This window comes from Anas platyrhynchos, chromosome 1 (assembly GCF_047663525.1).
Source record: "Anas platyrhynchos isolate ZD024472 breed Pekin duck chromosome 1, IASCAAS_PekinDuck_T2T, whole genome shotgun sequence".
NCBI classification, from domain to species: Eukaryota; Metazoa; Chordata; class Aves; order Anseriformes; family Anatidae; genus Anas; species Anas platyrhynchos.
This window is the reverse complement of record NC_092587.1, coordinates 61,810,626-61,954,804: the sequence shown is the minus strand read 5'-3', so window position 1 is coordinate 61,954,804 and position 144,179 is coordinate 61,810,626. Positions and strand designations below refer to the sequence as shown.

General features: G+C 37.4%; 1 protein-coding gene and 1 long non-coding RNA gene across 5 annotated transcripts; both read left to right on the top strand.

The window, feature by feature from the left end:
* The first annotated feature begins 67,162 nt into the window (after positions 1-67,162).
* On the top strand, positions 67,163-111,017 carry LOC106017297 (uncharacterized). 4 transcript variants are annotated; one of them, XR_011809811.1, is made up of 8 exons: positions 67,163-67,338; positions 67,456-67,540; positions 77,560-77,675; positions 99,468-99,502; positions 102,749-103,008; positions 103,093-105,587; positions 106,561-106,609; positions 108,415-111,017. It is a non-coding gene; the product is annotated as an uncharacterized lncRNA (long non-coding RNA). The 4 variants fall into 4 exon arrangements; XR_011809809.1 differs by having other exon boundaries at positions 106,561-106,638; XR_011809810.1 differs by lacking the exons at positions 99,468-99,502; positions 102,749-103,008; positions 103,093-105,587; positions 106,561-106,609; positions 108,415-111,017 and adding exons at positions 94,058-94,236; positions 95,061-99,450 and having other exon boundaries at positions 67,172-67,338.
* An 18,046-nt stretch (positions 111,018-129,063) lies between these two features.
* Positions 129,064-136,163, top strand: STMP1 (short transmembrane mitochondrial protein 1). Its single transcript, XM_027443925.3, has 3 exons — positions 129,064-129,213; positions 133,577-133,630; positions 135,700-136,163. Exons 1-3 carry the CDS (start codon positions 129,199-129,201, stop codon positions 135,778-135,780), a joined length of 150 nt encoding a protein of 49 aa, XP_027299726.1. The 5' UTR covers positions 129,064-129,198; the 3' UTR covers positions 135,781-136,163.
* The last annotated feature ends 8,016 nt before the right edge of the window (positions 136,164-144,179 follow it).

The following is a 144,179-nucleotide window of genomic DNA, read 5'->3' as shown; positions in this document are numbered from 1 at the left end:
CAATGCTTTGCACTCAGCAGTGGCTCTCAGATCAAAATTAGATTTTAAGTTCCTCCGAAAAGATAATGAGGAAACTATATGTCCTTCTTTGCTCCACTCTCAAGGAAGAACTTTGCAAAAGTGCAGTCTCTGGCGGAACAAAGAGGAACAAATGTACAAGATATGTACCTGTAGGCTTAATTTAATTTTATTTGTTTATGATTGATTATATGAAATGATAAATAGATCTTGGACTTTTTTTAAATGACAATAATATGATTCCACCTACCAAAACTGTCTGCCACATTGTTTACGCACTAAGGCAGTTACTTTTACCTCATAGACTGTCATGTCCTCAAGGTTGCATGGGTTGGATTGCTGTGTATGAACAATGAAATAAAGTGATTATATTTGTTTGGATTGATCATGATAAGAGCTGTCCTGTTATTTTTCAGTATGATTTGTGGGTGATTATACAAGAAAAAACAAACAAACAGATAAACTTGCATTCAGATTTGCTTCACTGTCAGAGGATTTATGAGCTTATGCACCTGATGGAAATTTGGCCCTAAGAGACCTAAAGCAGAATTAATGTTTCAAAATAAATCTTCAAGTAGCACTTTCATCTTTAAAACTCCTACGCTGAGCAACTGACACTCTCTTTCACATTGCACCTAGAAGCAGAGTAAGTTCTAAAACAGAAGTGACAATTTCAGATGATTATATAATTCTTCTTCATTTCATTTCATGTAAGTCACTGTTATGTTTTATGCCTAACAGTCACTTACTCCATCTTGAAACAATTAATCTTGGTTACAGTTCAGAAGCAAGTGTGTGATCCTTGTAGAATGATAGGTGAACGTAAACAGAGAAGATGCTTACTCACTGATAGTGTTCAAACCACTCAACATTATATTGGGAACATTGTGACAACTGTTGCAACAAACATTTCTGTAACATGAAGCAACGCTTCACAGCAATGCCCTTATCAATACACCAAAAGGGAATCTAGAGCACTCTTTTGGCAGTTCTCTAACAAAACTTTCTATCATTCAGTGCTCTTTTTCGAGACACACATCTATAAAACTGACAGGAAAGAAAACAAATTGTCTTAATTCCCCTCTGTACATATATAGAGATCATTGTGTTCCTGGAAATTCTCCAATGCCATCTCTTCCTCTTATCGCTATGTCTGCCTTAGAGACAAGTACTGCCTGGAGACTAGTTGGTGTTTTTACTATTTTTTATTAAAATTAAAAAATGTATATTTTTAAATATTTTGCTTTCATATTTTATGAAAGAAGACTCATTTTTTTTTTCTACTTTGATCTGAACTCTTTGGTGTCTGGAGGAAGAGGCAATACTGTTTCTCTCAATAAATTTTGATGAGGTAATGCACCATGTTTCTATACAGATCTAACGTCAGGCTTACAGGACTCTTTCAATATAAACCATAACTCAGGATAAATTCTCCTTAGTTTACCCATTGCAGTCTGCAAAGTCTTTGCAATCCTCTTCTTATTTGCCCCATGATAAGAAAAAATAAAAAATAAAAAACAAAGTACAAAATCACTATGTCTTCCTTTCATTTGAAGGCACAAAAACCACCAGGAAAATCTCAAGTCTCTCTTGCTTTTGAAAGCTGATTCTTAGTTTTTTAACTCTCATTGGACAACTGACAGAAGCTGTGATGAACAAAACCTGTCTTTCAGCTTCTGAGTATTGGTATTACCAATTCAGATGCCTTTTGGTCTAAATATGCTATAATGAAGGTGAAAAAAATAATTCAGGGCATCTTCCTTTTTAATACCAATTGAAACAGCAGTCCTTGGTCACAGGACAGGGGGTAGGTCAGGCAACTTTGGGGCTAAAAAAATCCCATTATTTCTATACATTTATATTAAACAAGAGCTGATGGAAAGGGCACAAAGTTTTCCTCTCCTATAAAAGTTTGCATTTTGGTAGTATGAGAGGCTTTGCAAGGGGGCAAACTTCCATCTCACTTTTCCACATCTTTTTCTGCTTCCTCATTTGTAGCTTTATGATAGGAGCCTGATAGGGGCATTTAACTAATGCCACGAAAGTGATATGTGCTCTGAAATGCTGCACTGCAGAAAGCGTCAAGTTGAGCTAGTCAGAATATTTTAATAATTGCACAGCATTATATTTTTTGTCCAACTCAAAGCAGTTTGTGGAGTCTTATCTTACAAAATTTCAGAAGGGCAATGACTAAGGCCTAGGGTTCTCTGGTTATTTCTGTTGAGAGAAAGGAAGTATAGGAAAGCTTAAAACTAACCTTTCAAATCTGGAAATAAGTTTTTGTTGTATTTTAATTTTGTCTGAGGATTTTTTTTTCCTCATCAGGAAACTATTTTTCTTGAAACATCAAAAGCTGTAAAAATTGGAATTAGTGTTCTTAAGACATCTTAGTTTTCAAAATCAATGAAACATCTTCCTTAGACACTAATGGGCTCTTTAAAAAGTCCCCTGTGCAACAGAGTTGAAACACTACATGAAAATTATTTCTCTCCCACATTAAAAAAACAGTTTTCTCAAATACAGCACAAAATGAAGCGGTAGTGTCAGATGATGAACATCAATGACAATATGTCTCTGTGAAACCATGGATAACTAAAAATTCTGTATTTAGTGAATCAGTATAGATTCATTATCAAAATGCTTTCAGCACAGGAAATCTGAAGTTGTTGCAAGGTGCGAAACCTGTGCATTGTAAATGAGCATCACAGTTTATCTGCCAGATGATGTTTCTTATTTTTATTTATTTATTTACTTATGGTTGGTTGTTTTATTTAGAGCTACTTAAGCCACATCTAACAGAAAAAAAAAATATTTCAAGACTCCTCCCCATACACTTTTTTTTTTTTTTTTTTTAAACAAACATGGTCATAAGGCAGTCAGAACACTGCGAAAAGAATTATCTCTGAGACGTAGGAAAATCACTTTGAGCCAAACTCTCAGTTTGGTGAGATAAATCTAAGCATGGGGCTTCTGTCTAACACACCTGTGTGTCAAAAGAATGCCCGTAGGACAAACTGAAAACTGATACTGGAGAAAAGTAAGGCCCACATAGGTAAGACATGCAACCCAATGAAAGTAGAGCAGGTCCAGCCTCTGTACAGTATGAGCAATGACTCCATTTGAGGATTTTGCTCACCCAAACCAGCAAGCTGGAGAAGCAGTATGCTTTTGGGGTGGCCATAGGATCCTGACTAGAGCTATTTGTTTACTTGAGGATTTGGGACTTAGTTTGAACAAGTGTTGTGATGGGTTCTCAGTTGAATTCTGCCCTGTGAGGCACCATCAGCCTTCACAACATATGGTCCTAATCTGCGTCACTGTGAAAAGAATCCCTTTACTTTAATTTCTCTCCCTCACTCCAAACTCAAGGGAAAGGATAATAAAAAGGATAATAAAGATAATAAGAAGTGTTTTGTTTGTTTGTTTGTTTGTTTGTTTAAATATATAAACAGTAAAAGGAAGACTAGAAATAGTGTGTGCCCCCTGCTGAATGATGGGGGTGTCCTGGTAATGGGGGATGCTGAGAAGGTGGAGATACTGAATGCCTTCTTTGCTTCGGTCTTTGCTATTTAGACTACCCTGTGGGACTCCTGGACTCTGGAGGGAGGAGAAAGTGTCTGGGAAATGGAAAACTCCCCCCTGGTTGACAAGGGAGTGATTTGGGAGCATCTGAGTGGGATCAACACACACAAATCCATGGGCTCTGATGAGATGCAACCATGTGTGCTGAGGGAATTTACGGAGGTGAACGCCAAACCACTGTCTATCATCTTTGAAAGTTTCTGGAGAACAGGAGAGGTGTCTGAAGACTGGAGGATAGCCAATGTCACTCTGGTCTTCAAGAAGGGCAAGAAGGAGGATCTGTGAAACTACAGGCCAGTCAGTCTCACCTCTATCCCTGGAAAGGTGTTGGAACAGCTTGCTCTGGATGCCATCTCAAAGCAATTGGAAGAGAAGAAGGTTATGAGGAGTAGTCAGCATGGATTCACCAAAGGGAAGTTGTGCTCGACCAACCTCTTTGCCTTCTATGATGGCATTACCAGCTGGGTAGATGGGGGGAGAGCAGTGAATGTCATCTACCTTGGCTTCAGCAAGGATTTTGATACTGTCTCCCATGACATCTCGCTAGCAAAGTTGAGAAGGTGTGGGATAGATGAGTGGATGATAAGGTGGGTTGAGAACTGACTGGCTGAGCTCAGAGGGTGGTGATTGGTGGCGCAGGGTGCAGATGGAGACCTGTGACTAGCGGTATTCTCCAGGGATTGGTGTTGATCCAATCACTTGTTCTGGTCTTGATCTGGTCTTGTTCAACATCTTCATCGATGACCTTGATGAGGGAATAGTGTCCACCCTCAGCAAGTATGCAGATGATACAAAGCTGGGAGGAGTGGTTGACACACCAGAAGGCTGTGCTGCCATTCAGCGAGACCTGGACAGGCAGGAGAGCTGGGCAGGAAGAAACCAAATGAGGTTGAATAAGAGCAAGTGTAGAGCCCTGCACCTGGGAAGGAACAACTACATGTATCTGTACAGGCTGGGGGATGACCTGCTGGAGAGGAGCTCTATGGAGAAAGACCTGGGGGTCCTGGTGGATGATGGGTTGACCATGAGCCAGCACTGTGCCCTGGTGGCCAAGAGGGCCAATAGGATTCTGGCATGCATTAAAAGGAGTGTGGCCGGCAGGTCAAGGGAAGTGATCCTTCCCCTTTGCTCTGCCCTGGTCAGGCCTCACCTGAAGTACTGTGTCCAGTTCTTGGCTCCCTGGTACAAAAAAGACAGGGATCTCCTGGAAAGAGTCCAGCAGAGGGACACAAAGATGATACAGGGCCTGGAGCATCTTCCCTATGAGGAAGGCCTGAGAGACTCGTGTCTGTTCAGCCTGGAGAAAAGAAGATTGAGAGGGGATCTTATTAATGTTTACAAATACCTGTAGTGTAGGAGACAGAGGGATTTGGCCAACCTCTTTTTAGTGGTTTGTGGGGATAGGACAAAGGGCAATGGCTACAAAATGGATAATAGGAAGTTCCACACCAACATATGAAAGAACTTCTTCGTGGTGAGGGTGACGGAGCACTGGAAGAGGCTGCCCAGGTAGTTTGTGGTGTCTCCTTCTTTGGCGATATTCAAGGCCCGTCTGGATGTCTACCTGTGCAACCTGCTCTAGGGAACTTGCTTTGGCAGGGGGGTTGGACCTGATGATCTCTTGAGGTCCCTTCTACCCCTACAGTTCTGTGATTCTGTGAGAGTGATGGCATATTCCAGGATTACCTCTGCAAACCCATTTCCATTAAAGCCAAGTGGGAACTTTTTCCTTTCAATCCCTAAACTCTTCAGTTCTGGAAAATGGAAGTAATCTTGAGTTTTTCTGGTGTTATTAAATAAGGAAATATGTAGCAGAATGATACACTGCCTGTCATTTTATCTGAGTTTAAGACACAATATGTTTTCTAACCCTATGACATTCCTTTGTGTTCTTCTTAATTAGAAAAAAAGTTGGCATTCAGCACAGTTTTGGATATCAAAAATTGTTCATTTCTTTTAAAATCTTTAGCTAACTAATTAGTTTCCAAGGCTGAAATCAGGTGTTTATAAGACATTTAAGCAGAAGAAATCAGTATTCTATTGAGAACGCTGTTGGCCAAGCTGTTCACCAAGCTAAAGCTATTCACTTTGCAAATCCGGAAAGTAGCATCTTTATAAATATGAGATCTTCTAAAAAAAATAAAGTTTCTATTTAATATCATCCCCAAGTCCCTATACCTTTAAATAAATAAACACCTTCTAAATATTTTTTAGACAACCTCAAAGGTAATGTTTACAATGGAAGGTGTGAAAGCAACAGAAAAAATGACCAAATAAATTCCTGAAAAGTTATTTGAAATAAGCCTATTTATACTAGAATGCTTTCCTAAAAATTAGATTTATCATTGATTTTGTGGTGATAAAATATTATTTATCCTTGTCAAGAGCGGCCAGCCTTTTCAAATTTATTTTAAATGAAAAACACAATAAATATATTACTGCAGGTGATGTAAACTAAACATTATTAGTTATCATCATAGCAGAATAGAAAATATCTGAATAACCTGAAATATAACTAATTATTGATACTAGTTGATCAGGATGTTGTGGAATGATATGGCTGGAAATTATCATTTGAATTCTCTGATTCCTGCAGGCTTCATTGTCCTTGAAACTGTCAGCCAACTCACACAAATGAACATATGCAATTCGTACCGTACCTTGAGAAAATACTGTAGGAAACTTTTGCTACACATTTCTGCTTTTTTCCTGGGTTTCATTTCTTTTCTCTTTGTACTGAACTGGAGCAGAATAGAATAAATCAATTTTCATTCTTTTCTTCAGACTTTTCAGTCTTTCCTCATTCATTGCTCCCAACAGAACTATGAGAAAATTTCTCATAGTTTCCAATCACCAATGGTGTAGAAGAGAGGACTTCTATCCTGCGACCTTATAAAAGGAGTTCCACCTTGTTGACTCAGGCATGTATGGGAGTGAAACAGTGGAATTTTCAATTCACTGGCTAAAGAAAAATCTCAACATTTATTAAAAAAAATTGAACTTAAGTCAAAAGGAAAATACCATACTTTATATTATTATTATTATTACATTATTATTATTATTTATTTTTTGTATTTTTTAATGTCAGCAAAAACACATTATATTTAAAATAAAATTCAATATCTCATTTTCCTTGGATAGAATGTAACATTTTTATAGATATAAAAATTATGATGATTTTAAAATAAGAACTAAATTTTAAAATTTACTTCTGAGAAAGAAAAAGAATAGAATTAACATATTTTTTTCCTCATTTAAAATTCCAACATTTGACAGAAAAAATACTTTATTGCTAAGTATATGAGTAATGTTATTCTTTCTGAAGTTACTTTAGCTAGCAAAATTACTTTTCTCACAGTTAAAAAATATCTCCTTAGCTCTCTTTTGAAAAGTACTTTAGTGGTTATGGCTGAATCTTCAATGAACAGCACTGGGAGAGCTATCCTTGCTGTACTTGCAATAAATTATTATCAGGTTTTCCTTCACTTAGTGCCTGTTAAGGAAATGATGTACAACAAAGGAAAAGTAAACATACCCTGGTCCATCTAATTCCTATTAAGATAGTCCAGAACATGTCCAATTTTCAATTCTGAAATTTCACAGCTTGAGTAACAAAAGCAGGTCATCTAACCTTTTTTTTTTTTTTTTTGGCTTGTGTTATGATGGATAGGCTTGCTGCTAACAGGAACTATGGTCTACATCAGGATTAGTTCTCGTGTATTTGGTTATACCTGCTCTCTCCTCTCAAATAAGGTCTGCTCTTTTTGCTTCTCTAGGAGCATTGGCTTCTCTTGGGAGCAATCACCTTATTTTCTGATCCGTAAAAATGCATTGATCTTATCAATGTTTTCCTCTGGGAACATCAACAGAGAAATATTGTGTGCTAGGAGCTTAATTATTCATTAGTTTATGGCCAGCTTCTTCATAAAACTTCCTCTTTTATAATCATCATTTCAGCTGATGTAATAATAAGAAGACAATAATATTGTGCCTAAAACAACTCCCCTACTAAGAAAGAAGTGGAAGCAGATGTTTAGAGTGGATGGCTGGTGGATTACTGAAGTTCTTTTCCATTGCTATAGAAGCCCTGGGTAGACATGCATTCAATTTAAGTCAAATAATGCACCTTGCTTTAAATTACACCCCCTGTGCATTTTGATGCCAGGGAACCAATTCATAAGGGTTCATCATGTGTCTACAAAATAAAATCATTTTTCTCTCGTGAGTTTCTAAAGCTTAAAATATATATTCCCAGAACAGGCCCAGTAGCATGAATTTTTTAGTACGCTTACTGTAAAATGATAAATGATACACTACCAATGACACCATGCATCCTATTTTTCCTCAAATCGCATATGAATATGAGTTTATCCACCTGGACTTTTGTTGTTGTAACAGAATCACACTTACATCTGTTTCCCATCACGTTTGGGTTTTAGATCTCGCAAAGTATTCAGTGGTGATAGTTTTATCTAACAGATCTTCTTTTTAAATTGCTCTGTTTATGCAAGCTCTATATTAAAAGCATATATATATGTGTATATATATGGGTGTGTATACATATATATGTGTGTGTACACATACATACATATAAATGTACTTGAAGTTCTTACAGGCATTCTTTTTCTTCCAAAATGGTGATCTATTTGACTATGGATCAGGACTGTATCATCAGGTATTATGTATTATCTACATTAGTTTCCTTTCTACCTGCAAGATTATGATATATTTTCAGCAAATTTATATAAAATGCATATTCTAATGCATCAGATATTTTATTGTTTAGCAGCCATCCAGTATACAAGAGACAAGAAAGAGGACAGAGATTGGCTGTTTGCTGGATATGGGATTGGAAGAGTTTGGCTTAATTTGCAACAAATAATCAGACTAGGTATTGGAAAAATACTCAAAGGCAGTGAAGCTCTGGAACAGGTGAAGTGGAAATGCTGCTAAATTTTGAAAGTTTACAGAACAGGTTAATTAAAATTTGTCATCTGTGGTGCAAACACAGCTGACAAAAGAGGGAGCTTACAGGTATCCTGATGTTCTTTCCACAGACATAGTATTCGCATGTATGGTAATCTAAAATTCATTTATGGTAACCCCATTATATCCCTGGTTTCTGCTGGTTACATAAAATTTTTATTGTTAATTTGCAGAATTAATCATCAATAACTGATTAACCGAATTTAGAAAGTGCCATCCTGAAAAGTTCAGTAATTTGAGGCATGCCACTATTCAGAGACTCAGTTTAGTTAATCATCCCATGTATATCAGGGAGATCTAAATTTCCAGAGTTTCTGGTGCTTCCCGGGTAGCTCAGACTCATCAGGACATGTAAAAATCAGGATATAAGTGATCCATAATGGTAACATCTAATATTAGAGACCTACCCAATCTTAAAAGCCTAACTGATGTGTTTGCTACTTTCTGGCTCTTACCTGAAGCCCAAAAGAAGGGAGTCTTTCTGTATTTTTGTTTGACAGCATTACAGAGATGAAAATATGAAATAGTTAAAGCATATTTTGAAAACTGGCATATGTTTCCATAGGTAAATCAAGCATATCTATGTGCTACAAAATATATTACTATGTGGCTGAAAAGGAGAAGGAAGATGAAATCTGAGATGGCAAACTGTTCAGGTACATGTTATATGCTTATAGACTCATAGAATCATTTAGGTTGGAAAAGACTTAAGATTATCAAGTCCAACCATCACCTAATACTACCAAATGCTCCACTAAACCATGTCCCCAAGTGCTACATCTAATGCCTTCTGGGTTGGCAACTCCACCACTTCTCTGAGCAGTCTGTTCCAATGCATAATTACCTTTTTCATAACTAAATTCTTCCTGATAGCCAACTTAAACCTTTCCTGGCACAATGTGAGTCCATTTCCTTGTGCTCTATCACTTGTCACCCCAGAAAAGAGACTGACACATTTGCTGTAATCTCCTTTCACGTAGTTGTAGAGAGCAATGAGGTCTCCTGTCAGCCTTCTCTTTTGACTAATCCCCAGTTCCTTCAGCTGCCCCTAATAAATCTTGTTTTCTAATCCCTTTGCTAGCTTCATTGTTCTTCTCTGAACGTATTCCAGCAACAGAATATCTTTCTTGTAGTGAGGGGTCCAAAACTGAACATAGAACTCAAGGTGGGCTCTCATCAGTGCTGAATACAGAGGGACAATCACCTCCCTGGTTCTGCTGGCCACACTGTTTCTTCCGCAAGCCAGGATGCCACTGGCTTTCTCGGTCACCTGGGCATGCTGCTGCCTCATGTTCAGTTGGCTATTGACAGAAAAAGACAGGTCCTTTTCTGCCAGACAACTTTTCACCATCTCTTCCCCAAGCCTATACCACTGCATATGGCTGTTATGTACCAAGTTCAGCCTTGTTGAATGCCATATAATTGGTTGTAGGCCATTGATATAACTTGTTTTTTTACAGATCCCTCTGCAGGACCTTTCTATCCACAAGCAGATCCACATTGCCACCCAACTTGGAGTCATCTGAAAAGTATTGAGGGTACACTTGATTCCCTCATCAAGATAGTTGATAAAAATATTAAACAAAACTGACCCCAATACCGAGCCCTGGGGAACACCATTTGTGACTAGCCTCCAACAAACCCATGTGGATCAGGTCAGATCACCTGGTTGCCCTTTATGTACTGTGTCATAACACTCAAGATGATCACACTTATACATATGCATTTTATTGTCCTCTGTTCAAAGCAGTTAAATGACCTGCACAAATTGCTCCAGAGCATTGTATTCCTCGGACTATAAAAATATTATAATAGATAAGCCTTAATGAAAGAGAGGTGACTGATCTTTTTGAACTAGTTGTTTTATAATTAGAAGTACAACTTGCTTAGGAGAGTTCCTTAGTTCTTAGTTCCTTAATTATTTCATGTCCTCTGATGACCCTCCTTTCTCATCCTGTAAATAATTTGATTTTCTTCTAAGTAAAAAATAATAGAAGAGATGCATAAAATGAAACCTGTAATGCAGCCTTCAAGCAAGAATGTCTCAAAGCACCGAAGAAATCAAAGCATTGGTTGCCATCTGTGGCAATTCCATTGTTTACAACTGATATGATCTTTGAAAGCCTTATCTGTCAACACCAAAATGACATAACGATAATTCAATAGGGATATTCAAGTTCAACAGATTTATTTGAATGTGATCTGCATGGGGCAGCTGTTCCTAAAAACTGGCTTATCAGATCATAATATTAGTGACAAGCTCATAATACTTCATCATCATAAAAAGTGTATGCTTATTGCTAATACAGCAGTCTGTTTCTTCTCATTCACAGTAATTTCAGTGATGTGATGTGTGCTGTCTCTGCTTAACATTTTTTTTAAAGAGCCATTAGTCTACAGGGGAAACTATACCACAGCAAAAAAGTCCTCAGTTGGAAGTCAACTATCCTGAACACAATTTCTAACTGATATTCTAGAGGATTCTGATGAAGAGACACAATTGTTAATTTCCCAGGAAAATAATTTAATTTAGAAAAGAGTGTAAGCAAGTGGAAATAGGATAAAAAATAGTAGCTAAAAATCTTGCCTTCCTGTACAGTTTTGAGGATTAGTTGCAAAATGCTCAGCTAAAAACATTTAAAAATCATCTTGATTTTTAAATATTTAATTATCCATCAAGGTCAACTTAAACTTATTTATTTAAATAACAGTCAAGATCAACTGTTTTCTTGTTCTTTTCAGCTCTCTTTACAGCCATCGAATTCTTTCTTCTGCTTTCTCAAGGTATGTACAAAGGCACTGAGTAACCCCTAATATGAACACACTCACTATCAAACTGGAATATATCTATCAGGAAACAAATAGTGATTGGAAAAGATATGGTGTCTGACTTGCTCTGTTCCTCCATGTAAGCAGGCCATTTTTTCTGTCTGATTAGGCTAAGAGACATGAGTGTTACTGCCTGCTAGCAGAAGGAGCATTCCCAGAAGTAAGAAGTTAATGTGGCCAGGTCTGTTGTACCTACAGCTTCAGTTGCTTCCTGTGAAATTTGTTCTGCTTGTGAATAAAGGAACTCAGCTGATCGGAAGGACTGGAAAGAAAAGGATGTTTTAGGCAGTGATTTTGTCATGCTGTGCTTGAAAGTATGCCTAATAGAACAAAAGCTTATAATTTCTGTATTGGTTACCAAATCAGTGCCTGAGAAATACTTCTCCGTTGCACTCCACTCCATTCCATTGCCTGAATGGAATGTTCATTCATACAGAACCTTGTTGGTATAGAGCTCATATGAACAGGTCTTCTTTTTGCAAGCCCCAGTTTTAATTTTTAAATTAAATTGAACTATAACCCAGAACACCTAGCTCAGATGTCTGGCAGTGGTATGCACTAGACAGTTACTTATGCTGCAAAAGCAGGTAGGGAAGAACTTCAACATAAACTAAAACTACAAGTTATTAATAATACAGTTTTCGTTTCCTTTCTGAGGACAGGTCCATCCACAGCTGTCTGCAGGCTGCATAGGTGCCCAAATCATAGTAAACTTGGAAAGATGGAGAAAGAATGTAGTCATATTTAACACTGTTTCCTGTATATATATTTCTTCCCCCTGAAGACCTTTCAAGCTGTCAATGTTTCTAAAAATAATCAAGCTTATGAGCAATGTAGTAATGCCTTTATGGTTGGTGATGAGAATGAGTGCCCAAAGGCAAACAAACCCCCTAGGCTGCTGTCACATTGCACTGTTAAATTGGTGAAAGTAGACATTTCTTAACCCCAAAATGTTGACCTATGGGTGAAAAAGAATAAAAACTACAGTTTTGTAGACAAAAATAATACTTCAAAGAAACGTGGGAAAAACCCCAACTCCTGAATCAAATACTTAAGATGAAAACAATTGGATTAATTAAAAGAGTAAGAAAAAAAATAATAATTTAGACTGAAATTAATGTTGTATGTGGCAGATGAAACAAATCAGGATGAAAAACAGAAAGTTCTTGCTACATAGCAGCCAATGCCTTCTTCAGCTTCAGCTCTGAGATATGAAACATGGGAATTAACTCTATTTCAAAACAGAAAATATGACTCCTAACAGGAGCAGTCCTGGAGAAGTGGATGGATATGCTTTGTAATTGCTTAAGCAGTAACATTAATTTTAATCTATGTATATCTTATAAAGCTGCCAAAAACTTCCTGAAGAAACCATAATGCAATCGGTATGCAAATGAGGTTGGAGATCTTTGACTTATTAAGGCCCAGAGAAGAATAAATCTTTTTTTTTTTTTTTTTTTTTTTTTTTAATTTTTCTTCCTGACCCAGAGGTCAGACACAACCTTTTGCTCTTCTTAAAAGTGTTTCTATTCAGCTCTCTAATCTAAACCTCTCTAGACTATCCACCGTTATTGCTTCCATTTTTTAAATAGTTATATTTTATAAAATGAACAAATTCCCCACTTCAGGATCCTCCAACATTTTTTTTCTTTCTTTTTTTTTTTTTTTTTTGTCTTTGACACTTTAAACTGGGGCACCATGTTACTAGCCCAATGAATAACCAATGCCTCTTTCAATTTATTTCATTCTCTGGCTTTAGAAGACATTTTATTATCCAGAACACAAGAATGCATAGGTAATGTCAAGTGAAGTGAGTTTCTTAGTCTGGACAGCTTGGTGTAGTCTCTCTATGTAGGATGATACTTCTTGAGTAAGTCTGGTAGCATTAGCCTATGAAAAAGTCTTTGGCTCTGTATAAGTACTGCTCTTCAACAACTGAAACATCAGCATATTATCAGCATTTTTCTCATCCTAAATCCAGAACACAGCACCACACTAGCAACTAGAAAAAAAGAAAGAGAAAGAGAAAGGGAAAGGGAAAGGGAAAGGGAAAGGGAAAGGGAAAGGGAAAGGGAAAAGGAAAGGGAAAGGGAAAGGGAAAGGGAAAAAGGGAAAGGGAAATAAAAGAAAGAAAAAGAAAAAGAAAAAGAAAAAGGAAAAGGAAAAGGAAAAGGAAAAGGAAAAGGAAAAGGAAAAGGAAAAGGAAAAGGAAAAGGAAAAGGAAAAGGAAAAGGAAAAGAAAAAGAAAAAGAAAAAGAAGAAGAAAAAGAAAAAGAAAAAGAAAAAATTAACTCTACCCCGGATGAAACCAGGACACCTGCTCTGCAAGAGAGGTTTGCTTCCTCCCCAGATGTACTTTGTGTTGCTGGCATTAAGTTACAGATTACAGTTCTAGCTAAGACTGTAAATTTTAATATAATTATTCTCTTCCTTCTGGTTCAATCATCATTCCTGCAACAGCAGTGACCAAAGCATTTTCAGAAAATAAATCAGTTCTAAAGTCCATGTTCTCATGAGAAAAAGCCAGGTGAAACACTCTGAAAGTCACCAAGAGTTTAATTTCTAGTGCATATTGTCCTACTGTTAGATTTGAAGATCAAGTAAATCTCAACTGCAGAAAAGTGTAAAACTAGCATAGTTATTTAAATTTAGTTTCTGATCTCTAGGCTTGATCTTCCTCTTCTTCATTAGAGTAATTTATTTGATCTCAGCTGGGTTCTATTTCTAGACAGGATGACAATGGCAGTCAATGTCCAATCCTGCCAATCTTTTTCTCAGATTGAAACCTACATGTATATATTTTGTTTATAGAAGATAAATGAAAATGAACTGACAGGCAAAACTGAAGAGGAAAGCAAGGCAAAATAACAAGTAGAAATCCAAGTGACGATAGCGGTGTGCTTATGCAAAAGATAAGAAATTATTGAAGAGAAAGTAGATATAGATACCATCCATCAGTTGAAACAGATTCTAGAAAATTTAATTTTCATACTCATGGCAAATGCGGGTTTGTGTATACTTAAATGATAGATCTGAGGCAAGAGTGGTTGCTAAGATCTCAGTGGAGTGATAAAGCTCTTAAGAAAATCATTTGAAAGAAGAGCAGCATTGCTCCAGCTCGTGTTTGACTGGTTTTATGAAGGAATAATAGATGAAAAATGTTAAGATATTCTCTTCCAATTTCTGTTCAGATTAAGGTACTCTGCAGACTTTTAAAATAATATTAATAAAAAACAAAACAAACCAAAAAAAGCACAACTATATTATTCTAGCTCATAACACATTTGTGCTTGTTCATTGTTTTCATTATTAATCGTTATTGATTAGCAATGCACAGTGTGTTTTAGAAATTATCCAATAGACATAGTATTCCAGTTGAAGGTTCAGGCTCAGCTGTGTCTGCTTACAGTACATGGCTGTAACTGTGGTTCAGACTATATTTGGCATAGCCAACTCATGCCATGACTTCCAGTGTGCAGATACCACACCAGCAAGGGCTAATGGGGACAGGGGAAAAGAGCTTTTGGAAACCTAACTCACCCTTTATTACTCCATTTCGGTCAAGCTAGGGCTTTATTCCCAAAAAGCTCACCAAGTCTGATTTTTGTTTTCTTTTTAGTGATTACTTAAAAGGGTAAAATAATACATGTATATACATTTTTTTTTCCCATGTTGCTCCAGTTTTCTAACAGTGGGAATGACAAAGAAGGTTCTGTTTCAATATGTGAAGTGAGTCTACTTTAAGTAAGATATTACTCAGTGGGGCAAGTCCAGGACTTTCATGCTGTCCAGCAATTTTGTGGTTATAGAATTATTAACTTTATTTTTTTCCAGCATGTTTCCAGATCTTCCTAATTTTTCTGTCCTTGCCATCCCTACTTACAACACATCCATGACTACCAGTGCAGTCTTTGCTTAGCTTTGAAACATGTTGTAATGAAACATACTGACATAACATTATATTATTGGCAGCCTTTCATAAATCATGCACCAAACTGTGACATTCATGGACTATGAGTTCTGTAAAAGCATACTTTTTATTATCACTATTATCAACACTGCAGATTTATGGATGCATTTGAGTTTATAAATGCAATTTTTTTTGTTACTTTAAGCAGTTAACTGCATCTCTTCAGTCCTATCATGTGGTAGACTCAGAAATGTTAATCATGAAAATGAATAAAATTATTTTTATTCGCTTTATACAATGCTGTTTTATATCTGTATGTGTATTTCTTTGTGACAGCTACTTTCTTCCATTATTTAGCAACATGTTTATAAAACTGTGATTTAATGATAATAGATTTTCCTGATTCCAGGAATACAGTTGTCTTCATGGGAGATTAAATAACAGGCAGGCTATGTTATGAATGGGCCATACCCTTTGAATCTTCCATGTAGCTGCTAGGATATATATCACATCTTAAATGAAGATCAAAGGACTGAACAGACATATTGTAGCAATGTGAAGGGTTTAATTATATGCATGGCTCTTGGTTCAATAATATATTATAAAGGGTATTTTAACACAAAAAGCGCTTGGCAGAAGCTTCAATTGGTTTAGGACTTTAAATATTTGATAGACTGTCTGTTGGTGAAACCACAGAAGAAAAAAGGCTGCTCCATTTTAGCTGGATATGGATTCCTGAACAGTAAAGCAGAGACACTTATTTCAGATCCTGAAAAATGGACAAAGATGAAATTAGAATTTGAATCTGTTATACCACAAATCAATAACATAACCAGATTTCTAAGGAAGAAATTTTCTCAACATATGTAATGCAATTGCACAAAATGGGCATGGTGGTAGGCTCATACACTACTATTGCTTCCTGCTCAAATCTAGTATGAAATGTGATGGGCTACTTCTCATTGACAGCTGCAGCTGTAAATATCTTTTTTGATATTCCACATTATGAAACAAGAATATTTTCTAAAACAGAAAGTAATTGGAAAAAAAAAATTAAAAAGGAAATCAGGTGATGTGGAAAAAAAATCTGAACTGATAATAAAATTGTCAGCATGCCTGTTTCTGTTTTGTACTAACCAGAACAGGTTTGTGTAAATATTTCTAGCAGAAGTCCAGTGTTCATGGTAGAAAAGACAGCTTTATGTTTCTCTGTATTGTATAAAATCTGCTTTAAAGTGCCCTCACTGTGTCTGGTTACTTACTGCATTACATTTAAGCTTTTCATTCTTGCTTTCCAAGCTAAGCAGAATTCCACAGTGTCACCTACAGCTCTGTTCCTGTTTCATTTTACACCCACTATTTTTCTGCCTTCATTAACTCCTAACTTCTCTTCATGTGTCTTCTTTGTCTATTTTAGCTTATCTTGTGATTCATTCCTCAGATGCTATGTCTACTTTGTATTTGTGCTTGTGTGTACAGTTGTAATTATACAAATCCCAGTGTACTGTACAATCTTCTGGGTAGGGATCTGTCTTCTAGGAAGCCACACACATATGTTGTACCACAAGTAATGACTAATACTAAAGAAACAAAGTAAGATAATTTTAAAATGTAGTATTGGAAGTAAAAGACTAGCATGCAAACTGTGTGGCTGATTGGAACAAAGTATGACACTCAACATTTGGTTCTTCCTAGACCTGTTCACCCACTTCAGATTTCAGATGTATTTGAGTTTGTACTCAGACATTATGGCTTGCAGACCTTTATGCTTGAGAAGAGGAAAGATAAATGTGGAAAGTGCTGAAGAAGGCAAGCCCACTCTAGTGTTATCAAGTGTGAAACCAAGTAGTCCTTTCATCTTTGTTTCAGGTGAAGTCTTATCTCTGTATAGCTAGGTAGAGACTTATTCTCTATTAATTTCTTCTTAAATTTCATCCAGAGAAGGAAAAAGTCCTGGGCTGGAAAATATAAAATGGTAAGCAGCTATTGTGAAGAATATGGTTCCTGAAATCCCTTAGTGAAAGACTTCATGCTTCAGTTTGGTAGTCAATTAGTCTCTCCAATTAAAATACAAGTTTTTATTATTATTATTATTTTTTATTTTTTATTTTTTTTTTACACAGTGGCGATCAGATAAAACCCACAGCTGGCCCCTGAACTCAGCTGCATACATCAATGGGGTGCTGAGAAATCCCCAGGAGAGGATGAAAGCCAAGGGCTGTGAGACAGAGCAGACGTATGCTTTGCCTACTAGTGAGTGAGGGTGAAGCTGCAGTGATCATAGCTACTACTGAACAGCCTCCACAGCCAGATACCCAATTTGGTGACAGCTACTGCAAATTACTGATGATGAATCAATGATCTGCAGATGAGTTGTTTCCAAGCCTCTCAGCCTCTTGCCCATCAGAATCCCCTTGTATTGCTTTGTTATACAAATATGCCTGGTTCCGGTGTGCCAGACAAGTATCACCAAGTACTCTTAAAAAATGAAATAATTACCAGTTGTCTACTTTGATACAGATGCAATTTTTGTTATTGTGAAAAGACATGAAAATCTTGCTATGCTTCCAAAGACCAACAAAGCAGCTGCTTTGTTGTTGTTGTTCTTAGTTTTCCCTTCCCTTCCCTTCCCTTCCCTTTCCTTCCCTTCCCTTCCATTTTATTTCATTTTTATTTATTTTATTTTCATTATTTTTATTTTCATTATTTTTATTTTCATTTTATTCATTTTTCCTTTTCCTTTTCCTTTTCCTTTTTTTCTCCTGCCTGTATAGAGAAGCAGGAGGATTTCTCATTTAGTGTATTCAATGTTATTTCTATTCAAGAAGGATCAGGAATCAAGGGAGAGGACACTTCAACACAGCATTCTTTCACATTTTAAAACTGATTCATCCTATAAGGCACAACAGAGACAAAAAAGATGTTTTGATTAAAAGAGGTAGGTAGGCAACAAGGAAGCATGGGGGAATGGGAGTTTGGTTCAGTCGTTTCCTAAGATGAAAGGCATATACAAGATCATTTATTCAGTGAAAAACATGCTGGACCAGGCTGACTGTTGTCTTTGTGGCCCCATGGATGTAAGCACGCCCTTTTGGCAAGGAAGTCACCTGTTGGCAGAAAAGGTAAGGTTCCCTCAGAACATGGTCCATATCTAAGTGGGCCACATCTTGCCTCTCAACTCCAGATAGTTATTTCAAGTGGCAGTTAGGTGACCTAACAAAACTGGATATTGGACTTAATTTCCCTGCAGTCAGAATTTTGAAACACCTGAATTCAATTTTTTAAAGAAAGGCAAAAATGTTTGAGCTTTTATGTCCCAGTTACATTTAAAAATAGGCTTGTACTTAGTAAGCAACATAAGCACTAGAGGAGCTTCCATGTTCCTAGTTTTCTGAACTTCATATTATGTGTGGGTATTTGTTGTTGTTGTTTGTTGTTGTTTTGTTTCGTCTTTAATTTTCTCTCAGATCAAGAGCTGAGGCTGTGGTTCAGAATCACTCGTTCAATACCACAGGCTAAATACCTACAGAGACAACGTAAGACTTCCTCACAGCTCTTCAAGTGTAAGAAGCTGTCCGATGGGATGAAGTCAGTCTGTCATAAATGGATGTTGAGTGCCGCGATGTGACAGATGAGCTCAAACATTTTTATTCTGTCAGTTTGAGTGATATTGCAGACCTGAAGGCTTCCAACTGGCTGCATTTTAATCACTGAAGTAATTTTCCACATGTGTGTTTCCTTGCAATGTTGCATTGGAAATTCCACAGCTCTTAGCACAGACTGTTGGTGATTCCATTTATGAGAAAAATCTCTGTCTGGTTTAAGAGCCTAGCGGTTTACCAGAGACATAAAGTACAAGACTGACTTCACCCTCATGCCACGTACTGAAATCAATGAGTCCTAAGAATTAGATAAATTTGGTGGGATTTTTAGGGATGCCATTTCCGGTTGACACTTGAATGGAACATATGAGCAAAGGTATACACTGTGCTGTATTTCTGCTGTAGCAGGAAAAATTGTGTAAGTTTCCTTACCATAAGGATGTAGAATGGTCAGCGACTGCACTATTGTACTAGTCTTGCCATGACTTAGAGAGTGTGAACAAGGATTTACAGGAGCACAACAGCCCTGTACAAGGGTGAGGTACATAAGTACACTCCTGAGTCCAAAGTGCTTGGTATCTTGTGGACCATGTCAGGATCAATCTTCTGATTCTCACAGAAATTTAGCTTTAAATGGGTAGAAATTATTCTTCAAGGACTTCCTTTCAGATGGCTAAAATATATCGTTTTGATTGGTCTTAATAGCCTGTTAGAAACCATTCAGTTGCTATATCAACCTTGTGACTCAATACAATACCTCACAGATGACGGGAAGAAGAGGAGAAAATACCTTGACACATGGTATGGAATTGAACTAAGAAGTATTTCAGGTTAATGGGTTCTGGGCTTGCTTACTTTAAAAACTCTGCAAGATACGAAAAAAAAAATGCTTTGATTATTATTCATTATTGACATTCATACATATTTTATTTTGGAAAAGTCTCATGAGAACCTTCTGTTACAGAATAGGCAATGTTGTCAGACAGGGTAGGCAACATGACATCTGGTTAATGGTCAAAGTTGGCTGATGGCAAGAGTTAAATGATCCAAGATTCACTGAAGTTTCTGTGCTCTCCTGTCAGCAAAGGTTTTGGGAAGATGTGCATGGGTCTCAGTACAGAAAAGTAGGTAGAGCGACCACTGAAACACAGATCTATGGCCTAAAGCTGGCTCTCATGGCTTATTAACAAATGCTACTCAACATCATCCCACAAGTGCAAGTGGATTAGAAAGTTACTGACTCTTTCTTTCAAGCCCCCGGAAGTCAAGGTAAAATTAAAAAGTAAAGCTTGCATAATTTTGATGACTAATATGGCTAATAAGTGGCTAATATGGCTAATTTTCATTCTCATTTGCATCAGCTGATGTGAGCAGTGAGACTGCTATTATCAGGCTAATATGAGACCGGTGTTCTCAAACTTTGAAGGATCAATCTTTACCTTAGAAACACTCCGCATTTTTTCTTTTGTTTGTCCATTTTTGCCAAAGAGACGTTTTAATTCCCAGTGGTGGACACTAGAATTTCTCAGATTTCACCTATTCTGATCTTCTAAATTCAATGTGAGAATAAGGTAAACGAGCAGAAAAGTATCTTCATGTTGGCTTAGAAACCTTGAAAGTCTCTACACACAGAGAAGAAAACAACTTGCTTGTCTTTCCAGTGACTCTTCAGGATATGTAGCTTCAATTAAAATATTGATTCATATATTAATATCAGCTGATTTTTTCCCTTTTCTAACTGCAAACAGTATATATGATGTTATCATCTGCTGTCATTCAGAAGTAGGTAAACAGTTCAAACCATGCAGCCAGCTCAGTAAGTTTACAGAGTACTGTTTCTTCTTAGACAAATGTGGATTGAAAACAGGGCTGTCAGCTGGCTGTATGGCAGTAGCACTGAAGGGTACTAACAAGAATCTGTGGAAAATGTGATGAAACTGCACCCTGACAATGACACAGAGGAAAAGTACTGTAACCCAAGGAAATCCACAATGTGGAATGAGGTCCAACACTGAAAGACGAACATAAATAAAAGTGGGGAAAAGACACACTAGTGGTGAGGGGGTGGAATACTTGGTACAAAACACCTCAGTCACAGCAGATTCACCTGGAGACTATTGTTCAGTCATAAGTTTTCATAAAGGTTGTCCAGTGGAAGTATGGCTGCCCAACTCACTACCTTCCCATCTAGTCATAGTCTGGGCTTCTTTTGTAAGGGAAATAATGTGCTCACTGGCAGCATAAAGAATGATTTTCTCCACAGTGGGCAATCCCAGGTGAAATCCCTGAATGGCCCTATGAATGGTCAGGAGAAGGGCCCCTTCTGACCTGAAGATATGTGCTTATGTTATAGTAGAACTCCATATGAATGTAGGTTTCATTTTCCTTTATTCTGACTCATTTCATTGAAAGAATTTTAGAGCCATCTAACCTCTGGCTGTTCTTGAAAGCAATATAAAGGAATGCTCCTTCAAAGAAGCATTTCCATAGCAGCCAGATAGATAAGGAATAGGAGTAATTTCTGAAGCCCTCCCTGCATATTCTTCCACGACTTGCTATTTTTTATATATAGTCTGATTTTCTCTCTGATGTTCTTAAGCTGGTTTTACTACCATTTGCCATGTTTTAGATAATTATTTTTTTTTCCCTTTCTCTCTTTTTATTTTATTTTAATAAACGTTGTATCAATTCATTAAAATAATACAATAATGTCTTTATATCTCTTGAGAATCTGCCTTCTTCTCTGAAGATGCCTTTGGGCTTTAGATAGCCCTGTTTAGAAGCCAAATATTTTTTGTTGGTGGTAGTTTGGTTTGGTTCAGTTTTATGCCTTATACACTAAAACGCATGGTGCAGTACCATTACAAAAGGCTACTTCAACCTTTCTAAACATTATGAGGATGAATACATGAAGAAAAATAAAACAAAATAAAACAGCTGTGGGTATTCTCCAGACGGTAGTTGACTAATTTTTCCTTTTTTTTTTTTTTTTTTTTTTTGTCAACAAGTGGACAAGAGACAAATTAAGTATCATTGATATTCTAGATTGATGTTTTGAACACACACCAAAAAGCCCACCCTCACCCCCCCAAACATCTTTTATGATGCATTTACCTCTGTATTTTTCTATTCATTTAATGTATCTGTAGGCATTATAGAAGCCCTCGGACCCTTTCATTTCTTGTTCCAGTATTATCACATTCTGTCACCAGTATTAATACCATGAAACTGGCAGTGAGCACAGAGATATATTTGATGCCTTAGAAATAATGAAATGTCACTCGCATTACAGAACAATGTGGCATTTAATGATTTAATGGGACTATGCAAAGTTTATTTGCATTATTATTCCACTGTAATGATTTTTGGCAGTCAAAGCTTCCAAAAATATCACTGAATATTAATTCAGATGAACTTTAAAGGCAGCTACATAGGGAGTGACCTGAAATCAAAGCTCTTGGTCCTAGCCTTCAAAGGAGTCTACTCTGGAGGGTGTCATTAGAATCCTCTTTTAGCCTCACAGACTTCAAAACTGAGAAGAGGACATGGAGAAAAAGACCCCCCCCACACTTAGCAGGATCTGTGTCATTCTCAGAAGCAAAAATTAGAAAGCTGTAATTAACTGGCACAGGTAGAAATGCTGCTGGATTTAGATATCGTTACCAGAGCTAATTAATTATTGGAAAATGTTACTTGAAAATATTCTGGGAAAAATAAAGTTACTATTTCCCAGTGATGGCAATTTTAGCAGATTTTGCTCATCTTCCAGTGTTAGCTCTGCTGAACACTATCAATTCTAGTTGTGTTGATCCCTTAGTTGTATGAGCGAAGGTTGTTAGAATGCATTAATACAGGGCATTGCATCATTCATCATAAAAAAAAAACAAAAAAAAAACCAAATAAGCTTTTTGGAATGTATATGATGTTTGTGGCTGAAGCACTGAACCTGTTACTTTGGAGGTCCCTGTTTTACTTTGCTCTCTGAACATATATCATAAATGAACTAGTGCACATTCCAAAGGAGGGGTTTAGACCAAGGGCTTTCATTTAGCTCCCCATTCCTCCCCAACCCTGCCTTCCTTTCCCTTCCCCTTCTCAGCCCACCCCTCGCCTCTCTCTTCTCTAGATTTTTATCCATTATCTGGATGCAGGAGTGTAATGCATCCCTAGTAAGTTTGCTGATGATAATAAAGTGGGTGGTGCTGCTGAATCCCTGGAAGGACAAGAGGTCTTACAGAGGGATCTAAATACATTAGAGCATTGGGCAATCGTCAATGGCATGAAGGTCAACAAGTTAAATGCCAGGTGCTACACCTGGGAGAGATTAAACAGAGTAAACAGAGATACAGATTGGGAGCACAGTGGCTGGAGAGCAGCCTTGCAGAAGGGAATCTGGGGATGCTGGCTGACAGCAGGCTCAACATGAGCCAGCAGTGTGCTTTTAATAAAGTTAATACTAAGAAGTTAAACTGCATATTGGGGTGAATTAAAGACATCATAGCCAGCTGATCACAAGAGATGATTCTCCTGCTATTTTTAATGTTGGTACAGCCTCACCTTGAATATTATGTGCAGTTCTGGTCACCACAATGTTAAAAATATATTAAAATGCTTGAAAACAATCAGAGGAAGGCAACAAAGCAGGTAAAAGGTCTGGAATGCATGTCCTATGAGGACACTTGTGTTGTCTAGTTTGAAGAAAAGGAGGCTGAGACACAACCTCGTGGCTCTCTGCAAATTATTGAGGAGGGAAAGTGGAGAGGGAGGTGCCGGTCTCTTTGCCCTGGTCACCAATGATAGGATGTAAGGGAACAGAACAAAGTTGCACCAGGGGAGGTTTAGACTGGACATTAGGAAAAAAAATTTACTGTGAGGGTGGTCAAACACTGGGACAGGCTTCTTAGTGAAGCCTTGTGGTTGACGTCCCATGCCTGTCTGTGTTCGAGAGGCATTTGGATAACGTCCTTAGTGATATAGTTTGACATTTTACTTAATCCAGAAGTGATCAGATAGTTGGACTCAATGAGCTTTATAGGTCCCTTCTAACTGAACCATTTAATTCTAACTCTCCAGTACAATACATAGAGAAACAAAAACAGATTCACTAACTTTCTTTTTATTCATTTAGCTTAGAAAGCAATTAGTACCAGCTCTACCTAAAAACAAAATAAAGCTCACCCCAAAAAAAACAGTCAAACAAAACAAGACTGAATTTTTATCTCCTTAGCACTAGGAAACCAAATGAGTCTTAAGAACACAAATCTGAAAATGGTATGCCAGAATTATTATATAAAGAAGACCAAAAAGAGACAACCTTATTGCTGCAGTGAGGATGTGTATAAAAGTCAGAAAGAAATGCAACTGGTGCATTGTTTTTAACATTTATTTATTTATCTATTTATTTATTTTATTTAAAGCAACTTCTCAGTATCTTGGTTGGAAGGCTAATTATCTTAACAGCAGGATCCAGGCTGAAATCAACTGTTAATCCAGTGTATTTGTTAGGATCACAGGTTTCTCAGGACCTATAGAAAGCAGCTCAAGCAATTTAATTAAGCTCCCACATACACATGCATACTGACAAAGTCTTTAATTAAATGTTTGCACAGTATTTTCCCAACTGGAGCTGTGGTAAATCAATGGCTTTTGGAGAAGGAAAGGAAGAAATTCTTGCCAGCAGGGCCTCTACCTTTCTGGCTGCAGTAAGGAAGACACTTAGAAAATGCAGCAGGGAACATCAAGAAAAGCTGATTTTGTGAATGGGGAGCAGGATTCTTTCCTCATCTCTGCTCATGTGGTAGCAGCAACAGCCTTTTGCCAAGTTCTGCATTTGTAGTTGTAATACTGCATCTTTACAGGCATCCACCTGAAGTGTTGCTTGTCCTAGGGGACTTGAGGAAGCAAAAAAAAATAAATAAATAACAGTGTGCATTTTTTTGGGTCTAGATACTGAATTGATAAATATGTGAAGAGTCCCATACAGTCTGCTACTAAGTACTCACAATAGGGTATCTACAGTCATTAGTCTACACAGTTAAATTAGTACATTTGCTCAGAGAGTTGAAGGCAGAATTTGCAAATAAAAATGGGATTGTGAATATTTCAACAAAAAAAAAATACAAAAAGAAAAAAACCAAACTTGACCCTGCGCAGGATTTGCAATAGATCACTACTTTTCTATGGCATTTAGCACTGTAAAAGATATTAAAGATATTATTTTTCACCACTTTACTCCTGTTTCGAAACAGGGAGATGGCTGCAATCAAGTGATAAATAAATTTGTTGTAACATCATTAGAAATAAGACCCAACCCCAACATATATACATCAGTATATGTAACATAATTCAGTTAGCTATTACATTACAATAACTTGTCCTTGGATATTACACTGTTGTTATATCAAAGATGTGGAATTTATAGAAGGTAGTGTTTTTTTTTTTTTTTTTTTTTTTTTTTTTTTTTTTTTTTTTAATACTTATATGTATCTGATCTACTTTGGAGACTAAAAATTACTGGGTACAGACTTATTAAAAGACATAAAAGACAAAGCAAGGAGTCAGATGATTTTCCAGATTCAGGATAGTCACTAAAGATTCACTTCATCTAACTTTAGCCATTTAAAAATTAGGTCTTTCTAGCAGGAGTTAAGGCAACTAGGCAATAGCAAGAGATCTGTACTTTCATGGAGTGATTCATTTTGACTATTTTAGAAGCTTCTTTAAGAAGGGATGTATTATACTCTTTAAATACACTTCTGTATGCCCTGACTATAGCTGATGACTAGATTGCATTAATCACCTACATTTTGATAGCTGAATTTAGATTAAATGATTCCTAAGTGTGTGTATCCTTGGTATACTGTTGTGCTCAGGCACTGCAGAGTGTCCAAGAGAATGTCACCTTCAGAAGAATGAGACCCATTTATTTTAGAAATTATTAAATCCTGAGTGCCTCAAACACACAAAGGAAAATTAGTATGAACTATGGTGAATTGGTGAATTTGTAAAAAGCTTTCCATCCTGTGTTTTGTAATTAACAATTCTTGTCCAGGGGTCTGCTTGCAAAGGAAGATCTAAAAATAAAAAATAAAAAAATTCCCCTTCCCTTCCCTTCCCTTCCCTTCCCTTCCCTTCCCTTCCCTTCCCTTCCCTTCCCTTCCCTTCCCTTCCCTTCCCTTCCCTTCCCTTCCCTTCCCTTCCCTTCCCTTCCCTTCCCTTCATGTTTTGCAAGGTCACAGGTCTATTTAAATAAAATTTCTGTCAATAATTTCTGATAAATTATTACTTTAAATTGAAAAGGAAGGAGCATGAGAAATTGAGCAATCACAGAAATGCCTATAGAATTTTTAAAACCATAAACTCTCCATATGAAAAAATATATATTTTGCTATGACATATAAAGCTTATTGTTATTTCTGCCTCCAGAATCTCTCAATCATATAATGAGAATCTATTAAGAACAGTCATGTAGTGCCTCCCCACACTCCCCTTAACTGGTAAGAAACAAAACAAAAACAAGAACTGCAGGTTGGTTTACTTGTATATTCTGACACTTTTATCATGAAGAAAGTGTTCTTCACAGAAATAAGGAAAACTAGCCCATAAAGCATAGAAATAATAATCTTCCATAGTAATAGTTTACTTTTGGGAAACAAATTTAAAACTAACAAACAAAGCTTCTCTCTACCACTATATTTATGCCTCTATTAATAAAAAATATGTATCACAGATCTCCCCAGATTCTTTGTTTCTGAACACACAAACAGGCTAATGAAAAGGTAGATTATCATCAAATAGGACTTGGTATATCTCTACTGAGGTCAGTGGTGTGTTCCTTATATTTATTTGCAGAAAAATTGGCTCAGTCTTCTCTAGCCACATGTGAATCCTTTTAATAACCTGTTGACTTATATTCTTATTATGCTCTGCAGTGGTGAAAACCTCTGAGAGATGTTATAATGTGACCCATAATTAACATTTGACATATAAAGTAAACTCTAACAGGACAGATCAAATACAGTTCTTTGACATCTTGCTTCTAATAACTTAAAGAGAAAGATCAAGTGCCAGGTTTCCTTGATCCTTCTCAAGCAGCTGAAACCCATGGAGGGTGGTGTTGGCTGACAGTAAAGCTCCTTTTTGTGCAGCCAAACACAAGGTCTGCATATCACTCTAGTCCTTCATTTGCCACATTTTCAAGAGTAAAGTGAGCTTAATATGGCATAGTGGCTTGCACAAAGGCAGGCTGCCTGGGTAGATTCTGGCATGTTTTCCCAGCATTTTTACTTCTCTGTAATTTGCCATGTGTTTTGGAAAAGCTGAAATATATCAAGGAACAATGTTTAGCTTTGTATTCTGACACAAACTGTAAGTCATGATACTTCAGTTTTGCACAGAAACCATTCATACCGATTTGAAATGTAGAAAAGTTAGTCAAAAAAAACAAAAACAAAAACAAAAATGAAAAACTTCTGTTTTGAGATCATTTCAACCAAACTACCCATTCAGATACTCATCTGGCAAACACTAGTTTACCCTCATATGACATAACTGAGAAGCTTGTAGATTCTCACCTTCATTTCACACAGAGAGCCTGAACTATGGGAATAAAGGTTTGGCTCAGCTGCTCACTCATAGCCATTTAGTGCCATTTAAGATGCTGCTTGGCCTCCAATTACTATTCCTGGTGGATGTGTACCGCCTATAGTTATATATTATATCAAACAAGCCCCACAAAGATGGTTTCACACAGCTCAAATGGAACTTGACACCAAAATGCAAGCAGCTGAATTAAACCGTGGGTGACTTCATAACTGATCTCTGTGATGGAAGCAGAAAAAGACCTGCATTTCATGATGTGTAAGACAAACTCTTACAAATGTTGTATGTTCTTTTCTGTAACTATTCTAAAATTCCAGATTGCTTTTAAAACTCATGTGCTGTCTTATAATTACTGAATTATGGGATGGGGGTCACCTCCAGGCTCAAAAACCTCAGATTATGTGACATGTCAACAAATTAAGTGTCTATACTTCTCAAAGACAGTGGGGAGCTAGTGAATACTCTCAGTGGAGTCCAAAGCACAATTAAAGTGTGCTCATACTAAAGCATGTATTTAGTCAGCTGAGCCCTCCCCTGTATTATAGTTAATGCAACCAAGACTACAACCAGCCTTCCCATATTAGACTAGATCTTAATTATTTGGGAGCACCAGGTTCAGCAAAGACTTCCCCTGATCTCCTTCATTACCTGCATCACAAATTGTCCTTAACATACTCCAGAATCCCCCCAGAGAACTCCTCTGGTCCCCATGCACTTCCCCCTTCCATGCATATCCCTGTAGTCACTCATGCTGTGATAAAAGTTTACCTCACTGTTATCATTGATGATGAGGTTTCATGGGCTGAACAAGCCCTCAGCAACTTCTCCATAACAGACTGGATCTGGATTCCAGGCAAGGAGCAAACTTCAAGCAACAGCAGGTCTGACCAGTGGATGAATGCTTCTGTGCATTGACTCTTGTGGATCAGTTTGGCTCCCTCAGATATCTCTACCACCAGTGCTTTTCCCTCCTCTCCTGTTGCCAGCTGACATATTCCTTCCATGATAGCATGTCTGGTAGGAGATCACAAGCTCCCAGACAGCCTCCACCATCATGGGACCCCCACCTGCTGCTCCCAGTTCTGATCAGCATAGGGGACTATATCCTGCTGCATGCCTGCATCATTGCACTGACATGTATGGTCTCATGCAGTTTCTTGCAGTGCCTTGGGGCTCAGGGCATGCCCTGCTCCAGGCCAATAGCAACATTAACTCCTTGGTACCCCTCTGCACTTCCTGGTTCCCCTGTAGAAGGCACAAAGCTGAGCACAACTCCACGCCATACTCTCTTAGAAGATCACCTGCCCAGTAATTTAATTTTCATGTGTGATATTTTTACTTGGTATCCATGGCACCTGGAGTCTTGGTTAAGTGCTTCATCTCTGTATTATGCAGAGAAACAAAGACATAAATATTGCTGCAGTCTCTTGCTGCATGCTGTGTGGGGTTTACAGAGACATGGGTACATTTGCTGACAAGAAGATTCGCTGCTCTGTTTGGTCTTGGTGTTTCTGTTGTTGTTTATTCCCTGAATAGCAACCAGTGAACCTCAGAAGTGAAAGACAGGCGTATTGGAGCTACTTCAGTTAAAGCAGAATAAATACTTAGTTGTGACTGCTGCCTGCTTGTGCCATATTAACATGTAAATCATCCTACACCTGTGCTTAGGATTGCCCTGGGGCCCTCAGTCTGGGAGTGGGAAAAGATAAAATGAGCACTCATTAAAAGAGAAGAAAAAAGTCACCCTGTCACAATCCATCGCTCTTTTTCACACAGCTCAGTGTTGCACTAATTCAGTATACCTGCCTCCAAAAGGGACAAGCTGCCTCTGGGAAATGTGGCAGTTTCCCAGAAAACTTCCCACAAAAAGACAGTGTCGTATTTGTGGTACTTCTGTGGAAGGGTTTAAAAAAGGACAGACTTTGTGCATGGCTCTTCTCCAGGCTGGGCTGGGAGATAGCCACTTCATTCCTTCAGCAGAAGAATCAAACTAAATGAGTATGATTGCCATAATCAAGACATTAGCAGGATATAAGGGAGGCAAAGTTTGCAGGGAAATGAAATATCCACTCCCTAAAATGCTCAGCCAGTACTTCATAATGAGTAAGTCACCTGAGACTTTTTCCAACTTTTCCTTCTTTGTGAATCATCCCTAAATAGATTGAAAATTTCTCAAGAGGATTAGTTAAATAAGAGTGCTAATCTTAGCACTGTATCTTTATAATTCCTCTTCTGTACCTGATTCACCTGACTATGACTATCTGTTATTAAGTATTTCAAGGAACTTTTGCATTCTTAAAGTATCAGTAGTCTGTTGATGCTCATTACAATTTCAATTTTTACTTTCTACAACCATTTTCCAACATTTTTTGTACAACTCACTATATTATTGAACATTCTTGCAAAGAAATTTGGTGTTGTTTTTTTTTTTTTTTTTACATTTGGTAAAATATTAACTGAAAAGACATCTTCACTATAAATTCTGTGCATAGTATGCCAGCTGCATACAGAATAGTGTTTTAAAGGAAGATTTAAGTTACAGAGTTTTAAATGTTTGGAAATGTCATATTCGTGGCTATTCTTTGTTCGTTTTGATGCCTTAGAATTTTATTATTATTTACTATTATTGGTGTTGTTGTTATTTTCTATTATGTTTTCCTTGTTTTTATTTTTTTTTTTTCTATCCCAATTCATATTTATAAAAATTACAAAGAATTAGACAGTCGACCTGGTCACATTCTTTTAATTTTCCTCACTTTGACTTATGGGACTTATGGTTACCAAAACTGTGTAGGCATCAGGGAAAAAATAAAAATAATTTTAAAAATGTACTCAATGATTACTAGGAATATTATGATGCAGGGATAATCAAGAGTAGATCTTTCACATAAAATTATTAGTAATGCAATCAATGAAGGAAAAATGTAGCAATAAGTCATATAAACTTTTTTTTAGACTAAGAATTATGAAATGTTTGTCCCCCAAAATTATTAATTAATCATGACCATGAAACATGGTGAAGAATAAAGGATTATACAGGAAAAGATAGCTAAATCTAGAAAAATAAAATAAAATGAATGGGAGTCTCAGCAACACTTCTGTAATAAGTCTCATAGGGGTTTCCAAAAATATCACATACAAGGGAGGGACAAATTGTCCAACTATATGTGTAAAATGTTCATTTCCATGTGTAAACTGGAGTTACAGAGCAAGTGCTAGCTCATTACAAGTTGCAATTTCATGTATCTATTTGTATATTGAACAACCTATACTTTAACTCTGAACTTTCATCTTCTACATGGAATTGCCTCTGTTTTTTTTTTTTTTTTTGTTGTTTTTTTTTTTTTTGTATACTACATATAAGAGTTCATTTTAGATTTCTGTGGGAAAACTTTTCCTTGGATGTGTTGGATGTGTTTTGGAAAGGACCAGATTATAGTTTAGTTAACCAAATATTTTCTGAAATCACCCACATGCATAAATAAATTAATAAACAAATAAAACACAAAGATAACTTCATATACCTATGAAGTTATTCATATGCCAGCAGTCAGCTGCTGCCATCAAAAAGAAAGCAAAACTCATAGGAATACAAGAGCAGTAAATGTGTTATGTTGTCATGACAACTGCCATTTCTAGTCTGGAGAGCTGAGAGAGAAAACATGCATGCACAGTGGAACAGGAGAGAAAACTTTATAAGCATAGATATCCAGGCCAAAATTAGAACTGAGTCAAATCTTCTCAAGTATTTCCAAGGAAAGCCAAAAAGCATTTGCTCAATTTATTGAGTGATACTTAAAAATGCTAAGAAATATGTAAGTGCAGAAGAAAAATCACTATCTTGAAATGTTAAGTAGTTGTGGAGTGTTTGAAAGGAAAGGCAATGTTGTTGTGAAAAGAAACAAATCTGAATAGAAGTCTCTATCTTCCCAGGTTTCCTGAAAGCAAAATCATTCTAGTTATCAAGGTTTAATCAAGTCATGTATGCAGTGCCATCTTTATCTAACATGCTGTTTGTTAGGACAAAAATATCCTCTGTGCATTTCCAGAACTTGTCTTAATTATGGGCAGATACTGTAACACAAAGAGGGGTCAATTTGATATCCAGTAAAGGAGATGGCTTCCATGGTTGGTGTTTATCATTTCATTTGTTTCACTTAGGTGAAGCACTAATGAGTTACTTTTTTTGGCACCACAGTTCTTAGAGTCACCTGAACTTACAGATATTCCTATGAAGTTGTAACACTGAGTCTAATGAGACAACATCCTATTGATCACATCTCATAGTATGAGGGAAACTTGAAAAGTGAAGATCATGTCTGAGATACAAGATTTATTTTTTTTCCATCAGTCATTGAATGTACTAAAATTATTTGTAGTTGGTAAGCTTATACTGTAAAGCTCAGGCAAATAAGCAGAAAAAAAAATCTCAAAATTTAGACATATATCAGACACAAGCCATAAGAGGATAAAGTATGCCTAAATCTACCTTGAAACTTCATGGTTTACAGACATTTATTCATGTAAACAAATAGTACTGAAAAGCAATGAAAAATTACAAAACAAAAATATAGAGAATAATATGAATACTTATTTTAAAATACTTTAAAAGTGACTTGTGTGTTGCCTCATCATTAAGCCAGAATAATAAGATCTTTCAAAGAGTGCCAAACTGAATTGACATTACAAAATACCTTAGTTCTCTCCCACTTTCCAAAATGGCATTAGGAAGATCTTTATTTTGCTTGGCAATTCATACATTTTACATGAAATTTCATATACTTCTTCAAATTGTGCCTCAAACAAAACATTTCCCTGTGCTAAAGCTAGTCTTACTGATGAGGTAAGGAGAAAGCTAGAAGTATTAATAACGAAACAGAGGACCTCTGGGAGCAGGAGGGAGCCAGGAAATCACTGCAACTAGTTTTAGAATCCAGAAGACAATTACAGCTTTGATAATAATAAAAGATTCATAAGTAGCAAGGTTTCTGAAAGGCTTTGCAGATAGTTCCAAAGTGAAAGGAAGGAAAAAGAAAAACAAATTCATTACTTAATAGGACAGGAAACTAAGTAGGGAGTGATGCAAGCTTATGTTCTCAGTGAACTCCCTGATTCAATTTTTACACAAAGACATTCAGTTGCAACCAGATGCTTAATGCAATTATATTAACAGTGCACAGGTGTGCAGATCAGAGTAGGAGAAAGGAATAGATAATTTCAGTCTATTACAGAATTTATTGTAGAGTGTATTCTAGTTTGTGGGGCCTGATGAAAATCACTGATGGGACTAATTAAAACAAACTTTCTTCCTCTTCTTCCTCTTCTTCTTCTTCTTGGCAGGAAGGAGGGAAGGAAGGAGGGAAGGAAGGAAGGAAGGGAGGGAGGGAGGGAGGGAGGGAGGGAGGAAGGAAGGAAGGAAGGAAGGAAGGAGGGAAGGGAAGGCCCGAAGACTGGAAAAAGGGCTTTTTAAAATCTATTTCTATATAGTGGGATAAAGTATGAGAATTAAGACAATCTTCTCCAAGTATAAATTGATTTAAATGATTCAAAAAATAAACAAGTACAAGCATGTAGGAGAGACTAAGGAATAATTAAAAGAACAAACAGCTTTTTTTAGAATCAAAGCAGTCAAGAAAATCTTGTTGTCATGAGTCTGCTGTACACATCAGAGCGGAGAGCAGAAGATGGCCTAGGTGCTTCTCCCCAGGCTGTGAACCTCTGACTTGAGGTTAACAAACCCCCTTCTCTGCTTCACAGCAGCTAAAAGGAATCACCCTGTTTCCAGATGTGTGATCAGGGGCTTCCCACTAAAGGGCAGGGAACAATAGTTCTGCATGTCGTTGTAGCAGCACTAGGCACAGAAAGGCACTTTATTGTTGGTGTAGATATTTTTATAATGGAGACTGCTGAAAAAGGCATGGTGAAAATTATTCAGGGGGTTCAGACTAATGATTTATTGGAAAGAATTAAAGCTCTGATTCAAGAAGATACTTAAGCAGTATGTGGCTTGAACACTTGAGTCCTCTCAAATTATGTTGTATTCTAATTCTTCATTAGAATACAAAGACTTCCATTATATTCTGGTAAATACCAAAATTTAGAGTAGAACTCTCTTCCCTTTTGTATATAAAGTCTGAAGAGGCAGAACATCAGAAAACACACTTTTGGAAAATATTATTTTTTTAGGAAGTTGGAATAGACTGCCAGAAGTGTCTCTACCCACCTCAGACTTTCTCTATGCCTGTGTGCTATGCTCTTATTAATTCTATAGCTCCATCAAATACTTGCATATGACCATTAACATGCAGCATCTTTCCCTATCCTTTTTTTGTACAGATATGTGTCTGTATCTTTCACCTCCCCTTTCCTGCACCCTAATTATGTACATACCTTTTATTTCTCACTCAAACTCAAAAGGACTTGCTATTCTACAGTAACAAAGCAACAGTGATTTATTCATACAATATAATAATGAATATTTTAAAAACTCAAAGAAAGAACCAAATAGTTCTCAACATTCTAAATTTAAAAAACTCTTAAGCTTCTCCTGGATAATATTTTTCACTGCTTTAATTCTTGCTTAATCATTTATGCCTTTTGGTTTGATAGAGTTTGATGTCTACTTTGGATCATTGTAAAGAAAATGCCCATTGTAAAGAAAATGCCCAATATTCTGCAGACAGGAAGGAATGTGAGGTGCCTTAAAAATAATGTGAGTTTATAGTAATAAATGTACTCATTAATGAACTGCATGGATCCAAAGCATGAACCTGCTTAAAAAATCAGAAAAATTTGTTTGTATATTTGAATAGAAAATGAAATTCTAACTTCAAGTTATATACTGTGAAAGCAATAGTAATTATATTTACTTTGCAAGGGTAATCATCTCATTTAGTTTTCTTATCCTTTCATCCTTATTGCACGGAGTATGTTGAGCCTTCCTGTGTTTTGCTTTCAGATGTACTTGATAGAAAAGAAAAGGATCAACGAAAACATACTCTGAAGTACTATGTGACACATAGCTCACTGATGTTTATGTCATAAAATTAAATGTATTTCCTAAATACAGAAGTTCAATAGTTTTTTAAATAAATGACAATTTTGAAAAAGATTTTTTGTCAAGATGAAGAACAAGGAATGATAATGGTTCTCTAATTCACTGTGAATGTACATGCCTGTTAAATAGTCCTGGTGAATGTAAAAAACAGCCACAACAGCTAAAGAATGAAATGAAAGAATACAGTATTCATATTTATGGCTCATATGAGGCATTAACACAGTCCTTAAGCAGGAGAAATACATCATCATTCAAAAATAAGTATCTTACAAAAAGGTATCTTATAGATAGAAATGTTGACTGTGCTTTGCCTGGTCTGATGAATATTTGGCCATTTGAGAGATAAGGGGAATTAGTAGTTTGACAGCTCTCTCACAAAGTTTTAGGATATAAACCATATATCACATATATTTGATTTATGTAATGACCAAAGTATGAGGAAAAGAATGCAGAACAGATCTGTCCCATGCATCAAAATGAGCACAGGGATAGACATTTCCTGCTCAAGCAACCTGTATTGGAACCAGTCAAGAACTTCAGCATGATACAAAAGCTATGCAAGTGTAGGCATGCTGTTCTGAGAACTGAGCTGCTGTGCAGTATTCCATTGTGAGGCTTCATGAACTAGCTTGGTTATGTTCTCAGGGATGATGGAGACTTTTCATAGCGTGGACAGGTTTCCTTACAGTAAAAATTATCATTAAATATCAAAACAAGTTCAAGGTTTTGGTTCTAATCTTCAAAAGTCTGTCCCCAAACAATCAGCAAACAGGTCACACTGAGTATGACCTCCCATAGTAGCTTTGTGATGGCACTGTAGCTTGTGACGGCATAGTAGCTCCTGTGATGGTGCTGTTGAATATATCAGAAAAAAAAAAAAAAAAAAAAAAAAATCAGGTCTAAGAGACATGAGAACGAACCTTATGTACTTATAGAGAAGTAAAGAGCCATGGACATACATGGACCATTCATGTCTGAACAAATGTAAAAGACACTTCTTCATCTAAGCTTTGTGTAATACAAATTTCTTCAATATAAATGGAGGAAAAAACATATTCATTTATAGAGTGATAAAGCCTGTGGAATTATGGTGAGTAGAAGAGTAGAAGTCTTTCTACACAAAGCTGATGTGAAAAATCTTTTATTATTCAGGCCAAAATTGGAAGGCCTGGAAATGTAAAATGAGGAACTATCATTAGAAACATTAATTTTCAGTGATTGCATCCACTCTTGCCATTGATTTATTGGGTTGAGCAACTGAAAACAGCTTTTAACAGCATATTTTTGACTGTAAACAATTTATTAAATATGAAGAGAGGGTCTCAAAAAAAATTAAAAAAATTAGACCTAAGGCACAAGACATTACATCAGAGTTCTATAAATTTGCAGTGTGTGTGTTCTGTAGGCAGAAAGAACATTTATGACTAGAATTAGAATGACATCTATTTGGTGTTGTGAAGTGTATTTTTATTTTATGTTCTTGTCTTGTGTGGGAAGTAGGTATCACAAAAAACTGTGTATTTAACAATATGATGCAGTTAATACATATACATGTAAGTTTTAGGGATTTTCTTGTACATCATTCTTCATCATTTCTGATGATGAAGAATGGTTAATTGCATAATGTGCTCCAGTGAGATCATATAATGATAGTAAACTCTCCTCTCCTCTCCTCTCCTCTCCTCTCCTCTCCTCTCCTCTCCTCTCCTCTCCTCTCCTCTCCTCTCCTCTCCTCTCCTCTCCTCTCCTCTCCTCTCCTCTCCTCTCCTCTCCTCTCCTCTCCTCTCCTCTCCTCTCCTCTCCTCTCCTCTCCTCTCCTCTCCTCTCCTCTCCTCTCCTCTCCTCTCCTCTCCTCTCCTCTCCTCTCCTCTCCTCTCCTCTCCCTCTCTTCCTCTCAAGAATTTACCTTGATCAAGGCAACTTACAATTGATTTTTTTTTTTAACGTTCAATGTTTTATTAAACAAAACGCGAGATGGTTTTTAGGTATTAGGCAGTTCTGTAGAACAAGATACAATGCAGTTCTCACGGTTTTTATAATTATCTTTGCAACCTTATGTATTTTTTAAAGCCCAGTTCACAAATCCATTTGCTTAATGAGCTTTGAATCAATATTCATCAATGCTGTAACAACTGATGGTCTAAGTAAAAGAATAACTGAAAATATGTTTTAATGCATGGCAATCAAACAGAACACAACCATTTAGAACAATTCCCTATCTGAATTTTGTATCTAATTCCAAAAACATATCTGCACATCTTTTTCTCAGATCTCAGAGCTTAATATAGCTACATTTCAATACCAGAACACTTTACTATATGTCATTATACATACATTGGAAAATATTTGAAAAACATTTTGAAAAACATTTGAGAAATATTTTCGAAAGAGGGAATTTTGATATGGATTCTCAGCTGCATGAGTGGAATGAGAATAAATTCCCTAATACATATTTAATGACAGTAAATTCTCATTTCATTCTTCCCCAGACCCAGAAATCTACAGAAGTTTTTGGAGTTATGTCAGTTTGTATTGGTTCTGATTCAGCATTTTAATGTAGGTACTTCTGTTCATAAAGCACATAGTGATCCTGAACACATTAGTACATGCTGGATGCTTAAATTTAAGTCTTTTTAAAGTACTGTGGGTTAGAAATTCAAAAGCTGAAGAAGAAAAAAACAATTTAATCATGCAGTGAAGTGTAGTCTGTCCATTCAAAGTTTTGTGTTAAGGGTCATTCTGCTTGTTTCCTGAAGAGAGAAGGTACTGCAGGAAAAATCTAACAGAATTTAAATACATTGCCTTTCTATTAAGTATTTCAGTGTCAGCTTCTCTTTCTAAAGAACAGAGCAGTGTGAAATAGGAAGCTGTAGTTTTTTATGTAAGATAATACTGTATGGTTTGTTTCTGTTATTGTTCCAATTCAGCCTGTCTTCATTAGAGAGCAGCCCCATTGATATCTGTGGGAAATTATATAATAACTCCTTTGTATGCCTTCTCTTAAATGTTAAAAGTAATTATCCTGTCCCTTCACAAATCATTCTACCATTATTCAGGAGAGATCTCAAGAAGTCATGGCCTTATCATAGAACGAACTATGTTTTGTGACCAACATACCTATTATCTGTAAAGGAAAAAAAAGTATAATTTGTCCTTTTGTCTAGGGCTTTCTGGCATATTGCACAGCACAAACTCCGAGGGAATAACTTCATTTGTACTACCCCATTTTGCCTTCAAAAATAGGCAAATAGAAAAAATGAGACCGGAGTAAAATTAATCTAACCTACAACTACTCTTTCACTCAGGCACTGAATTCATTCGTATTCCTCTTTAGTATAACAACATTTTCATACAAGACAAAAAGAAATCTTATTATTAATATGTATATCCTGTTGCAATATGATTTTCTCTGTTGAATTGATCTCGGTAGAGCATTCCACAAGGTTCATAGCACTGATTCTTTGCTTTTGTTTTGGACTTTTGTGATTGTGAAGTTTGCAGTCCAACTTAAATCACAGTTTTCGTGATAGAAGAAAACTGAAGAATTCTTTTGTTATTATTTTGAGAAATATTTCCAAATTCTTGCAGTAGTCTAACATACGTTAAATTGTCTGTGAGAGTTTTTGTGTATATGCATGGGTTGAATCAATGGTTTTCAACCTGAAGCCCTAGGGGCACTTATTGAACTGTACACTAAAATTCATGGTGAAAAGCAAGACAATCACAGTAGGCTTAAATTTGCTGTGCAATGGAAACGTCTACACATTCAGTAGAGCTTTTTTTTTTTTTTTTTTTTTTTTTTCATCTATATATAGTTATTAGAATAAACTTTTCTAATGACCAGAATGACATCTGGATTTCTCACCCTTTCTTACAGTTTTGGCATGCTTTTTGAATTCTGATTTCCACCAGTATTTTGAATGTCTAAAATACACTGTTTGTTAGACCTTAGGCCTGACTTATTATGGCAGCTTGAAGATAATCCCTAAAGCAATGGGAGACAGTTTGCTTTAAAAGTGATATATGACAGCATATACTTGGGCTTTCTTCTGCTCTTATGAGAGAGGATATTATAGGTGTAGAGGGCTGGTGAAATTGGTGATCTGGCAAATGGGCCATGCACCTGATAACAATTTTATTACTAGTGCAGACCCTGGAAAAAATAAACAGTCTATGTTTCCACATATAAGTTTGAAAGAAGGGAATTTCTGCTATTGCCATTGCACCATGAAATAGTGACAGGACTGCATAAAGGGAAGGTTTATGAAGAATGCAGCCCAGAAAAATGATTCACCTGTCTAAATGGTCATTCAGAAATACAACAGATTGCTCACAACTGTCTCAGAACACCATTCCTCAACCTTTCTCAACCGAAAGACTATCCAACCCTTTTAGAAAAATACCCCCAAACTAATTTTAGATGAAACATGCCACTGAAAGAGGAATGACAAGGAAAGGAGAGGGAAAGCTTGGCTGGAAATGACCTGATAATGGCTACCATGATCTCTGTGACCAGTGAGTACCTTACACTGATATGGTGTGTGGAAATGGGACCATGAAGGTGTAGCCCAGAAGGAGATCCCTAGACATTGAATCAGTAAAGGTTAACAGAAAAGACAGTGATGCACTAAATTAGACTGCCCAGGAAAGTTGCTGGAAGACTATTAGAACAGGAAAACAAAACAAAACAACAACAACAACAAAAAACACAAACAGAGCACAAGTGGACGTAAGTGTGTTAGTGTAGCTCAGACAGGAAGATACACACCTCCTCTTTCAGTCTTATTTAGTGTGATTTTGGGGGGTATGGTTTTAACATATACAATGCTTACATTTTTTAGACAGCTGCCCAGCAAAGTGCTCTGAAAGAAGTAGCATACACAAATCGATTTAAAAATCACATTCTGGTGTGTTTTGAATTTATCTACTGACAAGGAAACAAAAGTGTGATAAGTGTAGTATTTATAATGAAAGGATTTTCTAAAACGCTTTGCTGATTCTTTTTAAGTCATATCCATTTATGGAAAAGACGGTTCTGGTTCAGGATTCATCAAGACTGATCCATGAGAAAGGACAGCTTGCGAACTGAAGCATGTCAGAGGCTCTGTCATTTACAGGAGATTTCTGGAGTAGAAAGGTAAAACTTCTCCTATGCTGCTTCCTGTCCACTATCATCTGAATGTCTCTTCCTAGCTATAGGGAATATATTTTAGAAATAAGGGATGTCCTTATCATGAAGCCATTGCCAAGACAAGTCTGGGGGAGTCTAATATTCAACCATTACTAATAATGGCAGTTAATGTTAACACTTTTTGAGCTCCCTTCTTCCAGATTATGTTCTTTCAACTTCCTTTTTTTTTTTTTTTTTTTTTTTTTCCAGTGAAATCTTCTTCAACACAGTTGACTTCAGATCTGAAATTTGCTTCAAGATTGTTTGTTTCTGTTTTATTTGCTCTTTTTCTTTCTCAGTGATCCAAGTACATATTGTTTTGAGTATAATTAGAAAATCAAAAGTCACCATTTATCTTTTTCCCATTATGTATTTTCTTCCTCCACGTCAACAAGAATTCCACAATTTTAAGATTAGAGTTTAATCAATCATTGTATTCCTTAAACTGATAATCATGAAAGCACTTATGAAATGACATTTTACTTTTCCAGTAGCATGGCAGCAGGTATTTGGACAATGCTGAAAATGCCTTCAATAGTGTTTTTGTATTCATTGCTTTCACAGCTCAGCTATTAAATGTCTCAGTGGCTGGAACAATTTCATGAACTTTCTGAGACAGCTTAAAAGGAGTGTTGTTTCCCAAATTCAGTGGCTCTATTCCCAATACAGTAACTACAGATGGGACAGTTAGCATGTGAATGATGTAGAAGTAGGACTGCTGCTCATTGACCTTAAACTTTTGTGCCAGTGTATTATTTGTTCAGTTCATCTTGGAGTTTCCCCAAAGAACTGCTGGTTTTGAACAAACTGTGATTTATTTTATTGTGGAGAAGAACATCACATGACATTCCATGACAGTTAGGAAATAAATAATAAATTAAAAATAATAAAGAAGAGTCATAAAAGAAGAGTCTTTTTTAAAACAAACAAACAAACAAAATTTGCATTTGAAATAAAAGTACTTCATTATTAAAATGCTTAACAAACATAAAAAAATCTTGGTTTGCCTGGCAAAACAAAAATGCTAACATTGGTAATTATGTCTGTCTTTAGTTGCCTTTAGTACATCCTAAACCATTCCACAAGGATGATTTCTGTTCCAAATAACCCATAGCTGTAGAAAAAAGTGGGCAGAAAAGGAGACAAAGAACAAAGGTAGAAAGATTTTAAATAGGCAGAAGCCTTACTAATGAGTTCATTTAAGGTGTGATGGGCCAGAGAGACTTCTTTGGGACAGAACAAGGCTAAGCTGAGCAGTCATAACAATGCACTAAGAGTAATCTGAGGTTGCCTGGTGTATTATGTTTAAGGCCAAAACATTTATATAGAAACATCATGGATTACTCTGTTTTCCACAAAACTAGTTTCACAACAGCAAAAAGCCTTCCACTGTAATATAATTGATGAGTTTTTCTTAGTAAAATCAGGGTGTTGAGTGAAGCAAGGAATACATTAACAAAAGTAGATGTAGTCTACTGAGGGATGTGGTAAGAGAACCACATATAAACTGTAATAGATATTGAATATATTTTATTAGCTTACTGTCACTGAAACATATGGTCTGTGGAATATAATCACACAGTAAAGAGAGTTTTCTTCCAAATCCTATGTAGAACTACAGAATTTTGCTACCATTGGTAGCTGGATTTTTCCTCCTTTGTATAACTTAAAGGGTACATATGCCTTAATTTGGAGACTGGCCAGGTGAATAGGAAGGGGGCATGGTTAGAAGCTTTTATAGTCAATGAGAGATCAGAGAGAAACTAGAAAGCTGATGAGTCTGGAAGCCTTCCCTGTAAAGGATGAATAAAATGTACTGCTGCAAAAAGGTAAAGGTATCTGTCTATCTTTAAGAAAGTCAGTATGTTTCCATCAATTAACAAAGTTCCAAAGAGTAAATTTTGCTGTCAACTGACATTATGTCTTCCGTACTTGTTGGAGAAGGGGCTATTCCTTGTAACATGAGTTTTAGTCACATATATTGTAAATCTCTTGTGAAAATGACAGTCACAGAAACGTTTCTTACATGTTAACCTCCAAGGATTTCAGCCCATAGTTGTCCCTGTGTTCTCCCACTCCCACCCAGTTGAGGACAGAACAAAGTGACAAAGAGGGGGAAAAAAAAACACACACACACAAAAAAAACAACAAACAAACAAACAAAAAAAAAAAAAACACAATCTGTTAAGGCACAGGGGAAAACACCCATGCTATGACACAAAGAGTACTTTAATGTAAGGAAAATGTAGCCAAATCAATCTGCTCAGTGCTGCAGGAGACTAAAGAAAAAGGCTTTTTAGCAATTTAATATAATTTAGAAAACATCCAGACCCTACTTTAAATAGTTTATATTTTAACAGTAGCTGTTCCAGAGCAGAGGGATCTTCTGTTCACCTCTGGAGCTCTCAACAGTTTAGCTCTCAAAATCTTCCCTGGGTTGCACTATTGTAAACTCACCTCTATTGTGAAAGCACTGTTGTTCATAGCACTTTAGTTAAAGGCATACTGAATGCTGCCTTTCCTTATTGTGAGGAACATTTTGCCTTAATGTGTCACATGAGTCATAGACTCCACTTAGAGGTACCTTAGAGGTAAAGATTAACCATTAATTGGTTAGTCTTTAGAGACACTTTTTTCCTATGGCTCAGATGCAGCCTTCCTGTGGATATACTGTCTGCTGACTTGATATTCTTCCCTCAGGCCAAAGAGATTTTTACCTTCCTGATTCAGAATATCAGAGCAAGTGAATAAAAGTCAACAGGGATCTGATGTTTCAGGAAGGAGACGGTGACAGTATGAACCACTGCTCTGTTTCATGATCTTGAGAAGTAGCTATTTAGGGAATAAAATTAACTTGAAATTACTTTCTCACATTTCTCATATTTCACCTAGTTGTTTTCAACCATTAACTTTCTTAGCCTGTTAATGTCAGTAAAGAATATATGTAAAATATGTTATAAATAAGGTCATCAAGTTTGTATAATCTAATAGAACAATGGCTTCTTGTCACAAAGAACAAGATGTCAAATTGTGATGGGGCAGGCTTGTATTAACACTTGGCTCTTTCTCCCTTGTCAGCACAGTGATATATTTGACGTTTTTTTTTTTTTCAATGACAACTAAAAATATCTGATTTAAAAATGCCCTGACATTTAACACTTACAAAAACAGGTTAAGGAGAGACAGGGTAGGTCAGTCATATAAAAGGGTGATCAGGTGTTGCAGAGTACACAAACTCTTATTTGAGGCTTGCCAGGCTGTTTAGAAATCTTTACCATACCAGACACAAAAACAAATCATCAGGTAGAGACAAGGAAGATGAGCTGAAATGAAAACAAGAGTAAAGAACCACCATCCTATGACAGAATTTCTAGCAGTTTCTGAGTTCTGGCACTACCAAACCAGTGCAAAAAATTTGCACTCAACACCTGAGAGATATTTCTATCCCATTGAAAATTTAGGCACAGAATAATGATGTTTTAGATATCTTTGCTTTTATTTTATTTAGATGAAAGGCAGTGATACTCCTTCTAAATGTGGCCAACACACTACATGTGGTTGTCTGGTTTACTGCAATGGCTGATTTTGAAATCCAATTTTCTGCTTTAGTTTGCCAGTTGTTTGAAAGGAAAGCTGCTACTCTTGCTTGGCTTAGAGGTACTTTACACTTGAGAAAGGTCTTTTTGCTTGTCTTAACCTCATTCTAATGTCTCATCCAGTGGGAAGGTGCTGTTGGCAATAGATGATTTATTTATTTATTTATTTATTATTTTTATTTTTTTTCCAAAAGACATAATCTAATGAAAGTTTGCAATTAAGCTTCTAGGTGTTTATAAAATGGAGGAAGTAACCCAGTTTAGATCCATCCTTCCTTCCTTCCTTCCTTCCTTCCTTCCTTCCTTCCTTCCTTCCTTCCTTCCTTCCTTCCTTCCTTCCTTCCTTCCTTCCTTCCTTCCTTCCTTCCTTCCTTCCTTTCCTTCCTTCCTTCCTTTTCTTCCTTTCCTTCCTTTCCTTCCTTTCCTTCCCTCTTCCCTCCTTCCCTCCTTTTCTCTCTTTCTTTCCTTCTTTTCTTTTCATTCTTTCTTTTGAAAAAGCTTAGTGGAGGAGATTTTTATTCTATGTATGTGGGACCAAAGTGTACAATGGTACATGTACAATGTCCTGACCTATTTTATTCAAATAACAAAACTTGCCAGACTGATAAAAGTTTGTAGCTTTAAATGCTTTAAATGCTTCAATGCTAACGGGCAGGGCCCAAAGGGTTACGGTAAATGGGGCTGCGTCAGGCTGGCGGGCGGTCACCAGTGGGGTCCCTCAAGGCTCCATTTTAGGGCCGGTACTTTTCAATATTTTTATAAACGATCTGGATGTAGGAATAGAAGGTATTTTGAGCAAGTTTGCTGATGACACCAAACTTGGAGGAGTTGTGGACTCGGATGAGGGTGGAAAGACCTTGCAGAGGGATCTGGATAGGTTGGAGAGCTGGGCGATCGCCAACCGCATGAAGTTCAATAAGAGCAAGTGCCGGGTCCTGCACCTGGGACGGGGAAACCCTGGCTGCACGTACAGACTGGGCGATGAGACGCTGGAGAGCAGCCTAGAAGAGAGGGATCTGGGGGTCGTGGTAGACAGCAAGTTGAATACGAGCCAGCAGTGTGCCCTGGCAGCCAGGAGGGCCAACCGTGTCCTGGGGTGCATCAAGCACGGCATCGCTAGTAGGTCAAGGGAGGTGATTGTCCTGCTCTACTCTGTGCTGGTGCGGCCTCACCTCGAGTACTGTGTGCAGTTCTGGGCACCACAGTATAAAAAGGACATGAAACTGTTGGAGAGTGTCCAGAGGAGGGCTACGAAGATGGTGAAAGGCCTGGAGGGGAAGACGTACGAGGAACGGCTGAGGGCACTGGGCCTGTTCAGCCTGGAGAAGAGGAGGCTGAGGGGAGACCTCATCGCAGTCTACAACTTCCTCGTAAGGGGGTGTCGAGAGGCAGGAGACCTTTTCTCCATTAACACCAGTGACAGGACCCGCGGGAACGGGGTTAAGCTGAGGCAGGGGAAATTTAGGCTTGACATCAGGAGGGGGTTCTTCACAGAGAGGGTGGTTGCACACTGGAACAGGCTCCCCAGGGAAGTGGTCACTGCACCGAGCCTGTCTGAATTTAAGAAGAGATTGGACTGTGCACTTAGTCACATGGTCTGAACTTTTGGGTAGACCTGTGCGGTGTCAAGAGTTGGACTTGATGATCCTTAAGGGTCCCTTCCAACTCAGGATATTCTATGATTCTATGATTCTATGATTCTAAAACTGGACATTTACCATGCACTTATAATGAAATTACCTGGAAGAATTACAGCAGCTTCTAGCAGACAGAATATTCAATTCTGAGAATCCATTTTAATTATGATTAATAACTTTCTGGTGCCAGTTAAAGGTTACCAGGCTAATCCTTCTAGTACTTCAAGGTAGATAATCATATTGCTTTAATGTAGACATTTAAGTTAGGTATCTGAGTAAGGAGTCTAATCTCCTTGAGCTGTATCAATAACCCTCTTCTGCAGTATAATTACCCTCCAGAGGGTAATTGTAGTGGCAAGGTTTCAGTTGCAGGGGGCCATAGAGGTGGCTTCTGTGAGAAGAATCCAGAAGCTGCCCTATGTTAGATAAGTCCTGCTGCTGGCCAGATCTGGGCCAATAAGCGATATTTTTTGTGCTTCTGTAAAAGCATATTTAAGACAGGGGAAAGAAAAAGAAAGAAAGAAAGAAAGAAACAACAACAACAACAACACTGGAGAACAGCAGCTGGGAGAGAGAGGAGGGAAAAACAGCCTTGCAGGCACTAAGATCAGTGAAGAAGGAGGGGGAGAGGAGCTCCAGGCGCTGAAGCAGAAGTCCCCTGCGGCCTGTAGTGAGGACCATGGTGAAGCAGGCTGTCCCCCTGCAGCCCATGGAGTACGACAGCGGAGCAGGGTTCCACACTTCAGCCTGTGGATGAGACCACAGTGGATCAGGTGGACCTGCACTGACAGAGAGTGTGGCCTGTGGAGGACACTCGCTGAAGCAGATCCTGGGCTGCACCTGTGGCCCGTGGAAAGGAGCCCACGCAGGAGCAGGTGACCTGGCAGGAACTGCTGCCCGTGGGGGACCTGTGCTGGAGCAGTTTGCTCCTGAGCGATGGACCTTGTGGTATGGACCCATATCTGGAGTAATTCTTGAATAGCTGCTGCCTGTGGGCAGCCCACACTGGATCAGTTTGGGAAGGCTGGGGAGGGACCCCACGTTGGAGCAGGGGCAGAGAGTGAATGTGAAGTTGGAGATGAAGTGCTATAGACACCAAAACCCCCATTTCCCTGTTCCCCTGTGCCTCTCAGGGGGAGGAGGTGGAAGAGGGTGGAAACGAAGTGCTATAGACTGACCACAACCCCCATTTCCCCATTCCCCTGTGCCTCTTGGGGGGAGAAGGTAGAAGAGGATGGGTGGGGAGAAGGTGTTTTTTGTTTCCTTCCTCTGTTTCTCACTTCTCTAGCTTGTTAGTAATAGGCAATAAATCTTACTATCTGCCTACTCTGAGTCTGTTTTGCCCGTTACAATAACTGTTGAGTGATCTCAACACTTATCTCAACTTCCTTATCTCAACACTTGAGCCCTTTGCATTGTATTTTCTCCCCTTTTCTCCTTTGAGGAGGGGGAGTGAGAGAGTGGCCTTGGTGGAGCTCAGCTGTCCACCAGAGTTAAACCACCACAGTAATTCAGAGAATCTGAAATTTAAGAATTCCAGAGAGAAACTGAAATTAGATGTCTAAGTTAGGCAGAATTCATCCATCCACTATCTTTGCAACTTGTTAAGGGAAGAAGAGAGGAGGAGAGGAGAGGAGGTGTTTCAAGGGAATCGAGTCATAAAAAATATTGCCCAGAAAGTCTAAAGCTTTTAATATTACATGAATTATAAATTATGGAAAGTAACAGTCAAAGGATTTCCAGACATTTCCCTGCTGATGTACAATCTTCTATCAGTCATTGTCACTTTGTGTTTATATCATCCCATGCATCACAGAACTGGCTTCATCCCACAACAGTTAATTTGTTAAGTGCTTTTCTACCAAAGATTCAGCATTGTTGTAATCAAAATGTAACAGAAAAAAAATGTGGTAAAAGAGAAACATATTTTATCTGTAGTTCATCTCAACACAGCTTTTGCATTTCACCCATTTTGTAACAAAATAATATATTGAGAAATATCAATAAATTCTCAACTTTCATGGTGATCAGCAAATTTACACCACTTGCAAAATAACTAACAAAATAGAAGATTAGCATTTACATGCTTCTGAGTTTGCTGTTATAGATCCACAGATGGAGTTAAATGAATCAGTTGTGATAGTTTATATCGTTGAAGGATCTCCTTGTGCTTCTTTTGTTTCTTCTCTTTCTGTTCCCTTTAGTCCAACAGTTTTCACTATCATCTTTCATCCTAATAAGAACAGCCTAACAAACCTGCATTTGCTCACCTAATATAAATGTCATAGTTCTTTTGATCTGTCCTATTAGCTGTTGTACAAATGACAAAAATTTACAGTGATGACTTTAAATCTGAAATATCCTGTCTTTCTTGGGTAATAAATATGCCAAAATGTTGAAGCAATTTAGATCAAACAAAATGTAGATCTTCTTTCTAAACAATCTTTTAATAACCACCTACTCACTTATATACAAGGGACTTCCATTTCCTTTTTGTCTTCTTCTTTCTGTTTACTTCAAAGTATATTAAAGTGGTAGTGCAGTATACTATTTTCTCTGTTTGCCTTTCTTTAAAGATTTCTGTCTTTATTGATCCTCTTGCAAGCTGGCTACCATGCTTAACTAGGGAATTTCATAGCCAGCCTTGTGCTCTGATGTTTAATGGGAGTTCATTAGAGGAACACAGGCAATTTAAAAATCATAGTTTTGTATCACTCAGCTTCACTCCAAACCCTTTTGTGACTATTCTGTTCTAGTAACCAAGCTGCTGAAAGAAGAGAGAAAAGATAATTCTGCTTCTGGTTCTTCCTCAGTACCTCTGATTCCTTAGTCAGTTCTTTGTCCTCCTAGCAGGAGCCTCCCTTGTGTTATAGAGCTGCTCCTATACTTAAAAGTAGTCACTTCTACTTTCTTTCTGTTAATAATTGCTTCATAGAACAGCTCATAGATAAAATAAGCTTGGGGAAAAATCCTGCTAAATACCACATTTATTTTAGGAACCAAAACTTTTGATTTCCCACTGGGAGGGAGAGGTACAGAAGGGTACTTTGACACTGCATCTGGGCATCAAATGGCAGATTCAAGAAAGAAACACTGTACTGCAACATAAGTAAACATTGCATCTGTGTTTGTTTTTCAGAAAAGGTACTATCTGATTCAGCTTATTAAGCCTGTATATATATCTTTCCAAATTCATGAAAAGAATTTCTGTCTCAAGAAAGTTAAAAATTTTTTAAATAATACAAACATGTAATCAGACAAATCTGACAGCCTGAGTGACAGTAATATTCTGGAGATTTTGTTTGATCCATCATATGTTTGATCCATCATATGTTACTTCTTGAAGCAGAAACATAGGTAATGTGAAAAGGATGTTTACAGTTCTTGTAGTCTCTTAGTCATAAATAAAAGCCTCTTAGGTTTTAGTCTTTAAACATACACCACTATGTATGTTGAAGTATATATTTTTTATCTTCTTAAAATTACGTTGACTTCTTAAGTATTCGGTTACAATATAGGATCTCATGCTATTGTATCTCTAAGATGAGGAACAGAAGTGGTAAATCTTGTATACTGGTACTATCTGGTCTTAAACAGTCCTATTTCTTGAAACACAATAGAAACACCCTGTGAATAAGTATGCCCAGAAATTGCAACAGCACCAGCATGCTAGAGTGCAGATTTTGGAAAAAAAGGAGTTGCCTTTTACACTCAGTGAAACCTGTTGTTCAAATGGCTTGACATGACCTATCATAGTGTGTGTTGCTTGGGAGCATATGTATGACTGTGCTACACAACATTCTTAGTTTTTCTTCCAGTTTACCACTCTGACAGACTTCAATGATTTTCATAATTGCTTTCATAATTGTTTTAGTGCACAATGATTCATTGGTGTCCATAAGCATCAGTATCCCATTGTGCAAAGGCACTTTGATTTAAGACACTGCTGTTTTTACAGAAACTGTCATAACTACCTTCCAGCCTCTGTTATGATGCAGTTTCTTCAGAAAGAGCTAAAATCATATTGTCTGTTTTCTGGAGCTGCAATCATGACTCTGCAACAGAAGGTATAATGTCTTAAAGAGTGTTTTCTGATGCTGTCTTAGCATCCCAGACTTTTCAAACATGTCTGCTTGGTTGATCTAGGCTCTTTCTGATGTGGATGAAAATAAAAAAAAAAAAAAAAATCACATGTTGCAATAATTAAAGTATTTTTGCAGTCTCTCAAACTTCATTTGAGTTTTGTTTAGCTATCAAAGGGTCATTAACTTATCTTTTTTTTTTTTTTTTTTTTTTTTTGGCTACATAAAGGCCTTCAGAAGAAAGTGGAATTACTTCTACAAAACAATCAAACAAACAAAAACCACAAACAACATAAGAGTCACTCCTGCAATGTGCAGCTCCATTACATGTGAAACAAACATGCTTTGTTAAAGAGCAGGTCAAATAAAAAGGGCATTTCTAATTTCATATCTTGTTTTGAGGAAAGTTCTGTTAGTTAGCAGAAAGATTGACTCTAAAGGTTTTCTACAACAAATAGTACTATTTCTTAACTTAATCGAATGTTTTGATATTTCAATTTATTTTTCTTCTTTTATTTTTTTATTTATTTTTAGCTGAACTATCGTGAAATTACACTAACAATGTTTTTGCGTGAAATCCTTTAGAAAAAGGAGATAAAATATAAAATTCAGAGAAATCATTGATGTGCATAATTAAATATAAAATGTCCAAAAAAACCCACAACAGACAAACAAAAGGAATAAACCAGAGAATAAATATCTCTCCCCCTTTCTCTACCCCCTCCACTTTTTTTTTTTTTTTTTTTTTTTTTGATTTGTTCATTGTTCAGTAAAAAGATTATGGGGAAAAATCAACAATATATGCTTATCTAGACTGCCTCATCTTCAATGTCAACTCTAGAGAGAACTTTATGTAATGGAACTGATCCAAAAGATATCAAATCATCTGATTTTTTTCAGAGCTCTCAATGATCTTTATATTTTATGCAAACCACTTCTCCTGATCTCATAAGGACTTTAAGTAATAAAAGATATGTATTCCCTGAAAGTACCATGAAAACTATCATTTAGTTCTGTGGAAAAATCAGAAACCTGAAATGAGGACAGTTTTTGAAAAAAAAAAAAAAAAAAGGAAGGTTACATGTATTATTCTGGTGTGTCTACTGCTAACTCTACTTTGGAGTAACAAGTAACAGTCAGGAATTATCTTTAACAGTGGTTAAAGTGGTTTTGTGTTGTCTCTAAGAATATGTTTCCATCATTTCTGCCTAGCTAATTTCAGCTGTCACCAACGTCAAGAGAGTACAATTGGTAAACAGCAGAGAGATAATAATAGGCTTTCTGGGCAGTCCTCAGGAGGTCTGGTTTGACTGCTTTCAAACATCTGGTTGAGCAATTAAACAGAAAGCTAGCTAAAACTGATCAAGGTCACATCCTTGTGAAGACTCATTTTTCTGAAAAAAATCAAGGAACATGGGGTGTCAAAGAGCAGTGTGTGGGGACATCCCAGGAGGGGATGAGTCAAGGGTGAATTCTACCAGCTAGGCTCTCACCAAGAGGCCCATCGACATCCCCAAGCACGGTGAGGGATGAGACAGGACCAGGATCCAACCAGGAGGTGGTGATGGAGACCACGACTCCATAGGAGAATTCAGGGAGGAGCTGATGGCCCTGGGCTGACCTGAGATGGCCCCAGAGATCCAGATGGCCCCAGGATGTGTCAAAGAGGGGGGAGCCTGAAGCTATGGCCTAACTGGTACCCTTGGAAACCTTGTTGGGGTGTGTGGGGGGGAGGCTGTGAAGACCTTTCCGTGGGATACAGTGCACTACACTAAATTAGAATATAGATAGTAATGTGGATGTTACTGTGAAATATATGACATTAGCTTACATCTTCACAAATAATCCATACTTAAATGTATTTGCGTATGAACACATATTCTGAAATGGCAAATGTTGCCTAGAGACTTTACAAAAGACAATTATTAATAAATTGGAGTGAGGAAACCTTCGTGATCCAAGGGGTCATTACAATTAAAAAAAAAGTTTTAAAACAAAACAGACAAATCTCCAATTTTTAAAGTGATTTTCTATGTGGAAATGATTGACTTGCAGTTTTCTGTCCTTCAGATTTATTTTAAAATACTTAATATCTTTAAGAACTTTAAGATCCAAAACAAAACATTTACTCTATCCCCGAATTATTTTTTTTTCTCCTTGAGTTATCACCAAAACGTGAAACTGTTTCCAGTTCCTCTGTTTCAGGGAAATTCTTCAGGATTGGCAGAAAACAAACAAATTAAGCATTGGTATAATTCTACATGGATTTTAATGACATTTTCATCTTACCCCCATAACAGTTGTTTTGAGGCTTAAATTGCATTTTTCATGCATTTTAAACATTGAAAAATCAATATAAGACATAAATCATTACAACATAATGGTAAACATATGAATAAAAAAATAGATATGTGTAAACAAAGTATTAAAAACTGTAAAAATATCTAAAATATTATTCAGTTTAAAAGGATCTTGACACAGGAAACTACTGTCCTCTTTTAAGAATTCATCATGGTTATTTTCAGTTGGTAATCTCTCCTCTACTTAAACACCATTAATTCCTTAGCTACTAAGAGAAAATTTCTCACAAAATATCACAATTAATTTGTGCACACATTCTTTTTCATTTTTACACTTGAAATTATTTAATTTGTATGGTTCTGTAAGACAGAGGAATATGAGCTATGTGAAAGAACGATTATTATTATTATTCAGTGAATCAGATAAGTCAAACACTGAATTTTGTGGTCCATGTTTTTGTATCAATTACATCCTAGTAAATAGCACTATTTACTGAATTTATAATTGAAATCACAACCTGCTCTCCAACAGCAGCATGGTATTTTAAGTAATACTTTCTAGCATTGTGCATTTACAAATGTTATGCAGTACTGCACAAACAGCTTTGGAGCTTAGGGATATGGTTTATTGGGGACTGTTAGTGTTAGGTCAGAGGTTGGACTCGATGATCTTGAGGTCTTTTCCAACCTAGAATCTCTGTGATTCTGTGTGAACTTTAACATGTCAACTAACTACAAAATTATATACTTTGAGGAGTAGAAAGAAGTCTTTCTTTGTTATATCTTTCACGTGCTTTTATTTTTAAGTGTTATCCTGAATGGATACTACCGGAAACCACACAGATTTGCTTTTTAAGATGAATCAGAGTAGAAATCATTGAAAGAATGTCTGTTGTAATGGTCTATATGGAAGAACTCAATATTATCTGATTTTTCAAATTTACCATTGACAGAGTTGATGAAAAGGTGAACAAAAGAAATAATTTTTCTTTCTAAATGAAAATTGGTATTTCAAGAAGTTAGCATGTGAATTAGCCAAGCATTTCCAAAACAAAAATTTTAAAAGATTGGAAAGTAAATATTCAAATTAATACTTCATGTAAATTCTTTTGATATTTCTTTAAAACAAACAAACAAACAAACAAACAATTTGCTACCTTAAATATATCAAATTCAGAATAATTTTGTAATTATTTCTGGTTCCTTCAAGTTTGTTTTGTTAAATTCAGTTGTTAAAAAGCCCTTTCATTTTCATACCCACTGTCAGATTAAATCTCAGTTTTATTTTTTGTTGTTTTTTTTTTTTTTTTTTCCTTAAAATTTAACTTTAGTTGATTAAAAAATGAACCTGAGGTATTACACTGACCTACTGACCTACTGACCTACAAGACCTACTGACCAAGTAGGTCTTAAAAATTTGTTTTTATCTCTCCTGAATGCTGAGAAAATATTGAATACATGAATTATGAAGTGTCCATAAGGAGAATAAAATGAGAAAAGGCATCATCTGAATTGTCTTTTCAGTTTTATATTTTGAAGTTAGTCCTTCTGACTTTGGTCATTTGGTTCATGGTTTCAACACTTGCAGATAAGTTTCAGTTTCCTCAAAGTGGAGAGCAGTCATTAGCAGCAGGGAACATACATTTGATCTCTGCAAGGAAAATTCTCATATTCCTCCCGAAACTAAGAGCAAAGATTTCTGCTGAGCAGCTCTTCTCAATTTTTATTTGAAATATAATGTCTAACCATCTCTGTGACAGCACTTTCACTCTTCATGTGAATTTCTAGGTCAGACTTGCAGACAGAAAAGAGATTTTGGACAATTTGGTTTTGTTTTAGATACGCTTCAGCATGTCTGAGTGCCTGGCATTTGAGCATACGAATGATTTCAAGTGCATGGTACACTACTTAGAAACTGTGTCAATCTTCCAGGCTGATTTATTAAGTAAGGTCCTCAGCTGCATCCTGGTCCTATTTGCATGCATAAAAAGGCTAAAGCAGTACACAGAGGCTCACTGAAACCATTATTTATTCATTCAGGACTGTCACCTCTACAGCACAGGCCATATGGGAGATAAGCTCACAGGAGTCCCTCCCAAGCTCTGCTCCAGGTATCGTGCCAGAGCAGGAAGCGTGCAGCAGAGCTTACAATACTGCCATTGTTCAAATGACATTGTGGTAAGCTCATTGATAATGCAGCCAAGTCAGATAGGCCTAATATGATTTTATTTTATTGGGGGAGGGGAGGGGGGGAGGAACATAAGTCAAATTCTGGTTACTAGAGCAACCCAGAAGTAGCAGAGCATAGAGATGACTGAAAATCATTTTCACCATTCCACCTCAGTGCTACGGACTTTATACAGCTCAGAATCACACTTGTTCTGCTTAGGTCTGGTGAAGAAATATATTTTCCTACCACCACCACTCAGAGGACATGGACACTATTATATAAGCAGCTGTTGAAGGTAACACAAGTCTAGAACAGTATCAGGGCAGACTTTTTTTTCCCCCTCCAGATGGAACTTCTCTGGTGTTTTGTCTTCATAAAAAAAAAAAAAAAAAAAAAAAAAAAAAAAAAAGTAACCTTATTAGAAAAATCCGAAAAAGATAGCAAGAATGTATTTGAAATAAAAATTTATCTCATCTCATCTCATCTCATCTCATCTTTCTATCATATATTCATATTCTAGCTGCATGTTGAGGTTTCTTGAGAACTTACAGGTCCCCCAAGGAATAAATACACTTTATATCATATTCAATCTACCAGTTCTGTTTGAAGTATGTGTTGATGACATACATGCTTAACATTTAACTTCCATCTTAACCCATGCTAATTCCTTATAATGCAAATGGCATTTATTAATAACTAGCATATCTTGTGCAAAAGTCATCTATACAACTTTTGCATATCTTCCAAGAACTAATTACATGGATATATGTAAACCTTTCTTAGAAAACACAAGTTTTAAAGCTTGTTTCTGTTCTTTTCAGGAAACAAAAAACAGAGGAGTAATTGCTTCATTTTCAATTATTCAGTCAGCTTAAAATGCAGTATAAAATATTAAAGGGCAAACCTTCCTATTAATTATGATTGGGTACTTTTTGCTTAGCTTCTAATTCCAGCAGATTTAGACAATCACCTCTTCATAATTGTTATCCTTTTCTATTTAGTGTAATCTTAGATTAGTTAGTGTAGCGACACCGTAAAGAAGAAATTCTCTTTGTGACTGTCTTGCTAGCAGCCCTTTTCTCATAGAAATCCATTGTGAGAATCATCTGATTTTGACTGAGGCAAGTAGCACCCAAAAAAAAAGAGAGTCAAAAAGACACTTGCAGGTGTGAGTGTTGTTTGACCACAGAGTTGTAGGAACTTGCAAGGTCATTTGTGTTGAAGCACCAGCTCAGTTCCCCTAAAGACATTGAGCACTCAGATAAGACACCAAGGAAGCACAAACTGCTCCTTGTGGGCACCATTCAGGGCAGCCCTTGGAAATAGAGCAGGCGTTTCACAGGGAGGGAGATGCCTGCACCTCCCAGCTGTGGAAAACTCACCAGCTACCACAGCAGCTGCCATACAACTACATGGGAAAAAAAAAAGAGAGGATGGATGCATAGCTGAAGACTCCGAAAACCATAATTTCAATGGAAACCTTGGTGATAAGAGTCAGAAAGCGTGGTACTTTGTGGTCAATTTCAGTATTCTGAATTTATTTATTAAAAATAGATAAATAAAATAATAATAATAATAATAATAATAATAATAATAATAATAATAATAATAATAATAATAATAATAATAATAATAAACTTGCTCAGAAGTGACTTTTATGTGAAAATTTTTGTGAAAAGTGAGATTCATTTTAAATAATATTGTGATTTGAGATATTAGAGTGAAAATAAGAATTTCTAGGTATCATTATAGTGGGGTATCTGCTACAGGCCACCTGGTTAGGAAGAACAAGTGGATGAGGCCCTTTACAGTCAGATAGGAGGAACCTTACATTCACAAATCCTGATCCTCATGGGCGACTCCAACTACCCCAATATCTTGTGGAGGGACAACACAGCAAGGCATAAACAATCTAGGAAATTCTTGGAATGTGTTGATGATAACTTACTTCTCCGAGTGATAGAGAAGACAATGAGGAAAGGTGCTATGTTGGACCTCATTCTCACTAACAAGGAGAAGCTTCTGGAAAATATGAAGGTCAAAGGTAACCTTAGCTGCAGTGACCATGAACTGGTGGAGTTCAAGATCCTTAGGGCAGAGAGGAGGGCACACAGCAAAGTCACAGTCCTGGACTTTGGGAAAATAAGTTGGCCTTTTCAAGGATCTTCTCAGTAGAATGCTGTGGGATAAAGCCCTGGATGGAGGAGGGGCCCAAGAAAGCTGGTTAATATCCAAGGATTACCTTCTTCAAGCTTAGGAGAGATGACTCCCAACAAAGACAATGTCAGGCAAAAAATTCAGGAGGCATCCATGTATGAACAAGGAGCTTCTGGCCAAACTCAGCCACAAAAAGGAAGCCTAAAGAGGGTGAAAGCAAGAATGGGTAGCCTGGGAGGAATACAGAGATGTTGTCTAATCAGCCGGGGATCAATTTAGGACAGCTAAAGCCCTAATAGATTTGAATCTGACCACTGACATCAAGGGCAACATGAAGGGCTTCTACAGGTACCTCAATGACAAAAGCAAGACTAGGAGAAATATGGACCCTCTCCTGAAGGAAACAGGAGACCTAGTTACCTGGAGCAGTGAAGACGCTGAGGTACTGAATGCCTTCTTTGCCTCAATCTTTATCAGGAAGTCTGGCCTTCAGGAATCCCAGGTCCCAGAGGCTAGGCTGAATGGCTAGAGCAAGAAAGATGTACTGTTGGTAGAAAAGGATCAGGTCAGGGAATACTTGAGCAAACCGGGCATTCACAGTTTCTTGGGCTCTGATGGGATGCATGCACAAGTGCTAAGGGAGCTGCAGATGTGATTGCGAGGCCACTCTATAATCTTTTCTCAACCATTGCAACTGGGAGAATTACTTGAAGACTGGAGGAAAACAAATGCCACTACTATCTTCAAAAAGGGCAAGAAGGCAGACCCAGGAACAACAGGCCAGGAAACCTCACCTTGATTCCAGGGAAGGTAATGCTGGAAACCATTTCTAAGCGCATGAATAAAATCATTATGAGTAGTCATCATGCATTCAGCAATGGGGAATTGTGCCTGGACAACCCGATATGCTTCTACAATGAAATCACAAGCCTGATAGGTAAGGGGTTGGGGTGAGCAGTAAATATTGTCTTTGTGGTCTTCAGTAGGGCCTTCAACACTGCTCAGCATAAGATGCTCACAGAGGAGCTATTGAAGTTTGGGCTGGATGAGCAGATAATGATGTGGATCAAAAACTGGTTGAACAGCTGGAACCAGAGGGTAGTGGTCAGTGGTGCAAAGTCTAGTTTGAAACCAATAACAAGTGGAGTATTCCAGGGGTCAATATTTGGTTCAGTCTTGTTTAACATCTTCATTAACTATTTGGAAAATAGAATGCACCCTCAGCAAAATCACACTTGACACAAAACTGGGGGAAGTGGCTTACTCACCAGAACACCATGCAGCCTATGTGCCCTTGCTGCCAAGAAAACTGATGGCATTCTTGGATGCATTAGGCAAAGTATCACCAACAGGTCAAGAGAGGTGACCTTTTGCCTCTACTCAACATTGGTGAGGCCACACCTGGAGTACTGGAACCAGTTCTGGGCCCCCCAGAACAAGAGACATGGACATACTGGAAAGAGTCCAGAGGAGGGCCACCAAGTTGATCAAGGGACTGGAGCACCTCTTCTGTGAAGAGAGGCTGAGAGAGCTGGGACTCTTCAGCCTGGAGAAGAGGAGGCTCAGGAATCTTATCAATGTCTATAAATTTGTAAATAAAAGGTGCAAAGAAGACAGAGCCATGCTATTTTCAGTGGTGCTCAGTGTCAGGAGAAGAGGTAATGGGCACAAACTGGAACACAAGAGGTTTTGTCTAAACAACAATAAACACTTTACTGTGCAGGTGACAGAGCACTGGACCAGTAGAGTCTCCCTCCTTGGAGGCCTTCAAAAGGCAACTGGGCATGGTGCTGGGCAACCTGCTTTAAGTGACCCTGCTTGAGCAGGGGATTTTGACCAGATGAACTCCAAAGGCCTCTTCCAACCTTAACCATTCTGTGATTGTGATTTTCTAACAGTCACTCTGGAAAACATAGGCTTTCTGGAAGCATGACACTGTCTTTAGGAAGACATGAAGCTATCTGGTGTTTACTGGTATTATTTCAGTTGCTTTGGGGATTAATTTAATAATCTTAGGGGCACTTGTTGGGAGATAAGGGGTTAAGCACTTTGCACTTACTGGGATTCAAAAGAATTTTAAGCTTTTTCTCCATAACTTGATGAACTAGAAACCCATTTCAGTTTGCAAACACTCATTCTTGCATATTCCTCTGTAGCTCCATGGAAAGCATTAAATTTGCAGAATTGTTTTAAAATCTGATTTGATGCACTGACATTATCATGGGATTAAATGGCTTAGTTTGTAAACAGTTTTAAAAGTCTTTACAACATGACTAGTAGCACAGATTTTTGTGCACTCTTACTGACTCTAGTTGAAGGAAAATAGAGAAATGAATAAAGTACCATGACAGAACCAGCAACACTCAGACTTAAAAGGTATTTCTGACCCATCGGGCACACTGTTTTATCTTGGTGGTTTAGTCACCTCTTAGTGATGAAATTACTTACTGACCCCACAGTGATACTGTGAAAAATATTCCTTGTCTTCCTGAATCAGCGAACTGCTTCAAGAACACTATAGGAATGCTGTGTAACTATATAAATAATTTACTGATGATAAAGTTCTATAATATTGCAAAGAAATAAAAGAACATTTTCTTTTCTGGCCTAGTACGATGGATAATTCTGGGATAGAGAGACAAGTACCATTTCTACATCATCCTGTGAAAAGAAAATTAGCTCAGGAAAGCTTCTTATTTCCCAGATAACTGAATCCCCTCCCATTGTCTGTCAAAGCAAATATGACAAGATCATGAATTACACTGATATCATGCAGTTTAACCTTTTTCTAAATGTATTTGCTCAAAGTTTCAGTGAAGGGAAAAAGAAACAAGACCTATTACAGCTGGAATAAGGCAACACCTAGAATCTCTTTGACCTCCCTTGAATTTTATGTAATGATAGTGGCTCATAAAATGAAGGAGGAAGCTTGTTTTCTTCTTTGGCTTTAAAATCCCCAGTTCTCTGAAGCCTTAGACTGGCTATATTTCAATTTGCATAGAAGAGGCTACTATGGTAACCCTCTGTGTTGCTAGGGGAACCATTTAATAATTAGTTCCTTTAAAACTAATTCACCTTTAATAGAGTTAGAGATTACACACAACACTTCCAAAAGGTGTGAACTTTGTGGGAAAGAGTCATGCTACTGTTTATAGCAAGTAAGAAATGCACCTTTTTCTCCTTTAAAAAAGGAAGCACTATTATTCCTTTTGTAAAGTCCCCAGCTGTCCATCCATATATATTTATACAACTGGCATCCCATCTCCAGTCTCTAATGTTTTTATTGTTTGGAAAAGATGTACTAAATATTACAAAATCTCAACAGGACTGCACCAATTCAGACTTTTCTCAAATCAGTGTCTTCACATCTCTATGGTGTTCTGCTCTAGCAAAAAAATGCATGCAGGACAAATCTGTTCTTCCACCATCTTCAGTAAAAGGGATGAAGTTTATTACCAGCAACAGTACAGAATAGACATATTGCATTGGACCATGTACCTCAGGTCAGAGAAGGCCTCAGGATGGCTGGACAGAACCATGAGGACGGGGACAGCTCAGTGGGGCCCATGGCTACACAGGGCTGTAAGGAGCTGAAGACCAGCCCTACTGCATCAGGATTTGACTGCCCAGTGGGCTGAAATGGCATCCTGGGCCATGGGCAAATGGGGGAGATGGGCAGGGCTGGTTGGGCCTGGCAGAGCCCTCAGGGCCCAGACACTTTGAACTAGGCACTCGAAGCAGTTTTGAACTTCAGGAAAAATTGATTTCAGGTCTAGGCTACAAGGCTCAGATGTGAATTCCATAAATGACAATTCAACAGCTGTGAAATATGAATCTGAATGCATGCTTACTGCCTAATTTACCCGCTAGGAATACAGCTTTTAGAGACATTCTCTACTTGCCTCACTGCTCAGTGGGGTTTGGAAGTTTAGGGTGATAAAGGCCCACCACTGATGACATTTTTACTTCTAATCACCATAGTTTAGTTTTATACCCCTGCAAGCTGAAATGGTCCCCAAATGCACCAATCTGTCCTTGCTGTAACATGAGGCTGACACAATTAATCTGACAGCCTGACAGTCTTTTTTTTTTTTTTTTTTTTTTTTTTTTTTTTTTTAATGCATGTAGCTATTACTAAAGACATCCCTTTGAAATGTGACCAGAAAAATAGTGAGGATGCATAAATTTTATAATCACTGCCAATTTGTCTGGCTTTTCATCTCAAAATATTAGGTAACATCTGATAAAGAACCCTCCTCCCCATTCCCAGCACTTCTTTTAAAGCAGAACCAATGAATCTGTCTGACTCTAGGAGCTATAAAAGCAAAGCAGATGGCACACTTATCACCTAGAAAACCAATTGCACAACCTTGTCCTTTAGAAGCGTCTCTAGTGAGGAGGGAACTTGCTAATGACAGCAATTAGCATCATGGAAATACCAGGAAGGCTAGAACCTTGCAGACAACGTTTCTGATAACCTCAGGGATTGATGCTTTTGAATCCATCCAGACAGGTAGAAACCATTAGTGTCTAACATTAATTCATCACAACTAATCAGCTCCTATGGGTTTTTAGTTTGGTGTAACAGTAGCTTGTAAGTAAATGACTCTTCCTAAATCAAGGAGAAAAGTGGAAATCTTTATCTTCTGCAGGAGTACCAGAGCCTCCCGTTTTCATTTATTACTTTCTACTGTACAGGCATTCAACATCAAGCTGTCTTGTATATGCTGTGTTTTAGTGAAAGTCACTCTTTCTCCTCTAAATAGGAGAAGAGAGAAAGGGAGAAATGCTCCACAATTTAGTTGAATGAACTGTGTGCACAGAAACTTATTTCTATATGGCTTTAGCCTGCGATTTTATTCTGTAGTTGCAAGACTCCTTGAGAAAGTTGCAAGGATAGGCACAGAAGTGCTTGGTTAGATCAGGACACGGTTTTCAAGGAACTACAGTGTGCAGAAGACTAATTTGGAAGGGCCTTTGCAGCAACATACATAAACTGAGCCCTCTTACTAATCTTGATTTATTAAAATAAGTTGCAAATGTTGCATCTTATAAATTATTTTTCTTAAAAACTGAGTTGCATTATAAGTACATTTTTTTCTTGGTACAGCTCACAAAAACATTTTGGTCACAACAACAGTAAGCTGACTTTTTCTTGAAGTCGAGGAACTCTATCAATTCCTTAATGAGACACATCCCTTTTTTTTTCTTTAGCGCATATCCCAGGCTAAGTGCTTTCCTCCTTGTAGGTTATGGGCAAAGTAGTAAGATTAAGTCTTGTTCCAGCAAGTAACCTTGTGTTTTGCCCTGGTGACTCAGTGGGAGAAATCCAGAAAAATCATAATTCTAAAAATTCTCCAAAATTCCAAGTAGTTTGAGTGGTGAAAGCTCCCAAAAGCCTAAAGTAAAACAGTTCACTAATGTCATCTTCCATTTAAAACTGAATCAAATTTGATCTCTATGCAGATTTATTACACACGTAAAAAACTCTACAACACTCATTAGGAAAAATATTTGTCAAATAAAGCTGAAATAAATCAGGTAAATCTGTTTTAAGTTCAACTATATTTATTCTCTGAATCTTCATATTAGAATTTTCATCTACAAGTTATTTTTCTTAATTTAGAGTCATTACAGGCTCATTTTAACCTGAAAAAAATGTGTTTCTTATTTTATTAAGGTGAATTCTTCACAATTGCATAATTCCTTATTATTAAAAGTGGGACTAAGGGAAAATGAATGCCTGGAAACAATGATCATATATATATAGACTATATATATATATATACAAATATATATATACACATGCCTGTTTTTCCACTTTTGTTGAGTGGTTCAGGTCTTGTGCCAGGTCAACAACCTGTGGCTAAATTAAAGCTCTATCCATGACAGAAATTCATCAGTACCTACAGTGACTCTGGGACTATCAAGGGCCTGGACAGATAAACTGGGAACTTTGACTGAGCTGTTTGATCTCTCTCAGTGCTTTCTCCAGTCAGAAAAGTGGTACATTAACAAGGCAGTGTCTGGCATCTCACACAGTCACATTTGTTCAGAAGATCAATAAAAGACCCCTGTTCACAGGGAAGTCTATCTGTTACCTTTTATAAGCCCTGAATTCACTTAGCAAACCACAAAGAACAAGAATACAATAGAAATTCATTTACTTTGATCACAGCCAGATCTTGACATTTAGTTTCTACTGTAAGGACAATAATTCTGAATGGTTCGATGTTTTTTCCCTCCCGAGCTATAACACTAAGTACTGGAATAAAAATAATTTTAACTCAAAAGATATGAAAATCTAGCAAGACTGTTCCAAGACATAAGTCATATTTGTGAAGCTTTGGTCTACTAGTTATTTTGAATATCTCTTAAGTGTTGTTTTCCACACATCTAGTAAATAAACGCACCTTTAAAAATTGCCACAGGCTATAGCTCGACAGTAAAGAAACCTAAAGATCTCAAATTGTTTACATTCAGTCAGTAAACAAATAGTTTGTGAATCAAGACTACTGTAATAGTCAGAAATTCACAGCAACATGAGAGAAGAGTGTGCCAAAGTTCTCCCCTTGAAACACTAATGGTCTTACATGAATAGAAACATGTATTTCTGATAAAATAAGAGTCATTGACTTGTTTCCTTTATCGTTCTCAGTATAATTCTCTTGCCATGAAAACAAAAACTTTCAGAATAAAAATGTTCTGCCCATGACAGGGGGTTGGAACTAGATGATCTTTAAGGTCTCTTCCAACCCAAGCCATTATTCCATCATTCTTTCTAGACACTTTTTTATTTTATTTTATTATTTTATTTTATTTTATTTTATTTTATTTTATTTTATTTTATTTTATTTTATTTTATTTTATTATTTTATTTTATTTTATTTTATTTTATTTTATTTTATTATTTTATTTTATTTTATTTTATTTTATTTATTTTTAAAGGATACTTTTTCACAACATAATACACTTTCCTTGTGGTCTTTAGAATTTTTTCTTTATGTGTTGTTGATCTTGTAAAAAGCACCTTATGAACAATAGAGTAATATTAATGTAATTGTAAAGTCTTCTGGCTTTCTTAGGCTTTTATTTTACTGGGATTTGTTATTTTGCAACCTCACACATTTCTGATGTCAGTTGTATTAATCGCAATAGGAATCTAAAAAGCAAGCATCACTCAGGAATCTTGTGTTCACCATTTGAGATTGCTCACAACTCTCAGTAAGTACATCTTTAACAGGAAAACGGCTCTCTCAAAGCTGCTCACAAAGATTTCAGAGTAGCTAGAGTATCTCAGACATTGACTTCCCCAGCTATGATTTTATCTCTTTCCAGACCTGAGAGTAGACTAGACAGCCAAACCAATTTCTATTTTACAGTATCTTACCCCCCAAAACTGTGTACTTCCCCACAGTTTCAGTTTAGATTAGGTCATGACATTTCTTCTGGTTGAATTTACTGTAAAGCTGATCTCTTGCAATCCCTCCACATCCCTCTCCCTTTTGCAGAAGTCTGCAAGACCTCTCATGATCAAGCTCCATGTCACTTCTCCTCTCATAGGTTCCCCAAATCCCACATGGCAGTAATGACATCTGCTTCTTTTTCTTCCTGTACATCTGTCTATGTACTGGACAATATACTGCACTTTTTTTCTTCTCTCCCATGTGCTTGAGTTCAGAATATCAGTCCCTCTGCTGTGTACAGTCTATGTACATTTTATTTCCTCTCTTCATAATTTCCAGTCATATACCTAAAATGTACCTAAAAATCTTACTGACATGCTTCTCACCAGAAACCTTTTCACCCCCAAACCCCTTATCTTGTGTGCTGGGTCTGACTGGGATGTTAACTTTCCCTGCAGCAGCCCATACAGTGCTGTACTCTGCACTTGTATCTAGAACAGCAGTGTTATCACACCAGTGGTGTGTCTGCTGCTGAGCAGTGCTGGCACAACATCAGGACTCTCCCTAAGCCTCTTAAAGGGTGGGCAAAAAAAAGTGAGAAAAGAAATATCACCAGGGCAGCTGACCTAAACCAATCAAAGGGATATTCCATATCATATGATGTCACACTCAGCAATAAAAGGTGGGAACAGGAAGAAGAGGGGAGGGGTGGGCTCTCATTGTGAAAACATCGGACCACCTCCTGAACACTGGCTACGTGCATTGAGGCCTTGCTTCAAGGACGTGGTCAAGCATCGCTCATTTGTGGGAAGTAGAGAATAATTTATTTCATCTGCACTTCCACATAGCCTTTATTTGTTTTGTTTGTTTTGTTTCTGATTTATTTTTTTCCCCTCCCTTTTCCCCTTTCCCTTTTTTTCCCCTTTAGTTAAATTGTTTAGTTAATAATAATCTTTCCATAATAATAATAATTATTAATTATATATAATAATTATTATTATATATTATATTATATATTTATATATATGTTATAATATATATTATATATTATATATATTATTATTATTATTTTCCCTTTAAATTATTCTTATCTCAACCCATGAGTTGTTCATGAATTGTGACTGTGGTCTCACTTTACTTGTCATGGGGGATAAGATTTTGGGATTTTGTTAGCATGGACCATGGAAATCTCATATAGCACAAAGAACTGTAAATTTCACAAATCCTTACAACAGCTTTATTTATGGCATGTGTTGGTGATGAGTTTCAAGTTCATAAAGTAAATACTTGGTCCTTCATGAACTGTACAGTTCTTAGTCCATCAAATGACACTATGTAGTGTCAGACTGTTTTTGAAGAAGACTATACAATAAAACCTATACTGTGCTTGCCCCAACCACCTGCTGCACTTGCAGCTCATGTTTCTGCTTTGACCCCAAGAACATCTGGCAGAAACTGGTAGTCAGCAGTTTGAGAAATAGATAACACTGAAAAACAAATCAGCTAACATTTTGGACAAAATTTTCTTAATAACAGAAGTAAATGTAAGACTTTAGTGTGTTACCAGGCCTTTGATGAGATCTTAGTGATATGCTGCTGAACTAACTGCATTTAAGTTTTGGTTGAGATCAGGAAACAAATTGCATTGTGCTCAGGATTTTTCTTCAGCCAAGCATTTAATCCTGAACAAGAGATAATGAAAGTATTGATGGCTTTGACAACTTTTGTTTCAAAACTCATTTTATGAAATTGGCTTATCAGGATTTGGAATTTTTCCCTCTAAACTTTTTACAGAGTTTCGTTATAAATTTAATTGTGTCAGAATTTAAGCCATAAAGTTATATGAATCATGTCTCTCAAACATATTTTTTCTAAGTAGCTCATGATGCAGTAAAAGGAATTTACTTCACTGTTTATTAGACTTATAAATCTCTCCATATAAGTGCCTGAGTCCACCACTTCAGGATGCATCCATACGAATACCTTACTTCTAAGTTCAAGCTGTTATTCAAGCTAAAAACCCTCTATTGACCACACAACGTGTTACCTCAAATTTTGGCTTTAGTCCAGAACAAGGCAAATGGCAGCCCTAGCAGAAATATTTTGTGCTTAAAGGGAAGTACATTTCTGTTTTTCAAACACAGAAACACAAATTTTCTGGCTTCTGCAGAAATTTTACCTTCTTCAAGCAGTGTTGAAGAGGTGTCATGAACAGGTTGGTGCTGGGAGCCAGAGCCCACATTTGATTACAGGTGTCAAGGATGCACAGAGCGTATGTGTACACAGTGAGGTCAAATGATTCTCTGAAGTGAGGGCACCTCAGAGAAGCAACCAGTAAGACAAACATTTATGACAGAATATTGCTTATGTGTCTTTAATTCCTAAAAGCCTAAAGGATGATAAGATTTCTGTATGATAACTTGCTTTGGATGGCCATCATGACTGTATATTTAAACAGAAAAATGACTGACACCTGGAATAACTTACTGCAACAAGTTCCTTAAGAGGCAAAGAGAAGCTTCCAATAGATACAGCAACATACCTTAAATGTTTTGTGGCTAATGACCCAAAGGAATAAAGACAGACCCGGTTCCTCGTTCTCTTGAGGAAACTAACAGGAGGAGACTGAAAGGGCTCAGGCCTCGAAAGGTCAGTGAAAAAAAAATCTCAATGGCGGAACAACTTTTATGGTTAGTCCTTGCACACAATGAGACCTATAGTTTCTCAGGAACTTGTTCAATGAGATTTCGCACCCCCCAACCCCTCCTTTTTTTTTTTTTTTTCTTTTTTTTTTTTTTTCTGCTGCTATCACTGTCCTGCTGGGAACAGAACTGATGTCACACTGTACTGCTGGGATTTTTGCAAGACATGGGATTCCCTGGGACATTTATTTATGAAGAAAATGGACTGTGGAAAGGTGACATAGAATTTGAATGCTGATGGCCACTGAGGCCATGGGAGATGATACAATTCCCTTTACCGTTCCTACCTGCCTTACACACTCATCACTTCTCTCTTGGGAAATGTTGAGACTTTTAGAGCATCCTACGGGCAGAAGATTCCCTTAAATAACCATGAGAATTAGTGAAACTATGGGTTAGGAGGTTTGGCAGAATTGCATGGGACTTACACATGCAATGTCAGAGTTCTTGAGATTTATTTTGCTTTGTTTTGTTTTTCCTAAAGTGTAAAGAGGAAATGGCTAATTGGCAATCATTGTATCACCTTAAGTTGAAAGTGTGAGTGTAGTAGAAAAAGTGCAACCATTTCCTTTCTTACTCAGTGATTTTCCTTCCTGTGTGATTTTAGTCTTACGTACCTATTTTGCAGACTAAAATAAGCTTTTAGCATTATTTACTGCTTAGTCCTGCTGAGCCAGCACGCCCCCAGGGGAGTGAGCTGCACTCTATTAGGACTCCCACGTAAGCAACAACATGAATAAGTGAGTTTGAATCACATAATCTTTTCTACTGAGGGTGTTCGTGACTGTCTTGGTAAGAACCTACTTGCCTTTTCAGTCCCAGATCAAGCTTGCAGGGCTGGCAGTCAGGAATACTGCTCTTTAAGCAGAATTTGATTTACCACATTCAGTTTAATGGAAATGTCTGGGGAAAAAAATTAGTGAAGAATTTATATTTGCATTAACTGTCAACAAACAGGATCAACACAGCCTCTTGGAGATAGTTCTAGTACAGTTTTGATTACATGTTATTTGAGAATTGCAGATGATAATTAAACTTGAAATAAGCTTAATATAATTCACAGAATATCAGTTTTGTTTAGCCTGGTGAGATACTCCTATACCCTTTCTATTCATGCATCTTTAGCCAAATCTACAGTTTACTCCCCGCTGATGTAAATATTAAGAACAAATCTGTATCTGGAGATCTGCAGACTTGCATTAGAAACTGTGTCAGAAGAAAATATATACTGAAGTGGCTAATTGAATGACTGCTTTAAAAAAAAAAAGGGAAAAAGAGATGGTAAACCACTGAACTATAAATGGGGGGGGAGGGGGGGGAGAAGAATATGATGCCTGTAGGAAGAATAACATTCAAATCTGAGAGGAATGAGTGTTGTAAACAGTTTCTTTTTCTATCTTTGGGTACTATCTTGTGACATTAGAGAGAGAAGTTATTAGACCAACATAATTTCCAGATGTGTTGAGCTACCTCACTTCAAGATCAAGTCCTGAAGTCAGAACTGAGTGAGATCAACTAAGAAAAGCATCAGAGGTCGACATAAAATATTTTGTCTTGCATCCTGTAGTTTCAGTTAGACATATATGGAATTATAACCCCAAGTCTACCTCAACTCCATTTCCTGGTAAATCTTATTGTTTTATTTAACAGGAAGAAAGGACTACTGAAAGAAATAGGAAGCCAAAAGAGATCAGTGAAGAAAATAAATCTTCCAACATAAGAAAATATAAAGCAGGTAAGAGAAGGGAGGTAAGAGGGCAATAGAAAAAAATGAAATAAAATGAAATTTCATACACATGGGCGTAAATGTTTTATTGTCTCTTGAAGGAGCATTCAACAATATGTGACATTGCATAAAATCAATTCCAAGCAGGATATAAAACACTTTAGAAACGGTGACAACTAATTTTCTAAGTGACTCGTCTTTAATGATCTCTTTTATTCAGTTTATTGTTACAGCAGACATTTTGTTGCTGCACTGAACTTTATAGATCACTTATAGCCAAAACTGCATTATTTTCCATGAGAAGGGATTCACTTACTTTTATTTTTGCATGCTCTTTGTTCTTCTATTATGAAAATGAGCTTTGCTACTTCATGTATTTCTCAATTCAGTTACTGCATTGCTAAAATGTTGTTTCTAGCTTGTTTGTTTCTTTTTTATTTCCTGCGTTCACCACATTAGTTGTTTAATTAATAAATAAAAAAAAAAAAAAAAGTAAAAATTGACCAAGTTCTTTTATCCCCATTATTCTGAACCTTCAATTTCCTGTTTGCAGAGTCATTTCTCAGATATAAATTTTGGTATTGAACAAGAACAAGATGTCTTTGTTACACTGAATTATCTAATAGTAATAATAGAATTTACTAATATTTTATTGGCTTGCTTTCAAAAGGTTAAGAGCTTCAATAATGCCATGGCCTCCTGTTCCACCACATCTTCTCCTAGTGTTGCTCAGCCTCCAGGAATTCTGTGTCACCGTGGTCCTCCTTGCTGTGTTTGTGTAGATACTGTGGAGAAGGCTCTCTCTTGCAACCAGACAGTGAAAAGACAGGGAGAGATTTTTTGCCCCAGAAAGTGGTCTTTGTCAGGATTCAAAATGTCTTCGCAGAGTTGAAGGAGCTTTTCTGTTTGTGAAAGGAAGAGAGGAGTAGAGAAGAGGAAAAGCCAGCCAGACACACTCAGCCCAGGGCATTCATGGGGTCACAGAATCACAGAATGGTTGGAAGGGGCTTAAAGATCATCTAGTTCCAACCACCCTGCAGGTACACCTTCCCACACCTTGCTCATCCAACCTGGCCTTAAACACCTCCAGGGCTAGGGCATCCACAACATCTCTGGACAACCTTTCCCAGTGCATTACCATCCTCATACTAAAGAATTTCTTCCTTCTGCCTTTCTGTCCTGTCCTGTCATTGAAATGTACCAAGTTGCTTGACTTTTTTTGTAGTCTCCACAAAGGCAGATCACTTATTTCCTCTTGGCAAAATAAATTGTGTCAGATATATCCATCAAGGAATAAGACATTAAGGAAAATATCTGAAGGGGCTTCAGTTTGGCTCGCTCACCTAAAATAAAGATAAAAAGGTATATAATCTTCCTTCTGCTCCTGAATAATATTGAATTACTGCCATGCATTGTGGTTTTTACTGAGGTTTTGCCACAAAAAATATCTTACATGCATGGGATATGAGCAAAAGACATCACAACACCCACTTATAATAACTGCCATGTGTCAAGACATTATTTCATCTGCCTGACATATTTTATTCATGCATATTTAGGAATTTCTGCAGAAACCAGTTAAACACTGGGGATGATTTGAAACCACTGGAATTAAATATGTGCTGTTCCATAATGAGATATTAAGGCAGATCTATCCCTTGATAAGGAAAAATGTATTTTCTGAAGTGAATCCCAATGTAATTTTCAGACGAGAACAAAACACATTGTAAAATGGCGGGGAAGGGAGTTTGAAAGAGAATCTTAAAATCAAATTGAATATTACTAAATGAATGCAGAAAATTCAAATGAAGTTCTAATAACATTAAAATGTGGTTTTATAGCATAAGAACAATAGCTATTTTTAAACTCATTTTCATAGTTTATTGGTTCTTATATAAACACTGGAAGCACATTATTTTTCTTAGAATTTAGATAAAGCCTATGATGAGAGATTTGATGAATACTTGAGCAATACAGATTTGTTTGCAACATGTATGTAATAGCCTTAGTAAAATCAATGGATTTAAAGCTGTTCACACCACCTGTGGACTAGGCATTATTTATTTAACTGATTCTCATCTAAATGAAAGGCTGATGGAGCAAAGTAGCCTGGGAATCTCTCTAGAAATATTTCAGAAGTGCTTCCCCCTGCTTCACCTCTTGTCCTCCTTTACAGTACATATTATCTTACTATATTGAGATATTTTATTTTATGGCTTTCCAAGAAGGAACACTGAAATAATTAATTAGACAATTAATTATTGCCTTTTTAAGCTTTCAAGCCTTTTTAAGCTTGAAACCATTTTATCTGTGTATTGACTTGAAGGCCAAGAAAAATAAATATTATTTTAGAACAATAACAGCCACAAAAATCATTTAATTCCATAATTATCTGCTGAGGACAACATCTTGATAAAATTACCAAAAGAAGGTTTTAACAAGATAAATTGGACTTTCAGACTTAGAATGTAATCTTATAGATATGTTCACAGGGGTTAATAACAGTTTTTATGTCCAAAGGATCTCACAGCATGTCTGAGAGAATGACCAGACTAGTTCTCTTTCTGGCTACTAAAAACATGCACAACAATTCTTCTTGTATATTTGGAGAGACTAACTTTTTAGTATAACTGCAATATAACAGCTGCTGACTTCCATAACAGCCTCTGAAAAACTTTGAGTTGTTGGATCTTTCTCATTTTGTAAAAGCATTGCAACATGTTGGTAATTTCACTTGCAAAGATCCCAAGGCAGAAAAAAAAGGTGTTCAACTATAGCTGGAATCCATTCTGTCCCATTTCTGCTTTATCTTCTGTTATTGCTGAAAGGTTTGTGTGAAAAGAAAGGTCTTGATCTGAACTCTGAGTGTAGCTGGGGTTTCTATTCGTTCTAACACCTCTGGCAAGGTCCCAAATCCAGGACCTCCAGGCAATTTCAAAAGGAATATAGTATTCTTGGCTGTGGTACTATCTCAAGTTAAAAGGACCAGCAATTAATTTCATAAGCTTTTCACTCTTTTGGTGACAATGATGGTGACAATGATCCTCCACTATCAGTGGAGGACGAGATCAAGATGTAATTTAGCACAGTGTCTCTGCTCAGCCTTGTTCAGGCTTAATTTCCTCTGACTGCTTACTTGTCATGAGGAAGCAGAAAAAATCTTCTGAATCACATGTAAAGTATTGAAAACACACTTGCAGAAGCCAGTGTTCCATTTTACTGTCACTGCACACTGCTGTTAGTGTGTCTTTAGCTACACTTATGAACAACTTTTCATATCTGGCTAACAATATATTCAATATATTTTACGTATAAGTTGTTGTGTGGCACAGTGTAATATGACAGAACTGTGTAAAAAGTTCAGAGTTCTTGTAGGATAAAGGGTACACACAAATATTGAAGTTTATTCTAGCAAAAATCATTGCCAAACAAACAACTTGTTCCCCATGCTGAAAAGGTCACTGGCAAATGAAATGTTCCTTAAAGGATTATGTAATTCCTCATATGGGTTTTAATACCAATTTAGTGAGTGCTGCCTCCAGGTTCACAGAGCTTTAGATTAGATTTTCAAGTTAGTAATGGATAGAGATCTATGTCACTTCTGCAGTCAGAAACTGCTTGAAGTAGCAAGCAGAAAAGCATCATGAAATGAATACAGTGGGCATTTATCTTCACAGAACCCATTCTTTCAGCATAGCATATCAAAAAGCATTACATTCAGATTGTCCCCATCATGCAACATAATCAATATGGAATTGACCTTTTGCATTCTTTGGACAGTTGCAGTGTTCTAAAGCATTAAAACAAATAAATAGATGCTCTCAAAAGATGGTAGATGGCTGCTCTCTGTGTCTTCTGAAAATAAATAAATAAAAATTAATAATAATAAAAGAACTTTCTATTTAACACTTTAACTTCTATCTCTTTGCAAAGCATAGAAAAACAAAGATTGCACATCTTACATAAGAGACCAGTCTACCATCCAAAGCTTTCTTGATTGAGAAGAGTAGAATTCAACTTGAGTTTTGAGTCTCATGTAATACACAGAAGAATTTGTGTCTCAAATTAGAACCGGTTGCATTTTAAAGCAATATCTATGTGAGCAGAAAAAATGTGTTGAAATTATATTTTTAATTGAAAGTATTTAAAAAGTCATTTACAGAACTTCTTATAAAATTCTATGATTAAGACTTTATGAATTAAACTTTAGAATTTAAATGAGTATGATATGAACCTCAGATACATCACTCATGAAGGTAAATAACCTGTCACCTGCAAAGGAACATCTGTTAATTCTAAATTAAATTTGTACTACACAACAAAAGATTAATTAGCATCCAAAATAAAACAACAAAACAAAACAAAATGCAGCTTTTCTCTTAAGACACTTTATTTTTGCAACTGATTTTCTTGTGTACTTAGAATCAGTTCTGCATATATAATACAGAGTTTTTGTACTCTGCTGTGCTTTCTCCATTCTGTGCTATGTTCTGCATTCTCAAATTTCAGAAGAGTTTTTTTACAATATATTTCACCATCTTCTTTGCTACTCACTATTACTTCTGTGTTCCCAGATGTTGGAATTCACTTAATCTTTATTTTTCTTAAGTGACTGAAAAAATTTCTTCCCTTTTTATAACATCTATCTCTTATCCTTGAAAATGCAAGTCTAGCCCTTCAGCATTCTAGCAATGTCTCCTTAAATTCCATTCATTCAGTAAATTCCCTCTGACACCTGAGGTCTTGCTCTCTCCTTCCTTGTCCTCTGATTACTTATGTGCTTTAAAAGTATCTAATTAGATATGTTAAATATAAGACATAATAATCTCATAATTCTTTAGGATTTTCTTTCCCAAAACTTCGTTCCTCCTAATTTATTTTAGTAGTTATCACCTTGTCACATCTCTATGCTTTCTTCCATCCCAAGGTCTGTAACTCCAGGAGCTGAGACTGTACAGTTTGGTATACCAACGGTGTATCTCCAGTTACTGTAGACTATGAATATTTCTTCTTTGCTGAGCATTTTCACTCTGTGCGTTGCCCCACAACACAGATTGGAACTCACAGCTCAAATTTTGACTTTGAAAACCTGTTTAAGCATTGATGTGATTACGAAAAATTCGGAATGCCCACTGCTATAGTGGGCTTCAAAGTCACTCTCAGAGTGGTTGAGAGCTTGGTGCTGGAACAGATGGTGTCCAGATAACAAATACACAAATGTTGCCTTTGTAGGCATAAACCTCATTAGCAGCTGCAGGGTTCTGAGTTCTTTAGAAATTCAAAGAGGCAAGTGACTACAGACTTCAAAAATCCCACTTTGTATTTCCAGTTTTTAAACCCTAGAACTGCAGGTAATGCCATACAACTTATGATTGTAAATGATGCTAATATTCAATGCTTCCAGTCTGGAAGATTGCTATAACAATACACATTTGTATTTCTTTCTCCTGTTGGTTGTAGCACTTCTTGTTTTCTTGATTAAGAGCGGAAAGCTTACTGAAGAAAGCAGTACCAAATGGTCATATAATGATCCTAATGTTGCTTAAAGGTTCCTTCAGACACAAATCTGAGCCGTAATTCACTAGTTATCAGCCACTGCTAAAAGACAAATTGAGAGGGTTGTTCATACTATCTATAAGTAAAGCAAAACTTAAGGTAAGGTTGAAACTGCTGAGGTTGAAACTACTACATGTCTTTTATTAACTGTGGGGCCTGATGGGACTTTTTCTAGGCCTTGGAGCTTGAATTGAAAGAAATCTAAATTTCTCTTCAGTCTAATTCTCCCATTATTTTTTGTGCAGCTGGCTGCACTGAAAACATTCTATTACTTGTGAGAAAATGTGTTTGCTATTTGTGTAGTCCTTATGATTTTAGAATGATTTTAGAGTTATAAACACTAATTTATTTTTTCTTACAGTAACTCTGAGGGGTAAGAACTATTATTCCATATTTTTCCCGACAAGAAATGAGAGATCAAATTAATTCCACCAGATTGTACAGAAAAGCCAAATCAAAGCTCTTGGGCAGATCTTTCCTAGGTGAATGGCTGTGAAGAGTGGCTGCAGAATTGGTATTGGCATTGAGAATGAGAATTTTCAAATACTGTAATCCTAGTTCAGAGAACAGTTGTTATTGGAATTTTAACTAAATGGATGAAGAAATGTTTTAAGAAATAAGTATCAGCCTTTCCTGCTCATTATTTTGGAACTGATCAAAAGTTAGTGATTTAGGCATTATGACTCTTAACTGAATAATCTTGTAAAAAAAAAATCTATTTGCAAAAGATTGTCAAAATATTGTCAGACTGTGATCTTTTAATCCTACTTCCTCATCTATTTTCTTCTTGAATGCAGTATTTATTAACTCAAATTCCTTATGATGCTTCAAGAAAATTATATGAAATATGTTATGTAAGACTAGAAGAGAGGAAGTGATGAGGAACAATAATGGTAGGTGACCCTGAAGAGAGGCAATTGCCAATGGAAAACATTTTAGAACAATTTGAAATAACTGTGGACATTTATTTATCTGAAACATCTGGACAGTGCAGCATAGTGGCCAAATTAGGGTGATTTAAAAAGAGATAGATCTCACCTCTGAAAATAGCCATTACCCTCTCATTCCACATACAGCAAGTAAGATTTTGTCATTACACATAGGCAGGCATATTCTCAGCCCAAGGAATTTGAGTCCCACTGCTTTCGTCCCGTTTTCTGCTTTTTGAGTCACTTCTATATCTCCTTCTCATTCTATTAATTCCTTCTGAGTCACATTTTATTCCAAATATAAACTCTTGAGCAATGAATGTAAGATCCAGAAATACTGAGATGACAAACATTTGCTAGTGTAGTCTAGATTAGTCTTGGATATTTCATCTTAAAATTTTCCTTTCCTGTGTATTGTATATGGTTTGCAGTAGAGAAGAACAGTATTATATTTTTCCAAAGTGTCTTTTATTCCATTCCCCAACGCATGCTTCTCTTAATATTGTCCTCCTGATGAATTTTTCATTGTTTTCCAAAACTTAACTTTTGACCTTTGCAGCAGTTCTGCACTCATAACTTTCATGACATACTGAGTTCTTCTCTTTTCCTTTAGGCAAAAATGTACAATGTACCTTCTATCCTGTCAGACAGAGTCTGTCTGTCTTCTATTTGGTAACCCCTTGCCATTTATTACTGGCAATAACTATTTTTTAGATATCTATTTTTTATCTACCTTTTACTAAACATCATCTTCAGTATATAGCTCACCTAAGGTCATGTCAATACCGGCCTTTTTCTCTCATCTGTCTCTCCTCCCACTTTTATTTATCCTTGTATAGGCTAAATAGGAGGTTGCTTTTCCTCCTGACTTCCTTTGTTTTTTCCTTCTCCTGTAAATATAAGTGTCAAGGTTTAGCTCTCTTTCATACATAAACCTTTTCTTTTTTGCCCCAGTGTAAGTCTGTGCTACCAGTAAAGCCTTGGTTACTCCCCAGTACCTTTTCCTGTATCTTTTTTCTGTACTCAGAGCATTTATGGAAGAAAGGCCACAAAATATTTACCACATCTTTTCTGTCCTCCTTTTCATAAACAACTCTTTTCCCATTTAGTGGGTTTTCTCATCTCAAATATCAATTGCCTTGTCACTGTCTTCAAGACTTCCCCTACTGCAGCCACCTTTTCACATGTTCCACAAACAGTTTCTCAGTCCAAGAGGAACTGGACCAAACTGAGTGCCTTTGCCTTCCTTTTCTTAAACTATTGAACTTACCTGTTAAAATATGATGTTTCTTGACTGTCCTTTCCCTAACTCGTTTGCTTGTTCCAATGACCTCACTGCATAACCTGTCCTCGTCATCTTTTTTCATCTTTCTGCTTTACTGTTTTCACTACAGAACAGTGCTTCGTGGAATGTTTTTTCTTCTCACAAAGGCATCTTTATCTTTTGCCTCTGAGACATCCCTTTTCTGCATCATTGCAGATGCTTGTGATCTGCCATTTAAATTTGTAATCTAGGTTTAATCTTTAATTTAGCGTGCTTCTTAACAATGATATGCAAACCTGTCTTTAAATGTGGCAGATACTTTTTTGGTGGTGGTGAGAGCTTGCAGAACACTGCAAATATAGAGTTTTGTCGTCCATTTTAATTCCTAAAGCTTTGCTATCTTACATTTCAGTTACTGTGACATCATGTTATCTGTTTCTGTCAAAGGCAGTTTTGCTCCCTGTGTGCATGTAGAAGGCTGCTGCTAAGGTCATTTTCTTAGTCCATCACTTTGATTTTCACACTCCGCAATTGCACTCTCCTTCTGTATTGCACCAAACAACCCAACCTTTTTTTTTTTTTTTTTTTTTTTTTTTAGACAAAACAAAACAAAACCTTTCCGAACTCTTTAGGCCTTATTGCAGTATCAAGTTGTCATTTCCCACCTCCAGTTGGGCTTTGAGGCCAACTTTCATAACACCCATATTAAATCCTCAACTGCATACATTCAGGCACTGAGTGACACCTTCATGCATATTTTATCTCCCATGGTCTTCCATGAAGTTCTGTTATTCCCTTTCAAGCCACAATTTAACATTCTCCTTTGGTGTGGTGCTCACAAAAAATGGGGATTGCTGAGCTTTTGGTGTTCTGAGACCAGAATCCAAGCACACCCACAAACATTGCCTCATTGTTTTCCTTTACTCCTCCCATCTGTCTCTGTCCATCTGTTTTATCATATAGTTTAATTCTAGGCAATTGAAGCAAAAAAAAACAAATTTATATGTCCACAGTGTCACTACCTACAGCACTTGACACATTGGCATCACAATCTGTGGCTAAAATCCAAATCTAATCCAAATCTAAAGGCCATAAGATAATGCAAACACATAAAAGTAGATGTAGATGTAATTATTATGAGGTGTTTACTAATATTTTACCGTTTTTCTTTCATTTTCCTGAAGGTGATATTATTCATTTATTAAAAAATATATATTCTTGTCTTTTACCTGTTAATTTAGAACTGCAAGTGTTGCTTATTATTTTATTTATTTATTTATTTTAATCTTCTGTCACAACAAGCTATTCAACCTTAGTGTGTGTGAATTTTGGCAGAATTTTCTCATCAACTGTTCATGAACAGTTTCTCCAAAGCAGTCTGTAATGTGGTGACACAAAATGTGTTAAAAGGACACATTAACATTCCTGCCAATGATGACAAGAGGGAGTTAATCCATATGTTGATATGCTGTCATTCAAAAGCAATGTAAGAAATAAATTTATCTTTAGGCAAAAAAATAAAAGGGACATTCCTTGATTTTATTGTTTGAATGTTGTCCTCCCCCATGAGTTAGAGTGGCAAGTGTTCATAAGAATAAATACCCTGGCTCTTGCTAAACATGTTGTGGTCCGCATCTCAGGAAGATGAATTAAGTTTGTGTGTCTTTTTCTGAAAGCTGTTCTCATTGCACAGTCTAATATCTTGAAGTAGAGGGGAAGACATATAGTTTGGTGTCCTTTCTTCTTCCATTTCCTCAAAACCTTCATTGGAGATCCATGTACATACAGTGCCACTTCTACACACAACTACTTGCCCTGTCCAAATCTCAGTGGCACAGGTGTGTCAGGAATGATGACTAGAATGTAAAAACAGCAGAGCAGCACTTTTAAGGACCAAACTATACAGGACATACTAGTGTTTTCAAATACTGTTTTATTTTATATCTATTTTATTTATATTACATTATTTTATTTATTTCATTTCATTTTATTTTGATAAGGAATATCAGTGGTAATTATATTTTTCCAGCATCTGGATCTCTCTAATGTCTACTGTGTTTTCCTAAAATGCTTTACAGGGGGGAATTAAGTCCCACCAAGGGACTTAATCATGTCTTTAAATGATTTGATGAATTCAGAACATGGTTTTATTCATGGAAAGTTATGATAATCTTTCATGTGTGTGCCTTAGTTAACAAGGTATTTTGATAGAATTTTATCCTGATATGTAACGTCAGAGCCCCTAATGTCCCTAACCTCTGAAACAATTTGTATTCTAGATAATGAAAGCCAGTGTCTGCCTGTCATATGTGTCTTTGAAAATGTCTCCTGAAGCCCAGCAATATAATGGAGTGCAGTTTTGATGCTGACTGCTCAGAAGAACAGTCAGTCAATGGTGAGACTTTTTCTAATCTGGACGCATGAGATAAGTCTGTTAACAAAGCCCAGTGAGCTCACTATAATGGCAAGTGTCAAATAATTTTGTCGTTTGATATAACCAAGTGTTCTACAAAGTTGGATTTGTCACTGCATTACTCAGTAACTTTAGAAAGTGCTATCTGCTTCACCTTAATTTGTGTACATAGATATGAAGTTTCTATGTCTAATGAATTCCTCTGCTAACTCCACTGCGCAAAAAGAATCCCTCCATCAGACAGTGACAACTCAATCACAACGTTTAAGCATTCCTATTTCCTAATGGTCAGAATATACAGCACAACCACTGCCATAATAAGAACCTGATGGAATTACTTAGCCAGACCGCTTCTGGTTTGCATTAAAAATAAAAATAATAATAATAAAAATAAGTTATAAAAATACCTATCTTTCTGTATTAATTCATTTCAGTCCTCTTTGGACCCAGGGGATCCTAATCAAAAAGTATGATTTGATACTGACAGAAAGAACTGTTGCAATTCCTCTTTTCCCTCCCCATTCAAACTGTATCTGTACCCACACTGACAACCAGTACCCCAAATACAACAGAAGAAGTGACAATCGATCCTAAAAATGGGAAGTTACAGATTGATGTGTTTATAGGTAAGGTTTCACCTTAACCTCCAGTCCTAGTAGGGGTTTTCTTGTTGACTTGTAATGCATTGGGATAGAAGCAAGATCTATCTTGGATCCATGCAATTCAGTGTCATATTTCCTTCTTGAATTCAGTAAGGATACATGTTTTCTCTGAGACATTCCTCTCAGATTTCTCTCTAAAATTCTGCTCTATCTGCTTCCCCTTAAGAAATTAGGCCAACCATCTCTGGAGTCATTAGCAATAGCAGAAATGACCTTTAAGGTTAGCCAAAGAATTTTATGGAAATCTTACATTTTTCTCTCTTTCTATCACTGTCCCAATACTGTTAGTGAACAAGATCCACACCACTTGATGTGTGAAAGGCAGGACATTTGGATGTGTAATGGTTATTATTATAGGTAGGTCTTGACAGATATAAACACATAACAGTCAACAAATGAAAAAGTGACAAACAATACAGCCCTCTAATGGTAAAAGTGAATACTAACATTTCAAGGAATGAATAATAATTATATGAGAAAAAAATATATAAATCATACAAAATGTAGTATGCTTTCTTCGGTACTGATGATACCAGCCAAGTTTAAATAAGGAAGATGTTAAATCCGCATAGTGGAAAATAATGAATCCCAAAGCCTAGCAAAAAAAAAAAAAAAAAAAAAAAAAAAAAAAAAAAGCCCTTGTTTAATTTTAAAAGGTCAATAGAAGTGAAAAAGGCAGGAGAAGCATGAAGGATGCAACACTTCCTCTGTGATTGCTCTCCATAGCTGCACAGCTCAGAATCTTACACTGTGCTTTGGGGACACCTTTGCCTGGTTTCAAAAAATAATAATAAAAAAACCCTTAGACCCACTGGGGACATTTTTTCATCTTAAGCTATACTGGGATCTGACTCTGAACTGAATTCTACTTTTAAATGCTGAAGTCTGAGCCTAAAGCTGCTTTGGTGGTTGACTGTACATATGGTAATGCCCTACAAATTCTGTTTTCCAAGACAGTGATCCTGCGGTGCTATAAAGGCAACAAGTAAAACTAGGGCATTTTGCTCTCTTTGTGAATGTCAGAAAACATAGCTGTTTAACTAAAATGGAATGGAGATGGTGTTAGAAAGTATTCAGAGTTTCCTGGCTTTGTTCTTCATCCATATGTCTGATCTGCTCACTTGTCTTGCAATCTAGCTTTTCCATTGTGGAACAGAACAAGGGTAGGCAGAGGCTATGTGAGAAACTGAATGAAGATATGTCTTAATAATATTGTTTATGTGGAATTATTGCTGTTGTTATCTGAGGATAAAGCTTCAGTTTTAAGGATATACTTCTCCCTGTAGAGTTTTCTGATGTTTTTCTATTTCATGTCCTTTTAGATCCATCTCTAAATAAAAGGACTACGATCAGTACTGAAGTCCTTGCTAACAGTCAAGCCTAAGAGCTTCATCAGTATCCCAGTACCTATGTTTTACTTTCACACCCTCATGGCAGCCTCAGCAAATCTGACAGGCTGATATGGAATCACAGGCAATTTGCTCTCTTACCTCATGAGAAGTTTACAAATGAGGAGTTTAATATATTTTGTATGTTTAAATCCAGATCTTTTTCTACTGGAAAGCTTAGAGTTGAGTTGTAGCTGGCCAACAGTCAGCCAGTGTATCGTACGCAAATATTAAGAACTACAGGAATAACCACTGTTATCACTTTAATCTCTTCTTGATTTCTATGACATCCACATATTACTTCACACAATTGCAGTCTAAGTTTTTATGTTTGTGGAATAGAACACTGACTTTCTGCTGATAAAACTGGGTGATAAATACATGTACGTGAATGAAGGACTAAACTGTGTTCTTACAGCAATCAATGAATGTAGTTATTTAATATCTGGACAATCTTTTAATATATTAATATTTTCAGCTGGAGGTATCATTTGTTTTCTATAAAATTTAAGCTGTTTCAGGGTTGATAAAGCCTTCTGGATACTTATTTAAGCTACTTTTTGAATCCAGAACTTGTACAAACACGGATTATTTTGGGGTCTGTTACAATTAGAACCACACAGTGAGTCTTATGTTACTGAAACTCTTCAGTTAAAACACAATAAACAAGACATACATGTACAAGTTTGCAGAGGGCACAATAGTTTAGAATTAGTTTGCACATTCTCTAGAATGAGAAGAGACAGCAAATAAGGACATTAGTCTAATCAAAAACAGCTCCAGAAATAACTACACTAGAATTGCATCAATGACATTTCAGCTCATTTCTCAGTTCCTCTGAGCTTGAAATGCAAGACAACCAGACTTCAGCAAATAAACTAATAGCAACATTTGTTCAGTTTATAATTCAGAATAAATTAAGGATGAACATAAGTGTGTGAGTGATACCAGCAGTGACACTGGTGAAATAGAATTTATCATATTCTATTTATCATATTCCACAGTATGCCCCATACCATACAGCAGAGTACTGCTTTCTCATCTACTTATATTTTTAATACCAGTAATTGTGTTTTCATTCAGAATCATTTAACATGTCTATGGCTGTTTTATCTATGAGAAACTGTTATTAGGGGAACAAATTAGTTTTTCCTCTTCAGTGTTTTCCAAAGCAATTTAGCAATTGCAAATTAAAAGATGAGAAAGCCAACTTTTTAGACTACATACATGGTATTATGGATCATGTCTGGAGAATTTGTGATTTGCATATATATATTCTTTGGATTCAAAATAGTTGATTTATGGAAAAGAAGGGCCTTGACAAGACAACTTATGTTTTCATCCTCTCAATAAATTGTTCTCTTCTCATTTCAATTATGAATGGCTGTTTTGCATGGATACTCAATACTAAAGTTCTCTCTACTGATTAAAATCTCAAATATTTTACAATCCATTCCAGAACAGGAACTTACATTGTTCATTACAGTTTGTCTTCTCAGCTTCTGATCTATGTAGTACATTACGTTTTATTCCAGAGATTACCTGTATATAGAGACTCCTATAGATTTCTTCTGTTTATATTCAGGCTCCTATAGATTCCTTCCATTACATGAACTAATTTCTATGACAAACAAGTCTGTTAGTTCCTTGTAGTTTTACTCTTATAAGTACAATTAGACCAATTTCCTCTGTCCCTATTGCATTTGTCTGAGACTCTTACATGGGGAATTTAGTAATGCTAATTGATCTCAACAGTAACAAATCCAACTTTAAATATCAATCCAGACCTGATGCACTCACTGGAAATGTCTCTACCAAGCCATTGATTTTACTGGGAACACAAAGAACTTCAGCTCTAAATGCAAACATTACAATTTAGTGTCTTAAGTAGGGTGAATCCAGGCTCAAATTTATGACTTTCTCTTAAAGATGTTCTCCAATGTCATCTTTGTTTCTTTGAAGGCCAACCTTAGTGGAAGAAAAATTGTCTTGAAGACTGTGGTGGTTTTACTGTACTGGGCAGCTAAACCCCACAACCGCTCTCTCACTCCCCCTCCTTTAGATGAGGAGGGGGAGAAGTAACGCAAAGAACAACTCACAGGTTGAGATAAGGATAATTTAATTAAAGGGAAATAATTATAATAATTAAATAAAGACTACCATGAATTAAACAATTTAAGGGGAAATAAAAAGGGAAAGGGAGGGGAAAAAAGGAAAATAAAAAGAAGGGAGGAAAACAAACAAACAAAATAAATGAAGGCTATATGGAAGTGCAGAGGAAAGAAATTACTCTCTACTTCCCACAAATGAGCGATGATTGACCACGTCCTTGAAGCAAGGCCTCAACGCACGCAGCCGGTGTTTGAGAGGAGGACCGACGTCTTCCAAACGAGAGCCCACCCCCCCCCTCTTCTTCCTGTTTCCACCTTTTATTGCTGAGTGTGACATCAGATGGTATGGAATATCCCTTTGGTTGGTTTAGGTCAGCTGCCCTAGTGATGTTTCTCTCCTCACCTTTTGCCCACCCCCTAGGAGGGTTAGAGAAAGGCCTAATACTGTGCCACTGCTGCTCAGCAGTAGACACAACACTGGTGTGATAACACTGCTGTTCCAGCTACAAGTACAGAGTACGGCACTGTATGGGCTGCTGCTGGGAAAGTTAACATTCCAGCCAGACCCAGTACAAAGACACCTAAAGATGCTTGTAAAATAAGTTATATTTGATTTTGGGATTCAGGAGACTCAGGACACCAAACAGGAATCTTGCATCCTGTAATATGTTTCAAAACAAATTTCAAAGCAAATTTTTGTAACTAAGTAAATTTTACATTATTAAAACCCAGAGGCAGTATTTCAGTGTTTCTAGTGGCTGAAAACCTTCAAGAATGTGCTGCTCTCCTCACTTCATCACACATTACATTACAAGGATGAATTTTCTTTCACCTCATTTTCCTGGTTGTATACTGTCATTACAGTATCCAGTCTGTAGTTGAACAACTGCAATAACAGTGGGTTCAGGAGGAATAGGTGGGTGGAAACATCATTTATTTCTCATCATGAAGACACATAATCACATCTAATTTTTTGCACGAGTGCTTTTTGCAGGAGGAATGACAACAGACTATTGTTTTGACTAGGACTTTTTACATGCAGGCCTGATTTGTAAGAGGTGTCTTTTTCTGCTGCCTAGATTTCTGTGCCTCACTAAACCACAGAAATCTATTTGGTCAAATCTAATTTGTAGTTTTGGTTTTTCAGTTCAGAGTAGTATAATTTGAGCTGTAAAAATGCAGGACATAACACTCACTCCTCTTTTTTCCCTTATTTGCAAAGGTGAATCAAATAGACAAAGAGCACCCTGACACTTTGTGGGGTCAAAATGTAAATGCATTTTCAAGGTATTTTCAATAATCACCACTGACATTAGATATAAAGCAACTGCACAGAGAAATATTTCATCTCTTTATAGTAACGGAGGCTGTGTCAAGTACTTTGACATTTATTTAGAAAATGATTATTATATGCTGCCATTTCTATAATTTATTATCTTTTGTTTGTTTGTTTGTTTGTTTGTTTTATTTTATTTTGGCTGAACCTTTGATTCTGTATTTGCATTTCATTTATGACATTTTAAAGAATCCCACTAACCAGCTCAAAGCTATGTAACATTGCCTGCAATGAAAGCTATATATCATTTTCCTGTGGCATTAGTGAGACATTTTTCAGGAAGCCATCTGCAGTCACAGGTGAGCTGTACACTTTCTTCCATAGTAGCCTATGGATGATGAAATCCTTTAGAGAAAGAGAGAGAAAGGTCATTGCATTGGGGTGCCTTCTTGATAAAGCCCAGTACTCTGCAGTTTAACCCTTGAAATAGAAATTAAAGGAATTTGTTCATTCAATAAGTAATTCATTTGGGAGGTTGCTTGTAGAATTCTGTTGGGAATGTGGAGTGTTTCTAACCACCTAAGGCTTTGGCAGGACCCAGACCAGCTAGTGATGCCAAACTTGGAGACCAGCCTACCCACAGCAGAGAGTGAAGGCAAAACAGACAGCCCGAAAGAATATCCTTTGCATATGGATAGGAAAGAAGCAATAGGTGCTACTCTGACAGGTTCAGAAAGAGTTGGGGCAGAAAGAGTTGAGAACTGTGTTAGAAGATTTTGGTTCTCAGACTGTTTGTGTGGAAATTGCTGCTGATCTAGCCACGTGATTATGCTGAGTGTCAAATGTTCTTCAAACTAACTATAAAATAGACTGCTTCCCAAAGAACAGTCTGAACTAGCTGGGTGAAAACTGACAGACATGATGTAGAAGGACAGCTAACAAAAGCCTTGTTCTGAAAGTTCTGAAAGATAATCTGAGGTATCACTTTTAGATACGTGTGAAGATATCTTGCATTGTTGATACTTTCTTCACTGCAGAGCAAGTTACTGGAAAGTAGGAGGGCATACATAAAATGAATATGATCTTTGAATCCCTAACTGATTGACTGACAATCCCACAAACTGCCTGATGTGATAAATGTGATAAAATATTTAAATTACATCTAAGGAAATAGGAAGATTAAATCTCTTATTAATAAGCTAAGAGATTTAAATGCCATTCCCAGGTTCTACCAATGACACTACAAGTAAACTTTTTTCTGACATTAGTAGAATAAAACTGATTATTCCTAATTGAGTTTCCAGCAATAACAGTCCTCTTAATTGATCTCTTGTGTAACAAGATATTTCACAGAACGAAATGATCACCTGTGTGTGCAAACATACTTAATAGGACCAACTGTGCTCACTGTGATGACTAATGCTTTGAAACCCAGAAGATTTTAGTATATAGACACCTATTGAAATTTAAGACATTATAAGCTTGTGAGGAAGAGAGACTCTTAATGCATCTGAAACAAAGATTTCTAATATCCAGCAAAATAATGTATGTGATAGTAGAAAATAATCCCACAGCTGAGGAAAACAGCTGAAATCTTAAAATTGAACCTGCAGTGGGGTTCACTAGAATTATTACACACAGAGGTCAAATCCCAAATGAAGTCTCTATTTATCAGTTTCACTGATCAGTATCACTGATACTGTCTGAATTCTTTGTTAATGACCTGAACGAAAGCATGGAACACCCACCCAATGGACTGAGCAAATAGGAGGAGTGACTGATTATGCTGGAGTATTGAACTACTATTCAGAGGGACATTCACAGGCTGGACATACCATCAAGAACCTCATGAACTTCAGCAATGACAAATCAAAGGCCTGCACCAGGATTGTAATTACCCCATACAACAGAACAGACTTGGGACCAGCTAAATAAGTAGGAACTCTGGAGAAATGACTTTGGCAGTCCTGGTGTACAACAAGCTGAATAGTAATCACCAGTGTGTTCTTGTACTGAAGGAAGCTGTAAACTGGGTTTTATTAACAGGTACATAGTCAACATGTTCGGAGAGAGCTTATGCCTTCCCTCTTTCTTCATTTAGCAAGCTTTTTATTCATCACCTCATGCTGTTAAAAGCTGTGGGAGCATTAATGAAAATGTGAGCTAGATAAATGACAGAAGTGTTTTTCCAATCTGATTACTCAATAGAAAAAGTGCATTTAATTTGAACACTCCTCTTAATTTATGTGATTCTATCATTTAACAGGTATTTATGTTTCACAGGGAAAAGACTGGTTAGGATGGTTTTTACAAACTAGGTTGGGCACTATCAAACACAGCAAAGAAGGAAATTTTGTTACAGAACCTCAGAAGATAGGTCACAAAACTTGTGTGCTCACAAAGAAATTCAGGGAATTTGCAGTCTCTAGTGCATCTAATATTTTGGTCAGTGTCAGGGCAAGGAAACTGAAACCTCTTCTGAAATGAGAGCCTCTCATTGTGGACATAAAAGGATATGAAAGCTGTAAAACCAAATCCATAATATAACATAATATAATATGATATAATTAATATAATACATTAATATATTATAATAAAATTATGATATTATATTATGTATAATATTATATTAATATAATTTATTATTATACTATAGTGTAGTATGTTAATTATATTATATTATATATATAGTCATGTCTTTCAATGCCATAAGGAAATGATTTCTTTCAAAGTTTGCATCTTTCCCAGGAATGCAGCTGATTCATCACTTATGACATTGAGCTGGGTTTCTGAATTGCATCTGAGGCTTGTTTATGTTAGTGGCAAAGTTCATCAGTACTCTTTCATAGCCAGAGTTCTTGCCACAGTGGGTGCTGACTTTGCCAAGAGTATCTTTCTAATGTAGTGGCTCAATGATTGATGATTTCCAGATATATAACCTAAAACAACACTAGAATCTTTCTCTGTGGTCCTATCAGTATCTCTTTTACTTCCTTTTTCATGAAAAGATGTTTACATTCTCCTTTATTGATTTATCTCTGAATACGATATTAACTGGGGTCATAGCCCTGGTTTGGTATCATAGAATCAGAATATCCTAAGTTGGAACGGTCCTACAAGAAGCATTGAGACCAACACCTGGCTCTACACAGGACCACCCAAAAATTAGACTACCTGTCTCAGAGCGTTGTCCAAATGCTTCTTGAACTCTGGCAGGCTCAGTGCCTTGATCGCTTCCCTGGGGAGCTTGTTCCAGTAAAACTTAAAGAAGCAAGTGAGGTAGGAGGACTTTCTAGAAACATCAGTAAGCTTCTGAGAGTCACCTACACTGACCTTGGTAAATGTTTTCTGTATCTAGTAAATACAATACCAACAGAGGTTTTATGGTAAATGCTAATACACTTAATGCTATTCAGCACCAAAAGAAATACAACCCTCACAGGGTGAGTAGAAACAAAGCATTTCCATTACACGGTAGCTGAAACCTACCCATATTAAATGTTTAGTAGATATTACCTGTAAAAGACAAGAGCAACTGCAGTTCAGTCCCATGGCAAGGATGGCACTGTTTTTCATCTCCATCCAGTTTTTGAATTCAGCATCTTCTGGCAGGGCACAGCTGAAGGCTGTCCATAGCTTTTATGATTATTATAATTGGAACAAGGAGAAGGAAGCCATATGGCCTTTTCTTCCCCTCTCCCATGGGCCAATTTACAGCTGGTGACAGAGATCTAGACTGAAAATCTGAGCTATGTTAATCTTCTTTTTTTTCAGTTCTGTTTCACATTTAGGATAGGAAAAAGCACACAGATGGAAAAGTTGAAAAGTATTTGTGTTTTAGACACAAGTTGAATATAGGTTTTAGACACAAGTTGAATATCCAGCCCCTGAGTTCCATGTGAAGACTGGAAGGAAAAAAATAAGGATTATTTTCAGCATATTTTACTACTTTCTACTTATCAAGTTATAAAAGAAAAGCATCTGTGTTCCCAAATCACATTTATAGGAGAAAAAGTGGGGAGATCAGGCAGATACATCTAATAATTTTAGAGGAATAAATACTGTAAGAGTATAAAGTTACTGCAGCTGAAACATCTAGAGACCTCACACTTCCAGTGTAGTTCTTGGTAGGCTATTGGGAGTAACATAGATAAAAAAGCTGCAATTACACAAGGAAACAGCAAAGTTATAGGAAGTTTAATCACAATTTCCTTAGAGATCAGTTAGAGATTGGTATTGCTATATGAATTTTGCAATACCCAACAGTTCTTCTCTAGCTCTTCACTAGGTTCCTGAATGATAGTAGCTATTATTACATCCCAGGATAACAGTATGACTTTAAGTATGCCTATTTACATCATGTTTCTTTATCCTTACCTTTTACATGAAACAGTTCTACCCCATGCAAATTTTGCATCTCTGTCTTTTGTCTGTTTTTTTTTTTTTTTTTTTTTTTTTTTTTTTTTAACTCTCTGACTGGACCTCTGCAATGGTTGTCATCTGAGAGATACCTTGATTTTTTTGTACTGTAAGATGGACCTCTAGTCCTGACGGGGGAAAAAAAAAAATGCTTGTGCAACAGTGCAACATTTGCCATAAAAGTTTTGGTCAAGCTATTCTCCCTTCTCTTTACTCAACCTTAAATCATCCTGAAATCATCCTGAAACCTGGTGAAAGGAATAGGGCTAGGAACTAAAGAGTGATATTAGTTGAACTTATTGGCATTTAAATGGCTTTATTTTGGTTGCTGTCATCTTCCAGCTCTTCAGTAGCATAATCCAAATGAAATTGAGCCATATTTAGAATATCAATAGTGGTGTCATGATCGATTTCCAATTTCAGGAAATAGTGAGTAGAAAGAATTCTTAAATCCTGGAGGAAAAGATAAGTGCCTCTCGCCAAAAATAATACTCACCTTTACTACTTTTTTTTTTTTTTTAATAATAAACAAAGAAGAAGAAGAAAGAGGAAAAAAGATTAATTGTTATCAAAAAAATCTAGCAGAATAGATGAGCTGAACATAAGTTATATTTAGTAAGCCTACAAGCAGCTCCACATGGTATTCCTGCTCCCAATGTATTATTAAGATGATTTTTCAGAAATGAAAATCATTGAAATTGACATTAGAAGAACCAACAGCACAGAACAATAACCTACAGCTAAGCTACTGGTTTCTGACTAAGGATTTCTAATTCTCCATAAGCTCTTTTCAAATTCCTGTTAATATGGCCAAAGACATTCACAAATTGGAAAAGCTTCAGCCAATAGAATATGGCTTATGGACTTAGTGTGAGAAAGAGTTGGCACAGCTTCACAAAGCTCCCTCAAGGCTCTCTCAGGAGAGACTGAAGTGACCAAAGACAGTGGCTTCTCAGACACTCTTGTCTTTAATAACTAAATCCAATATTAGTTCATGATCCCTTTAAAAGTCTTTTTGAATCCTCTTGCAGCTGTAAGTCTCAAAAAACCCAAGGAATTTTGAAGCGAAGTGGATTTCTGGTGGAAGCACATTTGAATGAGAAAAATGTATTTCTCTCACACACAAATAATAATTCTGTTCAAGTTCTACAGACCAATCGATTTGCAACACAGGATATGCAGCATTTTGGAGAACTCTGAATGTCCTTGTAGAGACTAGCTTCAGTTTAATAGCTGTGTAGTCCCATTGTCAAGAGAACTATTGTGCTTCTATTGCTGTAAAATTTAATTTTACTCTCCAGATTAGTTATTATATAGTAGTGAACCCTGTTACAAAGATACAGTCATTTTTATTATAAATGGTGATAATAATTCTGTCTATGAGGCACTCCTACTTCATGCAATGTATTGCACTGTCACAGGATTAAGCACACTCTCTGTTCCAAATCACTGTCGAATGTAATATATAACATAGGGCTCCTTTTTACTATATTCAGCATCTTCAAACCCTTTCAGCTGTTTAGAAGTCACTGATATGTTTTCTTGTGTAAAATGTTCCTCCCTCCTATTTTTTTCTAATTTTGCTGGTATTTTAATTCTCATCAATAATTTCAATATAATTAAAAAGAGATGAAGAAAACCAACCATTGTGGAGAAAAAGTCTAATGATCTCCACAAAACAGAGTAATTGTGGTTCAGCTTTTGTTGTTGTTGTTTTGTGGAAATGTTCTGGCATAAGATACTATGCTGAACTACCACCTATTTACTGGTAGGTTTGTGCTTTGTTTTAAAGCACCTATTGTGACAAACAAAATTTCATGCCAGGCCTCAATCCTGCAGAGGACTGTCATTACAATGAGTTATACAAAATTCGTTGCAGGGTGGGAAGCTGAACCAACAAAAGGAAAATGGTGGAGTGCGTATTTATCACTTCTACTCCCACTATTTCGGTGGAAAACTTATGTGCTCAAAAGATAAAATTGAATGTGATGAAGAAGAGGGACTCAGACTGGTTGATAATCTGAACCATGTATAAATCGATGCAATATGTTCTTGTGTCTATAGATGCCTTGAAACAATAGCTCAGAGCAGGATGAACCACTATGCTCACTTCTGTTAAAAAGTACATAAACACAGACAATACAAAGACATTGTTATCTGTAATCCTCGTTTTGTATTTCTTCTCCATGGGATTCATCTCTCTGTGGCTCGAGGCTTAGCTCCAATGCAGCCTGGCTACAAAACCTGGAGCTAAATGTCAGAACAAATTGTTTTGTTGTGAGAAAGGTCTGTGAGGAAGTGCACAGAGCCATCCAAGATAAAGAAGCTTAAACTGAGAATTCATAGTTAGAAGCTTGAGGATTTAAGAGGAAAAATATGAACACAGCATGCTGGTGCATAAATTCATAAAAAAACAAAACAAGGAGCCAGAAGACAGCAAACTAGCAAAATCAAGGGTGGAGGCTGACCTTTCGCCCCCTTGCTGATGAGTGGCTAGCAAAGACTGATAGGGTATCTTGTTGGGAATGTAAATATATTAATGCATAGTCTAATGGCTCGGCAAATGTAGTTATTTATTGCATGTATTTATTGTGTGTAAAATCTTCTTTGGACTTTTAAGCTGTGTCTGAAGCTCTTGGACACATAGCAAAAGCTGCCTGACTCAGTTAATGATATTGCAAATAAATTTGTAATTTGCAGTTTGTTTTCTCCATCTCAAGGGAGTGGGGTTAGCTATTTGTATAACCACAATTCAGAAAACTACTAACAGCTTTTGTTTTCTATACTAACCTCTGACCACTTAGATGGGAATGGAAACCAACAGAGAAGAAAAAACAAACAAACAAACAAAAACTTTGTCAACTGGAATAATTCACTGTAGTATTTTATTTGACCTTCTTTCCTAAAGTATGATTAAAAAAAAATAAATTGACAACTTTTCTTCCACCACGTTTGCAACTTTCTGTATTTCTGACATGTTCGCCATTGTTCCTATCAGTATCTAAAGCTCTTAAACATTATAAACATGATATAGAATTCAAAGATAGGTAAAAAATATTCTAACATGGAAACATATACTCTATGGAGAAAGAGAGAAAATATAAATAAAATTATACCTAGAAAGGTGGTCTTGCCAACCAGTGGGGGAAATTTGCAAATTACTCCATCTTGCTGATTATTTTTGAAAATCTAGGATATTAAAAAGAAAATAAAATTATTCAAAGAATAGTTTCTAACTTTATATCCTTAGTGAGAATAGTGAGAGAAATAAACTCCAATTTTGTTTAACTGTCAGAAACGCTTCAGAAAGATGGAACTAAACTCTCAGGAACTTAGTTAACATTTGGTCTCTTTTCATTATAACATTTATTTTGTTTATTTTCTTGCTCAGAACAAAAAAAAAAAAAGATGGCAGAAGATAGAGGTGAGAGCCAAAAAAAAAAAAAAAAGTATTATTTGGATGAATCTTTAAAGTTCTTAAGCAGAGTTGTGGAAGAAAATAGAAAATGATGCTTCAGGTATAAGATGTAAAGCATATCATGTGTCCGTCAGTTTACAGTAATACAAAATATGATGAAGAAGACATGCTTTGGGGTAAAATTGCATACTAACCACTTTTGAATGGAGGCAATGCAAATGGAAATATTAAAATGTAATAATACCTTTATTGAAAAGTCAGATGAGAGAAAAACCGTCTGCTGCTATTTTCTTCTCAGATCTTTATGTGGTCTGACATTTCTAAGCAGACTAGCAGCAAGCAGCTGAACAGCTCTGGGAGATACACTAACAAAGATTGCTCTCCTGTAGAGCTGAGCCATCAGGACAAGCTTCTTAATATTTCTGGCATGAAACAGAGATCTTTCCTAAGATTTCTCTAGAGCCTGTGCACAGAAACAGCTGACACCATGTGGGCTCCCTTTAAACTGTTTTGAAATACACTATGTTCTTCCGCCTTTGGCCTTTCACACTGTAAACAATACATTTACGTCTTTGATTTTAACAACTCTGATCCTCCAGGCCTGATTGTTACATCCCCACCCCTGATAAATGGGTCTCACACCTCACCTCAGCATCTCTTCTGTTTCCTCTTTCATGTCTCCTCCATGCCCAGGAGCCTTTCAGATTCTATCTTCAAACTATCGTGAAGCCTCTGAATGTGTTTGAGCTGGACATTACAGCAAATACATCTTTGTGAACTTTGTGATCAAAAGATATCGGGTAGTTTAACTCTACTGTGATTACTTTCAACACACGGCAAAAATCTTGATTTAGGATGGATGCTAGGGTGTGATATGATCACTTTGAACATGCAATCAATAAATTATAGTTCCAGAAACACACGCAGATCACTGAGGAGAATTACCTTGCTAATGAAATGCCCATATCACTACAGCAGAAAAATAGCAGACCCATTTTTAACATATTTCACCTATGTGTGAGGGGTGAGTAGAATTAAGGCAATCTTCCTATACTCAGCTGATGCCCAGATGTATTTTCAGAGTGCTGGGTTTCTTAGTAGTTAGGGTGGCCTAACCTCTCAGACAGCTTCCTGGTAACAGAAAAGGTTTACATTATCTTTGCAAAGTCCTCCTGACCGGTGCAATGTGCTTTGCAATGATAAAGAATAATTGTCCCCCAAAGTTGTTCTTGTACTCTTTTTTTTTTTTTTTTTTCTTTTAGTGACTCCAGCACTACTGTTCATAAACATTTCTAATGTAGCAAAACACAACCATTTTTAAAGAGAAGGTTCTTAGAAATTGATGAGGAACTCCATTTTATTTCCATTCCTGGATTTGGATCTTTCTGTTCCTCCATGAAAATAACACTACTGGATCGTATGAGAAAGTTTTCTCTTGCATGTCAAAAAATATGCTTCAGACTGTTTGTTTCATGAACCTAAAAGTATCAACATAACAGCATTCTCATGTCATTTGCAAACAAAACACAATTATGTAATTATGAGATTTAAAGTAGATCTGGAATAAGATAGTAAATTTAATTCCCTTAGAAATTATTCTAGGGATTTGCAAGAAAATAATGAATATAAAGTTAGAGTTCATTTTCACCAATATAATACTCCTCATAGTCAGATGAGTACTTTATAGATTTATATATTTTTTTCTCCAGACAGTGTGATATCCTAAGACTGTTTTAAGATGCTTTGTTGTCAGATTTTTAAATAGAGATGTACAGAGAAAACACATTTTGAAAACAATACACTATAAATTTAAAATCAATGTTTTCCTTGATTGCATGTCTACCCAGGAGAAAAGTTCTAGTTCATTTACAGGCTATTAGGTTCAAAACAGAAATGACTGGATGAAATTCAGTGAGTCAGATGAAGTGGTAAGTCAGAATAAATAATGCTTATGGCTTAAAATCTATTCAACTGTTTAGAGGGGAAAAAAAAATCAATCCAGATAGATTTGTAACATACAGTTTTTTGTTTTGTTATTGTTAAGGGAAAGAGAGAAAGATCTAGTCTAGAAATACACTCTTCCCTGGGAGCTCTGCTTGGTTTATCACACGAACAGTGCATTTCTACATACTTTTGAAGACCAAGAATAGGAGCTGAAAACTTGGGCACTGATTCAGCAAGGTACTCAAGAATGAGCTCAGCCTTAAAATTGCTCTAATCAAAGCAACATTCCTGGTGCTACTGCTTGATTTTAGAAAGTAAATTTAGCAGTAATGAAAAGATGCCAGAATGAAAGAAGTGAAGGCTGTCATCTCTTTATGCACAGAACAAAATGACAATGGAAGTAGCAAGGACAGCTTTTTTAAGACTTTCCCCTCCACCCCATGCTTATCACCCCTGTCCTCATATATTTAAACTTAATTTGCTTTCTGATGCAGTCCTTGAGATGCCCAACAATTTTAGTTAGTACCAACTAAGTAAGGCTATCACTGACACCAATTCAAACTAATAACGTAAAAGGCTGTAGCTCTAGTCCTATCAACTAGCCAATCCCCTTAACAATTCAGCATCTTTTTCCCTCTTTCCTTGTCACAAATTCAGTGCTTGAACTTGTTGCGCAGAGTTCCCACATTACCAACACCTCAGCACAGTGTCTTCTACCTTTTCTGTCTCTGGGAACATGTCAGGATATTTGCCTGATTAACAGGTTTAATTATGAGTAGCTGGAGAATGATAGGGTCAAGGGCACAAAGGTGACAATGAGAAATGAGATTTGGGGTTGATTACTGGGGGCCTTCAGTATCATTGTAAGCTTCCAAAGGTGTTAGGTTGTGAAACAAAGGTTTTCTTGGTGAAAATTTTTCAGAAGAAGAATTTTGGTTTCTTAACAAGCACACTGCCTTCATAAATCATCAAGAGTATTTTAACTGAGAAATAAAATTTTATACCTGCACAATTCCTACTTTTTGACATTGACACACTTCTCATCAGTACCAAGTAACATTTTGTCCCTGATGTAACACTGAAAACAAAACTCTTTGTGTTATAACATGGGAAAGAGTTTTATTTATTCATTTATTTTTTCTTCAGAGTCCCGCTGTTGTGAACAAGAAGTCTGCAACTGTCAACAAGATCTTACCAGACTTCCATTAAGACACCTTTTGCATTGTCATGCAGCAACAGGACAGGAATGAGATTCCTTCTGTACTTCTTGTACAGGACACTCTACAGGATACCGGACTGCTCTTTATTACTGTCCCTAACCTAAGGTACTGAAAAACTTCTACAGTCTTCTCAGAAACCTGTTCTCACAAGGATTCAGAAACAGGTTGGGAAAGAAATAAAAGCTACATCCACACTTCTTTCCCATCTTGCCCCAGGGAAAGATGCACAGGGAAAAAGATAGCACCAGAGCAAGGAGAGAATCATTGTCCCTGGATATTTTTCCTTACTTGGAGAAATTAAAAGTTACAGGAATTAGATGAGCTTGTCTAACTTTGAACATGATAATGATTTTTATTTTTTTTCCCCATGATGTTCTCTGGAAATAAGGTTTCCATAAGGTTCAAATTACTAATGCATCATTTGAAAAAAAACTTCCTTGTATTTATTTTAATTTTGGAGAATGATCAAACTCCTAGCTCTTCTGTTTTGAGTGTCTTATCTCCTTTTGGATGTTTCTTTCCAAGCTAAAAAGTCTTTTTTTAGTTAGCCTTTCTTCATGTCTGATTTTATTTGCTGGCCTACTCTGCACCCTTTTTACTGTATCCTTCTTGAGTATCTACACTAAGTATTCAACATATAGAATGCTTACATTTTGTACCATGGTGCAGATAATTTTTTTAAGCATTTTATTTGATAACTTTTTTTTTCCCCTGAGTTTATGATTGTGTTATATTTATAAATTTGTTTTTCTCTGTCCATGTATATCACTATGCATTTCATAACACTGAATTTCATTTCCCAATTTACATCTCTGTAACTTAGTCTGATAAGGTCCAGCAAAACCTTAGGCATATTTGATTTTTACTATGATGACTAATTTTGTGTCAGCAGCAAATTTTATCACCTCACTAATTTCTCCTTCTTTCAGATCATTTATAAATACATGGAATAGCACAAGTTCCAGAAAAGATTCTTGGGTGTATCAATGGTAAACTTTCTATTTAACTTTGCACTAGCTTTTTGGAAATTCAATAATTGAACTGAAATTCAATAACGCTATATTTGCCAGAAGCCTTTTATCCCTTGCTTTATGACTGTTCCAAAGGATCTAACAGGTCTGTGAAGCATGACAACCATGCTGATTTTTCTGTAATGTTTTGTATTTATGGATAGGAAACTATTCCTGTTTTATTATAATGCCTACCAGTTTTCCTACACCAGAAGACTTGTGGAGTTGTACTTTTCTGAAACTTCTCTTAAAAATTGGCCTAATGTTCTCTGTTTTCTTATACAAAGCTTAGCTGTACAAGTTAGATATATGTTTTAGTAAAACATTTTAGAAGTTATTAGTTGTGTAACTTTGTACTCTATATCTCTTAAGCCAATCCTTAAATTTGTAAAATTTTCAGACTTGGCTCCTCAAATATGTTCAAACCTTTCTACAGTAAAAACAGGGACATTACAACCAAATTTAACTTTGTAACTTTTTTTTTCCTTTTTTTTTTTTTTCACTACCACCTAGGTAATTTCATATCCTGACTGACTTTCTGGTAGGCTCCATTTTCTGATGCATTTTTAAAAATCCTATTAGATTTTTTTCTGCCTTTTGCAATTTTCTTCTCAAGGACTTTGCTGACCTGCTTCATTGCCGTTCTGTGTGTCACATGCCAATTTCTGGGTTTTGTTTGTTTTTGTTGTTGTTTTTATTTTTTTCCCATTATTTGGACAATAAAGGGAACACAAATACTTGTTTTTCCTCTCAAACTGTTAACCACTGTCTGGCAATGCAGTGAAGGGATTCAGTCCCCCTGGATGAAATGTCTTCACAGAAAAACTAGGGAGGTATGTGAGAGTTTCTTCAAAGCAAAAATAGTTTTGCCAAGGACAATAGCACATCTCTAAACTATTCCTAGTACTGCAAAACTTCAGAAATGTAGCTGGTTTAATCCAGTAGGTTTAACCTTTGAGTAGAGATATTAAATACTGCATGAAATATGAACTGCTGAGTGACATTTGCCTAAAATGTCACCTTATAAAACTCCTGAGTTAGAAAGGAATCTTTAAAGATAGCATATAAAACTCTCTGTTAAACTGGCAGTCACATTTGTTACTGGTTATCACAGGTTTTTCAAGAAAAGTGTTTTCAAGAAGTCTGCTAATTCCTGAAGTGAGAGTCACTGAAACAACTACTCCAACTGGACACAGCAGCAGCAGAAGAAACAGACAAATTTCAGAGGGGGAAGGTTCTTTCTCCCTCCTTTGCCCAATCACAGTGGACACCACATGGCTCCTCTCTAATCTGGTCATGGTCCTCTCAGTTTACTTCTCATTGATGAATCTTCCCTTTTTCACTTTCATTTCTCTAATTTTTCTTATTGATGCTCATCCACAAATACCAAGACCAGAGGCCAAAGTCAAGTGAGAAACAAATCCTATCTTTCAATATCTTTTAATATATAATATATATATATATTCATACTTAGTTATACAAGAAAAATGGAATTATATCTGCCACATTTTCAGTGTCCCCTGGCATTATAGGAATTCTGTCCTGCAGTAGATCTCTGCCCTTCATTTAATTCACCTATTTCACTTTGATCTTCCTGGAAGAAAATGTTTCTTAAATAAATTCCAACTGCACTGCAGAGTTCCTGACAACTGTTCTTGGATGTCCTAATGAAGAGACTAGAAGATTGTTACTCTAGAGCATGTTGATCTACTATGATGATCCAACAAAGTTTTGCAGTAGTTTGTGCTAATGGCATTACTTTTTACTTCAGCAAGGTAGACTTTTGTGCCTTACAATCACTGTTGATACTGCATTCCTAGTAATAGTTTTAGAGACTGAATGCCCATTAAGAACAACAGGTTTTAAACTGTAAAATTATGTACAGTGTCATTTTTGCTTTGTATTCTGTTACCGCAACTAAGCAATCGATGGAAGTCACCATTGTAAGTCCCTTGAATTTGCTGTGCGTACCACATTACAGAGAAACACTTTTAGTATTAAATCCCTTTGTATTTGAAAGCAGCACAAATTGATAAAAATCAATGCGCTTTATATTTTAGATGGTAAAAAATATTATTATTATTATTATTTCCTTATTTCAAAGCCAGAAAAGAACCACATGCATTTTTTTTCCCCTCCAAATTACACAAAACTCTTCAGGTATGTACTCTGATGATCCCAGGTCATATTGTTTCTTTTAACAGAATTTTCAGAACAGATGAGTACAAACAACTCATGCAGCAAAGACCTTCATTTACCTCCCAATATATTCATTTTCTCAGGTTAATACAAATAACAGTGGATGAGGTCATGGTCACCTTATTGAGGCTTATGGATCACCTCCTGAGATTAACACTCAGTACAAAGCTGCCTACTTAGATGATACAAGCCATCTATGATGAAGACTGGAAATGCAACCTGCAGAGACTCATGCCTGCTCTGTAATCACTGCAAAACATAGGTCACACTTGACTTGGCCAAATATTCTGCTAGCTGATGAACAACCCCTTATCTAGCATACAACATGGAAAATAGCTAGGGAAGTGTGTCATTTTTAAAACTGCCTCTGTGGCTTAGAATTTGACCACAATATTCAAGGAAGCCTGTTGTGGGTTAACTCTGACAGGCAGCTAAACACTGCAAAATTGCTTGCTCACTTTCCCTGTTGCAGGATGAGGAACAGAATAGAAAGAGTAAAAGTGAGAAAATGTGTGGGTCAAAAGAAAGACAGTTTGATAAGTGAACAAAAGTGGCACACACAAGCAAAATGAAATAAATTATTCAGTCACTACTTCCCATTATCATGCAGGAAAGCAAGGCTTCTTTACATGTAATAGTTACTTGGGCAGACCAACACCATAACCCTGAATGTCCCCAGGGTTAAAAGAAACCCTTCGTTTCCCCAGATTTTGCTGCTGACCATGGCATCATATAGCATGGAATATCCCTTTGGTCAGATGGGGTCAGTTATCCTGGCTGAATCCCTTCCTAACTTATTGTGCATCCCCAGCCTACTCATGGCAGGGGACAAAGTAAGATACAGGGAAGGCCTTGATGCTGTGTAAGCACTACTCACAATAGCCAAAACTGCTCTGTTATCATCAACATTGCTTTGGTCACAAATTCAAAACATAGCATAATATGAGCTGCTATAAAGAAAGTAAACTCCATGCCAGATTAAAAAAAAAAAAAAAAAAAAAAAAAAAGTGTGATCTCTACTCTATCCATACCACCAGGGATTGTGGGATCTAAGCATGACATAAAAGATCAAAAACGCACAGTTAGGGAGCTTAACAAGATCACCAGCCATTCTTCTGGTAATGCTGCTGAGCTCTGACTCTTTCTACAATATCTGACAAATATATTTTCAAAAAATAGCTATTTAAAGAAAGATCTGAAAGATCTGAGGTGACTGGACCTGCTGACAGAGTGAGATACTTCGAAGGAGACGTGCTGGAATCAGATTCCCCTCGGATGCATTTTCATTTTGCAGGGAAAGAAGGTCTCTCTTAGAACTGTGTTTGAATGGGAAATAGTACAACGTTTTTCCTTTTCTACATGGATCCTACTCTGTCATTTCAACAAGGAGACTGTACCCAGCATTACCTTACTCGATGACATTGCAAAGTCTATGATCAGTTTAAAACATTCTAAATTTGTCTCTTCTCTATGTTTAGTTATTTCATCTAACATTGGCTCTTTATTAACATATAAATATAAACATAGTTATTGATTCTTCATCCAAAATCATTGCTGTAGACGGCTCTAAATCTGAAATAAAAAGTGGGGTTCTAAAGATTAAAATGATTACTTTGGTACTGGCAGTAAAATGACATTGTATACAGATTTTTCATCACCCTGAAGGAGTGGGGGGTGAGGGGGAAGAAAAGAAAGAGAACTTTAATAATGAAAAGTGCTTGCAACAGCTTTATGCATAAGAAGGAGTACCAAAGGTGATTCATGTGACCCAGGGAATGAAGAATAATTAATAAAATACAAGAGAAATGAGATTTGGTTCTTCTGGGAGAAGAACAGCTAGAAATCTGAGGGGAATAAACATAAGAAATACAGAAAGAATAGTTAATTGTTAGATAACACTGAAACATAAATTAATGTTCTAATAGGACACAATCAAACATACACTGAAACAAGTTTACTTTCCAGAATATAAACTTTAGCATAAAATGCTAACAATGACATTCAAAGAAAGAAAAATAACACACACACGCATAAATATACAATGAAGTGGGAAAAAAAAAGTTTAGGAAAAGTCTAGGAATACACAGGAAGTCTAAGACTGGCATTTTGTTTTCATTTTTCTTTCAGTATTCTAGAACGCTATGCAAGAGGCCATGCATGGGGTAAATTTCTTGAGAAAGTCAAACAATCTCCTGTTTACTTATTTATTTGTTTATTATTACAGGTTTCCAGTATGTAAGTATAACTGTTTACATAGATGCCCAGAAGACTTAAGTCATCACTAAGTTCCTGATCTAGTAGAAGTAGAAATGCTTGGCTTCTGTATTACTAAATAATTTCTGTTATCTAAACGCTAGCAAAACCTCTGTCCAACGAAAAATTCTTAAAATAAGTCTCAGGAAAGGAAAGAAAGTCTTTTATCAAGACACAGCTACAGTGCTTTTAAACTTTGAAATAAAATTACTGAGAATATAACATACATTAAGTCCAATTTTCCAGAAAACAAGTAGGAAAATAAGTTTTTGCTCAGGAATAGAACTCTGTTTTTGCAGGCAAAAAATAAATAAATAAATAAATAAAGAGTGCTTTTGGATTTCTCTCAAAGTGTCTCAAACACTTGTTGCTCTCATTTTTGTCACATACAAATGTTCACACAACCTTCCATAATCCATTTGTACCCTGGTGTCAGTCCTGGCAGCCAACCCCCAAAGAACCCACTCATCTATATTGTTCACCTTCTGCTGAGCCTTATGCTTCCCTGCACTTCTGGCAGTGGCCTCCACCACACCAGCTGAACCACCAAATGCAAATTTAGACAGGGTTGAATAAGTTTGGACTCCCTGGACCCATTAGTGACAGCTGCTCTGGCACATGCTCTCTGGAGCCATATGGCAGGAATGCTCAGGGCTCCCCTTTGGAGACAGGTTGCACCTATTCCTGACTTCCCAAATGTTTAATTGCTCCTTCCACTGACACTGAAAGCAATGACCCAAGAGCGGTGATGACAATATTCCAACATAATACAATTTTAGTTATGGGTCGTAGGAAAATGTAATATTTTATTACATGCAAATTAATTTGGATATAGTATCAAAATGCATTCTTTACATCCAGGGCTCCTGGTCTCAACATCCTGTAACAAATTAAGGGATATCTCAGCAAAAGAGGGAAAAAAAAAAAAAAAAAAAAAAAAAAAAAAAGATTAATCACTTCTAATTTGAATTATATGTGTTTTACTTATTGCTCACTATGGAGCTTGGAGAATCAAATGAAAATTTACTTTTTCTTTACTTTTATCTTTATTATCTTTACCTTTATCCTTATCATCTTTATCATTTTTTTTTTTATCTTATCTTAATCTTTTTCTTTGTCTCTTTTATGTTTTACCATGGATTTCAAGTGCTCAGCAGTGTTTGATAGACTGAAATTTGGGGATTTAGGCAATGTGAAGTAGACTACAGAGTTAATTGCTTCAGTATCACCTGAGCATTAAATTCTCTAGTACTCCTAGGGTACTAATTGTACTTTGAAATCCCTCTAGTGATTGGTTTTGTCCTGGTATCTTATGAACAACAAGGCTCAAAAAACCCTTGTGAGATAGATTTCATTACAGCTTTTAAATAGTTATATAAACTGGACTGCAAAGAGATCAAGTTCCTTGCTCAGTGGTGTGCTGTGAATCTATGATAGACTCAGCAATAGACCTGAAATGACCTATAGCAGTTTCCTTTCCTTTTACTGACAGGCTGTATTTTCTCAGATAACAAATTGCACAGGCCTTTTTTTTGCCCTATAGAATACAAATTATCAGTAGCTGGAGTTAGACTTTTACTCTTTTTTAGGAGGCAGCATAATGTTTTCACAATTAGGCAGTTTCCTGATGGGAAAATTTTGCTTGTTTTTGTAAAGTTTTAGAGCTCCACAAACCTTCTGTCTGTTCCGTTATTTTAGATATCTTTTTTTTTTTTTTTTTTTTTTTTTTTTTGTAAAACAAACAAACAACCAAAAAACAAACCTTTTGATTTGTGCACATTTATTTTACCTTCCTACTTTCTAGACCTGGTCTGGAAGTCGAAAATAGAAAGGAATCTTCTGAAGTCCTTTTTCAACGGTAGTGCTTATGAACAAATTGGTATGGGAGAGGAAGAGAGAGTTGTAATTCATTATAAGGACTTCAGAACAACAAACCACTGCCTTAGGGAAAAAGTAAAAAAATAAGAAATAAATAAAGAAAAAAGAATGTAGGCAATTGTGTCTTTCTTTCAGTTGTTAATAAAATGGAAGCAACATTTTACAAAGCTGTAAGAGAAGTTCTGTCAGAGATCTCTTTATCTGAGACATCAATATAAGGCATTAAAGCAAATTCTTCATTCAGATCCCATCCTTTTTCTCCATTAGAATCAGCACTATTTTCAGATCCAAACTGCCTCAGCGAGCACTTATTGTCAGGGAAATAGCTGTTACAAAATGAGATGCAGAGTCTAGAGTAGCGTCAACAAAATATTGCACAGTCTGGTGCAATAACAGTGAAGAATCCCTTTCACTTCCCACTAAACAAGCAAAATTGTGGAAAACAGCCCTAGCATTGAAGCTACTCAGCTTCTTAAGCACTGAGTGTTTGTTTCATTTCCTTTGATGGTATTTGTCAACCATCTTCTGTTATGCAATATAACAAATGGTAAGAGCCCGGTTTTGCACAGCTGACTTGAGCTGTCTCCAGTGACCAACAGCCATGAAATCAATGGCTCTTCATTTGCTTTTGATCTCATATCTCCTACATGTTTCCTAACTGATTGCTAGCTTTACCAGCCCACCAACACACAGGTTACTTTCATTTACTATAAGACACATGTTCAACATACCTGTAAACAGTTTTACAATGATTTGTTTGTACACTCTGACTGTGTAATGCCATTCTTAGACTGGAAATGGTGTCTGTTAGCATTTGCTAGTCCTCCGCTGGGCAAGAGGTATGTTGGATCAATTAACATATGGCCAGTAGACTCCCTGAGCAACTAATTACTCCACCATTCATTGTCAAATAGTGAACTCTGGTGAGAAAGTTAGGTCTTTACCATATAATGCATGAGGACCCTGTTTAGATACCAGGTCAGCATGAGGTCACAGGTGTGATAAACACTCTTTCCTAAGCCAGTAAAACTATCATACTATGTTGGAACAAGCCTTAACCTTCACTGTACTGATCAGCCTTGACCTGTTTCACATTATTTTAAGATGCTCGAGGGATCAGTCTGGATGCTAGCAAGACAAACACCTACATAGCAGATGCTTCATGTTTCTTAAGGACAGTGAATGAAAATACAAAAATGGTTTAAGCATTGAAAAGATTAATTCCTTAGCCAGTTATCTTGCCTCCATAACCTAACTTTTGCTTTGTTCTGTTTCAGAAACAGGAATGGATGGAGGAATGAGAGGGTATTTATTCCATAGCTCACTGCTCTGGGCTATATAGAAATATCTGTTTGAGTTCTCAGTATGCTGACAAGCCCAAAGAACAGCTCTGCATTGTACAAAGATTTGACTAAGAAGCAGTCTGATTCCCATAAGGGTAGCTGCACAGCATTGCAGCATGGCATGCAGTGCAGTGCATAAGCTGCTTACATGTATTAGCTTGATTGAAGATAGACAATCATGTACAGTAGTGGAGGTAAGTGCAGAGGTTGGTTTTGCTGCATGTGACAGACCTTTTTTTTTAACAGAATATGTCAATTTCTTTACTTTCTTTTTGCAGGTAATTGAAGCTTCAGTAAATTCAAAGTATTTCCGTATAACATGGAATCCTACATATTTCCCACATCTACTCACTCAGTAGTTCAAAAGACTGAATGAAGGAAACTTGTATTGGTATTAAAACAGTTTAAAAACTTCACTTAAAAAGATCTGTCTTTCAGCTGAAAGTTTTAGAGAAAAAAATATGCTCCTGGAGTTTAATAATTGTTTTTCAATAGGTCTGCATATCTTTGGAGTCCAAGTCCCACTGACATGGAATGAAAATTATGCTCTCCCTTGTCTTAGAGGACTTTAAAAATCAAGACAAATATTCCAAAATTACTGGAGTACCTTTGAAAAGTTTCACCTCAACCACTGCCGTGGACTGCTGCATATATATGAGATCAGGATTATGTTTCATGTTCTTGTTTCTCTTAACTAAGAAAATGATTTCACCTTCTTTTCACTGCTATAAACATCATGTATGAGTATAACTTAAAGGCAACAAGCTTTTATTTCCACTATCAGCCTATGGTTAAAGTGAATTATAAATGAGAAAAATGTCAACAATTCAGTTCACAGATTCTCTAGAGTTAACCTATGTGGCATTTTAAACCTATCATTATAGCAAATAGTCTAGCCTTAATAAAAGAAAGATAATGGATGCTGTAGTACATAAATTGTTAAAGGAAAATATTCCAGCCAAGTTAAAACAGAGAGCATTAAAAATCATCCTCTTATTCTATCTGTTAAGTCAGGTTAGATCAAATAAAGTGATTTTACGCTTTGATCAAAGATTTGTTTCTTTGAAGATATTAATTTTGCTGAAAGATTAACAAAAGTATATCTAGTGCTTCAAGCAAGATAGCACAGAAGGCATCACAGACAATGAGGATTTCACACATTACTCCTGCATAGCTACAGATGGGGTAAGCATGGCACTTCTACGGATCATCTTCCATTGCAAGAAAAGCTAGATATCTCTTCTCAGTCATGCTGGTAACCCAGACTGAAATCTCAACCGACTGTGACAGGGAACATCAGGCTTGTCAGTGACCTTAAGGTGGGAAAGTAAATCCATCAAAATCAGGCCTTTTTGATCTAAAAAATAAACTATCTGGAGACAAATAATTTTTGTGCATGAGAAACAGCATCTTGTCCATAAAATACAGACTTTGTGGACTTCTCAGGAAACACACTGCTACTCAGTAAAGGTAGGAAAGCCTGTACATAGCCAGTGACTGCTTGTGCAGTGCCTTAGTTTACCTACCTACATTCCAGACCTGATTTTATTAAAGTTTTGATAATGCTTAGAGTTTCTGAGATGCAGAGATTCAAATAATCTCTGCATTCAAATAATCTCTGCAATATCTCATGATATTTTTATACCTTCTCAATTCTGCCATTTAGTTAGGTGTTCTGATTTCTTGTTCCCAATAAGGGCAAGTAGACAGACAGAGAAAATAAAAGATGAATTAGCTCATCTTCTTCAAGACCCCTGAAAAATACAAGCCTGAAATCAAAAAACTCTATCATATGTAATGAAAAGACTTAGGCATCAAGAAATTTCCCTTGTCAGAATTTTACAGGTTCTTTTTCCCCACTCTTCAGTCCCAAAAGCAAACTCCTGTCTCATTAGAACAGTCACAGGACCATGTCCCTACAGTTGCACCAGTATGTACAGCTTTTGGCATCAGCACCTCCCCTGCATCTCACAGTGCAGGCAGTGCATGCATCTGCCTGAGTGGGCACTTCAGTCCTGCCACAGAAGCTTGGGTGAGCTCTGGATTTTCTCCTCTCCTGTAAGATACTTGCACAATCCCTCCCTTTAAATTGCATAATAAGGAAAGGATTTTGCCAGACTGTAAAGGATGGATTGGTTTTGTATGCAGCTTTACATTTGTGTATATGTATATATTTGCCTTTCATCTGAATGCCATGCTTTGACATATCTACATAAACATGGATAGCATGTGCCCTGTCTGGTCCATATACCCAGTGCGGTGATGTTCCTGAGTGCAAGGCATAAAGCTCCTGTCAGCTTAAGGACAAAGCTCTGTCTGACTGAAATGTCAGATACTATATTAAAGAGGTAGCAGATTGTGATGATAATGAAGTGCTACAGCCTGTCGCTATGTTACCAACTGCTCTGAACTGACATGTCAGAAGGAATAGGAAAATGCCCAGAATCCCTGTTTGGATCCCCTTCCCACGCCTACCACTGACTGAAGTATTTAAAATATTTACAGATATAGCCAGCATGTTTTTTTACAAACAAAGCCTGAAATGATAAATATATCATCCCGGTGAGTCTGCTGTCTAAAATTATCCTCTTGCCTTTTCAGTTAGCCTCAGATTGCATCCTGCACCCTCCAACAGCAAGAGATCGATTTGGGAATGGGCACTTCTCTGCCCAATCTCTGTCCCTTACAGAGGCCAAATTCCCCGACTGCTGCATTGTGTTTAAAAGTAGATTGAAACAGGAGGAGAGATGGGTTCCTGCTGTTTGAGGATGAGGTGAGAGCTGTGAATGCTCTTTTAGGGAAAGGGAGGGCAATCTCCATCCCTCAGCCTGCTGATTCTGCCTATTACCGTCTTATTTATACCACATTAGCGTCACTGACCTGGGCAATGAGCCTTTTGGATAATAATGCTGGCTGCAGCTGGCCCTTAAGGGGTGAGGGCAGAAGTGAGGGTGGTGCACAAGGGCACAGCAAAAACATCACCTTCATCCTGCACAGAGCAGCGCTCGCAGCAGGCTTAATCCCTTCCCCTCCCTCAGCAAATCTACTGCTGTGCAAAGCAGAAAGCTCTCACAACCAAACCACTTCTGCTCTCATGGAAATTTTTTTTTGTAAACAAAGAGACCAAAACAGTGTCCTTATCACGGAGCTGGGGATGTGCTACGACTTGCCTGGCAGTTTTGATATGAGATGGATCTTCATCACAGGGTGTGTTTGCTGAGGAGAGATTGTGTTTGGAAGGGCACTGGATCTGGATGTGATTCTGTGTTCACAGAAGCCAATGTCATTTTTAAAATCCTCTGTCTACTCAGTCAAGCAAACAAGCTGGTTGGAGTTGATTGTTTCCTGCTGCACACTAAGCTGAAACAGAATTCTTAATTATTTTATCAGTTGTGGCTGAATTTTCAGTTACATAAATTGGTACGTTTCCCCAACATTTTGAAAATAGATCAGTTCTCTGAAAAGTCTACTACATTTAAAATAGAAATAGTTGTGTTTCTTTGTTTGGTTTGTTTTGTTTTGTTTCATGAAAATCTACCATATTGTTACATTAATTTGGCAGTGATCATTTTACACTGGTTTGGGGTGAGAGTAAATTTGTTCTAAAAATACAGAGCAGATACATTTTTAAGAGTTAATAAAACAACTATAGAAGTAATTCCATTGTTTCTGAAAAAATCACACTCAAATATCAGGGACTGCTAGACATTTGAGTTCAATAATGATTTTTTTTTTTTTTTTTCAAGATGATGTGAAGCTGAGCATCAGAAGGAGTCTGTAGCTACAATGCTCCAGGTACCAGATGAAATGGAGGAATCAGTGTGGTATGTTGCTTGGTGGGGTAGTCCATGGGTAATGGAAGTCAGGATTAAAAGAAAGCGGGAAAGAGAGAGAAAGAGAGAGAGAGAAAAAAAGGGAGAGAGAAAGAGAGAAAGAGAAAAAAAGAGAGAAATGAAGAAAGAGAGAGAGAAAAAGAGAGAGACAGAGAGAGAGAGAGAAAGAGAGAGAGAAAGAGAGAGAGAAAGAGAGAAAAAGAGAGAAAGAGAGAGAAGAAGAGAGAGAAAGAGAGAAAGAGAGAAAGAGAGAGAGAAGGAGAGAGAGAAAGAGAAAAAGAGAGAAAGAAGGAAAGGAAAGGAAAGGAAAGGAAAGGAAAGGAAAGGAAAGGAAAGGAAAGGAAAGGAAAGGAAAGGAAAGGAAAGGAAAGGAAAGGAAAGGAAAGGAAAGGAAAGGAAAGGAAAGGAAAGGAAAGGAAAGGAAAGGAAAGGAAAGGAAAGGAAAGGAAAGGAAAGGAAAGGAAAGGAAAGGAAAGGAAAGGAAAGGAAAGGAAAGGAAAGGAAAGGAAAGGAAAGGAAAGGAAAGGAAAGGAAAGGAAAGGAAGGAAGGAAGGAAGGAAGGAAGGAAGGAAGGAAGGAAGGAAGGAAGGAAGGAAGGAAGGAAGGAAGGAAGGAAGGAAGGATCTGCTTTTTTTTTTTTTTTTTTTTTTTTTTTTTCTTCTGAATGCATGTGAAAAAAAATATATGCTCAGACCACAAAAGAAGCCCTGTACACCTAGGAGAGTCCTACTCCTGTCCTTGCCCTCCTGGTAGAAAAGTCATGTTATCACTACTATTTTTCTTCTGAAAAGAAGGGTAAAACAGACATTTAAACAACCTTCTGAGTAAGAGGCCATGAAAGCTTCTTGGCCTATCTCACTCGATCAACTCTATTCATCCTCAAGACACCTCAAAGCACTTGTCATCAGTTCTGCCATATAACACAGGAAAGTTGGAAGAACTTCTGCAGCCACACCAATAGCATCTAGATGCTATATTTTCTCCGCTTCCAGCTCTGTTTTCTGTTCCACTCTTTTGCACCCACACTTGGGAATGGGCAGGCTCTAGACCGAGCTGAGACAAGAATCTGAGAAATTGTCTTTCTCTTTTAGCTCTTCTTAGCCACAGCTATCAGCAGGTGTATGTGACTAGGCTAATATTGCATATAAAGGAAAAAGAAAGATTACAAAGGCTAACTCCAACGGTCCACAGCAGCTTCCAGTTGCAGTGTAAAACTCTCTTGGGTAGACCAGGCCAGAGCTTCAGGTAAAAAGCATGTGATTTCTCATCAGAGATCTATTGCTACTAAGGAACATGATTAGATTGTCCAAAGAAGCTGTAGGATGTCCACTGCTCAAAGCAATCCAGATGTCCGCCAGCAATATTTTAGGCATAAGCTGCCTAAAATACCTCATGATCCTGATGATTAACTGAGGTCCCTTCCAGTTCTATTTTCTATGACTGTATCATTCTGATGCATATTGTAATGTATTTTCTGCCTCCTGTGAAAGTGGAAACGTTGCTGTCTTGTTTCTTTAATAGTATTTGGTGGTATACTTTTATTGACAGCAAGGCCCCTGGAGCTCAAGATGTCAGATGTATTGACTCAAATATAAATAATTTAAAGTGTTTTTTTTTTTTTCTACTCCATTAGTTCTACCCAGCTCTTTACTCCGATCCTCCAGATAGATTCGTGATCAACATAATTCGAGCAGAGATTTTTTTTACTTTTCAGTAGAAAGTTTGGTTGTGTGTATTTTTTATTTATTTATTTTTCTTCCCCCACAGGACTTCAGTGCATGAGCTTGACAACATCAGACCAGTTGATTGAAATGTGCCTTTTAACTTTGTCTTAAGAGAAAACCTGGAGAAAAAGCATGAAAGGAAAACAACACTCTAAATGAAAAGTGCAAGATATATACTGCTCCACAGCTCTTTCCAGCTTCTGTGCTGAGTGGATCAACAAGGGTTGATAGAATAAAACTAGGGTCTGCCTGCACCAGGGAGAATTGTAATGAATGAATTAAATTACTGGGGGCTTCAGCCAGTTTAGCAGTAATGAGGAGAAGTCTTCTGTGGTCAAGGTTCTTAGCTTTGGTTGTTTTTATCCATTTGCTGTCAGTGCATGTTTTATAGATGAACCATTATTGGCAGGATGTCAGCAAGCACGTGTGCGCACAGTTGGACACCAAGGAGCCTCAGTAAATACTGAGATTATCCATAAGCACAAACAAAGCTTTGTGAAGATAAGTTTCAGCCATAGCAAAATCTGACAAAACATCAGTTTGTCACATCCAAATACATTACCATGCACACAGGAGGTGATACATTTGTGTTCTCTGTTTTCTTGAGCCTGAAATGTCCCTTGGATTATTACAGTTCATGGGGGTTTTCTGAGTTACTGGCAAACGAGAAGAAGCTTAATGGATGCATTCCCATTTTCATATTTTTTATGATGGGAGACATACAAGATGTATTTTCTAGCTTGTAATCAATAAACACTACAGTCAGAGAGAAAGTCTTTAAATAATTTTACAAATATAATTTCATAAATGACAAATATATACAGCATCTTATACTGTGTGATATAATTTCACAAAAGCCAGTGCTGTAGGATATAGATACCTGTGAACTTTTTCTATTTCACGCAGGTTCTGCACAGAGACTTTGTTCTTCTCCAGTTCTTGGAAGTGCTGATCTTTATGCATGAAAGTGGAGAACATTTCTGTACCTTCGTGTTTTAGAGCTCAAGTGCATCCTTAACTAGCTTTCTGCTCTCCTGTGAAAAGAATTTCACTTATATGGTTATCAAGTTTGTCATCTCTCCCCTCTGCCTTTGAAGCATCCAAAATATATGCCAGGGAGTAACGCTACAGTGTGCTACAAAGAGATAAAATGAAGAGATGATCAATCAAATCCAGAGATGGCATGGTTGAGAGCTAAAAGTCTGGTCCATTTAGGCTGCTGGTAACACACTCATCTCTCTCTCCCTCTTTCTCTCTTTCCCTCTCTCTCTCTCTGGATCTAGATCTTCTGGCTGTTCTGAGTTCAAAGCATGGCATTTAGATGGAAATTCTTTCATATTGGCCACTGTATGGTAATAAGGTCATTACCCTGGCTGGCCAGCCAGAGAGTGTGCAAAAGTTACTGCTTCAGAATGGAAATGAAGAGTTTTTTTTTTGTCTCGAGAGTACAGACAGTTAAAGTGAAATGATCTGAACTGGGATTTAGCAGATCCCTAAGGACAACAGCCTGCCGAGCAGGGCAAACTGAGTGGCTTCAAGTGGGCTCAGCCTCTTCCTGCCAGGACAGCATCCAAACTGACCCTTGTTATCTCCTGCAAAAGGAAGAGTGTCACCTCTAGTTCCTCCACAGCCAGCAGCCTATGGAGTTTATTTGCCTGAAAGTTCACAGTCTGCTAATAGCCCAATCATGTCATTTAGAAATGATAGTTTCTAATTATTTAACTTTGCAATATCTCCTGTAGATGTTGGGATCAAATTTATCCTCTGAGCATTTCATTTCAGTGCGTCTTTTCATATTTCCTTAAAGATTAACAGTGATTTCTCCAGGAAGAGAGAAGTACCTGAGAAATTACTGACTGACTTCCACAGTAGCATGGATATATTATGCTGACATTTCTAATGAAATCATAAGCAACAATCCAAAGAAAGAGGATACAAAGTGATTTCAAGATGTTCTGCTAGCCAGTTTCTAATTGGTTCTTGCTCTAGAAGTAACAGAGGATTGGAACAGTTTCGTGACAATTTAATAGGAAAAAAAAAAAAAAAAAAAAAAAGATTTGTTAGTCTCCAAATTAATAGGAAAGTTTACATTGCTGGCAAAAACCACTTGGTCCCACTGTCTTATCCTCTCTACCTTCCTACCTACTATTTAATACTTAAAAATGTTCCTCTGTGACTGTAACAGATGTAATCATCTTGAAAGAAAAAGAAAAAGAAAAAGAAAAAGAAAAAGAAAAAGAAAAAGAAAAAGAAAAAGAAAAAGAAAAAGAAAAAGAAAAAGAAAAAGAAAAAGAAAAAGAAAAAGAAAAAGAAAAAGAAAAAGAAAAAGAAAAAGAAAAAGAAAAAGAAAAAGAAAAAGAAAAAAAATCAGTGTCTTGTATTCAATGCTTACTAAGTTATTATTTCTTCATTATAGCTAATATGAGTTTAATTTCCAGTGTCTGTGATAATAGAAATGTACCTCTTCAATGGAAAAAAAATATATGTATATGATTACATTTTACCTTTGGGACAATTTTATGAAGGTTAACTTCAGTTTACCTAAATGGGTTCGCTGAAATGATAAGTTAAAATATTTTAAGTAGTAGCCATTGCACACACAGTCTGCTGTTGTTCTCTACTATATTAAAGTATTCTGTGCAAACATGATGAGCAATAATCTAAGATTATTATAAAATGCATGTTCATTTATCAAAAAAGCCTATTTTAGATTCTACAAGAATCCTGGCAGAAACTCAGCTAGAGCCATTTAGGTGTTTATAAACAAATTAGCAGTTTGGAAGACAAGCTCAGATCAATATATGTCAGATCAGCAGGGTCTCTTGAAAAAGAAAAAAAAAAAAGAGGGAGGATAGAAGGCACAACAGAGATTTGTTTTCTAATGGATTACAATGGTGAAAGTGATTAGAGACAAGATTATTCTGAACTCTCTTTGATAAATTGTGCTACTCAATGTTGTGCAGAGAAGGTGATTACTTGGCCTGAGTGAATAGTATGGAATTAGACTTCCAAATATCTCTAGAATATCTGCTAGCAATGTGTGCATGTATATCTACAGCTATGCACACGCACTTTAAATAAGATAATGTTGCAGAAAATGTTGGTGTCATGCTCCAGGCTCGTGGGGTTGTGTTCTCTGTGGTACTACCAGATAAATGAGTGGCCTTGAATCAAACTATGTTACTTCTTTGTGCTTAGGTTTCCCAATTTACAAAATGATGCTAATCATACTGATTTTGTCAGGCAGTGTATTGTCATGTGCTGATAAAAAAATATTTCTTGTTAATGGACTGAAAATTATTTACAGCTATTTCTCATTAGAATGAGGTAGTTAAAATTACTGCCAGGAGCTTGATTTCAAAAGAAAAGCCAGCACCAGTGTCTATATTTTTACCTCCAAGACAACACACTGTTTTTTGCTGTGCTTATCTTTTCTTTCCATTGGCATTGTGTTACAATTTAGAAGTCTTATCAGATCATGGTACCCACACAGAGCACAGAAAGGTTTCCTTGCCCCAAAGAGCTCAGGAATCTATAACAGGAGTTTTCAACGTATTTGAGTCAACTGGACTTCTACCCTTCAGCATTGCTTTCGCCACAACATTTCCAATATTGCTAACTTTCCTGCTGTTAATGTTTTTTTCTCTGAGGCTCAGGAATACAAGGGGGAAAAATAGGAACAAAGAAAAAGTTTCCCTCTGTAGTAAAAGCCTATTCACTCACTCCTTTTCACACTCCCACTCTGGCAGGCTCTGAACAGCTACCTGCCTGCCTGCCTGCCCTAATGATTTTCCTGTTCATCAAAATCTTTATTGCAGAATGGCTAATTGGTATCTTTTTAGATGTTGCCATACATCTCTCTCAAAGCACAAATGCATCTGAATAATGCCTGACAGCCAGCAGATGTGTGGTCTGTAGACACAAAACCATTTTGAAATTATGCTTCTAACAACCTAACATCAACGTAGTCTCTCTTTGTTGCAAGATATGAAAAGCAAACAGAGTAAGAACTTATGCATGAAATGGGCCTTCTTTTCAATACTCAAATTTTCCAAGAAATTAAAATCCTTTTATATGCAGCATTCAGGTTGACTTTGTAGTTGTGTGGCTGAGGGAAGCAGGAACTCAGCAGGCTGATTTGGTAGCTTTTACGTTCCCTGTATCCCTTTATTTTATCAGGGAATCAAAGGAAGAGGAGGTGAATTGGTCTACTGCTAAGCCCGATTTGATATTGCCTGGCTTGGTTTCTGAATCAGTTCAGCGCAGGATCAAATAAATGGTGACGTTACTGCAAAGGAGAGGGTGCAAATGTGAGGTTGAGATAATGTGTAGCACCACTTCAGCACCCTTGCCACCTCAGCTGTTCCTGACTATACACGGAATTAAATGTCCTTCAGCACCCTGACCCACAACACTTCCACAGCACAAGAGCCCTGCTCTCCTTTTTGTTTAAAGTAAAACACCAAAATCTTGCTGCTCCTCTTTCCCTGTAAACTTATAGGCTGCTGGGAAGTGACCCCTGACTGCAACAAGCTCTTGAGCTCACATCTTGAATGCTGAAGAGCTTTGCTAGACTGCAGAGCTAGACTGCAACTGTGTGGGATCCTCTGAATGGGTTTTTCTGCTTCCACTTTAAGTAATGATACATTGGTCTGCTTGAAAGAAAAAAAAAAAAAAAGAAAAGAAAAAGAACTGAAGGGCCACATAAAGTAAAGAAAAGCATCATAGTCATTACTGCCATCTCTGCAAAGAAAGCATTGCAAAGGCACTTTGCCTGTGTCTACTTTACTGTCTTCCTATGAAGAAATATATTCAAGTACTAGGGAAGAACGTGCTTGTTTTGCCTAGTCTGCAGCCTGGATTTTTCAACAAAGGCTCTTCTCTGTGCTTCTGAGCTTTTAGTCTTTAACCAATGCCAAATAGTAAAGGAGGTAGAAACACTGAAGTAGAAAAGTCAGGGTAAATTGTTTGGGATCCTTGGACAGTGGGAGTGGAGATAATGATGGGAGAATAAAATAAGTAATTGGAATGGAAGGCAAAGATAATTTATGAATGACAACCACAAAATAGTTTTATTTCTCCAAATAAGACTTACTTGCATTCTTCACCTCTTTTTTTGGATGTTTCTATTGGCCTTTTCATTTGAGGTAGAATAGGGCTTTGTCTGAAAATAATTTAGAATGTCCTGAGGCACTCACAATCAAAAATAATATACTGCAGGCAAAATAATTATGTCTTACATGGAAAAATTAGGCAGTACTAGGATTATAGAGGGCTTTTTAGCTGTGTTTCTTCCCCTTGTGCAATTCTGCTCCTGCACAGTCATGTAAGTTTTCATTTCATGCTTACATACTGTTTTTCTCAACAGGCACTCTTCCTCCTATAAAGAAGTCTCAAGGCTCTCTGAAGACTGTGTTTAAGCATTCCTTCCTGGGGTCCAGGCTATCAACTCAATAGACCATTTGAAATGAACTTGTTTTCTCTGTTGCTGCACATCAACAGACTTAACAGGGCAATGTGGCACAACACAGCTGTGCTCTTCTGAGTGTTTTAGATCGAAGGAAAATGAAACTTTTGGAAAAACAAATCAAGATTCTGAAAGGGAAAAAAAATAGATACAGATCTGGTAAAATGTAAATAACAGGACACTGTCTGGGGAGGCTTCACTGATTCTGGGTATTAAGGCAAACTGCTCTGATTAGCAGTGCAGCTCCACCAGACGCACTTCATACTGTGCAACCTGTGACACTACTCTGTTGCTCAGGGTTCACACCTCTTCATACCCCAGAGCAATGCAGGCACACATTTGTAGTGTAGGTTAAACCTCTCTGTAGCTCAGTAGTTATCTTGCTTGATACCAGATCCTTTACGTGCTAGCTCAAGAAAATGTGAAGAGAGAGCTGTTTAATTCCCTCTTCTTTTTATCATTAAGATATGACTTACAGTGTACTGTGAAGAACTCCGTAAATACAGAAGCAGCTCAAGCTTTTTTTTTTTTTTTTTTTTTTTTTTTTTTTTTTTTTTTTAAGCTGTGACTTAATTTTCTTCATGCTTCCACAGATGTGAACCATAATAATTAGAGCATAATAATTAGAGCTAGCTTTTGGAGTTGGCTGTAAGGGTAATCACCTGGGCACCCTGTGTACAAAGTGAGGATGGAGGGATCATTGAGTTTGCCTACACTGAGATGCTGGGTGCACCTTAGTCTGTGTGCTCCCAGACATGGCATGACCTCTTTTGGTGTTTCTGCTGGGATTTTCTTTCCCTGGAAATCCAGTTGAGATGAGGAGAGGAGGAACTACTGTGTGCACTGAAAAATGATCCTGGTTTTGCAGTTACCATATAGCAATGTTGAAAAGGAAAAAGAGATCTGTAAATTACTTTCTTGATCTAATGCTAAGATTCTCCTTGCTTTTTGCCAGTTTTCTGTTCTATGGATAGCTGGCATTTGCTGAAGGTTATATTGAAGGAAGATGCTAGAAAGTAGAACAGGGTTATATCTAGCCATCCTTCTTCATGATGGGTAAGTGAATTGTATGTGCAAGGCGTTATCTGGTGTACAGAAGGAACAGGAAAGGGAAAATAATTTTACTTTTGTAAGGCATGGAGTTGTTTTGCTGCTTTTTAACCTTAGAAAAATGTTTGCTTACCTGTGAGTTTCCACAGAAACTCAGCCTCAAATATAAAGTAATTTTTAATGAGGTTTTTGACCCTCAGTTGCAGGGATCTTAAACAAAAAGGATAGGAGAAAGTGTGGATACTTAAGAGGTGAACCACTGTGAACTCAGCCAAAGATCTACTGTATGCTACAAATTAGCAGCCATTTGTTCCTGCAGTTTTATTCAAAATCCAGTGAATGTTTCCATTTACTATAATAGGGAAGTAGCTGAATAGTTGAGGGTTAAATTTGCATCAACTATTGGGTTAAGATAAATCCTCAGTGGGGAGCGAATGGTTACTAAGGCAACAGGAACATGCATTCAATACCTGTTATTCGAGTCTATACCCTCATCCTTGTTAACTATCACATTGTTTATTAATATTCACTCTAAAATGACTGTTGCCAGAACCTCTTTGCTTTGACCTAAGTAGCAGGACATGAATTAGCACAAAAAGAACTTATAACTACTAGAGACATATTAAGATGCCTCTTGAGCAGCACAGGCCTTTGTATCTGAAAAACAACTTTTGTTTCCATGTAATAAAACATCAAAAAAGCATCTGTAAACAGGGTTCTGAAGGGAATTCTGCCTGGAAAACAGCAGGACCTATAAAGATGGGGTCACATCTCCTGAATCAACTAGTATGAAATCAGCAAAAAGCCAGGCCAAAACACCCAATTAGCTTCCTAGCACCAGTATGTAGGAACTGCCACATAGGATCATGCTAAGAGTATCTGACTCTATGTGTCATTGAAGACCATGACCAAGACAAAGTGTTTTAGGGGAAGCTGGAGTACATGTGTTTCTCTATTTATTTATTTTTTTACTCCTGTGATAAATGAGATTAATATCTTTAGAAAATATATGCTACAATGTTGGCCTATGGTTGTTTGCAGACATTGGGAACATTATGGTAAGGATTTGCAAGAACTAGTACACATTGTACAATATAATAACACTTCACAAAGCTCTTAAGAAACCTTTGTCTAGCCTGCCACAAGCACACAGAATCAAATATAAATAGCACCTCATCTCCAAGCTTATTCATTCCTCTCCCATTCAGAAATTACATATCAACAGCAATAGATGCCTCAAACTGAAATAAATAAACAATTTTAAATGTTTCCTTAAAATTCTTCCTGTTCAGGGAACTGTTCTCCCTTTCCAATCATCAAAACATATATTTAATTACATTTAGATTTTCACACTGTGTTAAAATGTTTGCAATATTTTATACAATGTCACTTATACATGAACTTGGGGTGTTATTTGAATAGTGTATGTATATGACAGTGTGACTTACAAATTTCTGTTTGTGGCAAGCAGGAGCTTGCCTTGCTCTTTCTTGAAACAATACCAGAGAGGTTAAGGTCAGCTGGATCTTCTCAGTTTGTTATTTCAGTAACCTTTCAGGAGGCAAGGCATAACGTTATTTCCTTTGTATATTTGGCCTCAAATGCCCAATGCTTTTCTTAATTTTGAGTTAGGCCTTTAAGTCTATTGCATTTTGTCATCCACAGAGTTTAAAATCTATGAAGCTGAAATGCCCCCAAGTGTAACAGAGACTTATCTATCAATCAATCTTAAAAACTTGGCCATTGAGGCAAAGTATCTCATTTCTTATATCTAAATGGGTCTATGAAGATGGGAGCACTCAGCTACTGAAACAGAACTAAAACACCTGTTCTAAATGACATATTGCAGAGAAGTATAGTTTATAGTATATATAAACTTCCTTGTTTAAGCTAGAATTTCATATCCTCCAATATCCTTGATATAGGCTGTCTGAAACCACAGTGATTTGTATGCTCCCTGTAACATCACATTGGTTCAAACAGATGAATCGTTCAAAAGATTAAGAAAACCATTGTAAGAAAATTTTCGTACAGAGTATGAATTCCACATTGTTATTATATTCTCATAAATTATGCATTCTGTATGGGCAGCTGTAAAATGACACCTGGCACACACTGGAAAGCTGTTGAAGAGAGGTCAAGATGCCCTCATAGTTAGGATGCTTTTATCCAATGGAATAAATATAGTGATTATCAAACAAACATTAAAATCCATGGGGAAAAAAAAAGGATTTCTTACAGAGATTTAAGAAGTATCTGAATTTTTCACTTGAATTGGTTTTCAATTTCCTTCCTTTTGTTAGCCACAGACGCTGGCTTTCTCAGGCAGTGTAAAGATGAGACTGAGATTAGCCATATGCTAAATATCCAAGACTTCCTACAATTAAAACCAGTACCTCAGAAAGCAATCTGAAGTATTTTGGATTTTACTAGCAATTGAAACTCAAAATCTTCTTTGGGCTCTGTTAAAATATTTAGCCCAAACCCCAAAGACAAGAGAAGGCTTGTGACATTGCAGGGCAGGAGAGCTCTGAGGCTCCCAGGCATAGCAAGCAGGAGGCAGGGTCAGGACACTCAAAGAACATTCATGGTTGTGTCTCCCACATTTGGCCATCTGGGCTCTCTTGTTCAGTGAGAAACACTTGGGAAGTGCCAGCATAAAATTTCTTGGTAACTTTATAACCAGAAGCATTTGAACTCTGATTGCTTGCCATTGAGTATAACAGTCATCAAAGAAAGGAAGTGAATATCAAATATGTTTAATCAAATACACGTAAGTGGGGTTTCTCAGTCTTGTGTGTGATGTATGCAGGTTTTCATTTCCATGGAAATCCAGAAAGAAATATAAACAAGGTTCATCATAAGGCATTGCATTTGATTATTTTTTTTCCCATCAGAATTGAATTGAATATTTAAAGCTACAGTGACAAAGGCATGAACTCCGTGACTTGTCCTATGAAGTCAACTGAACTATCCCAATGCAAATGTGGAAGTCTTTCCAAGACAGAAGTTTTTGATTGACTTTAAGAGCAATTTTAAAAATCCCCTCTTTTTGTTATTGCTACTGTAAGGGGAACAGTTGGTAAGATATTCTGACCCTATATTCCATCTCATAAGGACTCATCTCATAAGGACTGTCCTTTCCAGTCTCGGCACACATTTATGCCAAATTACAGTATAACTTAACATTGCCTTGAAAGCATGTAGTTCTTCTGCACTTGAGAGAATAGTGAGCTCCTGAGTGAGATTCATTCATTTAGATTATTTTAATAAACTGAAGAAGTGAAGTCTAAGAAAATAACACCAGACAGTACAATTTTGTTTGTTTTTCACAAAAAGCAGAACAAACAACCTTATGATAGCAAAGGGGAGAGTTTTCTAATTCCAGACAGAAAATCTCTTGAAGAGCTTCTTGGTAAAGTGTGACAGAAAATTAGATTATTCCACCAAGTATAATGAAGTAGGTCAGTTAAACCAATGTCTCTCTGCCTGTTATGAAATATAGTGAACTTTAGGAAGGAAAAGTGTTTGAAACTTAGTTTTTAAATAGGTATTATCTAACTGTAGGATAAAAGATTGTAAAAGGTTGATAATATTTTTTGATTCTTTGAAAAATATGTCTTAAGTTCTTACTTGGGAAAAGAGCACCATCTACTGATCATCAACCTGAAATTCTAATGTGATGTTTCATTTACTTAGATTTTCTTGCATCAGTCAAATTGAATCCTTAGACCCACAGTAACAAAGGCATGAGCCTTTGTCTTATGTATTTTACTTATATACGTCATAACTCTCTTTCTGAAAGCTTTGGAAGACTCTTGAATATGTGTGAAAGAAGGATTATGTATTTTTAGCTACCAGCTTAATGTGATGTTTTCTTGTTATTAGCAGCAGCAGAAAGCATGCTTAAGAACTTCAGAAACTATGGTGATATTGATAACCCCACATCATCATCAAAAGGATGGTACATGATTTCCTAGTACAGTTGATTGTTAGAGATGCCTGCTTCTTGATGGCATAAACACCTGCCTAGTCACCTGAAGAGCTAACCAAAGGGTAAAGGATGTTTTTTAAGTAGTACCCTTTTGTTTTCAGATGTCCCAAGGGAGTGAGGACAAGGACAGCCCTTTCCAATCTCTGCACAGATTTATGCCAAATTACAGTATAATTGTAGTTCTTCTGCACTTGAGAGAATAGTGAGCTCGAGTTCACCTCCAAAGCTCTTTTGAGCTTTTTTATTCTTTTTTCTGTTATTTATTTTTCTTTTTCTAGAGAGCCAGCTGTGACAAAGAATGGTTGATGGAGAAGTAGTCACCGGTGAGAGCAACACTTATCCAGTGCCATAAACACTCTCTCCACTCACACACATAAGATGCAGCTGTATTGAAATCTCAGGACATTACTCATTTGTTCTACCAGACATATTCCAATTATATTCTTTTAATTATATCACATCTTCTTTTTATAGCTGCTCTGAATGCACTGACTTTTCTTCCACAAAGATTGCCCGGAAAAGTTCTTTATTTTCCTTCTCTCTTATGACAAAGTGATTGCACTCTGACTCATTAGAACAAAGAAGCAGTCCAAGAGCATCAGGGTGGGATGTCCAGCAGCTGTGGGGAGGATCCTACCAGTAAGGGTGGTGGTCAAGCAGGCCTTAGAGGCAGAGACCTGGCTGAGCAGGAAGCTGGTCTGTGAAGATGACCAGGACAGCTGCAGCCTTGGTCTGGACAGGACCAAGGACTGGAGTGCCCATGAAGTCCATGAGCCAAGGCCTGGAGGCCCCCAGCAAGGTTTCTCACAGCTCTGTCTCCAAACCTGGGGGTGGGGGGTGTAAAAACTGCAGAGCCTGCTGGTGTGCTCAGTACCCAACAGTAGCAAGCAAACTTAGCTACAAATGATTTTTTTTTTTTTTTTGGTCTTTTCTTTTCTCATTTTCCTGCACATTTGATAGGACTTGAATTCTTAAAAAGCTCTAATGCTATTCCAGAAAATTAGCATGCTGGTGATTGCTGTCATCCTATGAGTGACAGGCTATTTTCCCACTGTCTAATACCTGATGTGATTGTGACAGTTGTCTCTAAACCCGAACATAGGGAGCTGAACCCATAGGGAGCTTCATGCTCCCACAGCTGCATGAAGTTACAGCTTGAAACTCTGAGCTGAGTATCTGAGATCACCACTTACGCCTTCTGCAGGCCTGGAACGGAGAGGAATTCATGACATGTTTATTATCTATTCATGCATTTATGACTGTCTGTGACCACAGGAAAATTAAGGTCCTTCCCATACTACTGCCCTTCTCAGACCACAGTCCATCAGCCAGAGATAAAAGCTATTAGTGCTCAATAACTGCTTGCTTAACTCAGCCTTTTAAACATTCTTGAATTCCTTGTCCCAGAGGCATGCATTCATGTGAACATCTCAGCTGGCGAAGGAGTTGTTTAGAGAACATTTCTAGACCTTGTGGCTGCAGGGGAAAACTTAAAACCATGACTTATTTGCATTCAAGATACTCCATTACCCTGTCTATATATAAAATTGTCCTATGGTGTCTTTTGGGTTTGTGGTTTTTCTTTCTTTACACACTGGAACTTTTACCAGACAAGTTTGTAATTTGGCTGGCAGGGTAGACAAGTATTTCAAGATTTTTGGATGCAAGGTTTGTTGACTTAAAAATCTGTTTCCTCTGATAGAAGGAAGAAGAAAGAATTACTGGATCTAAACAGAAAGCACAGTAAAATCATAGCATAGGATGACTCAAAAGGGAAGGCGTCTCAGAAAAGTCTCTAGTCTAACCTTCAGCTACAAGCAGAAGGTCTAAGCTTGGACCAGGTTGCTCAGGGTCTTACCAATTGAGTCTTGAAAATCTCCAAGGAAGGAGATGGCAAGAGCTTGTCTTGGGCAACATGTTCCACTGCCTGACTGCACAGTGAAACAGTTTAAGGTTAAATGAGTCCAAGTAAGAATGTAAATTGCCTATATATATGTCTATGCCTGGAAAGAATGGAGAGAAACAGACAAAGTAGAGCTATTTATATGAGGAAAGACAGAACCAGTGATGTGCGTAGTCAGATACTAAGCAGGTGAATTACAAGCATCTGTTGGCTATGCTAAGGGTGTATCACCAGGAAATGTACTTCAAAGGTATAGGATAAACTTATAGGTAGAGTTTGCACATTTTTTTTGTTGAAAAGCAGTATTAAATCACTCTGGTAAGGCAGAATGAATGGCTTATCTGGTCAGGGAATGCATTTTCACATAGCTACAAGAATAAAGGCGATGTTCAATATTTATTTTTTCATTCAAAGTATTCATCTGAAATTTATGTGATTGGTCTGTTTTAGAAGCACCTGATTGTAATTACTTTGCATATAAAGAAGATTAATCTGGTATTTTGGTTTGTTGAGCTCCTTCTCAAGTCCAAGTACTTCCATTCATGAAAAGCAACTTGTAGGGTTACTCTAAAAAGGGGCAAGTCTTAATTTTTTAGGTTCATAGATTGAACCTAACATCCAGACCATGCCACTGGAACAAGGAGCAATTTCTCTTTTTGTGGGAAAATGCAGAAATAACCAATCTTTAATGATGATAGGCAAGGCTCCAATGTAGATGCTCAGCTCTGCCTTGGAAATAATGCTGTTCATCAGTCCTGCTGCTCAGGGACCTTCTGTAGGTTATAGCTTCTTTGTTTCTCCTGTAGCTCATTCTCCTCATTCTCTAAAGTTTCCCTGTTTCTGGAAAAAAGGACTTTAAAGACAAGGGAGAGCTCTGGAGTTCACTCTAGAGATTCCTGGACTGGGTGGTGTCTGACAGGGTCTCCCTGTTCTAGGTGTAGCTCTGGTGTTGGCCCATTGCTGCTGGGGCAGCAGAGAAGAGCAAACATTGCAGGTTATCACAGGACTGATAGGTCTACGCTGTGCTCTTGGCACCTGAGAATTTGGTCACACAGAGCTGGGCAAACTCAGTTGTCCAGTTAAAATAAAGAAGACTTCAGTATGCAAGACTTCACATGTATGGTGAGGAAAATGATTTTTTTTTCTAAAAACAAAAACAAACAAACCCTTTTTTGTGAAATTCATTTTTTCCCAAACTTCAGCCTTTCTATTGTATCAGGCCAAATGTCTGTGTTTTGTGGTGCTAGGAAGTTTCTTTGAAATCCACAGTACTCTGTGTAATGATTAGACCTCAGAAGACTTAGCATAAATGACCATAAAACTACATTTGAAAACTTGACCTTAAACAACTTCAAACTTGTATAATGACTCAGTGACATCTCTTATTTTTCTGTGAAAAATAAAAAAAGTATTGATCTGAGAACTCCAGAGGAGCTCCTAAAAGAATAGAGGAGCTCCTAAGAGGATAGAGGAGGGAGAGGAAGTTAATTTGAAAATGTTTCCAACAAGTTTAAATTAACAACAAACTACAGTTCCACTGGAAGATATTTGAGGAAATATTTAGAAAATGTTTTTAGGCAGGTACTTATACTTGGTATATTTAAAGATATATTAATATATTTAAAAATATATGTGCATAATATATTCTGTGTGCATTGTATATTAAGATGTGCATGTCCCCATGGCAAGACAAAAGAAACACCTGTAAAAGTAGAGATCCTCAGAAACTGTTCAATCACAACACAAATTATATAAAAGGTATTTTAACAAGACAAAGAAAATTGGCAGAACTGAACTCAAAATCTGAAGGTTAACCACAATAAAACACAAACACAAATCTTAATATGTGGTTTTCTGGCTCCATCTGGTGTTTATTTAACAGAATTTATAGTTCAAGGAAATCTGATTTCTACTCCCCTTTCCAGCCCTATGTTGGAAACAAAGAGAGGTCATTAACAAGACACTTAAAATTAGGTAGTCCGAGGGCTTATAGTCAAAGTTTTGTATTTGCTCCTGTGAAGGTACAGGAATATTGTGTTTTTTTTTTTTTGTTTGTTTGTTTGTTTGTTTGTTTGTTTGTTTTGTTTGTTTTTTATCAGTATTTATCTCCTGTGACTTAAATCATATTCAGATCTAAGAAAGGGCTTTTCTTACCATTTCCCTCAGGATGCCAATCAGGCTGCTAATATACTATTCCTCTCTACCAACCTTGCCCCACAATATATCCTCATTTTGGCTAAATCCTCAGTACTACCTCTTTATTCAAGTTAAAAGTTAACCCCCAGACACTTGTAACACAATCATAAGTCTTCACATCTTTTTTTTTTTTAATTATTCCTGCTTTCAAGTCTGATAATATCATATTTATTTACTATAAAGGTAGTTGGAAGAATGAGAAGGCTACCAGTTGACCACTCACTGGACCAAATGTTTGTGGAGAAAGTATGTGTAAAGTCCAGGACAACTTTCCCCTTCCTTGTTAGTATTTTTCATGATTAAATGGCATAACACCCTTCTTTTTCTATTGGGCCTGACATACAAAACTGTCTTGTCCTGGTATGCTCTTACACCAGCAAGCTTCTTTAAAAAAAAAGAGGTAAATTATTTACTATCATTTAGGAAAGAGATTCTTGAATTTGTTCCATAGAGAGGACTCTAAAAAGATCTGCCCATACATTAGACAATGATGAATACATTTTCAAATATGATTTGGTAATTGAGAATATTGTAGAATAGACAGTACTTCCTGACAAACAAGTTTTCTGCACACGTCATCTGCTTAACTATACTTGTAGAGCACCTGAGTAAAGTAGATAGCACTGGGAAAGTCTTCTGCAGCAGCAAATGTATGAGAAATTATTATTATTATTATTATTATTATTATTTTTTTCAGTTAGGAAGATGTTTTCCTATCTTACTATTTCTAAGTACCTCACTTTTCATTATTTTCAGTTGTAAGTAACTATCTGTATCAATGTCACTGCTGTTCCTTGACTCATACACTCATCTTTACATTATAGATGTTCACACTCATGGCTTTCGACCTGTTGTTTTCCCACATAAAGAACTCTATTTCCTAAAATATGTGTGTGTGATGGTGGAAGTACCTAAAGCAAAGATGTTGTAAACCAGCTGTCAGTCTCTGTGGCCTCAGGTTTCACCAGGGCTTTCAGCTGAGGGCAGCCAGCTCAGTATCACAAGCTCAGCGCACTTCTGTTTGAATTGTTGCTCCTCCTCTCACCTTTATTCTTCACATTGCTGCTACCAGTCTTTACAGGAACAGCTGGTAGCTACAAGAGAAGAAGCTGCAACAGTTGCCCTAAAAGAAGACCCAGACAGCCTTGAGCCCCCAGTCTAAAAAGGATTACTACTTGTATCATCCCCTGACAGGAGAAGCAGGACATAAAAAAAAAAAAAAAAAGCAAATGAAAAGCAGCCCCTGTAACCAACCCATCTCCAAGCAGGCAAAACAAAACCAGTGCCACATGGCATGATGGACTCTTTCCATCCCTGAACAATGTCCAGAATAGCATCAGTGGAGTTGGAGTCTTTTCCGTGTCTCCCTGATTCCTTCTCTTCTCCAAAACTAAATAAATTAACTCCAACCAGAGTACAGTCAATGCTCTGGCTGTTTTGGAAAATGCCTCCTTGTGACACTTTCTGGTCTAAGGTTAAGACAAATTGGGGAAAACTCAAAAAGGGAAGGGCCGTTGATTTTTTTCTTTTCTTTTCTTTTCTTTTCTTTTCTTTTCTTTTCTTTTCTTTTCTTTTCTTTTCTTTTCTTTTCTTTTCTTTTCTTTTCTTTTCTTTTCTTTTCTTTTTTTCTTTTCTTTTCTTTTCTTTTCTTTTCTTTTCTTTTCTTTTCTTTTCTTTTCTTTTCTTTTCTTTTCTTTTCTTTTCTTTTCTTTTCTTTTCTTTCCTTTCCTTTCCTTTCCTTTCCTTTCCTTTCCTTTCCTTTCCTTTCCTTTCCTTTCCTTTCCTTTCCTTTCCTTTTCTTTTCTTTCCTTTTCTTTCCTTTTCTTTTCTTTCCTTTCCTTTTCTTTTCTTTTCTTTTCTTTTCTTTTCTTTTCTTTTCTTTTCTTTTCTTTTCTTTTCTTTTCTTTTCTTTTCTTTTCTTTTCTTTTCTTTTCTTTTCTTTTCTTTTCTTTTTTTCTTTTCTTTTCCTTTCTTTTTTCTTTTCTTTTCTTTTTTCTTTTCTTTTCTTTTCTTTTCTTTTCTTTTCTTTTCTTTTCTTTTCTTTTCTTTTCTTTTCTTTTCTTTTCTTTTCTTTTCTTTTCTTTTCTTTTCTTTTCTTTTCTTTTCTTTTCTTTTCTTTTCTCTCTCTCTCTTTCACTCTCTCTTCCCTCCCTTCCTTCCCTCCTTTCTCTTTCTCTTTCTCTCTTTTGTTCTCTCTTTCTCTTTTTTTTTTTCCCTTCCTTTCCCCTCCTTTTCTTCCATCTATGAAAGCAAAATAATTGCATTTATATGTCAGATCAGACTGATTTTTTTCTTCAAATAAAATATGCCATCTACCATACCCACACTCTACAGTCTCTAACACAAAATGATTCAGCGATGGCTAATATAAATGGAATGGGCTTACTTTAAAGGAAAAAATTACTTTTGGCTGCCCATTAAATGTCACAGAGGAAATTCATGGCATGTAGGAAAACAACTGTGTACAGAACTGTTGAGCCAAGACTGCCTAGCAGATGTTGTATTCATTACAGTGTAAGCATTATAAAATCATTTCTAATGAGCAGAAAACAGGAAAAGCCTGTCTCCTTGTGGCGATACTGTGAAGGCATTACTGTTGTTATAAGTCTTTTTTTCTTCCTTTTGATTTGTCATGTGCTAAGATTGGAATCTACAAAATTTCCTCAGTGCTATCTATACATGTGTAGAAGGCATCAGGATTTAGGAAAATAGTTATTACCAGGTGATATTTTACTATTTCCAGAACCAAGGCAATTTCCAATGCTTTTGAGAGCACTAATCCAGAAGGCAGGCAAGGAATGTTTCAGGGAAGTGAGAAATTCCAACCCCAGCACTTGTGCCACACCAATACAAACCTCTTCTTTCTCTTGCCAGACATCAGCTCTGACTCAAGTAGAGAACCACAGCACAATGACTTTGGGATACCCTGAAAATTGTCCCATGTCCAGCTCCTTGCTACAGCATCACCACCACCAAAAATATAATTTACTTAGAGTCTCTTTGTTTGCTTCCTTTTGGAAAATGGGTAGAAGATACTTCTTTGTATACCACTTTCTCACTGAGGTACCTGCTCTGGAAAGGCAGACTGCTACTCATTTTCTGATTAGATAAAGCATTTGAGCTTTCTGGAAACTGGTCCTCATATAGAGTTAACTTGGTTTTAGGGTAGAGTTGCCTAACAGTTCTACAATAGCCATGTGTTTTTTGTTTTGGTGGGTTTTGTTGTTATTATTTTGTTTTAATTTTGTTTTCTCTTTGTAGTTGTTGATGGGTAGCTATTTTTGGTTGTTTCTTTCAGCAGGACTAACTGTCCTAACTGACATTTGCTGACCAAGCCTCGATTAATTAAATGTAATATTTAAAAGAAATTAAATCCCAAGTGTTTCACAAAGGACAGCTATTCTTCGTTTTTAATTGTGCTGGTAAAAAAAAAAAAAAAAAAAAAAAAAAAAGGAACACAGACTTTTTGAAAGCTTTTAAAGGATTATAGGATGATTGGGTGATTCAGGTGTAAATGGAAGGAGGCCTCAGGAAGGCCTCAGTCCAAACCAGCTGCTCTGGGCAGGGTCCGTTCTGAGCTCAGACTGTGTTGCTCAGTGTTTTACCCTGCTGGACCTGGGGTAAAAGGATTTACCTCCAAGGGTAGAGATGGCACAGTCTCTCTGGGCAGCCTGTGCTGCATACAGCATGAGGAATAAACAAGGGGATCTGGAGGTGTGAGTACAGTTGCAGGATTATGATCTTGTGGCAGTTACTGAGCCATGGTGGGACAGCTCTCATGACTGGAATATGTCCATGGACGCCTTTATGCTTTATAGGAAGGACAGGCCAGGAGGGTGAGGTGCTGGAGTTGCTCTTTATGTGAGTGAGCAACCGGAATCTATGCAGCTCTGCCTAGGGGGTGACAAAGTGCCTGTTGAGAGCCTATGGGTGAGTATTAAAGTGCAGGCCAACAGGGTTGACACTGTGGTGGGTCTTCACTGCAGGCCACCAGATCAGGAAGAGGAAGTGATGAGGCCTACAGGCAGCTGCAAGTTGCCTCATGTTTGCAGGCCCTGGCTCTTATGGGGGACTTTAAACACCCTGATATTTGTTGGGAAGACAACACAGCTCAGAACAAACAGTCCAGGAGGTTACTGCAGAACACTACAGATAACTTCTTGATGCAAGTGGTAGGTTAGCCAACAAGGAGAGGGATGCTGCTAGACCAGGTACTAACAAACAGAGATGGTCTAGTTGGAAATGTGAAGGTAGAGGGCAGTCTCAGCTGCAGTGACCACGAGATGTGGGAGTTCAAGATCTCACGAGGAGGAAGCAGGGCAAAAAGCAGTACCGCAACCCCAGGTTTCAAGAAAGCAACGTTTGACCTCTTCAGGGACCTAATTGGAGGAATGCCCTGGGCCAAGGCCCTAGAGGAATAGAGGGCCCAGGAAAGTTGTCTAATATTCAAGCACCATTTCCTCTGAGCTCAGGATAGGTGCATCCCTACGAGAAAGAAGTTGAGCAAGGGTGTCAAGAGACCTCTGTGGATGGGCAAGGAGCTCTTGGGAAAACTTAAACAGAAGACGAAAGCGTACATGATGTGGAAGAAGGGGCAGAACGCTTGGGTGGAATATAGGAATATTGTTAGAGAATGCAGGGATGCAATGAGGAAGGCCAAGGCCTGGTTAGGGCTTCTTCAAATACATCAGTAGCAAAAGGAAGACTAAGGAAAATGTGGGTGCGCTGCCTTGAGTGCAAAATGAGGTGGGTGCCTTGGTAACGGCAGATATAGAGAAGGAGTTATTGAATGCCTTCTTTGCTTCAGTCTTCACTGCTATAGCTAGCCCCCAAACACTACTAAGACCAAAAACAAGAGAGAAAACCTGAAGAGAGGAAGACTTTCCCCTGGTTGAGGAGTATTGGGTTAGAGGCTCAGGGGAGACCTTATTGCTCTCTACAACTACCTGAAGGGAAGTTGTGGGGAGCTGGGGGTCAGCTTCATCTCACAGATAACCAGCGACAGGACTAGAGGGACTAGAGGGACTAGACAGCCTTGATTTGCACCAGGGGAGTTTTAGGTTGGAAATTAGAAGATATTTTTTCTCAGAAAGAGATTGGACAGACATTGGAGTGGGTTGCCCAGGGAGGTGGTGAAGTCACCGTCCCTTGGGGTGTTTAAGGAAAGTTTGGACATGGTGCTTAGGGACATGGTTTAGTGGGTGATATTGGTGGTAGAGGTATGGTTGGACCAGATAATCTTGGAGGTCCAACCTTAATGTTACTATGCTTCTACGAGGAAACAGTCTGTCCTTAAATCCTGCCAAGACCTCATGTTTCAGCTTGTCCTGCTGTCTCTCATCCACTCAGCTGTGAAGGGCCTGCATCTGTCTAAGCGCCAACCCCCTTGTAGGCCCTGAAGGGGTGCTGTCAGGTGTCCCCAGCCACCTCTCCTCTCAGCTGACCAAGCCCTGCTCCCTCAGCCTCCGCTCTCCAGCCCTGACCAGCTCAGTAGCCCTCCACCGAGCTCCCTCTAGTTTGTGTGTCTTTCCTGCACTGGAGGCCCCAAACCTGGCTGTTGTACTTTACACATGGTCTAGCAAGTGCTGAGTGGACAGATACTTCTGTCAAACAAATACAGCCCTCTGTACTTTCAATAATAGTCCACATTTTAAAATCCCCTTTTGGAAATTCCAAAGTGCTAAAGTACAGCCTCTTCTGCCTTTTTTCTTTTTGTATTTTCACATCTGAAAACCTTTCTTTTAGCATTGGCACGGGAAGCCGAGATTTCTGGAGGCACTGAAGCAGGACGCCCAAATCATTCATGATTTCGCCTGCATCTGAGTGTTTATTTCCCCAGGTATTTCCCTAAAGCCTCCATCTCGAATTCGTTCTTTCTGTATTTACTCGGATTCTCATATCAGCAGTGGCAGGCTGGATGGCTGCCACCAGACGCTTCTCCATATGTAAGGAGGCCTTCAGAAGGTGGCCAGTAGCCCGCTTTGCCCCATCCTTATCCCCCAAAGCGGCAGGGGGCTGGTGGAAGCGTTCCCCAAGCCTCTGCCCTGCCGGGGAAGCCCAAGACGAGGACCGAGACTGTGCAGCCGCCCAGGGGCGTTGGTGGGCGCACCCGTCCCCGCGGCGATGAGGGCGGGCCGGGACCCGGAAGAGGAGCCGCTGTCGACCGCCTGACTTCCCAGGCAGGCAGGCAGGCAGGCAGGCAGAAGGGGCGGGCGCCATGCTGCAGTTCTTGGTAAGGCTCCGCCGGGCAGCGGCGGCGCCGCCATTTCGCGGCGGGGCGGAGCGAGGCGGCGGCCGGGGCGGCGGGCTGAGGGCTGCGCCGCGAGGCGGGCGGGGGCGGCGGGGGGGCCGCGCGTGGGAGGCTAGCAGGAGCTGACGGTGGAGGAGATGCGGGGTGTGCAGCCAGCGCCTGTGGCCGAGCAGCCTCGCCTCGGAGCCTCCCGGCTCAGCGCTGTCAACACCGGGAGACCGAGTTGATCGAAGCTGCGAGCACGGTGTCCTAGTGTTGGTGGTTTCCTGCAGTTTCTCTTCTCCCGCTGCTTAAGGGCGATCCTGGCCGTTCCGGTCGCACCCCTTTTTGTCAGGGAGCTGCACGGGTGCTCAGCTTCTCTGTTGTGCGGTGTTGGCTGCGGTTCAGCTCCCTGCAGGGTGGCTTTTCAGTTTCTCTGAAAATAAGGATGTTATGTCTTGTTTATATCTAAATCACGTCCTTAGTTTGTCTTTAAGATTCAGCAAATTTTCCTTGCTCACGGTAATAACCTCCGGCTGCTCAAATGTCTCTGTACTCGTGCATACATGGACCTCCCTCTTTTTGGGAGAGCAGTTGCTCTCAACCCTTGCCATTTTGAACACCTCTAAAAATTGATCAGTGGAGGTGCTACTTTGTGTGTGTTTAAGGTATGGCAAGTGATAATGTTTCATTACTGCCTTTCTTTAAATCCCCATCTATTTAATAGATTTTATATTTATTTATTTATATTATTTTTATTTCTTATTTTCCTTTCTGTCTTTATGCTTCCCTAAACTCTTCTGGATGTCTAAGGTTGGAAGCCTGTCAACTCTTAATTAAATACTTAATTAAATACTTAATTTTTACTGTCAACTCAGAAAATAAATTACCTGTCCAAAAATAAAAAAGCTGTACTCTGTTGTAACAAAGTACAGAAACAGTCTCTCATTTTTAATTCTACTGCTGTGTGTCATTGAGGGTGGTGCTCTAGGTTTTCAGTTTTGTTCAGATGTGTCCCAGTTAGTACAAACAATTAGTGGTATCCTTTAATGCTTTAATAGGGAAAAGTAAGTCAGTTGGTTAGTAAGTTTCATACAAAGTGTTGATAAGGACGAGAAGAGACGGGCCCTTTCTAAGTTGAGACAGCCTTGTGTGATTCTATGGAATGAATAAAAAGACCCATTTCTTATCTCAACTTCAAAATGTAACAATAAGTTAATATGAAAGCCTCAGTAATTTCTGTAGCAGTCTTTAGTTGTCTCTCTCCACTCAATTGAAAATACTCAGTAACAGTAAATACGCCTATCCAGTCTCAAAGTTTGTGTTTATCAACTCTTTGCTTGCTGTTAATGTTTTTTTTTTTTTCAGTTTCTAGATAAAAACCTCATTATGACATCTCGATTAGTGCCTGAAAGTTTGAAAAAAGATAAATTAATTCTGAGCTTTCTTCTTCTTTGAGTATAGATTGGGTGTTTGACTTTTGCTCTCCCTTGTTAGGGCTGTAACAGGGAGATAAAGGGATAATCTTGACAACCTTATTTTTTTGTTACCCAGAGTTAAGCATAACTTAACCAGACATTTGCCTAAAATATGTCTCGAAATGCTGGGTAGAAATTGGATGACCCTGAACTTTTAGAAGCTTTATTGTCCTTAATTAATACGCAAACTTTAATTGCCTTTATTTTTTGCAGCCCAAATTTTTTGAAGTCTAAATACTGAGATTTTTTCCCACTGTTTGAATTGTTAGCTATTAAAGTAAATGTAACTGGGTAGATTGCTCTAGAATGAAATGCTAGACTTTTCAGTAAAAGAGCATACTTAAAAGGTGTACTAATGTCAGTACCATGTGTACCAAATAAGGCTTATCACATAGCAGAACAAGAGATAGTTGTCCCATTTTGGAACTATTCTAGGTTAAAAGTCTAGAAACCTGCTAGGATCTAGTTTGTGTTTTCCAGTGAATTCCCGAAGATATGTATGCTGGGGACAGATGAAACTTGTTTCTATTACAATGACCCGCTACATTAAGAGGAATCACAAGACTGGGTTACTTCAGTGCAATATTTGTTAATGTCTCTGAATAATTCTTTAACTGATAATTAAAACTACAACAGCAAATTATAACCAATGCAGCACCCACAAAAAGAACTATGCTTCTTTGTAAATTATAAACACTACGATCCTTAAAAAGTAATTACAAACAGACAATAAGATCAAAAGTCTATGGAAGAAATTACTGAAGTTATTGCAGTCATGGTTCATGGGGCAGCTTTCAACTGATTTTAATTTTCTGTAGCTAACTTTTCACCAGTGCTACTTAAGGAATCTGAGTCACTGAAAAGATGAGCTGTACTGTATACCACTTTGGGCTTGGAAAAGATGTCTAGTCAGATGTGATGGGAAAGTTGTTGTGGACAGTGGTTTTAATTTTCTTAAAATAGTCTTATTTTGGCAGCAGTGCCTGAGTAATAATAATTTTCTTAAATAGAATTGGCCTCAGCTGAGAATGAATGGAGGCACAGTATTAGTAGTCTCTACTTCTAAAACAGTCAAATGAACTTTTATAGTATAGTGTGTCCTTATTAAGGCGTGTAACAAAAATATCCAGAGCCTTTCAGAGCTGCTGAGTGAAAATTTCATCATCTGCATTTGAAGAGAGGAATTTCTTTCCCTTGCAAAGTGAATCATAGAATCATTAAGGTTGGTAAAGACCTCCAAGATCATCTGCTCCAACCGCCCCCCAACCACCAACATTACCCACTAAACCATGTCCCGAAGCACCACATCCAGCGTTTTTTTTAAACACCTTCAGGGATGGTGACTCTACCACCTCCCTGGGCAACCCATTCCAATGCCTGACTGCTCCTTCTGAGAAGAAATGTCTCCTCATTTCCAACCTAAACCTCCCATGGCACAACTTGAGGCCGTTCCCTGTAGTCCTATCACTAGTTATCTGCAAGAAGAGGCCGCCCCCCAGCTCCCCACACCTTCCTTTCAGGGAGTTGTAGAGAGCAATAAGGTCTCTGCTGAGCCTGCTTTTCCCCAGACTAAACACCTCCAGTTCCCTCAGCCACTCCTCTGCATAGGATTTGTGTTCCAGGCTCTTCAACATCTTTGTGGCTCTTCTCTGGACACATACCAGAACCTCAATGTCTTTCCTGTACTGCAGGTACCAAAACTGAACACAGTACTCAAGGTGTGGCCTCACCAGAGCAGAGTACAGGGGGATGATCACCTCCCTGGTCCTGCTGGCTGCACTATTGCTGATACAAGCCAGGATGCCGATGGCCTTCTTGGCCACCTGGGCACACTGATGGCTCATGTTCAGGCAAGCATCGACCAGAACCCCAGATCCCGTTCCTGTGAACAGCTTTTGAGCTGCTCTGCCCCAGGCCTGTAGTACTGCATGGGGTTGTTGTGGCCAAAGTGCAGGACACATCACTTAGCCATATTGAACCTCATTCCATTGGCCTCTGCTCATTGATCCAACATGTCACAGTCCACCTGAGGCTTTTCTTCGACTGGCAAGCACGGGAACAAGATGAGAACTGTGCTTCCATTTTGTTCTTGCTCTCCTTCCAGAGTACAGTTTCACAGACGGCGTTCAAGCAACTACGAGTTTGCAGTTGTCAAAAGAGATTGTGCCCTGCACACATTCCAGCACAATGCCTTCCTGCCTTAGAGGAGCCCCTAGATCAGAGTAGATTTGGCGTAAAGCTTATCTTTTGAGGTCCAAGGGGCCTGGTGGTTGCAGAAGAGAAGCAGCGGCAGTACTGCACTGGAGCAAACTGAAGCCAGCTGCCCATCAGTGACAGTACAGTTTTGCATCAGTTGAAGTTGATGGGGGAACACCTTTTAACTTGAGGCTGAGATCTTTTTGCTGTCAGAGCCTCTGTTGTGCGATTCCAGCTTGCAAATCTTTTTGTTGCTATTGTATTATTAACGTGTTGCATCATTCTGTGTGTGTATTCTTCCCCAGCGCTGAGTTTTAGTCAGGTATTGTTTTACCGAGGTATTGATGTAGGTTTTTCAGTTGTGGACCAGGACCTCTGAGGAATGTGGGTCCCTGCCGCTATGTAGTTGTACTTTCCCAAGTTACTGCCTTTATGGGTTTGCAAATAACTTTACAAAGATGATTATAGCCTTATCCAGTCTTGGAGAATTGTATTTAAAACACACCATTATTTCCAAAATACAACCCAGTTAAGGTTTTCCTAGAGAAGTGACTGGGTAAAATTGTGTCTGCCTTTGGAAGAAGGGTGCAAAAGTACAACTAAAATTGAAACTCTACTTTTCACCTTTTTTTTTTTTTTCCTCAACCAATGTGCTTTTGATAGGATGCTAACAATTCTTTCTCCCTTTTCAGCTTGGTTTTACTCTTGGCAATGTGGTTGGGATGTATCTGGCTCAGAACTATGATGTAAGTATCCTTGCATTCTCAGAATTGAATTTAATCTGAATTGAAAATATAAGGATGTTTTACTTCAATCAAAATTGAATCCATCTTAATTTTGTTGTTTTATTGGATTTGAATAGAATACAAATTGATATACAAATAGAATACAAATTGGATTTGAGTAGAATACAAATACAAAAAATACAAACCTTAATTACAGATAAACTCAGATTTAGATGGAACCACAAAGAGCTAGATTCTTTCTGAATTTCACTTGTCTTGAGAAAGTAATGTGTAGAGCCTTAACTAATACAGGGGACCCAGAGCACAGATATTGTAACCAGACATCTACATAGGTAGAGGCAGGAGAAATAGAAAAAGTCTAGCCAGCTGTCTGGGAGATTTCAGTACCTGCTTCTATTTCAAACAGTACACTGATCTGCAGTCTTTCTGTCTTTGTCTGAGAGTTTTCTCAGAGTTAGAAAAGAAGATTTACAGCCAAGTTTTCAATACAAGCTTTCAGTTTCTGCGGAGTAAGTAGAATCCCTTATAAGACCAGTTCCGCTTAACTGCTTGCGGGCTAAAGGAGTTATTGAATTTTAACATACTTTTTTCCCCCTTTCTTTTATAATCTATACTAGCTTTTTCTTTTCAATATTTTTTACAAAGTTAGGAAAATGCAGTCAAAAGAACGTATTGTGTATCACTTCGTATTGTAAGCATAGTATAGTGTTTTTCTGGAAGCACTAATGATGTGTTGCCACAAGAGGGGGACTTCTGCTTTTGATTTGGAGGAAATGGTTCCCTGATAATGTAATGCTGACTTGCAGTGGTAATTGGTAATTTGGTAACTGGCAATGGTAATTTTATTGCTGGTATCAAGAATTATTTTTCTTAGATAACCTCTAAGATGAACTTGTTGTCATGAGATGCTAATTCTGCAATGATATGCGTGTGTGTGTAATTATAAGCATATGGAGAGTTCTGCTGATAACAATGTACTTCTCTTGGTTTATTTTAGATGTCAGACCTGTTAAGGGTTGGGCTTTTGATTTTGCTTTCTCAAAAGGAGCTTAAGTTTGAAAAATAGGGAAGAGAGGAACTTCTGACATTTCCTGTACTATCATCCTCAAACCATCCAACCAGAGGTCTGCAGTCTGTTTGGATTGAATATCCTTCACTGTGGTCAGGGTACAACTGAAGTAAAAGTCCATGATTTTCTTCATAAATACCAGTGAAAATTTTGGTTTGCTTTCATTTAATTAGTTCACTTGTAAAATCCTATGTTGATTCCAAATTTAGGTCGGAGTCATAAGTTAATGTTTCCATCCCCTTTAAAAGTTCCTTTAAAAGTTCGTTTTTTTGCCCCCCAAGTTGTCCAAACATACTGTTAGATTCCTTTTAAAAATGCTTTTGTTTTTAAAAGAAAGCTGAAGCTTTGAATTTCAAAAGCAGCAAATTGAATTTTCATTCAAGTATGAAGCTGCAAAGCTTGACAATTTGCAATGCAGTAAACTTCCCCAGTGGGGAATTTTGGTGCCCACAAAATGGACCAGGAGAGGTACCTCTTCACAGATTATTTTAAAACATATTGGCTGTTACTAAGCATCTCTTTTCTCCTTTTTTTTTTTTTTTTTTTTCTTGGACCAGTATAGTACAATCTAATTTTCCCTCTAAAAGTCATTATTAAAGCCTGTGCATCAGTGATTGAATCACTTACTCTTTGGCAGTTCATTCTCTTTCACAGAGGAAGCCAGACTGGTCTTACTGAATTTCTTCTGAAGTGATTTCTTTTCCTCCCTCCTGTTCCCATCAACAGTGGCTGATGTTTTTTCTTAGTAGTCTGCCTATTCCAAAATATTTCCCAAAGTCCCATGTGAGGTGCTTTCCTCTGCTGTTTGCTTGAGGCTACTTTGCTTTTAACAAAATCTGTGCAAAGTAACAGATCCTGGGAGCAAGCGTCTATTAGAAAGCAGTGTAAACTTTTTAGAATTTCTGTGTTTATGGTATGGTCTTACCTGCTGAAGTTCATGACATCATGTAACTCATTTTTTGTTGTTGTTGTTATTTGTTTCTTGTTTTTGTCTTTAAAGATTCCTAACATTGCAAAGAAGCTTGAAGATTTTAAGAAGGATGTGGAAGCTAAGAAGAAACCTCCCAGTGACAAGTCCTAAGGGAGTGGTGTTACCCAAGTCACCTCTGTGCATGCGTCAAGGATGCAATTTACCTTTCAGGCAACAAAGATCAAGTAGAGGTTTGGCATGGGAGCTTCCTCCGCTTTTAGTCTCCTAGAGCCAGAATGTCCTGTTTTGAAAAAGCAACCATGAACTTTTTTGTGGGACTGATTTTCAAGGGTTTCAGAATTTTGGATTTGCAACAATATGACTGGATAATATCACTTGTACTTTTCGTTACTGCTTTTCCTAATATTTTATAGCACATTTTTACCTGATCCAACTGGAGAATAGTGTTAGTCCTATTATTATGTATACCTCATACTTTGTAATACCCTAAGTCTTAGAATACCGCAAAAGAAATTAAATGCATCATGAATTAACTTTCAGGGTTTCTTGTAATTTGTTGTGGGTACTTCTTAAGATCTGCATTCCATTTGAGATGGGAACTTCCTGAGAGGTGCAACAATAAAGTTAATTTATCAAGCTATGAACTTGGGGGGAAGGAGAAGTTTCTGCTTTTTCCGTTATGTTAAATGATCACTTCTACCAGTGTAAAATTTGTGCTATCTCTGATGATTCCGGAAGGCATAAAAGGTTGTCTAATTTAACCTACGTTTCATTGTTTCTTCTATTGTTGTCTCTTCCTGTTCTTTCCATTTGACTTGGTTGCCTGAGGATATCTCTGTACTGATGGGTAGGATGGGATAGAAAAGAGTTATCTTCCATTTGTGGTAACTAAGACATTTGGTTACAGTAACAGTTTGAATCCAAAACATTGACTGTGTATTTAATGGACCAATTTGCATAATTATTCCTGCATGGAGACAGGAGATGGATTTGATGATCTTTGTGGTTTCATTCCAACTTGGAATATTCTATGATTCTATTTCTATCAAATATATTTGGTATTACCTATCACTCTGCATGGTCTTCAGCCTACTGGCTTTTCATTTGGCTCAGTTTATCTACAATGTATTTTCATAGGATTAGAACCACTTTTCTACTGTGCCCCTTACTGTCTGGTATGTTTCTCTTCACCTTTTTCTGCCACTGAAAACCCCGGTCTATGAGAAAATACACACCATACTACACCACTATCCTTTTCTGTTTGAATGGAAATCAAAGTCAGCATTTGGAAAGTATGGTTTTGTACAAACTCTGTTGTAAATTCCTAAGAAAATATTGCAGTAGTTTAAGTAGATTCGAGCTTTATTTGGTAGATTGTTGAATTAATATCATTTCCTTTTTTTTTTTTTTTTTTTCTGTAAAGTTGAAAAGTCCTATCAACATTGTAAGGTGACTTAAATCACTAAGTCCCCTTGACAGTCTTGCAGAACATCAAATTTTTGAACTTCACCACTAAAGACACTACCTGTTTTGCTCTATAGACTTAGGGCACTGTGCTGCTTAAGGTAAACACACCCTTCAAGCTTTTAAGTACAGGATTCCCCTTGAATCCATTGTGATTTTCACCCCCCTACCCCAAACCCTTTAACTTGGAAAGATGCATGGATTCCAAGCTCATGAATTTTCACAGAATCACAAAAATGTTTACAAAATACCAAACACCAAACTTTCACTTCATTTTCCAAAGTAAGGTGATGATGAGACCTTCTATAATGCAGTTCTACCGTTGAGAAAAGTATTTATCATCTTAAGATTCTCTTTAGAGAATATATATAGCCAAGATACATATCAACTATAATTTTTCATTCTGTTTCATCGTGAAATGTGTATCTGACAAAAGCTTTTGGTCTTTGCAAATTGGTATTTGGCAAACTTAAAAGCCACCTCAAGTCAGACAATTTTAGAAGCTATGCTACCAACTCTTTATATAGTAAACACTCAAACAACTCAAGGGGGAAATACTTCATACCACCTAGCACAAGTTAGTAGAAACTTCATGGTAGCAGTATGTATTAAACATGCTAAGAACGTGATTGGTGAAGGAAGTTCAAAAACAAAGTGCAGCCATTTTTAGCTATTATTCAACTTCTGAAGTGTACTTTTGTCTTTGAAAGGGGTTTTTATTAACTTTCACAGACTTCAGACCAGACTGAAAGACCTGTCCTCCACATGCTAACTTTCCATAGACTGAGACAGTACTGTACAGCTGTTTTAATGCTGTCGTGAATGCAATGAACCTAGTTTTCCCTACTTTTTAATATATATATATATATTATTTATTTATTTATTATTTTATATTTCTTTACTTCACATTCTTGAGCAGAGTGCTGAAAAATACTGGCTCTAACCTACTCATGTTTCTTTAATTGTCATATAAAACTATATTATCATGTAATATTGAACTAATTATTTCATCAAACGTGCTTTATGTTCTTACTTTTCTTTACACATAAATGGGAAGGGCAAGAATATTCAAAATCTGTGTATTTGCTGCCAGACAGGCCTGTGTCACTCTAAAAGTGCAAGTTGGAGTTGAAACTTTCAGCTGAGCATTCCAAGCATACATTGGGATTCTTTTCCGATCAGATTATGAATTGAACCAGCTACAGCTGTAGTGTTGTAGGACAAGTATGTGTTAATTAATACTAGACACAAGACTTCTTAAGCATTTCACAGAATTTGCAACACTTTCCAATTTAGCTCATTTCTGTCCCATATAATAAGCAAGAAATTTAGATAATAGTGCAATGCAGTTCTTGTCAACTTTGCAACTACTCTATAATGCATTTTACTGATTCAGCCTGAGGCTATCCTAGGTGATAACAAAGGTTAAACTTGTGTTATATTTCAGATGGCAGAAAGTCCACATGGATAGTGCTTGATGCAGATCTTGCATGTGAGTGCTCAGGGGGACTTTGGTGTTGTCTTAGCAGGTCACACAGGTTGAATGCATCTTCTAGACATCTAGGAGAGAGTTTCCCACTTAATATGGTTGCTGTGGATTTCTGCACATTCAAAATGTCTGTGTGGATAGCTGAAATCACCAACTAAAATATGCAATCTTCCTTTCTTTGCTACAAACTGTTAGATAAATGCAGTTGCATCCATTTTCTGGTGTTGTTTGCTTTGTAACATGTCCTAGGAGTTGAAGATTTGAGGCAAAAGGAGGGAAAAGGAACATATGAGCTACTAACAGACTGCTAAAATATTTACTTTGGATTGAGATTTATCTTGCGATGGAAAATGTTGTCCTAGGCTCTTGTGGAGCATCATGCTTTGAAAATAGTAAAAGATTAACACTGAAAAGATACAAAATGCTAGATAATAAAGCTAATTATTAACTTACTGTGCACCAAGAGCTAAAATAAGGAAGGTGGATTTTTGAGAGAAATTCTGGCATTTTACCTCACAGAACTTCACTGCAGTGAGCTCTGTGATTCTGTGAATGCTCAGTGGTGCCATTTTATATCACAGAACCACAGAGCCTTGTTGCATGATGGATGTTCCAGTCTCTTGGTTTTCATGGCCCTTGGGCAGGACTCACTCCAGTATGCCTATGTACCCCTTGTACTGGGAAGCCCAGAACTGGATAGAGCAGTCTAGATGTGTCTCATCAAAGCTAAGAACAAGAGAATTGTAGAATCATTAAGGTTGGAAAAGACCTCCAAAATCATCTGGTCCAACCACCCCCCTACCACCAATATCATCCACTAAAACCATGCTGCTACGCATTAACATTTCCTTAAACACCCCCAGGGATGGTGACTTTACCACCTCCCTGGGAAAACCATTCCATTTCCTGACTGCTCTTTCTGAGAAGAAATGTCTCATAATTTCCAACCTGAATCTCCCTTGGCACAACTTGAGGCCATTCCCTCTAGTCTCATCAGTAGTTATCTGCGAGAAGAGGCCAACCCCCAGCTCTCCACAACTTCCTTTCAGGTAGTTGTAGAGAGCAAGGAGGACTCATCCCCTAGAGCCTACTGATTTACACCAGCTTTTGCAGCCCATACATCAAAGTGAGTGCAGTATCGTGAATGACAGAGATAGCCTACCTGAAACAGCTCCTAAATAGCTGCTGTCCTGAACAAGTGGAGGGCAAAGGTCTGAGGGGTCATTCCCAAAGCACCAGCCCTACAGCCCTATTTACTCCATCTATTTTCTTCCCCCACAGCAGGCCAGCACCATCGATACCTTACACACTGGGCAATATGAATGTGGTGTGGTGGTCATTTCTCCTATGGACAGGCCCATGGACCAAATGTGACCCGCACCTGCGGGTCTGTATGTACACAAACACATTCACACAAACCCTCCAGAGAGAAGCACCAGCGGTGCACAAACCCAACCACAATCTCTCGACATGCCTTTTTTTCCCCCACATATCCAAGCTTTTCCCTCAGGATTTTCCCTGAGGCTCTGTCCTGACCATAGGGGAAGCTGGCCCACTGGTGGGAGAGCCGCCATCTTCTCCCCTGCGCCACCCGGTGGCGGCTGAACTAAACTCAACTCTTCCTTCAGCCTCCGGAGGGTGGTCTGCCTAATGCAGCTGAGAGTGCTATTGACCTTCCTTGCCACAAGGGCATATTGCTGGCAGGTTTTCAGCTGGGCTGCCAGGACCCTCAGGTCGTTTTCTTCTTACTTTCACAGAATCATAGAATACCCCAAATTGGAAGGGACCCATAGGGATCATCGAGTCCAACTCCTGGCACCACAAAGGTCTACTCAAAAATTCAGACCACGTGACTAAGTGCACAGTCCAAACGCTTCTTAAACTCTGACAGGCTTGGTGCCGTGACCATGTCCCTGGAAAGCCTGTTCCAGTGCACGACAACCGTCTTAGTGAAGAACCTCTTCCTGATATCCATCCTGAACCTCCCCTGTCTCAGCTTGAACCATTTCCTCGGGTCCTATCACTAAAAGAGGCTAGATCAGCACCTGCCCCACCACTCCCCCTTGTGAGGAAGCTGTAGACTATGATGAGGTCTCACCTCAGCCTCCTCTTTTCCAGGCTGAACAGGCCAAGTGACCTCAACTGCTCCTTATATTTCTTCCTCTCTAGGCCCTTCACCATCTTAGCCCTTCTCTGGACACTCTCTAATAGTTTCACATCCTTTTTGTACTGTGGTGTCCAGAACTGCACACAGTACTTGAGGTGAGGCTGCAGCAGCACAGAGTAGAGCAAGACAATCACTTCCCTTGACCAACTAGCAATGCCGTGCTTGATGCACCCCAGAATACGGTTCTCAAAAGCTCTCTCTAGTAATAGCCTCCCACAACAGATGATTGTAGACATGGCTACAGCATAGGCCCAACCTCCTTCCAGGGATCAAGTGAGGAGGCAGACTGGAAGCTGAATCTCCAGGTCTGTGCTCGAGTGGGGCTTGTGGGCCCAAGGGAGGGAGTTGTGGGTAGGAGTCCCAGAAGAGGCTGCCGAGGGCTGTAAAGGCTCTTTGGTGCACTCAGGGCCCTGGCACTGGCTTTCTGAACCCCATCTGAGTTACTTAAATTACTAGTATCTCCAGCCTACTTGTGTAAAATTGGGTTATACTACACAGGAATTACTCAAGGACAAGGAAAAAAATAATGAAGACAACCCTTTGTGTTTTTACATTAGTTAGCATCATCTACATCAGAAACTTTTATTGTGAGTTCATGTAAGGATACATGACTCCTGCTAATGTAGCATATTGTTCACAATATTTCTTATAAGACAGCTTTCATTTTTGCTTGTGAGTGCATATCTAGTTCATGAACCACCTTAATAGAGCTAACTATTTAGAGTAAAGGAATGTAGCACTGATCTGACAGCAGCAGACGTTTCTCAGTGGTGATTCTGCAGGGAATTGTGGTGGGACTCAATAAACGTATTGCCTTTGTGAAGACAGAATATTTCCACTGTGGTTCTCCTTTGTCCTTTGTTGCTGTTGCTGGCAGTTGTGTGCACCAACAGCTGTTATGACTTCTCTGTGTGTTCTCTCTTGGAGCGATACTATATACTATACGTGCTGAGCACCTGGAAATATGCTTTGAATGGCCTGGACTACTGTTGACCCTAAGCACAGACTGCCTGTAGATTGCTATTGTGGTTAAAGTGTTGCAAAGGAAGAAATCGGTATTTCAAAATTAACAAGGAGTTGATTTTATAAGCCTAGATGTATAGGCTGTATTTATAGAAATAGAAATGACTGTAGAAATACAGAAATTACATTGAATTGATATTTGTATGTAAAAATTAATAATCTCCATTATGTCTAGTAGAATTACTTTGAATATTAAGAGGTAACAGTGCACATTACAATGTAGATGCTACTGCTAAGTTACATAAAGAAAGTTCCCTTACAGGTCTATTTTTGCCTCAGATGAACAAGAAAAAATGCTTACTCTATTTGTTACACTTCTCAGTGGTATACGCTAACCTTTGCTTTACAAATCCCAAGCCAAGGTCATTTTTATTGAATTTGTACTGAGATAAAATAGCTGAGGATATTATTTGCTTTTTCACCTGGAACACACATTAATCACAGAGAGCCAAGATTACTATCTTGAAAAATAAAACAAATTTCATAAATTGACTTCAGAATAGCTGCTCCCACCAAACTCAGTTCTGACTGTAGTTTTTAATACATCTGCATGACACCTAAACCTCTCACTTCTGTAAATCACTGACTCAAAGCATAAATATATTTGTAAACTTTTCTAACCTTTCCCTGACTAAGATTATATATTTGTCTTTATTTTATTTTCTTTAACTGGATTACTAGAGCATTGGCAATCTTCTAATGTGGAGTTGATTCTTGTCAATAATAAAAAAGATTAATTAGGCTGAATTTTTTAAGACAAAGACACTGCACAGATCTCATCTCTGCAGACTGCCTCAAAAACACAGAGAAGTTCATTCTTCTAGCCTAACCTTTCCCCAGGCTGCCTGATAGCATCTCCTGTGAGCCCAAGTGCTGGAGTTGAACATACTGTTGGTTTTCTATGTGAAAACAGAGATTCTACAATCTTTCATCACATTGATTTCATCACCCTTCTCTGTAACCTGCACCTTTGGGTTCAAAGGTGGAACCCAAGCAGCAAGATCAGTATATGAAAAAAAAAAAAAGTATATGAGGGCCTGTTTTAAATTCTGTTATTCAGATTTTTCTACAAGCAAGAGAGAATTGAACAACCACTGCAAAAGTATTACTATTATGCTCTGCTGTTAAGAAATAAAGCATTACTCTATCAGCTACAGGATAAAGAATTGCTCAGTATAAATCACCTCAGTTTACTTCAGTGAAATTGTTCAGGTTTTATATCACAGGAAAAAATAGATAGTCTTAATAAAATTCTAGTAAAAGGTAATATAAAATTGTCAGATGAAATAGTATCCTGCTACTAGTTAAAGTGATTATACCTTTTGGACAGAAATCTTAAATTCTGGGCTGAAATCAGAACTTCCATTTTTATGGCCTGATGAATGTGATGAATGTTCAAAGCTTCTGGAAATCACTTTATTTGAAATCAGGCTTATTTCCCCTCGAAGCAAATACTTTGGCTTTGGTTATTGGTTCTGACAAATCAGAAGTTCAGTGACAGTACATTTTAAAATGCCAGTTAAAGGTTCCTTTTTGTTTGTTTTGTTTTGTTTTGTTCACTTGCCATTTATCCTCATTTCAAAATAGAAAAAGAAGCAATTGGCACCCATCACTGTCACCATATGAGCTGTGCAGTTTGCTCAACCCTAAGCTTGTAGTATTCTGCTACTCATCTGCTATATCTTGTAGTATTCTGCTACTCATCTGCTACTCATCTGCTATATCTGTAGTACTCTGCTATTCATCTGCTACTGTTTTCTGTTTTCCACTTTGAGATCCAGTTTCTGCCACTAAATACATTCTCATGTACTTTCTTGTGTCTTAAGTGAAATGAAGGGAATCAGAAATGTACATTTAAGGGCAGAATCTGGCTGTGCTGCATGCACTGACTGATCTGGTATGAAAAAAGTGACAGTGCAGCACATTGCCTTCCTGGTGGGATGTGGCAGTGACAAGTGCCAGAAGCTGTGGACATCAAAATGTTCTGAGAGTACTGATACAAGAGGGAAGGCTGCTGGGGAAACTCCCTGCCAGAGTTCACTCCAAATGTCTCTACATCAGTCCTGTGAGACACAAACTATGCCAGAGGCTCATGGAAATGTTTCTGAAGAAATGAAATATTGCTTTAGGTGTGCAACACAGCTTCAAGCAATATTCTTTGACCTAGTGCTATTGGTGTGATTACTGGCAGCTACCCTATTTGATTTGTGAATAAGCCTACATCTCCCTAAAGCTGATTGGCACACCAGCTGCTTTCCTCTCTTGCAAAATATAAATACCCCATGTTCATATCCCCTGGGAATTGTGTGGGATAGCAAGGCCTGACGGGAGCAGAGCCGAGCCAAGAAATAAGTATTAAGCAGTGGAGAGTGATTTGTAGCCAGACAGCTAGGGAATTTGAGGACG

What these genes read in the sequence shown, in the direction of transcription:
- STMP1 (XM_027443925.3), top strand. An exon ending in ATCTGGCTCAGAACTATGAT is followed by an intron (nt 133,631 to 135,699) that starts GTAAGTATCCTT and finishes TTGTCTTTAAAG; the next exon opens with ATTCCTAACATTGCAAAGAA.